Genomic DNA, 127,443 nt, shown 5'->3' on the forward strand with positions numbered 1-127,443 from the left:
GACAGAATATATTTCAAATGTGTGATGTAAATATATCACGATAGAAGGACCTTCACCAGGCAGATATCTTTACCAGTAGGGAATCTTTAAAAGAATGCTACGCTTTGTACTTGTGAAGTACTTTGGTGGGATAGACAAGTATACAAAGAGAGCTGTCAAAAACATCCAGCCAGCCCTGCACCAAGGTCTTTCATTGTAGTGTGTGTTAAAGGTACTGAGTAAAAAGGGAAAAAAAAGGTACTGTTGAATAACAGCTGCTCTGAGATTTTTGACTTACGTGTTCTGAGGCAGAGATCACTATGGGGGAAAGTCTGATCATAATCGACATGGTGTGTAGCAAGCCTGGGTTATTCGCTTCAGTGGGGTTCTCTGGAAAGCCAGGTGTGAGATGAGTATAGTGTACACCTTCCAGGGAGAAAAGAGCGATAAATCTCTCCATTGTGCCAGAACATAAGTGTATTGAAGTTGTGGGAGACTGCGGGAGAGCTGAATGTTTTAAACAAGGCAGAGCCTCCTTCGAAGAATGGGTTCTGTGAAATAGAAAAAGAACTGGCTGAAGATGAGAAACAAACTCTGCTAGTTCTGCCTGCATATACCATTGGTGGCCAATTATGATGTATTTCTGTATTGTTCCCTTTTATGAAGTTGTGTTCTGTAGCTTGACATAAAAATTTGAAAATATCCTGGTCTTTTTCTCCACATCATAAGAATGTCTGATTTGCATACCAGAGAAAGCTCAGATTTGAACACTTTTTACTGAAATATAACTTTTCTGAACCTGCAAAGGAAAACTTGTCCAAGAAAAATGAATAACAAAAAAAAAAAAAACAAAGCAAAACTCCTGTGAGTCCAATTGAGTTAAAGTCAGTCAATGATAGTTTACCAATATAGCTAGTTAAATGGATCCCACCCATATCTCACCATGATTAATATCAATGTCTTTTCATTCACTATTTACTAGTGATTTATTCCTTTTATTATTGTTTTCCCTCAAGTGAGATAGCTCATTCTATCATTAACGCTAGGAACTTTAGTGTCCCCGGAACCATAAATCGGCGTGCCGATATTTCCTCCACCAACTTAGAATGCGACCACTCACGGAATCAACACTTCCGGTTCGGTGTGATCGTTAAATAAACCGGCTAACTCATAAACAGTGGAGCCTTATTTATAATTTTGATGTAGTGTTGCTGGCCTTTAAGTTGCTGTCATGATTCCTTACACTGTGAACATAAAGCTGGCTGCTCGGACTTTGACTGGCACGTTACATCTGCAAAACAAAACAGCTGTCGACTGGTGAGTAGTGCTATTAGCATGTAGCCATTTAGTCTTCAAATGACAGAATTCAACAGGAGGAATAACATTTGAAGATCTAACCACTACAGTGTTAACCATACTGTAAGAAATACCCATGTTGGTTATTTTCTGAGAGCCCTGTGTATTGCCGGTCAGATTGGCAGGGGTGGTTGAGTTGTCATCGTCCTGACAAATGTGTCAGTTGCTCTACTATGATGTTGAAATTACTTTGACGCCTGCTGTTAGACAGTGTCAGTGTTTATGTGCGAAAACTGTATGTATTCTATATGACTACATATTTATATTAGAGGTAATTTGTTAATGGGGACGCTGATTAAAATAGTTCTCAATTTCATTCACTGGCCATGGTGTAAAAAAGGTTAATTTATTACATTAAGACTTATTCGGGAAACCAAAGCGTGGCTTACTGGTTTTACAGGACATCACTAAAGAAATGCATCCTTTGTATCTTAACAAGACATTAAATACCGTTGATTTGATTGCAAGGATATGTAACAATAGCTTACACTTCCTTGAAATATTTATTTTAAGAACTTCCTTAAACATTTTGGGTGTTGGCTTTGCTCCCATTGTAGCTGTTACTAGTCTAAATTCCAGTGTATCACTAGATACTGTTGTCATGACAGGTTTCTGCAACCATTTGAATGTCCAGTTACTGTGTGGAATATTTTTATTAGGCCAGTTCAAGGGTCCTTTATTTGCAATATGTGTCTTTTGCAGTATATTGTAATTTATTCTGTTATTGAGATGCCTACCAGCTGTATATATTGTTCAGTAATTTTGGGCAATAACAACAAAGCTTAGGGCTGCCTCATCATTATATTTGTGATCTTTTGTGCCCTGTAGAATTTTCTTGGAAGCATAATCAATATGGATGAAACCCTGCTATCTTTGTTGTGTAACTTTGTGCTCTCCCTATTCACCGAACCCCTTTCTGGATGTCTATCTTCTCTTTATTCTTGTCTTTCCCTCTCAGGGGATGGCAGGGGCTGGTCGCACAGGGCTGCCACTCCAGCATCCTCATCATTGACCCCAAGACAGCCCAGACCATTCAGGTTTTGGAGAGGCACAAAGCCAGTGTTGTTAAGGTAACTTCAGGCCTCCCTCAACTTTGCCTCGTTCTTGTAAGGCAGCTCATCTCGCTAAATCATATGCTGTCTTTTGATTCTAAATAAAATTCAAGACACAAAGGTCAAACTCTATTGTTTTGTCTCTGATGACTGTTCAGGATCAAGTTCCAGTGCTTAGCTTTCTGATGGCTGGTATGGATCGAGCTTCACCCAGCACTGCTCACAGTTCACAGGGTGGTAGGGAGCTTGAAGCCCAACCCAGTAGACACAGGGTACATCCAGGAAGAGACAGAAAAATCAATGTAGAGACACCAGCCCACATAACACGATATGTTTTTGGACAATGGTGGGAATCAGACTCACTGAATATGTGCGGCCCTATTGAAAAGTGGAGAAGATTATTTTTCTTTATTAAAAACCATCATTTTCAACCTCAAGATGAGGGTGATGTTTCATGTCTACTAAGCTACCAGCTAAAGAAAAATGTCTGCGAATCGTTGTCATGTGGGTGCTATCTGTCATCCTAGGCTTAGTGCAATGAGCCAGTGGGTGCTTTAATGGGAGGTGTGCAGTGTTGTGCATCTGAGGGAGGGTGGGGGGTGTCTTCTAATGGGAGGCGTGCCGTTCGGACGGTTTGAATAATCTGCGACAGACAAAGGAGCATTTTGTCCAGATGGGGGTGGGATCGCCGGTTCTCATTTCTGCCTCCCGTTCAGCATCAAGGGCTTGACCTTTTGGAGGAATAATTACCAAAATGAACCAAACTGAAGCAGCTGTGAAGACAGAAATGGTCTCCTGGGGGTGTTGTCTTCCATGACTGGACAGCGTGGGGGGAGAATGGTGACTCTGATGCGGGTTATTCTTGTTGTTCTACATGATTCTCCCCCCTTTCTTACTGGCCTTTGTTTAATTACCTATCCTCTCTTTCTATTAGTTCAGTTGAGCTCCAGTCGGGCTAATTTACTTCTGTGAAAGGAGAGCACATGTCGGCACGATAAAAGATGATTTATCTGAATGGTAATTATGAAAAATAAAGTAGTCAGTACAGTTATAATATTATGTAAATGAAATTGGCTGATTATTAGTAATCTTGTTGCTGTTGCGCTGCCAAGCTCATTTCCCAGCCCTCAGATTATGATGCTTGTTGTTTATTGTACTTACTTTCCATGATTGTCCTCCCCTCGGGAGATTAGGAATTTGTCAGTGTGAGATGCTGCAATAAAGTTTGGCTCAATTTGTATCCCTTTGGGAATGCCATCCGCGGTACTTTGCCTAAGTTTTCTAAGGGGGATCACTGTTTGCCACAGGTGAAATGGTCCAGGGAGAACTACCACCACGGCTTGAGTGCGCCCTACTCTCTCCGGCTGGCCTCGGCGGATGCAGCCGGCAAGATCATCGTGTGGGATGTGGTTAGTGGGACGGCCCACTGTGAGATCCAGGAGCACTCCAAGCCCATCCAGGGTGAGCTGGGGGCCTCCTCTGCCGTTAATGGATGTTTAAAACTGTGACAATGGCTTGTCCTGTGCAAAGCTGAAGAGTATAGCGCTCCTGCAAATTATTGTGGGCTGATGTGGGACAGTGTAGCAACTGGCACATCAATTATATTAAAGTTAAGTTTTCATACTGTCTGTCCTTCTTGACGTTTTTATAATTGTGATTTACATTCCCAGTATTGGTTGCTTGAATTGAAATAGCTTAATTGCAGGAATTAAAGAGCAGTTTATTTAGTGGGGATTTTCTCTAAACTCCTCAGACATGGAGTGGCTGTGGGCGCAGGATGCATCACGCGACCTTCTGCTGGCCGTCCACCCCCCCAACTACATCATCCTTTGGAACGGCGACACAGGAGCCAAGCTGTGGAAGAAGAGCTACGCAGAGAACATCCTGTCCTTCTCCTTTGACCCGTTCGACCCCTCCAACCTTGCCTGTAGGACGCCTGGGCTCACTCATCTCCTTGTTGGCCTGCTCTCCATGCCCACACATACTAGTAACGGGGATTGTGGGTGGTCCTTCTGCTAGAGGACATTGGAAAGAAATTCAGAAGTGGCTGTTATCTGATACACTCCTACAGAAGTGAGCAATGTTGGCCTATGAATAGGCACTAAGCAGGGTGATCCGGCAGAGAACATGATTGCACTTCTTTTAGTGAAAGCTGATCATATCCTTGATGGTAATCTTGGATTGACATCCACTCCCTCGTGCTCCGTACGTGATTCTGAAAAAAAAACACTGTGGCTTTGCTTTGTGTTTCCTGTTGGAGAGCTGAATATCAACCCCCCCCCCCACACACTCTTCCCCCGCAGTACTGACCAGCGAAGGGATCGTGTTCGTCACTGACTTCTCCCACTCCAAGCCTCCGGGCAGTGGAGGCAAGAAGGTCTATATCGCCAGCCCCCACGCCAGCCCTGCTCACAACAAGCCGGCTCCCCCAACTGGAGCCAAAAAGGCACTGAATAAGGTCAAGGTGCTCATCACCAATGAGAAACCCAGGTAGGAATCCGGAGTCCTGCTACAGTACTGCCAGGAACACACTAAAGTCCCAAAATGCATCTGTTTCCGTTGCATAGGGGACTGATTTATTCCCTCTGTTTGGTAAGAGTCACTCTTTAGCCACTGAAAATATGAAGGTGGGACAGGGAGGGACTTGAAATATTCCTGGATGAACTTCCTGACTTTTTTTTTTAGGTTTCAATAAATCCATCCTATTCTAACCTCTTATCCTGGTCCAGGTCTCCCAGGAAGCCATTCAGTATCAGGTTTCACGTACTGAATGATTTATAGATGCCAGTTCATCTAAACTGCACATTACTGACTGTGTGAAGAAATCCACAGGAACACGGGGAGAACACAAAAAGCCCACACAGAGCTGGGGGTGGGACCCGAACCCATAATCCTGAGGCTTCAGGCCTACTCACTCAGCCTCAGTGCCACGCTTATGCAATTAAATGTGCTAGATATTTTTATTGGTGGGTTTGTCTGAATAGATACCATGAGCAGGCAGGAGGGGAGCTGTAACTTTACAGTGTCCTTCTGCATAGTTGATGCAGAGTCTGGGGCTTTTTCCAGCTCAGATGATAAAATGCAGTTTAGGGTCTGCTGGCAGCTGGCAGCATCCCTTAAACTCAAGGTCTGCTGCACACAGATTGGCTCCACACTGCTACTCTGGGCTCCGCAGGGACCGTTACATACTGTATCCGCCAATTCCTCTTCCCAGGTGTAATTTCCCAAAGTGCTCTCACACGAAACAGGGCACAAAAGCTCCCCTTTCCATCTCTAAGCCATAATGGTTGCCTGTGTCCATTTTAAACATAATATGGAAGAGCTATAATATTAGTTGGCATCACAGTTAATGACTAATTGTACAGTTTTAGTGATATATATAGGCTCCCCTTACACCTCTGCACAGGGATCAGACCCAACAACCTTCTGCATGCAAGGCAACACGCCTGCTGTGTTAGTGAGCCTTTTCTGCAGCAGCCCTAGGCTGAATAGTACATTTATAGCACTTCCTTTCAATAAATATCAGCTCTCCATGTCTCCTTTTTACCTTTTTAATTGCAATACTATAAAAGGGTGTGTATGTGTTCTGTGACGGACTGCTGTCTCCCTCCCTTATGCCCCGTGCCTATGGGAATAGACTCTCTGTTACCCTCTACTGGGCACCCCAGAGCCTTATAGACACAGTGTCCCACCATTTTACAGGCACAGAGTGGAACTCGTTTTAGCATTAAACATTACATTAATGAAGAGGAGATTGCTGCCATTGCAACAGTATTATATGTTAGTAACCGATGCTGGACAGCGCCCCCTCTGGCCGTCCTTTGGTTAGCCGCTTTCTTGCGGCTGCTGTTTTAAATGCGGTCGCTGCTGATTAAAGCTCTCTGTGAAAGAAGCCCATCTCACTTGGGACATTGCTGACCTCCAGACGACACAGGGCCTCGCCTCTCTGATTTGTTTTCATTGATCGCCTCTCCCCAAGGCCGCTAAAGCTTCCTTTGCCTGCCGCCATCTTGCAAATGGATGTGATTGATTAGTGGTCATCCCTGTACTTTGTTCCCTACATCAGACAGTCTTTGCTTCTTTCTGCTGCGGGAATAAGGCAGACTAAGCTTCCTGCCTTAAAAAAAAAGATTGAACCAGATTAAAATATCTTTATTCATACTCTTGTTATCTGTCAGAGTACTGCAACAAAGGGGGCGGAAATGATGGGAATTTTACTTCTTATCGGATTCACAAAATCAGCTGAACTCTCAACAAGGAAACACTTTGTGTTTCAAGGATCCGTGGGTTTGTACAAAAAAGCCTAGAATTGTTTAGTGGCTCACATTTCCAGTTAACGAGCTGTAACGAGTTTGTCAACCTACGAAGGCGGAATTATTAAATCATGGTCAGTGGAATGTCCAAGCGTGGATTGTTGCTGGTTTGAAGAAGGTCCTTAACCCTCTAGTTCTCCGTTTTCCACCTCTGGTTGACACCTGAGAGATGTGAGGCTGTGATTGTGGGCACATGGTTGTAGACGCCTCCTCTGTGTGGGCTAGGATGCTCCTGTTCTGTTAGTCTCTGCAGCAGGCAAAATGCTAAACAGGTACATTGGGGATGAGGAGACTATTCTCTGGACGAGATGTATCACCAGGTGGAGATATGACCTTGGTAATGGGGAGGGATGTGTTGGCACCTTGTGTCTTGGTTGTCAAATGGTCAGGCGTGACCCTCTCCATCATCCCACTCTGGAAAGTTGGAGCCCTGTGCAAAGCGGAATGCAGAACATTCCGGATTGAACGTCCGCCTGATCGGCAGTGTCAGTGATATCAGAGGCAGGAACAAACGTGGGTTATACAGTAGGATTCCTGGAGTTTCTTGTTTACATTCTCCTTGGCCCACCGCTGTAGCCCTGACTGTAAGGTCACTGGCATCCACTGATCACGGTTTGGGAATCGCAGGCCCGTCATCCAGCCGTTGCTGTCGCTCCGCAGCGCAGCCTGCAGGATCTTTCCTGCGATTGCGCCTCGTTTATCTCCGTCACTGTTTCTGCTCTCGTCTCAGTCGAGCTGCTTATCATATCGTGATATTATATTTTTGTAAGGTAAGAATCTTAGCTGTTACATTTTTTTATGTCAATATTTTATCTGTTTCCCTGTCATAAGGAGAAGTGGCTGAATGAATTGATGGATATTTTTAATAAATTATACCTCGTATTATTCATTCAGCTGCATATTTTTACTGGAGTAGTGGCTTTGCCGTAATCCCCAGTTTTTCTTTCTTTTCCTTGCGGGGTGCATTTGACCAGCTAGGCAAATTCATTGACAGAATATACTGAGAGGAATTAGCCAGCCAAGACAGTCACCTGTCTTTTCGAAGCACAGTTGCCCTGGCCCTGCTTTTAATTAGTCCCTGATTGGGTCCCCCTGACCCCAGGACAGGCCGGTGGATTCACGCACAGGGGCGACGTTTCTGAATCCCTCCTCTCTTCTTCTCCCCTCCTCCCCGTTGGTGTGTGAGCAGCACGGAGGCGGTGACCCTCAACGACTGCTTGCAGCTGTCCTACCTGCCCGCAAAGCGGAACCACATGGTGCTGCTGTACCCACGCGAGATCCTCATCCTGGACCTGGAGCTCAGCCAGACGGTGGGCGTGGTGGCCATCGAGCGCTCTGGCGTGCCCTTCATTCAGGTGGGCGCAGCGGCGGCATCTCACACGTCGGCCTCGTCTAGTTCCTCGGCAGACAGCCTCACTCAAAGACGCATCGCGTTTGCCCGGAGCCGCAGAGTTAAAAACGAAAATTCGTACTGAAGCAGGTCACTAACTACAAATTTACTACCAATTTTCATCTTGTTCCATCGGAGAACGTTTTCTAGCTGGTAGCAATTGATTGTTTTCCTCTGTCTCTATTGTGTTTTAAGAAGAGGGGAAAATGCTGGCCGTGACCCGCCAACCTCTCACTGCTTGTCACGTCTGTGCTCATTGCTGACAGCTCCCTCACACCTCACAGTGTAGGCATTCACCACCCCCCACCCCCCACCCCCCCCAATTCCCTCAGACCTGCTGGCTTTATTTACCACAGGCGACGCCTTTCAGACCAGTGCTGACAGTCAAGTAGAAGGGGGTCAGAGTTCCCCTGGTCCTTTCACAAAAAGCATAAAGGAAACACACAAGGCAGGATTTAAACTTAATATTTCAGCTGTTTTCGTGGGGGGGTACGTGTCTCTTTTTAGTACAGCCTAAAATCACCAGTGAGTTGTAGAGGTGAGCTTTTTTGGCAGCTGGGTATATTATATGTAGAATATTCACCCCAGGAGACTACTTAGAGGTGCAGTTACCCAGGTCCACCTGGGAGTCAAACCAACAACCTTCCAGTGTCGAGCCCAGGTCCCCTGCATGCTTCGTCAGAAGTGTGGGGAAGAGGGATGGTGTCTCCCGATATCAGGCCACCCTCTCCAGGAGCACCGTCATCCCCTAAGTGATATAAAGCACCTGTCAGCAAGGCAATTTGCATGAGTGATGATTCAGGTCCAGCCGGGGGATGTTGGAGCTGGTGGTGCACATGCATGCAGGCGTGAGCACGCAGACACACGCACACACACACGCACACATACACGCACACATACACACACACATACACGCACACATACACGCACACACACACACACACACTAACCTTATACCACACTTTATACTGGCTGTACTGCTGAGTACATCAATGATTTATAGGACAATAACAGCTACAGGGCCAGTATAGCTGTGTATTTTCAGTTATTTGTAAAAATAAAAGTAAAACCAAAATATTGTGCTACCAGGGCTTAACGCCTCAATGAGCCAAGGCAGACCGAGCTCAGTGGTATAGGCTGTACTGATGACTGTAACTTGGTTGCAAAGACATGACATTATTCTACTGTCCCAGACACGACTAGAAAACCGTTCTGTACCGTTGGACTGTGTTTTTTTGGATGTTTACCAAACCGTTGGGGGATGGCTCTGGCCCCATGGATGAGAACGCCGTCACCCTCCCGTCGGCATGGAAACGCTCCGTCACTTGAGTAGCATTGTTGCTCGGAGCGGCTCTGTTCTTTTTTTGCCGTTTACCTAGCCGTGTTTGGAAAACGCAGCCCTTGCCGGAAGCCTTCACAGAGAGAAACGGGTGTCTGGATGCTCCTGCTGGCGAGACCGGGATGAAGGATGACTCAGCCGACCATGTGACTTCCCAAATGCTTGTATTCTTTGCACCACATCTCTTAAGTAACTCCTTTTTTGGGAATAAAAATGGTTTTCTGCTCTTATGTCCAGCCGCATTTTCCCCCACCGAAGTCCTCCATGGTCACCATGGTGGTGATACTGCCTCCTCATAGCCTAGATTGAAGATTACGGTTGAAGAAATGACCTTAGGGCCGTGCGTCTGTTGCTGTTTACGCCTCAGACCGGGAGGCTGACATCACTGCGGAGGAAGACCTGTATCTGTCCACTATCTGAGATTTGTTTCATCACCTTGACCTGCGTTGCTAAAGGCAGGCAACCTTTGTGAGCCAATTCCCTTGCTGAACATTCCCCAAAATGGGCGACTGGGCCTTCCCAGTCTCCTCATACACCCTTGTGCAAATTAGTGAACTGGTCCCCAGTTAGTATACAAGATATTACACAGACGTGCATGCTGTGGCCTGGGGCCTGCTGGGCAGAGAGTGCACTAAATAGATAGATAGAGGAGGCACAGTGCTCACAGACTGGCAGGCCTGCTTGGGTGAGGTTACGCCTGGGTGGTATGACTGAGTGGAGGGACAGAGGAGGCACTGAGCCCACAGACTGGCAGGCCTGCTTAGGTGGGGTGAGATTTGGGTGGTATGACTGTGCTTCAGCCATCCATGTACAGCCATGGAAGAAAATAAGATACTGCTCTATATTTTTAAACAACTTTGCATTGTTAAATCCTGGTTTTGTCGTGGTTCTGCTGGCAAAAGGCTACACTGAGCAGTAGGATGCTTCCAGGTTCAAAATTTCTAAGATTGCAGTACACAAGAATAAGTTAAGCAGGAGACACTGGGAACGACCGGAAACCAGCCAGGTAGATGGGAGAGGAGACATTCTAATGCCACAAGTGACTGTTAACTTGTGAATCTCATGAATCGGATGATGACGTTAAGTGATCTTCAAAAGGAATGGGAAACATTAAGAGCAGGTGTGAAGTGCACTGATAGGGCAATCTATATCAGACTCCTGGAAGCAGGACTGAAGTCCCATAAAACAAGGAAGAAGCCCTTCATTAATGGGAAACAGAGACGAACCAGGCTGCAGTTTGCAAAAAAAAAAAAAAACGTTATTCACAGACTCGCACCCATAAACTGAGAAAAGAGTGAAACAAAAAATTGTGCTGTGGTCTCTTCTATTTTTCCACAGCTGTATCTTTCAAGTGAATGTTCAGGGGTTCAGGCACCTCACAGTGTTGGCATGCGATTTCCTGCAGGTTCGCTGGTTCCCCCCCGTTTACTGGAATTGTCACATTCGCCATAGGCATGAATTTTTGGAGTGGAGAAGTACTTGCCTTTAGTATACTCTGGTGCTCCTTACTGGCGTGTTTTCCGTGTTCTGGCAGTTATTCAGGCCACCGCCCAACACACACACACACACACACACACACACACACACACACACACACACACACACACACACACACACACACACACACACACACACACACACACACACACGCTCCCCTGCACGGTCTGCCTGTAAACCCCTGACCTCACATCTGCCCTGCAGGTGGTGCCGTGTGCCCAGAGGGATGCCCTCTACTGCCTGCATGAGAACGGCTGCATCACCCTGCGACTGTGCCGCTCCGGGGCGCCCCCTCCCGATGAATCGGGTCAGAGCCCCCCACCCTGGCACTTGCTGCCTTCGTTATCTCCCTGTGTGCTGCACTTCATCTTCTACATCTGTTCATGGCTGGCAGAGCTCACAGGCCTGCTGATACATATATGTAGATTTTTTTTCCCCCTCATTCTGCCCCCCCTCTGCTACCTTCTTGCCCCAGCAGACCCCGAGCAGGCAGTCCAGGAGCTGGTGTATGACCTGCGCTCACAGTGTGACGCCATCCGGGTGACCAAGACGGTGCGCCCGTACCGCGTGGTCATCTGCCCGGTCAATGAGAACGCCGCCGCCCTGGTGGTCAGCGACGGCAGGGTCATGCTGTGGGAGCTCAAGGCCCACGTCTCCAGATCCGCCAGCAGTCTGGGGTACACATGCCCGTCAAAATCTCCAAGCTCTGCTAATGAAGCTCTAGTTTCTTAAAAACTAAATCAAGCCTTCATCTTCAGAATCGAACACTCTGGGGCCTATATAACCGAGCGGGGTATTACTACATTTCACTCCTATTCTTCCAGGTCTGGTCTGGCTCCCCTCTACTCCCCGCTGTCATTCTGCGGCACCCCGTTGAGCTCCAACCAGAATATGATCCCGGACCTGTCCCTCAACAACATGATAGGTACTGTAATGTTTGCCTGGGGTTCCCTACCGGCCCAGTCTTTCTCAGCTACAGAGCCTCTTATGTTTCCTTTCATCTTCCTCACTCTGTCTATCCATCTGACTCTATACAGAAGCATATATGTCTCCACACCTTCCTGCCACTTTTCCTTCCTGTTGCTCTCCGTCTGTTCCTCTTCATCCTGTTCTCTTTTCCTTGCCTTCCATCATGCCATCTTCTCTCTCACCGGCACAGCTGCCAGCAGAAGGCGGCCGGATGCGGTTTGATGCGTCAGAGAAGCGTTCGATGCGCTGCCCCCCTGGGGGGGGGTGCTTATTATACACAGACGAGGCTGGCATGGTGACGGGTTCTCCTGCAGCCCCCACCCCCACCAATACAGATCTTTCTGGGGCTTTATATTTCCACCGTGTCGCTTCCAAGATGCCGCCAGCCAGGGCTCGCTTGCCATTTTCTACACCATCAGCAGTCGATCGTTTCTCTGTCTAAATGGCAAAACTTGCTGTGACAAAAAGAAAAACACTACTCAACCCCCCCCAGACAGGACATCATTTTAGATGCGAGATGTTGATCGGGGGAGGCATAGGGCCTATTTGCAGACTTTACAGGGAGGTTGATCCTGTATTAATGCCGATCCGGAGCTTCATAAACAACCTTTGAGATGCCAGCAGCTGCATTTTTAGGATCCCAGACGACGCACAAATGTATTTCGTGCAAAGAGCGGCGGTAGATTTAGGGTGTTTGCGTGTGACATTTTAATATTCGTGTTGGACTGCACTACTGTATTTCAAAATAATGGCCTTGCCAAGCTGGCTAGATGACATATTAGCAAGTAAACATATGATAGGGCAGGATTTCCCTTGCAGGACGTCTTTCCGCGCGCAGCGTGACGATTACCCCGCGCTGTGATGTTTGTTCAGCTTCAGCGTAGGCGCCTCCTTCACCTCGTTAATCGGCCCACATTCAGTATTACCCTACTCCTGTTAATTGCCCCCGGCCACAGCATCGAATATGATGTAACAACCCAGTTTTTAATGGTTTGGTTTGGTGCCCTTCTGTCCTTCCAGCGGGACAGGGGACCATCCCGGGTGCGGAGCCGGCCCAGACCCCACAGCAACAGGAGGTGCTGCTGAAGTTCCTGCTGACAGGCCTCCTCTCGGGGCTCCCCCTGCCTCCCTTCTCCCTTCGCATGTGCCCCCCACTCACCACCAAGAACATCAGCCACTACCAGCCCCTCCTGGCCATAGGTGAGTGTTTTCTCAGATAATACCTTCATTTTCCTCAGTGTTTACCCAAAGTATTTGTTTGAAAACATTCATCATTCCATTGATTATGTGCACCTCTGTACTGGGTGGCTTGGTGCCTCTGTACCAGAAATTGGAAGGTCGCTGGTTCGAATCCTGTGGATCTAAGCAGTGATTCTACTCCACTGGGCCCTTGAGCAAGGCTCTAAGCCTGCAATTTCTTCGTCTTGGGTACGATGTTAATCGACCCCCTGGAAGGAGGTCCTCCAACTTACAGGGAAATTTGGGGATTGGTGGCAGGATTGGCACTCCAGTCACTGGAAAAAACCTCCCACTGGTCCATTCGCACTGGTGTGGTGCTGAGGTATCTCCCGCCACACGGCTGCACTCAGGTTCTCGTCCCTGAGGTGGTTTGCTGTGTGGTAAGTGTGGCAGTGTGCTGTCATCGGCGCGCGCCCCTTACCTCTTGCCTGCTCTACCTCTATATTTTAAAAAGATCTGCATGTTTAATTCTGGTTCTGCTGACAGATGGTTACACTGAGTGGCAGGTTTCTTGCAAGTTCAGAGTTTGTAAGACAGTAGTTTACAAGAACAAGGTGGAGCAGGAGACACTGGGAATAACCAAAAACCAGCTTATAACAGTTTCTCATGAATCGGAGGATGACATCTTCTAAAGGAATGGGAAACATTAAGTGCGGGTGAGCAGTGCACTGCTCGGACAGTTCACATCAGGCTCCTAGAAGCAGGACTGCAATCCCATAAAGCAAGGAAGAAGCCCTTCATTAATGAGAAGCAGGGAAGAGCCAGGCTGGAGTTAGCAAAAGAAAGTATGTCATTCAGAGATGCACACTCATAAATTGAGAAATGAATGAAACAAAAAAATTGTGCTGTGCTCATTATTTTGAAGTTGAAGGTCAACAGTACAGAGGTGGAAAGTTCAGAAACAGGACTCTGTGACTCTTTATACTCAAATGGTTGGTTGAAACAAAATCTTGGTCTGGATTTCTACTTTCTGAACCTGAACTGTCCACCTCTGTAACAGTAGAGGTTGAACTTGGGAGGCACCACACAAGCTGCTGTCATGAAAAAGCCTGCCCAGGCCCCACAGCTGACCCCTAGCATGATCTCACAGTGTGAAATCCCAGGTTAAAATCCCTTTTCCAGAGTGTAGTTTGCATTGTTACCATGCCATGGGGAAGTACTATTAGTTACATAAAGGCTGCCTGTGTGACCAGTTGCTCATTTGCTTGAGGACTCGATCCCACCTCGCAGCGTTTCAAAACAATCATTCCCTCTACTTTATTCAGACCTTAATTAGTCGTGCAAATCTGTATTTGCTGTGGTGGGATGATGGTCCACTTAGATGTATGTCATTTTCCCATCCTGTCAGCATTGAAATGCATCCATCCATTTGTCCTGGCCCGGGTCTAGGGAGACGGGGGGGCTGGACCTATCCCAGGCAGCACAGGGTGTAAGGCCAGGCTGCAACCTGCCTCGGAAGCCAGTACATTGCAGAGCAGTTATGTAAAATATAACCACAAGCTGTTACATTATAGGAGCCCCTCTGACTAATTTGCCCTGTAAAAATGTTCTATACAGTAAAATGTGCCACGGAAATACATGTATTTACAAAGATTTGAATTTCTTTGCATTTTATCTCACAGTAAATAAATTCCGTCACATGTACTATATTTTGATGTGTGTCCATACGCTAGGGGTCCTAACCCCTGTGCAAAACCCTAGTTTTCTGCGGCTCCGTGGAATACTGCCCACGGACGGGGGGTTGGGTCCCCTGCTGAACTCCACTGATGATGTCATTGGGTCTTGAACTGGTGCACATCCACCTTACAGAACTCATAGGTTTCTCATAGGGATGGTTTCCATTATAAATTTAACTTTACTGAGTGTGGGGAAGGTACCTGCTGACACCTTTATGTTCTGGAGCCATGTTTTATTCTGGGATCGGCGGCCCTGAATGCATGACTGGCGACCAGTATGTTGATAATACCTTCGCTGAGTCTGGCATGAATGCTGCCCCCAAATGACTATCTGATCCTGGAGTGCTGTCTGTATTTTCTTAATTGAAATTTGCTTTCACTATTGTTATTACCAGGGATTTTTACATTCGGAATGAAATTCAGAAATATACCGCAGAAAGTTTAGTTTAATGCCAGTGTTCTTTTGATAATGTGGAATAAAACGTTTTAACCTAACAGTAATATATTCTGTGGTTAAGGTTACATTTTACTAAATTTTGAGATCAATATTTAATTCCAAAATATAGATTAGACACATTAATTAAATGCTGGTGGATTTTACTCAGACCAGGAGTAAACTCATCACTGGGCTGTCCTGACGAACTCTCTCTCCCTGTCTCACTCTCCCTGTCACTCTCTCTCTCTCTCTCTCTCCCTGTTTCTCTCTCTCTCTCTCCTTGTCTCTCTCTCTCTCTCCCTGTCTCTCTCTCTCTTTCCCCCTTTCCTCCCTGTCTCTCTCTCTCTTTCTCTTTCCCCGTCCCCCGTAAACATTTTTCCAGCTGTGAGTCGATAACTGTCACTGCTACCCCCCCCCCCCCCGCTATGATAGAGGGCTATTCTTTCTTCGGCGGTCAGTCTGCCCCTCCCCCTCCCCCTTTGACATCCCGTGTTTACAGGGTCTGTTGGAGTTCGGCCCTGACAGCTCAATCTCATACACATTTTAATGCAGTCAGGGAGAGGTGGATATGTTTATGAATGGAATCTGTGAAGGCCGTTGGTGCAGAAGCCCTCTGACCTCATACAGAAAGCTGGCCATGGCACTGCGGTGACATTTTGCCTTGAAATTGATTTATGTGGTACAGCATATAAATGAAAACATTGTCAGCATGCTTTCCTGCTTTTTTACTCTCAGTAATATAGAAATGCCTGTCAGATTAATTAAGCTATATGTGATTTTCCATTGTTTCTGTGCAACTAGCTTATTCTTAGTTACCTGCTGTGCAAAGAACGCAATCAAACATTCCTGCAAAAATCTTATTTTGTGCCGCCTTCAATTACTGTAAATGGCGTCTCCCCTAAGTTGCTGATTCCCAGTCTACTCTCTCTATGTAGACGTCTGTTTTCATGTACCAGCTTGTCTCTGTTTGATTGTTTAAGTTAGTCTTCAATATCAGCCTTCCTGTCCCCTGGGTCTGTGCCCCTTTCTTTGACACTAACGGGATTTACTGGTTAAAACTGGTTTTAGGCAGCATTCATCACCTTCCTACTCTGTGCTCCCTGATGCCATGTTTGTGGAGCACCATTGCAGTGCCCTGATATACATGTATGCCCCCCCCCGATTATTTTTTAATCAGGAAAATACTGCAGAAAGAGACAGGACAGGTCCTCTCGTGTCCAGAAGGGGAAGCCGGGTGCTGTAGTGATGGGGGAATGATGTCTGTCGCCGACCGGTTCTGTCTGGTTCTGGCCAGTTCTGTCCGATTCCATCAGCACTGTTGCAGATTGTACTGGTGCCCAAAATGACAAAGAATCATAGTGGTGTTGGTAAGATGGTCTCAGGAGACGCCCCGTGGGTTGGGATTTCCCAGAACAGAGAAAACTTACTGGATCTAGGACGAATCTGGAGGCGAGAGAAAAGAGGACAAGAGCTTAATACAAGAACCCTTATAGATGTGTATTAAGTAGCTCTTGGGTGCAACCAGCAGTATCATGGTGACTGACAACCCAGACGTCACGTGGGTTTGACTGCAGCGGAGCCTCACCCCCCCACCTCTGATCTGAGCAGTGCCCCCCAGCTGTGCAGCCAGGTGTAGCGCAGGGCTGGGAAGAGCCTGCCTGTTACGGGGTTGCGGGGCTCAATGGGGCATATCTGGAAAGATGGGGAGACAGACAGAGAGAGAGCGAGTTTTGTAGGTAATATAGTATTACTACAAATCTGCTTTAAATCCTATTACCTCATCCTTCATATTCAGATATGGTCTTATTTTCCCTCGAGAGTCATTAGCGCAGTGTGTGTGTGTGCATTTATACACGGCTTATTATCCACTGGTGCTACAGCAAGTCCTCCTTTTACTTTGTTTGTGCATTTAGAGAGCAGATTGTGTGGGGATGCCATACCCCAGAAAGCCATATGGTTATCGATTCTCAGCCTGTCCCTGATGGCCTAATTGGTCAAATTAGACAATTAACTGTGTACATTTACAGCTGCGCAGGCGATCCAAAATATTATTTCCCAGTGTTCGGTGCCTCTTTGAACTCTCCACCTGTGACGCACCCTGGAGGCAGAGGGGTGCGACTGCAGTTTAGCTGTGTCCCGTCTGAGTTTGCAGCACCAGCTGTGCAGAATCGAGGGAATGCGACCTTTAGCATCCCCAGCAGCAGCACAGAATGTCACACGCGTGCCAGGAAGTAGCTTAGCCGTTAATGGTCCTTTAATTGCTGATTCGAATCCAGAGGCTCTTCTGTTCTGCCCCCGATGAGGTACTTATCCTGAGCAGTATCATAGGGTATGTTTTTTTGGGTAAGATTTTATGCTAATGAGCAATTAGCTCTTAGTAAGGAGAGCTATTTATTGTGAGGTGGTGCACGGTAAGGCGGATTTGCTTCTGAATGAGAATGGGCTTTTATGGTGCACTTCAGAGATCTCTGAAGTTGAAAGGCTGATAATCACCTTATTGGTCTGCTTTTGGAGAGACCACTGCTATTATTGGTCTGCTTTTGGAGAGACCACTGCTATTATTGGTCTGCTTTTTGAGAGACCACTGCTATTATTGGTCTGCTTTTGGAGAGACCACTGCTATTATTGGTCTGCTTTTGGAGAGACCACTGCTTTTATTGGTATGCTTTTGGAGAGACCATTTTCGCAGCCTCCTAATTCTTTGATCCGTCGTGCGGCCCTTTAAATGGGGAAATGCTTGGGGGGTTGGGGGGTAGCTTCGGCAGAGCTGGGGCGTTGGCCAGGACCATGGCCAGCCGGCCAGACTGAGCAGGTTAAAAGCCTCGATGCTCAGAGTAACTTGAAACAGGAAGCGGTTAAATATCATTTGTCTGCCTTTCCTTCAGGTACGAGCAACGGCTCAGTGCTCATCTACAACCTGACCAGCGGCCTTCTCCACAAAGAGCTGAGCAGCCACTCCTGCGAAGTCAGGTGAGAGCAGACACACTCCCAGTGGCCGCCTAGGTGCCTCCTGCGCCAGTGACTAGCGCCTTCACGTCAAGTCTGGTTATCCTGTACAAATTTGATATTTACGGCCGTGTTCGTAATTCTCGTCTTGAAATCTAACATCCATTTACATCCATTTCAGCTGAGCCGACAGCTGCCAAGACGTGACATTATGAGAACGGATGGTGTAGTCTAAAGGATGGTGTAGTAGATAACGGTCGGCATGCGGCCTCCCTCTCTCTCATAGCCCTTCCTCGCAAGCCCATCTCATGTCTTCCTGTCACCCGCCGTCAAAACGTTGTTTCAGTACCGGGGGGCGGCTGGGGGGAGGCTTATTGACGGGGCAGGTTTGCAGCTCATTTTAGTGTCAGGTGACTCTAAATTTACATGTCACTCGGACAGATGTCTCTGCTGTTTCCTGAGGCAACTTTCTTGTAAATTACCCCTAACAATAGCACTGCTAAATAAATAATATATTAATAGTAAATGTAAGTCACAGCATTGAGTTTCTCAACCTTCTAGTCCAGTAGCATATTGCTTGATGCAGTGCTCAGAAGTAATAACTTTTTTTTTTCTTTTTAATCATCCATTTCGGTTCCTGATCTCTAGCAGAAACTCTTTTAAAGCACCAGAACGCTGCCCCCTTTATGTAACATAATGCATTCACACCAATGGTGGACTTAAATCAGAGTGCTAATGCTATGCTAATGCTTCATGCTTGGGTCCTCCCTGTTCCCCCAGCCACGCTGTGTGCATTAGCACACGTCTGTGCGGGTAGGAGGCATCGATTGTGTCTCTGGGACCATCAGCTGCCACAAAGGGCTGTTGAAAGAAAGGGAGGAAGACGGGATTCATGCTTAATCCTTTCAGTCTCATTTTCTTCCCTTTTGTTAGTATCAGTCTCTCTTATTTCTAATAACAAGTGGTTAGCTTTCAAGTGTACATGCATCTTGTCTCTGAAGATATAAAATTTAATAAGTATGGGTATTACGGATATGCAGGTTATATTAGACATGTAATTGAACCCAGTATTTGACCTAACAATTCCTGCAGTGAGGATGTGGGTTCGATTTCCATCATGCCGGATTAGCATTCCGTCGCCACGGAAACACGGAAAATGCAAAGATAAAGGAAGCTAAAAGCTGGTTCCCCTGCGTGTTCTTGCTTTGCTGTTCTGGGCTCCTCAGTCAGCCCCTGGCATTCTGGGATGTGGGTGTGATGGCCAGTGTGGCCCCAGAAGCTGTTAGCTGGTTCATTCAGAACAATTTCACTGTGATCCATTAAGCAGGAAATGTGATCAATTAAGCAATTTACAGATTGATCGGGGATAATGGAGCCGGCCCTCTGTTTTCCAAGGGTCGGGTCGGCCTTTAATTACAGAAGTTACTCATTACACAAGGTGTTTCCTGCATGCACAATTCATCTGAAGGTTTGTGCGTCCAAGAAGACTTTAAGCCTGGAGTCTGTGATGGTGCCGGCCTTTATGTCACTGTGCTCCTGTAAACCTGCAGCTCCTTCCTTCTGCAGTCATAAGCAGGAGGCTGTTAGCTGTTAATGAAGGCAGAGTCTGGGGCTGGAGCTACGGCTAGAGTTTTCTCCCCCTTTCACTTCTTTCCCAACTAAACTGCACTGTGTGTGTGTGTGTGTGTGTGTGTGTGTGTGTGTGTGTGTGTGTGTGTGTGTGTGTTTGGGTGTGTGTGTGTGTGTGTGTGTTGAGAAGCGGTGACTGTATAGCTATGACTGGGTATAATATTAATGACTGCCCCCGCATCCCTTCACCCCCCCCATCTCGTGGCCCCCTCCCTGGCTTCACTCACATCCCTCCTTTTCATCCCTGCTCAGGTGCTTCTCCATCCAGCATTCTGGAAGCATTCGCTCGCCTTCCGGCTTCTCACAGTCTCTGTAGCTCGAGTGTGAATGATATTAAGAATTGTCCCCCCCCCCCCCCCACCCCCACCCCGACTCCTGCCTTTCCTTCAGTCCTCATCCTCCCTCTCGCCTGTCTCACCCCTACTTTTGTTCACGCCCCCTCCCCCCTCTTTCTCTCTCACACTTTCAGCTCTCTCTAGCAGCATTTCCACAGACCCCCCCCCCCCTCGGTTCGCCTCCCTACAGATCCCCCCTCTCCCCCCCCAGTTCCATTCACAGCAGGCCATCGACCGGCCCTGTCACTGTGTTATTGGACTCCCCCACTTCACACAGAGATAGACACACACCCCCACCAAGAGCCTCAGCCTCCCCTGACACCCAATGGTGAAATTGAACAGGTCATCTCACACATGCTTCCTGAAGCCCTGCTAATTAGCCCTTCTGCTGTGCATGCTTTAGCTGGCCCACATTTTAAGTGCCACCTAATGCTAACATGCTTTGTCCTCCCATACCCCGCCTGCTGCTCCCCCGTCGCCCCCTTGTAGCCGTCCCGTCACCCCCTGCTGCTCCCCCGTCGCCCCCCTGCAGCCCCCCTTCCACTCCCTTCTCCCTTCCTGGTCTGTAAGCTCCTCTGTATTCTCTCAGTGGCTGCTAATCTGTAGCCTTTAGCCGTGCCTGCGATTCGCGTGAAATCTCTCCAGATAAAGCCTGGGCGCTTCAGGTTAATAGAGATCATTATGCACCATCTATCAAATTAATCATGACGGATACTATGCCTCATTCGTTTAAGAAAAGTTTTCCCAGCAGAAACTGGGAAGAAGAATTAAATGGTTGGAGACCTATTAGACGGTACGTCAGTCAGTAATGTGGGCTAGTGAACGGTCCCTTTATTTAAATGTTTGATGATTTCTTTTGACAGTAGTTCTGCCTTCAGAGTGAAACTCTATCTGATCCTCTGTGGGGCACCTTTTTCGTCCACATGCTGTCCCACCAATGCCAATTCCTGGCAGATGGGCCACGTATCATCACAGGTCATGTTACACCTCCCATCCTGCCTCTGCTCGCTATCTTCACTGTGACCCAACGGGTGTGACATCCCTATTGGCCCCACGGCCGATCAGTTCTCCCAGCGGTGCCCATCCACTGTCAGCATTCTTCTTGCCTGATTGGACCGTCGGCAGCTTTTCTCTGGAGCCTCAATGCATGCTGGGAGGCCTTTGTCTTTCCCAGGAGCCGTGACACTCAAATATTGTGTCTATGTGTGTCTGTTTCCCCAGGGGGATCGAGTGGGTCAGTCTCAGCAGCTTCTTGTCCTTCGCCACCTCTGCCCCCAACAACTTGGGCCTGGTGCGCAATGAGCTTCAGCACACGCACCTGCCCACAGGTGAAGCACTGACCTCGTCTCTCTCTGTGTATTGAATTGATTGTGCTGATGACCATAAACTGAATGAACCGATAACTTGTTGTGTGAAATGATCAAATGGATGGATGGATTGTAAGTGAGCATATCAGCTTACGATGCTGTTTTGTGTGGGACCAAATTTGTCCTCCCTGCAGAACGATCCAGTCGCTGGTTATCCTGACGCTTGCTTTACTGTTTCGTCCCTCAGTATTTCTTTTGGGTCAAACCAACAGAGACCGAGCGATTCCAAGATGACACATAAATCTAGTGGTAGATTTACTTCTATTATTACTATTCTTTGCTGCCATCCAGTCGATCTCGTTCCTTCAACGACTACCAGTCCAGGCTACTATCCATCTCTCTTCCTCGATCACTAATCAAGTACAGCGTTACACAACATACATGGCAGACTGGCCCCATTAAATACCACTCGCTGCAGGTCAGACCACACACCCTGCAGAACCCACTGTCCACATGAGATCTGCATGTGTTGCACATGTTTATAACAGAACATGTGGCCTCAGACATCTATAACATGGCCACCCGCTATTAGATGTTTATCCACCCGTTTTTTTTTACCATGTACCAGCTACACTGTGCCTCTTATCCGACCTTATGAAGATCCCGCGTTTTCAGTCTTTAGATTTTGTGTAGGATCTATTAACCATGCCTTTGGCTCCTGGAGCCGCACTGAAATGGCACTTCGAATTGCTGGCGCGTGTCGGAGTGAAAGCAGGGGGGTGACTTTGTGTCGAGACGGAGGGAGTAGCCAAGGGAGGCTAGTCGACAGAGTTATTAGTTATACTGAGGCTGGTCGTTACTGAACAGTCATAAGCGGGTGAGACAGGCTGCGGTTTTACGGGGTATCAGTGGTAGGGACCGTGTGGGTAATAGCGTTGTGGTCATGAATAGCACCCTACATCCCTCAAATCCCTCACCAAGTAACTGAAAAACATAAAATCAGTAATAAGCCCCCCATTCCAGAACCCACCCCCCCCCACACCCAGCCACCCAAGTCCAGTCATAGTCCTGCCCTTTGCCTCGGAGGACAGTCCATCACAGCGGCAGCTTAGTCAGCTGGAAAGATGCGGCATTATTTTACTTTCCGTCTTCCTCTGGCTACTTCCAGTTTCGCTACCGGAGAATAACTGGCCTCCACCCAAAGCAATAAAAGATCGAGACATATTTTTTTATGACTTATTATTAATCAAGCAAGCCTCCATAAATGAACGAGTTTTACTGATGGAGCTTCAGAAGGAGCGAATGGCTGTTGGATGGATAGCCAGGACCCCGCGGACGGTCCGCTAATGTGTCTCTGTGCCTGTCACTCTCAAAAGTAGTGTAGTACTGCATATACACTGTGTTTCGCTCTTTGCCTTCATTCGGGTAGCAGTGGTTGTTTATATCCCTCCTTTCATTTTTGACATCATTTGGGGAACCAATAGAAACCAAAAGAATTATGGGGGGGGGGGGGGGGGGGGGGGTTTAGACTTGTGACCTTGGTCACCATCTGTGGGAAACACGTTAAGCTGAAAAGCCTGTAATTGGAGATCAGTGAATGCATGGGAATAATGACGCACCATAGCACCCCTAGACGGTGATGGGTGATGGCCTTCAAAACTAGTGGAGGGGTGTCTACATGTGCTTCTGCATGTGTCTGTCTACACGCGTGTTCACATACGTGAACGGCAAGCCTAGGAGAGGCCCACCTGCGATGTGAGAGCTCATTAAATTTAAACACAAAGGAGACAGAAGGGAATCAGGTCCTGGGAGATGATTCTAGAGGCAGCGCCCAGCAAGCTTGTTAACTTCTTGCATTGTTGCAGCAACGCCTTCCCTTGAACGTTACACGTTAAGCGCGGTAAACTAATTGCCGCACGTAATCACCGCGCCTTGCTTTTGTCTTCGAGCCATCGCGTGGCTAATGTGCGTCGCTGCGGTCTGTCAGCCCTGTTGGCAGGACGTCAGCGCGTGACTCATTGCCAAGAAACGAGAGGGAGGTGATGAATTTTCCCACGTGGACGGCGGCCGGTTACATAAGCGGCGCTCACCTGCCGATGCCCATGAGTGAAACGAGGTCAGAGTTGGCGTGTCTCGTGTGCACGCATGTGTCTGTGCATGTGCTGGTGTTAGACGGGGCGAGGCAAGGCGAGCCCTCTAGTTGGGACGACGGATGGGCTATGGCAGAATTCAGCCATAAACTCTCATTACAGCACTTCCCTGACAGCATGAGGCAGTTCGAGGGAATATAATCTGGCAGTTGGGAACTGTAGCAAGGCTAAATGGTGCAAGCACTGGATGGGACGGGGCCACAGGGAGCCCCTACCCAATCCGAGCAAGCTAGACTGACAGCTCCGGTTCCGCCCTTTAACCACGTGTCTGTCCACCGTATCCTCAGCCTGCTCTGTCAGTATGGCCGCTTCGGGATCAATTTCAGGCTGTTTGCCTTCTTCGTAATTATTAATTTACCTTTGGTGATTGTTACTCCCTGAGGACAGCAGTCCAGCACCTCAGAATAGAATCTGTGTAGGCTGTTGGAGACAGGCGTGATTCGGGAACAGGGCCATCTAAAGAGCCTTATATCCTCATGATTTTACATTCTGTAAACCATTTCAGTAAGAAATTACTGGAATGGGCATAGATATTCATTTATTATTATAAATATTATTAGGTTAATTACATCTGGAGGAGCACGAGGAGGAAGGTAAGGTACAGCTTACAGGCACACACATGCTCACACAAACACACCGGGGTGATGTCATATTCCTGGGTTCCCTTTGCATTGTGGGAGGAATTGCGGGCACCACGCGAGCAGGTGGCCTGTTCCTGCGACCACTCACTGTGTCACTGGGTATTTATGTGTGGATGGCTTGCTGTTGAGTTCCCCCTTATCTGCCATAGATGATTAACGGCTCGGTATTCAAGGAGCTAGTCTGGAGATGAGATATGGTAGAGTGGCAAAGATATTACAGAAGAGAGAAGGCTTGGATATTTGGTGATCATGCATACTCTTCTGGGTAAATGATCATTAAATGAAGCCGTTACCCTACTGCTGGTCTCCAGAGCTTTCTGGAGGGGCTACCGATGTCGCCATGTGCTAGATGGAACATTCAAGATCCTCGAGGTGAATGACCATAAAAAAAAAATAGCCCCTGCATTCGAAGGACCCCCTGGAAAGACTCTCGCTCATTTCATGTGCTTCTCTGTCTCAAATGTGCTGCTTGGGATCGTGTCACATCCTCGCAGAAGCAGATGGCGGAAAGCCGTCCCATTGGACGTCTTCCCCAGCAGGGCGAGTGCGGGGTAGGCATTTTAGGAGGAGAGGGACAGCTTCAAGCTTAATAGACTGTCAGGAGGCTTTTGAGCTGGAATTTAGGTCAGAGCTTTGGAAAGGTGGTGTTCCTCCTTTTATCATACAGAGTCCAAGAGCAGAGTCCATGATTACTGTCCCCTTAATGAAACCCCTTACCCCTCTTTTTCAGGAAGGATGTTCGCTTTCCGAGGCGAGCGGGGGAATGATGAGCCGCCTATTGAGATGATTAAAGTGTCCCACCTGAAGTGAGTATCCATGACGGGGATTATAAATGCAGCGCATACCACTGTTTACTGCTGGTACGGCGTCTCTGTCGTCTCGCTTTTTATAATGTCCAGAGCTGTGTCTCAGTTTTCTGGGAAGAAGAATGGGGAGGGAAATGCTGAGATGATGCCTTACTGAGGGCAGAACCCAAAACAGACCTAATGAAGTTCATGTGGGGTCCCTGTGCTTTGAGTTCAATATTTTGCCTTTTCCAAAGCTTCCGTTTTGCGTGTCCCATGAAGTCTTGGGGTGGTGTTTAGGTGTATGGTCCCCCTCCCCCAGGCAGTACCTGGTGGTGGTGTTTAAGGAGAAGCCCCTGGAGCTGTGGGACGTGAGGACGGGCACGCTGCTGCGCGAGATGGCCAAGAACTTCCCCACCGTCACGGCGCTGGTAGGAGTGCGATCCGGGCACACAGACGCACACTCATCGCTGCCAGCCGCTTCCCACGCCTACTCTCCCTACTAATTACCGATTCCTGATCAGCAGAAACCTGGTAACAAGCAGACACTTGCATTATGATTATTTACAGTATAGTTCTCTTGGGTCTTACACAGGACACTTATGTTCTTTCCCTGCTTTTGTTGTCCCTCTTAAGGTGGAACAATCCACACATCTTAATAACAGAGAATTCCTTTCTAAAGCACAGACACGCACATTTATTGACTTGCTCCACTCAATCACCCGTTCTCCACTCCCCCCCCCCCCCAACAGTGTGGGTAAATGCTCTCCCCCACACGTCCAGAAAGGCCCTCCCAAATCCCGACGCCCTTCGTGGCTACCACCAGTTTGTATTCATTTGCCAGTTTCCTTTCATAGCGTGAATATTTTTTATTTTTAACTGGCAGGCTTGCTTACGCCAGCAGAAAGTTAAGAATTTATTCAGAGAAATTCAGTTACAGGCAACATATTTATTATTCTCCCCAAAGCGTCGCAGTATTTCCAAACGGGCCGTTTTTATTTTGGTTTTTAAAACCGAAGCAGCGCATATAATATGACCAGCGGTGTTAATAATGCAGTACTCTCGCCATGTTGTTGATCTTCATATTGATTATGCTGCCAATGTGAATGGTTCCTAACCTTAGAGTGAGCATGAAGTCAAGTATCCCACTGCCCTCACCCAGGTCAGAGAGCAGAGCTAGACACTTATGTGATACTGCAGAAGGGGGCAGCAGATGAATATGGAAGAACAGGGTGATTTGTGTTCTGTGCATGTTTATGATCTGCGTCACGCACCTGTGTGCAGGAATGGTCACCTTCTCACAACCTGAAAAGTCTCAAGAAGAAGCAGCTGGCAGCCCGGGAAGCCATGGCCAGACAGACTGTGTCTGACGCGGAGCAGAGCAGCGTGGAATCCTCAGTCATAAGGTCAGGGGTCAAGGGTCAGAGGTCACTAACGTTTGGCGCTGATGGAGAGCCAGCTGGGTAATACTGCTGGACTGGCCGTAATCACCCGCAGTAACATCCGGTGTCCGTCCTGTCCCCCCCAAACCCCCCCAGCCTGCTGCAGGACGCGGAGAGCAAGTCGGAGCTAAGCCAAGGCATCTCCGCTCGCGAGCATTTTGTGTTCACCGACACTGACGGTCAGGTGTACCACATCACCGTGGAGGGGAACTCGGTGAAGGACGGCGCTCGCATACCGCCCGACGTGAGTGCGCTGTCTCGGCTCCCCCACCCCCACCAGATGAGGGGAGAGAAGACAATGTTTGGAGATAAACACGGAGATGTGGGGGACGTGATCACACATGCGGCCTTTACTCAGCAGAGTTTGTGTTCTCAGTAATTGTGTGTCTGGCTCTTGTCCTGCATCCCGCTGATCTCGTTATGTTGACAGTCTATGTGGGTGCATCCCCCCCCCCCCCCAAAAGTTGGATGGAATCAAATGCAGCCCAGACACGCGCTCCCTCCTCCGCTGGCTGAATAATCTGTACCCTACGTCCATTTTTTTTTTTTTATCTAGCATGGGGCTGTTTTTCTCCACCTCCCCTTTAAATTACACTCACTTTCATCTTTAGTTATCTTAGGTTGGTTGGGGTTGGGGGGGGGGGTTATATACTTAAGACCATTAGCCTCTAACAGGAAACGGTAGTGCTGCTCACAGAGCAGATGGTGCGATGGGGAAATTGGGAACGTGCCGGAAGGGTTGCTGTTGCCGGGGGCAATGGGATGCAGCTCATTTATTAAGGCTATCTGTTCACACTCCGGTTGGGAATATGAGAGAGAGCGGCCACCTTGTGGCCCCCCCTTCGCCTGACTTTCGGACAGCCCCCCCGCCCCGCCCCACCCCGTTACAATAGCATTCCTCTGTCCCTTAGCCTCTCCCTACATGGACGCTGCAGGTTTTCAGACAGGAAATCGTTTCCCTCCCTGTTTCCTGCTGTGCCCTCTGCCACTGTTACGTTAATTGAATTCATTCCCCTCTGTTGCCTTTGATAATTGTGACATCGTTCTCTGTGCTGCAGGGCAGTATGGGTAGCATCGCCTGCATCGCTTGGAAGGGGGACACCCTGGTACTGGGCGACGTTGACGGGAACCTCAACTTCTGGGATCTGAAAGCCCGTTTGTCCAGGTGAGGCTAAGGTCGGGGTGTGGGGATGAGTCCATAGCGTCGGTCTGCTGGGTTCCGGTGCACATCTCCATATTTGCACTTAGCAACGCTTGTCTGTTTGCCATCAGGGGGATTCCCACGCACCGGGGCTGGGTGAAGAAGATCCGCTTTGCCCCAGGCAAGGGCAACCAGAAGCTGCTGGTCATGTACACAGATGGGGCCGAGGTGTGGGACACCAAAGAGGTGGGTGAGAATTTCTGGGAATCCAAGTGAGAATTTGCTTGTCCTTCCTGAATGTTTGATTTTGTTTGCTTATGCGGGAGCGTGTTTCTGAGAGGAACGCTGCTGTGTGACATTTGTAACCGTTGCCGTTGTCCATAGGGACCATTTCTTAGGGTCTTTATGCAGCTAAGCACACACAAGACGGTAGTTTGAGGTCCAGTTCCGCTTATTAAAAGTCATTTCTCAGTTAGAAGTAGGCCTAAGTGGTTTGGCTGTGTTTCATTCCTGCAAAGTGTCCAGATGTATACCTTTGTTTACATAAGTGGACCTTTTTTCTATAGACGTGTATTTAAGACACCCTTTGCTCAGGTTACCAGCTCTGAAAATGAGGGTTAATGACCAATAAGTAAAAAAACACATTTTAAAGTAAAATTAGCAAACCTGAGGGTTGGTTTAACCCTGTGGGGTCCAGGGGTAGGGAAAACACTTTCACTGACTGGGGCATGGTCACACATTTCATTCACTATCATAAACTTAATGCATGGCAAATAAATTATTTCTTATATATTTGTTTTGGCATTAAATTCATCTTAACCTTGGGGTACTTTGTAAATATGTATACATAAGACATAAGATTTATGTGAAGTTTGTAATTTGACATCAAACTACAGACATTGCAAAATGCAGCTTGGAACACTTGCAGAAACATTATAAATGTACATAGTAAGTAATGGTGCCAGTTTGTTTTGATCCCAGATATCTGATCATCAAAATCTGCATGAAGATTTCAGTGAGATATGAACTGAAATACACGAGAAAGATATGCGGCATCGCCGATGATGCTGTCGACTCCAGAGGGTTAAATGTCCTTTTCACACTTTCTCCAGTACTGTGATGAATGAATGACATATTTACTGGGTGGAAAAAGTTCTGTAAGTGATTCAAAATTATGGGATGGACACATTTGTCCCCGGGGCCTGTTGGTGTCGGCCACAGCGCATCGTCCTTTCCCATCTGTCAGGGAGTGACAGATTAGCCTGCTAACCTCACCTATGCCTCAGAGGCTAGAGAGGTTAGTGACCTCCCTCCTCCATCTCCCCAACCAGGTCCAGATGGTCAGCAGCCTCAGGGTCGGCCGCAACGTGACCTACCGCATCCTGGACATCGACTGGTGTACCTCCGATAAGGTGGTGCTGGCGTCGGACGATGGCTGCATCCGGGTGCTGGAGATGGCCATGAAGTCAGCCAGCTACCGGATGGACGAGCAGGACCTCACAGGTGAGACGTGGAGTGGGGGAGCAAGCGAGAGGGAGGGGGGGCGTTCATAGATGGAGTCAACGCAGTGACCCAGCAGAACTGTATGATCTACCAAGAACACACCTTCACGTGGTCTTGGCTTTACTTTTAGCGCTGGAAAATATCGAAAAAGCACAGCTAACAGAACTTTATAATTTTCAACCACTCCAAAGCCTGCCTTCAGGCACTTGAGTCCTTGAAGACTGTTCGCCCCGTGATGGTTTACATTTTTGAAAAAGTATGGTAGTTACGGAACCAGAACTTTTATATTCCTTTTTTTTTTGCTGGATTGCACTGCACAGTGGGCAGTCTGGCAACAAACAGGTGGATCATACAGCTAAAACAGCCTTTATCTCTGGGATCGGGGAATACTGGATACAAGCATCTGACCTCACACCTGTCCTGAATGCATACATACATTCAGAAAACGGAATTGGATAAACAGGGTTCATGACATCAACCCAGATATTGACAAAAAACTGGGCTGTTCCTTAAAATCAAGACATAAAGTGTTATACACTAAATGCCCTATAGGTCAAACAAGACTTTATTTTTTATTAAGGACTGTCGGCCCTCTCAGACGATGAAGCACATTTTACTGGGCTGTTCTGCCTGTTGTGCCAACAGACAACATTTCTCTGCTTTACTACACTGCAAGAAGTTTTTAATAATGTGTCACCCAGAAGGATGCTAGAATTTTTTTTATCACTACATATGATGTCTGCCTTGTAGTATTAAGCTTGATGTGTATTTTATTTTTTAAGCATTTTTACTTTTATTTCTTTTAATTTAAATTTTATTTCTTTTTCAGTTTTACTAGGTATCTTGATATGCATTGACCTGTTTATACATCAATTCATCAATCAGTTTATTTCATATATCTGTGTCTGTACAGTTGTATCCGATTCCTGTCTCTTCATGAATATTTATTTACTGATCCTAGTCTTTGCTATGAGTCGCTGACATGGCAGTTAACAGCCAGCTGCCTAGCTACCTGCGTGTAATCCGGCTGTGTGAATTTCCCCAGTCCCTCATCTCCTTCTCTGACCTCTGTCATCCAGACCCCGTGTGGTGCCCATATCTCCTACTCCCCCGGGCCGCCCTCACTCTGAAGGCTTTCCTCCTGCTGCAGCCCTGGTCTGGCTCCTTCACCATGGACATCACCCAGGTGTAGGTATTCTCTCTATGCTCCCTCCTGTAAGGTCCCTGCTCTGTCTGCCGGCTTCCCCGATCTCAGATCGACAGGCTGGCCTGAATCACCTTTACTTCCAGCTGGTTTTGATGGACAGCCCCCCTCCACCCATCAACGGCATCATCATCACCACTAGTGATGGCCAAATTAAGCTTCGTGAACCATTTGCTGTGCTTTCTGACACCACTAGATGGTGCTCTCTTTTCAAAAGAGGGCTCAGTTAATGCCCAAAGCAAACCAAAAGCACCATCTAGTGGAGTAAAAAAAATACAGAAAATGGTTCATGTGGCTTCATCTGGCCATTACTAATCACCACCATCTTGATTTTCATATGCCTAATTTAGGCACTTGAGGGGATCTACCAGGCTTGGTCTGGGAAAACCCTGGCCCTCATTGTTTATTATGGTATGCTAAATGACCCAGTTCTGGTGGGTTACAGCCATCGTTGCTGAATAAGAGAACATAGCCGATGCCTATTGGATAATTCAGGATGCTCAGGTGAGGAGGAAGGCTTCATCAGTTCATTGGCCACATTTTCTGTTCTACAACAAAAGTGACAGTGATCAGTGGTTTCCCTAATCTTCCTGAAATGGTTTATAAGTGGGTCAGGGTATCACAGGGAAGCCGTCAGTGTTCCGCAGAGCGCTTTGTCCTTGGAAAACCGTGCATCAGAGTGTCTTCTGATATATTTAATCTCATGACAGCTTTCTTCCCTCCCAATTTTGTAGGGATTATACAGAAAAAGATGAAATTAAGGGCCTGATCCAGGAGCAACTAAACTCCCTCTCCAAGTGAGTTCTTACCTTCGATCAGTCCGTCATGGAAGAGCAGAGCCCGGTAACGTAGCAGCAAGCTGCGCTCAGCTAATCAGGTGGCATCTTAATTGCAGCTTTAGATCTGCAAGTTAAAGCCGCCCTGGGCTTCGGTTCCACGCGATCGTGGGTTTAGATGGAGTGTTGGATAAAATGCACTCCTAGCTTTTTATTTCTCCTTCCGTTTTGAGGTTTCTTAACGTGCTGTAGCCAAACATTGGAAGTAGCCCCCAGCTGGAGCAGGTTCCTGATATACCAGGCATGCAGCGGGAAAAGGGATGTCGTGTTCCTTGGTGTATTCACTATTTTTGGTTGTTTTCAAAGCTGGAATGTAACTTTGCATTGATTTTTGCTTTTTAGTGATGTCAAGAGTGTTCTGCAGGCTCCTCAGCTAAATGTCCTTCAGCGATGCCTTCTTGTGTCGCGGTGAGTCTCCGACTTTCCGTGTCTCCTGCTGCTCCGCTTTATCCCTGCACATAGGTCAGCGTGGTACTCCGCCGTCCTGCGGGGGGTGGGTTTAATATCACTCCTCTGGTCAGAAATGCGAAAGTGATGGCTCTTCCAGCACACCTGGAGTTGAGGATATTGACCCCTGAGGGCTTCTTAATGGCCTTTTCCAAAAAGTTGATGGACAATGAACTTCTGAAACCAGATCGGCAGCGATATGTCTGCCATTGAACTGAAGGTCTTATCCATGGCAATGCATAATAGCAAGAGCGTGAATGGAGGATTGTTTAGGAGGAGAGTATAATTATTGTGGTCATTCTTGAAGGCTATCTTGCCTCACAATTTAGCACTTTATCACCACAAAATAGTTTTTCCAGACGTGTCATAAGAAAACATCTCCCCTGCTACCACCCATGTCTTTCTAATCACTCTAGCTGTATATTAGCTCCTGTCATAGGTGATTTCACCAGGGGCGTAATTGCACCCCCTACTGGTCAGATGAAAATGCTATTTGAATATATTAAGTTTAATAAAATTAAATTATATTGTAAAGTTATACTTGCAAACATGGATTGTGTCAGTTATATCAGTGTGTCATAATTTATTGTAAATGTTTTTACTGTTGGTTTTTATTATTTAAGTTTATTAGTTTTCATGAATGACTGGTTGGGTTCTTACCTTGTACCCCTGGTAGAAAAGCTTAGTCATATATGGTCCCTGTGTAGAGTAGCATGTCACCAATGGTTTGGTGTCCTCAGAGGGACGGCCTGTGGTTAACACATTGCAGTCTGTCCCGGGACACCTTAGGTTATTTGGGGATGAATCGGACCTGCAGTTCTGGACGGTGGCGGCCCACTACCTACAGACCTTCTCCCAAGAGCGCCAGGCGGGTGTTGCCTCCAGCGACGGCCAGGCTGAGAGCTCTCAGGGGGCGCCGGTGAGCCATCTGGAGATCTGTCAGGACACACTGTGCGAGAGTGCCTACTTCCAGGTGAGGCACAGCAGGGTCTCCGGCCTCCTACTGTGGATGTTTCTCGGTGCATGCCGCTCTTGATCGCTATCGCTCTCCCTCTGTCTGCCAAGGAGATCTCAGGTATCAGGGCGAAAGTACGAATCCCAAAAGTATAGTGCGTCTGAACTCCAGAGACCAGTACGGCAAGCTAAGCTTTCAGCTCTGGAATTCTCTCCGTAAAGCCTCAGAAAGGCTTTGACTCAAAGCCCGGCTTTGCAACAAAGTTGGCTTAAGGAAATACGAAATATGCCGATGTCTCTCTGGAAGCAGTGAAGAGTCCATTCCCATATTGCGTGTATAAGGACAGCTCTTACTAAAAAAAAAAAATAAAATCTAACATTTTAGTTTATTAAACAACAGAAGCAGATTGAACTGAAAGTGTGACCGCTGGTTAACCCAATCCTAAGCCAAGGACTTTGGTCACGCTTCTTGACTTGCAGCTGTCATCACACTTTGTCACCTGCTTCATTAGTACCTGTGTTTCCCTCACACCTTTGAGCACAGAGAGGAAAACCATTTTATTTATCTTATGGGCTTTAGCCTTGGGTCAGGCCCATTCATCACGCGTTGCGAAGGGCAATGGAGCAGGGCGCTTGCACTGTGTGAATGGATGGCGCTTATCTCAGCCTCGGTCATTGATCTAAAGGGCCGGGGGTGTGATTTAAATGCAGGCATCGATCTTTCTGTCGCAGTGATGTTGGTTAGTGAATTGAGGGCTCTGCCACGAGATGGAGAGATCCTGGATTGTTTAGTTACTAGGCCAACACAGAGAGCGATTATTAGGGAGAACGTTAGGGTCCGGGGTCTTGATTTGCTTAGCGTCTTCAATTGTTGTATCGTTTGCCCCATAATGTTTCTTGGCAGTTTCAGCGGTTAAAGCTGTTTAGATAGTGGATTTAAAGTCCTGGCTAGCATTTCTACTCCCACCTCTCAGCGAGGCGATACATCTCAGTTGTACGAGTGATGTTTTAGCTGCGATAAGTGGGTTTCGATCGTGTCGTCCCAGATAACAGCATTCTGAAGGCTTTTTGTATGGCTGACTTGCGACTGTCAGGTCGCTTCCTGAATGCCAGTGACTTTTCTGAGAAGCTATTAGGCTGGGAACGATGTCCATTAAAAAAAAGCATCTGTTTGTAATGCAGCAGCTAAAGGCTTGCTTGAGCAGTTGTGATTTTAGTTTTAAATTATCCACTGGTAGGAACAAAAGCATTGTTTTGTGTGACAAAGCCTGCGTTCTGTGCTGTAAAACGCATTGTGTGCACTTCTTCAGTCTGGTAGCTGGCCATGAATATTTAGTATCCAATCAGAAGACAGTAACAGTAATTCAGATTGTCACTAAAGCAAGACCCTTCATTAATGTGGAAAGAGGGCCTGGGCGTCCTACCAAAACATCATGAAATAACGTAAATTCAGTGTTACATCCACATCCACTCCAGCTATGACGAGCCCATTAGTCAAACGCAAATGTAATATGGGAAAAAATCAGTGGTTTGAATGGGCTTGATCTGAATTGTAAATTATACATGGGTCTGTATGTAGCATCCAGCCTTGTCCTTATTTTGGATTTCTGGGGAAAAACTGTTATTTGTTCTGATAGTCAACGTCATGTCCCCTTTGTCCTATGATTACGGTTCAAAGCACCCAGACTTTTAGAAGACAAATACTAGTGTCGCCCTACATGCAGCTCATGCAGAATATCTTTTGAACGTTTGACGGTTCATTCCAAACACCACCAGAGACCGACACACTAGAGTACTCACACTACCGTAACTTGACTTGTAAACTCTAGCCCGTAGTAAAGGAAAGGGAGCAGATATAATGGAATGGAGTATTTAATTCTGAAATGGCATTTTTGAAATGTCTGAGAAGCTATTCAGCAAAAGGCTGGAACAGCGTTTTATCCCGCCACGTGAGGCGTGTGGAATTTAGAACTACATGAGCCGGTGCAGTTGCTTCTATCTCGTTGATTAAATTTGAGGAAACTTCAGTCTGGCTCATCCCAGTTTTCTCCAAATGTGGTAGATGAACGGTAGATTTTCTTCACCCAGTTCTCCTTGAATTGGCACCCGCAGAGTCCACAATGGTCTAATTCACTGTATAGCCAGTGTGTGATGGAGTCCTGGTGTGGAATGAAGACAACCGAACCAGGCATATGCTGGGAATTTGTATTTATTGATTAGTGAGAAACACCATTCTACTCTCTATGCTTTTAATTCTAAACTCCCTAGTCGCTAGTTCAGTCCCTACCCCCTTCAATTGAATCACCAGGCGACTCTCTTCTCTGACAGAGGTTTCAGTTGGAACGAGTGCACCTCCAGGAGCTGAAGAGATCTAGCTACGAACACACAAAGAAATGTGCCGACCAGCTTCTCCTGCTGGGACAGGTGAGTCACTGCAGCCCCTGCGAACAAACCGTGCCACAGCCGGGTGGCCAGCTGCCTGTTGGCTCCATGGTTACGGAGTTTGCACAGCATGAACGGACAGAAAGTAGGAAGTTAAAAAGTAAACCTCAGACTCAAACGCTGACTCATTCCACTGGAATGCACTTCTCCAGGTCAATTTGTGTTACTTTAATTGGCTAGATCTGTAGATTACACATGCTACCGGCACCATTTTGTAAAATATTTGTTAGGTTGGAGAGTTTGAGGAGTGTCAGAGCTGGTGTTTTTGAATGCAGGTCAGGGAGTGCTCAGTTTCTGACTCCTGCTCTTTGGGGATTTGTGTTAAGTCCTGCCAATTCCACCCAGCAGCAAACATCTCTGCCCATAATTTCAGGGCACGATGGCCTTTGCGAATGGCTGGATAATGGCAGAAAGACCCTATTAGTCTCCCAGGAACGGCAGATTTCTGTGACGCTCTCTGCTATTCATCACAGACGTCTCGACTTACCCACCCGGGAACTCAGAATGGTCCTAATAAAATCCGACGTGTCACGAATCCCAACGGAAACATCATAAAAGCCTTTCAGTCATTAAGAATTTGTCGCATATAATTTAGTAGAATCTCTCTCTTGCGCTGTATTGGGGATATGGTTTTTCAGTCTTTTGTTCTTTCAGGTTTTGCATTTTTAAAGCTTTTGTGAAATTAGAGGCTGGCTAAAACAGATATAATAGGACACCCCCCTCGCCCCCAGCACCATTAATAAAACAATTTCCCCCAATGCACCTGTGTGGATAGGAAACTCATCAAATTAATGCCATTTTGATTTCCAATATATATAAAAACAAGAAGCCATGACCCTTGTGAAGGTGACAAAGCGTATTGTGCTTGTTCGTGTCGTACCCATGAGCGATGCTCTGCAGCCAACGCTTAGGGAAGTGTGGATTGGCGCCCTGACCTCATCTGACCGGCGTGGTAATTACAGCAATAAAGCTGTGGTACAAATGAAAGGGAGAGAAAGGGAGCCCGGCAGAGCGATAGTCAGCAAGACGGATGAAGGACTACAGAGAGCATGAACTAAGAGGCGCTCTGCCTCGCATCGTAAAATTGAAATGGATGAGTGTCTGAAACAAAGCGAAAATGGGCGCGTGTCTCAGTCCATCAGGAAGCACCCAGCGACCCTGCGGATCCATGTAGCGTTAGGGATATTGGCCTTCAGTCTTGGGGTCGGCCAAGGAAATAACCAGCTTAATGGCTGCCTGTCATTACATCTAATCAAAGCTCCATCCCTCTCATTTTATTCATTATTCCCGCTCAGACTCTAATCTTCAAGTCCGATGTTGTGCCTTTTATAGTATTACCGCGGGATGCGGCGAGCGGGGCTGAATTGCTGCTGCAGAGGCCTGCTATAATTGTGGTGTTGTTAGGAACCTCAATTACAATAATGAGGATGTATCTGCAAGGCAGTATCCCGGGGAGGTAAAGGAGATAGGGAGTCGGATGCAGGGAGCAGCAGGAGGTGGAGGAGGAGCAGGGAGAGGAGCGTGCTGTGGCTCTGCTTCAGCTACCTCCGCCCTCTGCAGAGCGACAGAATCGCAGAGCTGCTGGAGCTCCGTCTCATTTACTCGCAAGGCTGTTGTGGCACTGCAGTGAACTTGGTTGGGCCTTTTGTCATTTTGTATTCATATTCATGCATTGATATTTACCGACAGTATCTAGGGAAATAGTCAGGCTACAGTAAAACATACAATTTCCTCCAGTGGATCCCCCCCCCCTTCAGTGCTTCTATATTAAACATATATATTTTTAAAAGAATCAGACATACGTCTGAATGCAGACCATCCTCACGCTTCCTGACATCTGGTCTAGTTCAGTTGCCTATGCCCCGCCCTTTTTCCCACCCCAGACGGACCGGGCGGTGCAGCTGCTCCTGGAGACGAGTGCAGACAACCCTAGCTACTACTGCGACTCTCTGAAGGCCTGCCTGGTGACCACCATCACCTCTTCAGGCCCTTCACAAAGCACCATCAAACTGGTGGCCACCAACATGATCGCCAATGGAAAGCTGGCAGGTACCGACCCCAGTTTACTGCGGAATCTGTTCTCGGGGCCCCCTGTACCCCAGTTAGAGAAGCAGATAGATGGCATTATGCTCCATTACTACTTTCCTAGGATTAGTTTGGTCGTGGTTTCAAATAAATTGTATCATGTAATTCATACAAACCATCTTGTGTCAGAGATCGTGGCTCTCTGTGGGTCCCGGTAATGCTCCAGTGCATGTCCCATAGAGTATCTGTGCATTGCAACAATGCCACTTTTCTTGCAATCAGAAATAAACCGAATTATTTTCAGTAGGGCAGTGCATATATCTGCACAACCAGTTGTGTTGCCGCTAACATCAGAAAAACAGTTAGCAAATGCTAACTGGTCATGCAGAAAGGTCTGTATGTCAAACGCAGCCCCAAAGATAACGGGCTGGCCAATTTAGCGCAGCCCACCAGAGGTGCCTTTTCTGAAAGTGTGTACCGCTGCCTGCTGGTAATTACTGCTCTCTGTTTCATGGTTTCCCTTTGCTATTTCATACTCTCTCTTCCTCCTCTTCAGAGGGTGTGCAACTGCTGTGCCTAATAGACAAGGCGGCCGATGCCTGCCGCTACTTACAGACGTATGGGGAGTGGAATCGTGCTGCCTGGCTGGCCAAGGTATGGTGAGGTATCGGCTAAGGTATAATGAAGTATGGTAGGGTTAGGGCTAGGGTATGATGGCTTTAGGGTATGGTGGGTTTAGGGTATGGTGGGTTTAGGGTATGATGGCTTTAGGGCTAGGGTATGATGGCTTTAGGGTATGGTGGGGTTAGGGCTAGGGTATGATGGCTTTAGGGTATGATGGGGTTAGGGCTAGGGTATGATGGCTTTAGGGTATGGTGGGGTTAGGACTAGGGTATGATGGCTTTAGGGTATGGTGGGGTTAGGGCTAGGGTATGATGGCTTTAGGGTATGGTGGGGTTAGGGCTAGGGTATGATGGCTTTAGGGTATGATGGGTTTAGGGTATCGTAGGGCTAGGGTATGATGGCTTTAGGGTATGATGGCTTTAGGGTATGATGGGGTTAGGGCTAGGGTATGATGGCTTTAGGGTATGGTGGGGTTAGGGCTAGGGTATGATGGCTTTAGGGTATGATGGCTTTAGGGTATGATGGGTTTAGGGTATGGTAGGGCTAGGGTATGATGGCTTTAGGGTATGATGGCTTTAGGGTATGGTGGGGTTAGGGCTAGGGTATGATGGCTTTAGGGTATGATGGGTTTAGGGTATGGTGGGGTTAGGGCTAGGGTATGATGGCTTTAGGGTATGGTGGGGTTTGGGCTAGGGTATGATGGCTTTAGGGTGTGGTAGGGTTAGGGTATGATAAGGTTAGTGCAACTTTATAGGCCAAGGGGCAGGAATTAACAAGGAACTTCACCGCAGTGTTGCTGGAGAGCCAAAGGCAGAAGAACAGCATCCAGAACAGCAACAATTTACAAAACCATCATAGCAATTATGTGACATAATGGTCTCGCTGTTAGCTAGTCTATGTATGACAGTATTTATAGATCCCACTGCCTGCCTGTAGCTACATGACCTAGGCATTAGCTCCCTCCACTGAAAGAATTCAGTTGCCTAGCAACAGCTTTTTATTCATCCTTCCCCAGGTTTGTGTTTGTGAATTGTTTAAAATATCAATTCTCAATATTCTTTTAAATAAATGGTAACTCCTACCTGACAGCCTTTAGCTGTGAATCCATCAGCAGTTTGCTCAGCCCAACATGAAGGTCATATTACAGTATTTGAAGAGAAAACATGCTGTTTTATAAAGCAGTCTTGTTGACAAAGGTCGTTTCACAGCAATCTATCGCTGTCCTGTTACTGGCTTTCAGTATCTGTCATAAGCAGTAAGACTGGTGATCACTGTAACCTGCTTGGAGTGTTACGGTGGCAGTGCTGTGTGTCGGTCACACCAGCAGTGGACAGACCCTGTCTGTCTCAGATGCGTGGAGAAGCTGGGTGTGCACTGTTTAAGAACTGATAACCCAAAATTCGCTCACTTTAAATCCAGGAGGAATCCTACTCCAGCAGACTGCGGAAAGTTTCATAAGATGCATATTTGTGAGAAATTGAGGTTTCTCTCAAATCAGCCGAACTGCAAGGCAGCTGTGAATATATTTAGGCCTGTACTGTGACTCTGTACCATAATTTTGCAGTTAAATTAAACTTGTGTTTTGGAGTTGCTCTGTGCGAGGCCGCTGGGCTTTTCTCATCAATGGCGTCTCTGTGGACATGCGTCCGCAGGTCCGCCTGAATCCCTCCGAGGCCTCCGACGTGTTAAAACGCTGGGTGGAGCATCTCTGCTCCCCACAGGTGAACCAGAAGTCCAAAGCCATCCTAGTGCTCCTCTCCCTGGGCTGTTTCCACAAAGTTGGCGAGATGCTCCACAGGTAAGCCCCCCCCACCCAACCCCCCTTCGGCCTCCAATCCCAGATAAGCTGCATTTGCCTCATTTGCATAGAAATGACAGAAGGGACCAGCTTGGCCTGGCTGCGTAATCTGAGAGCGTATCGATCCAGTCTCGTCTGAGCCCGCAGACCTCTGGGCCACCTCGAGTGCCATGAATGCTGATGGCGGGCCTCAAGTGAAGTGTGTAGAAGTGTTCCTGAATTAGCTTTTCCTTGAAGATGGGGCTCCTTGCTGGTTGACTTCCCCCAGTGTTACCTTACCCGTTTCTGCATTGCACCCTCGCAGCATGAGGTACTTTGACCGCGCAGCTCTGTTCATCGAGGCCTGTTTGAAGTACGGCGTCATGGAGGCCAACGACGTCACCAATATCCTTTCTGAAATCCAGCCCTCTTCGAGGCTGTGGCTTTCGACCATCTCCTTTGGTTGTTTTTCGGTTTTTCCATGGGACGCGTAGCTTAACGTGATGGTTACGGAATTCCCAGAATTCTCAGTATCTGGTGTTGAGCTCACAGCAGGAGTCCTCAGTGTCCTCAGTGGGTTTGGGCGTAATGGGCCGGATATTCCCAAGGATTCCTGCCTGCTTTCATGCTTTGCTGCCATTGCTCACTCTGTTCACTGAAGTGGTACTGAATGCTTTCATAATATACTGTAATCTATAGCACTAAAATGATGGTATATCTGTACACCCAGTTGAAACACTTTTATTGGCGTTATTCCATTCTTTAGATCCAATGGATTATACATTTAAACTTTATTTATGTGTAACCAAAAAAATCTTACAAGGCTATAAAGTATCAAGGGTCTCCTTGTTTTACCTAAGCCTGCTCACCTAGAGTGTTGGGCTGAGCACAGAATCGAAATAACTACTGCAGACACTGGAGATCATGAAGATGTAAGAGAGCAGTCGTCCTCCCCAGTTCTTAACAAAATACTGTCTCGGTGAGGGTGACATTTCTATTACTGCTGTCAGTTCAACTTTGCTATTTCACCTGATAAGACAGATAGACACTAATCTCTTTTCCCAGGTAGACGGATTCAGCACCTCTCCCCCTCCCCCTGCCCTGTCTCTCTCAGGCATCGACACACATAACTCCCTTTTTATTGTGGAATGTTAGAGGATGCATTCTGGTCATATCATATTAGCTTTTATTCTTCCAGTAGATATCTCCTGAATAGCCTCGCCCTTGGTCTAAAATGTCGGCCATGTTGAGCGTGGCTGTAATTCCCTTGCCGTCACTCAGTCGTAAGAGGCTTCTGCTGAGGCATGTCCACAGACCCGTATGACCCCCACTGCATGAATGACGCTGCTATTCAGCAGAATAGACCAACAGGAAAGTAAGCAGGCTCATCCCTTTGATACCCAGACATTGGATCTCAGTCCAGTTGGCTACAGAGAGCAGCTGCACCACAAAGTGGGCTAATGGTGTAATAGTTTGGATTTAAACACAATCACTGTTTTCACTGCCCAGTGGATGGCACCGCTGCCAGGGTTGCGCTTTGTAGCATGGGTTTCTCTCCAGTCCACAAAGACAGTCCTCCACCCAGCCATAATGCCCATGACCCACATACATGGGACACTCTCACGTACGAGCAGTTGAAAGATGGATTGTGTTCCTCTCACAGATTGCCCCCTTTGAACATAGGGGATGGTTAATTAATCAGTATAAAGATCAATCGACCATGTGCTGGTTACTCGCTTTTCCTTAGACGTTTATTTTAATGGACCAAACCAGGGGGGTGAGGTGGGGGGGGGGGGGGGGGGGCTTGCATTATGGCATAGAAAACATTGAAAAATGCATCCAACATCATAAGTAATTATCCACCCATCCATCTATTCATCCCACTTACCCAGAACAGGAGTGCATTCTAGATCTGCTTTATTTATTGATCGACTTAAAGCTTGCTTGAGTATAATAGTCTGAAATTGCCTAAAAGTGAACATAAATGGCCCATATAGATTACTCATAGAGCTGTCCTTTATTAAAGAATACATTTTCAGGTTTTAATTCAACAAACAACTCCAGTCTATAATTGATTCTCGTTTAAAAGCCCAAGGATTGAATTCACTAAACTGACAATTTACATTTTATTCTCTTGCTGGTCAACTGCATTGGCACTTTAAAACTAATTACATTTTGCGAAAATTAAAAGCGAGCAGAATTCGGTGCTGTATATTTAATGTACCTTACAAGAGAGAAACATTTGTGTGATCCGTGGTTCCATCTTCCAGCCGTTTTTCCAGTACAAGGTCAGAACTGGTATGCTGCCCGCTTTGGGCAGCTTAGCGGACAGGTCAGGAGAATCGCAGGTCAGACGCACGGTCAGGAGAATTGCAGGTCAGACACACGGTTAGGAGAATCGCAGGTCAGACGCACGGTCAGGAGAATCGCAGGTCAGACGCACGATCAGGAGAAGACCGTGAATCACAGGTCAGACGCACGGTCAGGAGAACACCGTCATTCCAGGTCAGACGCACAGTCAGGAGAATCGCAGGTCAGACGCACGATCAGGAGAAGATCGTGAATCGCAGGTCAGACGCATGGTCAGGAGAACACCGTCAATTACAGGTCAGATGCACGGTCTGGAGAATCGCAGGTCAGACGCACGATCAGGAGAAGACCGTGAATCGCAGGTCAGACGCACGGTCAGGAGAAGACCGTGAATCGCAGGTCAGACGCACGATCAGGAGAAGACCGTGAATCGCAGGTCAGACGCACGGTCAGGAGAAGACCGTGAATCGCAGGTCAGACGCATGCACACACTTACACACTATGAGTAGTTTAGAGTCTTTGAAATTTTGGCAAAAAACTGGAGTGTCTGGATGAAAACCTACTCAACATAGGAAGAAAATGTACATTCCACAGCACAGTGGCAGCACAGGGGGAACATGCAGAGTCCAGGCAGCACAGAGGGAACATGCCTGTTCATACTGTATATGGTTAAACAATTTTAAATGGCTTTGTGTGTGTATACGTGCGTGTATGTAAAGCATCATGAATGTTGCATTTATCATTCCCTTTATTGCGTTTTGGTTGACAGCTACTTTAAATCCTATTGGCCTTAAAAAATAATAATAAATGCTTAGTGCAGCTGCGGATTCTGAGGTGTACGTGTCACCGGAGATGGATGTGTCTGATTAAAGCATCTGCTTCAGCAGACGGGCTGAACATGAATAGGTGTCTTTAAGAATGGATGGATGTGGATGTTGCACACCCCTACACCCCAGTCGCTTTCCATTTTCTATTAACCCTTTAAAGGGAAGTTCACTGTGAAGCTCAGCCAGAGATGGTACTGACTGGGTCTCTGCATGAATGCCCTGATAGCGGATCTGTATGGCTCTTCTTGTCTTCCTTGACCCTTTGTTTGCACATAAGCTGATTGGTTCAGCTTTCGCCGACTACGCCAGGCTGCTGCGCACCTTGGGCCTAAGGGAAGGGGCTGCACTGTGGGCCTCGCGAGCTGGTGGCGCTGGCGAGGAGCTCCTGGAGGAGCTCTTCCAGCCTGGGGATGAAGCAGATGGGGGCCTGGAAGAAGCGGAGGGGGTTCTGGAATCCCCCAAATAAAAAAAATGGTGACAATAGACTTGCGGGGTAGAGCTTGGGTGGGCCTTTGGGTCATTGTAGGTTCAGGTAGGGTGGTAGTAACCTGATTGAAGAGGATGAATAGGAATATGTATGCAGGAAGGATTTTTTATTTGATTTTTTATGATTGCAGTCTATTTCAACCTTACATTCCACTCCCTTTAGTTCCCAGTTCCCTTCTCTACCTCACTTCCTGTCCTACTTCCTGTCTGTGGACCTCCCCAAAACGAACCGGCATCATATTCTGCACTCACTTTTCCTTTACGTAGAAAAGTAACTGGATAGATCCAGGCTAAAGATGAAGTGCATTCCATACCTCTGTGTGCACTGCGTCTGTATCGGTGTTGGCTCTGCCTGATGTTTGTTGCACTTTAATGGGTTTATTTTTTCCCTGATTATTCAATCGGCTTGTGCCATGCCACTGTGAGTACACTAGAGGGCACTCTTCCAGGTGTGTACACTGTGTCATAGGCCAGTAGGCAGAGAGAGTTATGGGAAATGCCAACATGCATGCAGTCAGTCAGTCATATGTAATGTTTCCAGGGATAGTGATATCAAAACAGTTTTGTGCTTGATATGATAGTTTAAACCTATAAAACTCTCTCACTGCTGTAGCTCACTACTCAGTAGTATTGCACTTAAATTGACTAGCCATAAATGATACAGAAATTATAGTTTAAATTCGTTTGCCTTTCTTTCTTTGCCTTTTTAAATCAAGGACTGAATGTGGTAGGTTTGCTGGCGTAAAGCCAAATAGCACAGCCCCCTGGGACGATTACCTTAAAAGGCCCGTTTCCAAGTAAAACGGCCTCTCTAGGATGTGTTCTCATTGCGTGTCGTAGACTCAGGTGTGTCAGCCTTTGGTCTGACTCTTTAGGACTTTAGAGATGGGTGTCGAAAATCTGCTTCACTACATCTCCACTGTAACCACATTCCTATTTGAAATGGAAATCTCTGCTCAGTATCCCTCTGCTTATAATAAACAGAAATCAAAAAAACATTTTATCATCATTAAGCAATTCAAAAGAGGTATTAGTACTTTGATTTGGCCAAGCTAATTTGATCTGCACTTCATCTGCTCACGTTCCCCCTCTTTCCCATTTTTTTGTGGATGAATTTTATACACAATTGCACCCTCTAGTGAAACTCCTAACACATTGCAGAGGCATTGCAGACAATCACGTTATTATACCCTATATATTGGTTGTGTACATTTCATGAATAAAAAGCAAACGTGTTACTTTAATAGAAAAAAGAACAGTGATTACCTTCAGAGCCACTTTGTCTGAATAAACAACATGTCTGATCTTGAGAAGACATGAAAGGCGGCTGTAGTCTGAAATGGGCCTAATGTTTACTTGGTTTCCCTAATGGGTACTTGGTGTAGAGCAAGGGGAAGGTCTTTGAACTGCTCTGGACGCAAACCCTCTCTCTTTGTGACTACTTGAGTAAAATTCAAAACCCCTCCCCACAACTCTCGCTTTCCTTGCTTTGAATCTGTTCAAAGATGTTTAAAAATAAGTATTTGAATAATGTATAACTGCTTTTGCAAATACCACATCTTTGGAGATTTTACCATAGGTATGGTCTGCCGTAACACCCCCCCCCCCCCGAGAAGGCCCAAAAAACATGGAGCTATTAGTGATGAGAACATAAAGAGCAGAATGGAAACTGTTTTGCTGACATCCTGCTCCTTTGGGTGGGTAACAGATCTGAAAGATTAGCCGCTATTTCCTATTTTTTTTTCTTCATTTGCGCTGATGCGTCTCACTGCTCCAGTTTCCGCCCAGTATCGCACATTAATGAGAACAGGGCATTTGATATGACCTCTGAATGGATATTGGGGAGGGTGTTTCAAGTATTTGAACCCTGCAGCACAGGGATTAACAGAACCGTGGAGTAAAGTATTGAAGAGTGAGTGAAGAATCCCAATTTGCCGATACCCCTGCCTGCTTACTAAAGAGGGCGTTCAGCGTGGTGTGGGGCAAATGGACACTCCGTGGTGATTGGCCCAGGCCACAGAAGCCTCTGCCTCCTTTGGGTGACGTGATGCTCGTGTTGGATCATAAGTGGCCAGTCTGAGACATATCTCAGCAAACTTAATTTATTTCTGTTTTGGCAGTAAAATTCTGTCCAAATTTCTCTGCTGTTTCTTCTTGTATTTGTTTGTTTCTCACCCAAGTTGTTACTTTAAATTCATTTGCCATTTTTCTTCAGCTGTTTATTGTTTTTGGCAATGGAAGAAAAAGCGAAAAGGCAGGCAAATTTGATAATAAAAAATTTGATATATTATGTGACCCACAGTCTTTCGAAAGGACCCACACTAGTTTATATTTCAGATGACGAATAATTTCAAATACCAATGTAATACTTCATGTTAAGGGCCAGTTTTTGTGTTGGCTTGACATTCTCTAGCTGAAATTTGAAATTACATATGATTACCAATGACTCACACTATCAGCAATTAGCAGATGGATGAAAGTTACTATGTTCTGCTTTCATTTAAGTTACAGTTTATAACCTGTTACTCTCTGCAGTATCTGTACATTCCCCTGTGATTTGTGCGTGCACAGTCTGGTGGTATTATGCATGTCAAGGATATTTTGTAAATTAGGTATCGTAATCTACACACTTCCCAGATGCTGAGTACTGCTGTTTCTTGTTGACCTCCCTTATTTCCCAAGGATATTCGCTTCAAATACGTTTATAAATCTGTGTAAAATCATTGTTTGAATAACTGCTGTTATATGTTTTCATGATTGTGATTCATTTTTGGATTAATTGAAATACAGTATATGAATGTTATGACTCTCACTTGTTTGTTTATTATATCAAATGAAGTACTTTTGCCTGATTTCCTTTTGAATTTGTTCGTTGAATTTTCACTGTATGTCTGTGGTAGAAAACCTGTACAAAGCTTTATGTATATACATTGAGAAATAAAATACTTTGAAATGGTGTTTTCATTTTGTTTTGATGCTGTCTGTTCGCATTGTCTGCTAAATACATTTCAGCGTGTCTTGTTCTCACAGTGACCACTAGGTGGAGCTCTAGTATTAAAATCCAGGGGATTCAGGTTAAATTAACTTACTTGGTTTCAATAAAAAGTAGAATTGCGTGTAGCTTTTGATGAAAATTCATCAAGCCAAGCAGCAGCAATTAAATAGTGCATTAGTTCTCAACTGGTTAAGTCTCAGGACCCACATTATTCCTCCTTCGTTTAACAGTTAAATTACAGCCCTTTATTTGATTGGATTTGTTTGTTTGTTTCACCAAAGTAAAAAAAAAAAAAAGTGGCAGTAAAAGAAAAAGAATGATTTCCGGGATGACATTGCACATCATCTGTGAATACTAAAGGCTTGATGTTAAAGTTTTTCTAAATTTCTAATTTTTTTATTTTAACCTTAACCGGATCAAAATGGTCCCTTGACCCACTTTCAGGTCGCAACCACTTTTTGGGTGGGTTGAAAATCCTGATTTAATGCACATGCAGTGAGAATGACAGCCTGTATTACGACTGTAATAATGGGTTGCATTACTACAAAACAATCAGGAACTGAGAAGCGGTTGGAATCGGGGATTGGAAGTCTGGAGCTTCGGCAGTTTCATCATTCCTGCATCTGCCTTAATTTGTTTGTCTTTGTTACTCAAACACACTAACATGAACAGCTTGTACTTTGCTCCAAAACCACGACTGCGTGTCTCTTTTTTGCAGAAAATAAGAACACACCAATGTTGTGTCTTCAATCAAAAGCTATGGTGATTCAAGTAATTTTATTTGCACTTTAAAAGTATGGCATTAACATGATGCCACAGAGTGGGGAATTTAAAAGAAACAGAAATGTTTGTGCTAGTAACAATATACAGGGGAGAACCATCGCAGTCATACTCTGTACCTCAGACTCTCAGTCTCATCAGCCTGGACTCAGGCAATCAGTAGGGTGAGGGCTGTCACTCAGCTCGAAGGTTTTAGGTACTTAAAGCCGCCCCCATTTCCTAACGATGCCTCTGCCAAACACACCCCCCCCCCCCCCGCCCCCCCATGTGTTCCCACCTCTTCTCAGCCTGTACTGTTCTCGATGTGCTGGCTCACTTTGTTTCCCCCCCAATACTGATGAAAAATAATAAAATTACCATCACAGAAGCCTGATGGTTGGCTCACCTCGCCGTTTTACCTCTGACAATCCGCAATACCCTTTTTCCACTTAAAAAAAAACCCCGCCCCCCCCCCCCCTTTAATTTTTCATTCGTTCTTTTCTCTCACTCTGGAGATTCGGCACAAAAAAAAACAGAACAAAAAAACAGCTTAAAACAAAAGGCCTTTCAGCAAACAAACGGTTTCGTTGTGCAAGACATTTTAATGAATGAATTCCGGAGTAAGGCCCGTCTGTTAGACCTACGTTGTTAGTATGCAGGGCCAACAATGGCACTGTGAATGCTGTCGTCCTTTGAGGTGTCTTTTCTCTCCTCATTTTTCCTCTCCTCACAAGATGATCTTGGTTGTTCCTGTTCTAAATAGCCTCCCCACACCGTATTTTTTTTTTAATGTTTAAATCATGGTCACTGGATCTCATCCCAGAAAACTTCTGCCTGAGGAAAGCTAAAATGCCAAGCCTGCTCTTGTCCCACCTCCCCCCGCAGTCTTGAATGGTGTTGGTGCTGTATTTTATATTTATGTCTCGCACGGTTTCCTGGGAAACTCTAGTTCCGGTGCCCAGGGGCGAGCTGAAGAAGAACTGCTCCACGCTACCCGCCGTCCACATCACGGCACATTTACCGCCCTATAAGAACGAGAAAATCCCTTTTGGCTCAGCCTGCACCCCTTAACTTAATCTTCCTCCTTAAGAAGACGTCTTTCAGTTCATAATTTGTTCATTATCCCATGTAATTGAAAATAAAAGGAGTGAAAACAGGAGGAGAAACAACCCTATTTTAATGTTATTTAAAATGTCAGGAACGCCTGAATATATGGTGACGCCCAGCTGGGACCCGGGCCCTGGAGGGGCCTGCTTTAGGCTTACTCCCCCTGGTCGCCTGTGATTTTTCTCCCCCCTACTTTGGGATGCTGGGCGTCTTCCTTCCACCTCAGGCGTGAGAGACCAGCTTGAACGGGATGCCTGGTCCTGCCCCATGTTTGTCTTTCTCTGCTTATTAGAATCTTTTACTAAGGATCAGAAAAACCTTATTCAGGCGCTCGCCAGGTCACGATGGTCCACGTTACAATATTTTGACTTTATGATGAGTAAATGTTTTTCACTTTCAGTGCATTATTCAAAAAATGACACGAGATATCCAAGACTTTATTATAAAACAGGCTTTGTGTTAATGATTTTGCCCAACTGTAGGCTAATATAAGTCTTCTAAGCATGTTTAAGGTGGCTAGGCTAGACTATGATGCTTGTTAGGTTAGGTGTGCTATATTAAACTGCATTTTCACCTTATGATATTTTGTCTTATGATTTATCATGATTTATTTTATCAGAACGTAACCCATTACCTGAGCCCCGGCTGTATGTGGTATAAGTGTCTTAAGATTCCTTAAAGGAACTAATGCTATATTGCTATATTTCACTTGGAAAAACATTTGCTTATTTAGTATCTGTTTTAGACAATCCCCACCTTTATCATTACATTACTTTAACTGTTGTGACCATAAGTGTTTTAAGGTATTTAATGTCTTACCAATAATTGATTCTAGTATTATTGGTATTTGTTTTACAGTTAATGTTTGCTAAAGGTCTGCTACCCGGTCCCGCCTCCTTTGGGTGCAAGAGGTATCTCATTCGTTGGTTCAGGTGCTTGGTGTGTATCAGATTGAAGAGTGGAGTAATCTTTCTGACAGTGGTTGTGGTCAGGGCAGAGGACCCGCTATACTGTGGGATCTGATCCTTACTGTGATCACAGACCACAGGACCACATGCTTTCCTCTACCTTCTCCAAGAAGCATCCAGCTACCAGATTTTAAACGGAGACATTCTGAATGCAATATTTGGCCTAGAACTTGGACCTTAATAGGACACCGACCAAGTAATTCAATTGAATTGTACTGTAGAGAGTTTATGTTGTCTCACTTTGATTACCCCCACCACCCCCGGCCCCTGCAAAAAAAGGGGGAGGGCTGTCCCTATTAATCCCCGGATACTGTCTGAAATCTCTGACACTCCGTAAAAATATTCTCCAACCCTGGCAGGTCTCTACTTGTGCTTCTCCATTTTGTTCTCTTTCTCATCTTTCTTTATGTTCGTCATCCTTTTCTCCCCCCCCCCACCCCAACTCTGGCCACTGAAGCCATTCCGTCCCCCATACCCACCACAAGCAAACTTCACATGGCCGGTCATTCTATTTATTTCACTTATTTGTACTAATTTTCCCAGTGCTGCCTAGTATCGTTTTTAGCTACACCTCCACTGCTACACCTCCACTGCTGTTTTTATTGCACTCCTTCATTGCTATCATTGTAAACTCATGCACAGCTTTTTCATGCCAAGTGGCAAGCGGTATGTCAAGTGATTTGATTTGATTCATCTGCCTGTATGAGGGTGGTGGTCACGGTGCAAGGCTATGGAGAAAGAAGGCGGGGGTTTGCCGCGACACTGGCAAACTCCACGTCCCTGGAGTGCGAATGCAGCCTGCTTTGCGCTATCAGTCTGTCACCATGGCGTCTTGCAGCTGAGATTGTCGAGAGGAACCGGCTAATAATGTGCCTGCCGGTCTGCATATTTCCCACCAAGCTGGTTACTCTCCAGAATGACAGATGAACTAAATATTATGTCATTAATAGAAACTGATAATAATGTGATATTTTCAAAGTTTCCTCCATCTCTTTTCTCTGCTTCCTTTATAATTTGGTCATATCCTGATAGATCGGTCTGTCACGTGAATCGCCATGGTGTGTTTTGAGGACAAGTCGTATTGCAGAGACTTAAACAGAAGTTTCAAAACAGAATATTTGTTCACATTGTGTTCATTCACCAGTTTCAGACAGAATAATCTTACTGTCCTGGATGGAGCTTATATGTTTTTTTCCCCCCAAGTACTTTGTCATGTCTGAGTCAGTTGAGGCCTGTTTATTTCCTTGTGCTAGTTTATTTTATGCTTTGGATGCTGTGTAAACATAGTGAAGCTTCTGGAAGATGGTCCATCGAATGATAGGGGTATTTGACTCACCCATCCCAGCAATTTACCAAGACAAAGGTGATGAAACATATAGACTCTCACCACCCCCCAACCCCCACAAGCACTTTGCAGCCACCCCCCCCCCCCCTCACCTTCTTAATTAGTGATATAATTGCTTGGATTACACATGTCTCTACTTTCTGTTGCTATCTGATTGTGAGCTGCAGTCAAACACCTCCATATGTGATGCTGTTTAGATGAAAGTCGTATTGCTGGCCAGACTGAGGTGTAGCCTGACCGCAGATCGGCGTGCCTGAGAGGGAGAAAGACGCAGTCCGAGAGGGCCTAGGCAGAGTCAAAGGGGAGGGGACAAAGGGGATAATGACTGTTATAATCAACTCTGGGAAGACCTGCAGTGTGCATAATCTTTGGAAACTCAAGAAGGGATTCTGTGGCTTTCCTGTCTATGTACGGCGAAACGGCACTGTTTACAAACTCTCAATGCAGCCATCAATGAACACATTGTGCCACGAGACATTGGCGCGTTGCTTCTGCCCGCGCCCGGCTGGACGTAGTTGACACACGGGTCCCGTGAGCGGCGCACGTGGGGGGAAAGGAGGAGGCGGCATGTGTGCGGACGTGTGTCTTACCTGGGGGAACATGCAAGCTTTAACATGTCTGGAAAACAGTTATGAATACTGTGTGTGTCTCTGGGGAACAGAGGGGCGTGTTTGTGTGAGAAAGAAATGAGCAGGAGTTAAGCATGTAGGGCAAAGCAAACATGCCTCTGCGAGACGGGAAAGACGATTAGGCATTTAGGTATTGTGCAGGATTTAGGGGTGGAGTCTTATGGGAAATCGGTGCTTTTAAAGCATGGTGATGTGTTCTGGGATTAGACGCTGACCTAACCACCTCTGTCGCCTTAATGCTGAGCAGGAGCGTCTCTGGGACGGTCGCAGATATAGGTGATTTTTAGGTTCAAGAAGGCTCAGGAAATCGGTGCCACTCAACAGGCTGTGTTTGGATCGATTCGTGCCTATCAGTATTCATGGCCGGAGACTGAAAGGCGCACCCATAAATGCTCGCTAAATGTATGTAGGCTGTGAAATAGTTCAAACAGATATTTGATTTGAAAGAAGAGGTCAAAATGAAAGAGACCCTGTAGAGTGGTCTCCATGCTGAGTAGACAGTGAAAACGTCTGAAACTCAAGCAGTAATGTAAGCAATTTCTGTGCATGGAACTGAAGCTCAATAGCCATGCAGGAAAAATGGGAATCCAGAATATCGATCAGTGGTTCGTGCCCACACAACCACCAACAGCTTCCAAGACAATAAGCGGACAGGGATCCAGCCGCCATGCCACTTTCAGCTTAAGCAATCCTGTTGTAATTACCCATGGCACCCCTGCTTCTCATTTTTAATACACCATTCCCCCCTCCCTAATTGAAAACAGATGCACTGTGAGGCACTGCTGAACCTCAGGGCTCGAAGAAAGTACCTGACACTCGCAGATACCCTGGAATTTGCCAGTAGCCGAGTCCCTGAGTGTAGGCTTTAAACACCTCCTCCCATGTTTGTTGTCGCTTACCGTCCCACACCATCGCCAGGCCAATACAGTATGTATGTGCGTGCGTGTGTTTGTGCTCACATATAAACACAACACAGAAGGTTCCCATTGAAAGCACACAAGTGAATTAATTCCAGATGAAATTGGGAACACGATGGAGGAACAACGAAGTGGAGAACAAAGCAAGCGTCTTCGGTTAGACCACCATTCTGCTGCTGATTACACGTGTATCAGTGAGGAACCTGACGTGAGCCAAAGAGCCCATCTTTTGATGGTATCCCTTCGGGGGACACCTTAGAGAAGAGGCAACGGCAAAAAAGTCTTCAGGTTTGTGGACATAAATCCTTGCCACTTAATTCTCTGATGAAAAGTAAGATCTGCAATCTAGCTGAGCATTGTCATTCTTTGGAAAACACCTAACTTGTTATTTTCCATGACGCTCTTCCCTGCACCGAGGATTGGTTTGGTTCTCTGTGTCAGTAAATCACTTGATTCCTGAGGAAAAACTCTTTATCTCCGAATTCTGTTTGGCTTCGTCTCTGGCAGATGTTTTCGACATAGGCCCTGAGGCAGCTGTCAACATAAAGGATTAAATGTCATAATTACTATTTTGCCAGTGAATAATGGAATACATTACAGAATATTACAAATCATCCTGGTGATTATGATCTGCATGGGATCTGCATGGGAAATAAAGGGATGGTGAATTTAATAAAGAGATTTTTTACGAGTAGATGTGGGCTAAGTTTTAATGGCTGCAATATAACTTGGAACACCACCACAAAAAAAGAGATTTGAATGTTAGTATTCTCTTTCACCCACATTTTGTTATGCCAAAGCCTATACACACACACACACATCACAGGTCACAGTCATACACACACTTGTCGGGTATACCTATCCTTATATATGTATGTGTATATATATATATATATATATATGTATGTGTGTGTGTGTGTGTGTGTGTGTGTGTGTGTGTGTGTGTGTGTGCGCGCGCACATGCATATATATATTCATTTCGGTTGCCAAGATTCTGCATTTAGCAGACCAGCATAGCTGAGCATAGATTAGCTGTCGTTCATAAAATATAATCGTAACAAACCATGTTACAACAATAATGAAAATATTGCTGCAATAACCATTCAATCATACTCTTTAATACAACATTAAAATGACAATCTGTCCTGTGCCACAAGAACCCTATGATTATGAGAGAAATGAACACTGACTCTCCCCGGCAGTCACAGTCGCAGTCACAGTCACAGTCGCAGTCACAGTCACAGTCGTAGCTCCACTGCCATCTCTCACTTGCAATTATCCCAATTTCAGCTGTGCCCCCCTTCACGTGATGCTGTTTTCATTAGAGCTGCGATTTGCAGAGGCCCCAAGCAGGCATTGGTGTGTGGAGGGGCGAGGCAGGACAGAGAGAGAGTCAGGGGTTGCCGCTAAGAGCCTGTCCTGGAGTTTCAAGAGGGACGGGGACCACGGGCACCCTGTCGTGCCCCCGCTGGCTTGCAGCTAGATGGCCCATAATAGGACATATATAGATGTATTAAATAACTAAACAGCTGTGATGCACCTCTATAATCTACATAAATACATGTAATGCACCGTCTCGTATTTGCTTTTATTATAATTAAGTGCAGTGTTCTCTGCTGCTGTGATATGTAGAGAAATGCATGCCTCATACACAGATTTTAAGCCAGTCCTGACACTCTTATGCTGTGTTCCATGTGTCAGGGTTAAGAAATACAGGTGAAGATGTTTACGCAGTAAACAGCAGACACTTATTATGGTGTTCCAGAACACATGTGGCTTTATTAAACCCTCACATTCACACCATGTTTGTGTCCCAGAGATTTTTTCCTCATTTATGTGCAGAATGCATGGTGGTGGTGATGATGATGATGATGATTATTATTATTATTATAGGCACTGAACGTTTTTTATACTTTAAACTATAAGTACTAGCTACATTAATCCCAAAACTAGGAAATCAAACTAGGGCCAAGGACATTTTTGCACAGAAAAATTTTTACAATAATAGGATGAAACTATAATAGGACAGAACTGTTTTATTTTTAGTTCTGTGCTAGCGGTGCATTGATAACCTGAACAGAAGGGCTGGGATGGGTTAAAACAACAGATTCTGCCTGGATTTTGTGCCACAAAAATTAATTTCCATTTAACTTTAAGCTGTAATGGGCACAGTGGACAGTAGGGGGCAGTAGAAGCCTGAATATGAGATGGTCTGGAGAATGGTGTGGAATTGTTCAGTACTCACAATTTCAGCTCCCAGAATTTTTTCAGTGAACTTTTTTCATCCTGCTTGATACTGCAAGCGATCCAGAGCCGATGGCTGCCTATGGAGTAAGTGACTAATACTGGCGTTTTGATCTTAGCATCTGGTGGCCTGCATATGCACATCTCTGAGCAAGAAGCTGGGCCAACTGGGGAGCCACCAGTGATTTAAAATGCTGTGATTCAGCAAATACTTACATAACATTCAACATTGATGGTACTTTTTCATCTGTGGCTGCGAAGGTCTTAATACTGGGCAGAGTACCGGGCCCCTGCAGCATGTGTGTCAATCACTTGCAAATGCAAATGCATGTGGGCAATGACTGAAGTTTCTGCACGCCGGACTTAATGCAGGTCATTCGTGGGTCAGGTTAAAAATGTAGAGGAGATTTCTGCATATGGGTCTTTGGCAGCATCTGGCGATGGCTGTTTGGAACACCGTGGATCCAGTGACTCAAAGAAAAAAGGGAAGAACAGATTTTAGAAGATCAGCGTGTGGTTCTCGGTGCCGCTGCACGAATGGCTGTGACAGCCCCAGGAACCCTAGAACCCAGAGCCATGTGCAATGAAAGGCCCAGGCTGATACATCATGACGTCGGACACATTTTCCTGGCCCTGGATCCAGTCAGTCTTGGAGAAGACAGACATAATACAGCCTGATACATCCCATATGTTGCCCCCCCATTCCTAACTGGCTGTCGTCTTGCGGGGTCCCCCCTGCTCCCCGCAGTACATTCCCTTTTTTCATTCCGCCCCCCTCAGGGAGTTGCCAGCCCATGTCAGACCTGCCGCACCATTGATGAATACAGGCACAAACTCGAACACCCCCCCCCTTGCATTTTTCCAGTAATCTCGCACCCCCAGGATAACGGTAGCCTAATGAGACAGGCTAGCATGATCTGCCACATTTTGACCCATACCAAAGACATTTTGGGCTGTGTTGAATGTTATTATTATGCTCTGTATAACATTTAAGGTTCCACATGGATCTATTTGTAATTAGGTTCTAGGTGTTCGGTTTTAACTGCAGCTAACCTGGGGTTAAAACAATAAGCAATGAAATGAGAGTTGAGTCTTTGTCATTGGATGGGATTATCCTGCCACTCAATGAATACCAAGACTTTATAGTTCCCATTGGTCAACCTAGACAGAGATTGACAGCACATGCAAAACCCCACCTACTGAATTTCCAAACCTCACCTCTTTTGTCACCAGTAATAATTACAGCTGTCGGTATAATGGCTGTTGTTTAACTTGCATGCTGTAATGTTGGTTGCACTTGGGTCTGAGTAATCATCCCTAACCAGTTGCTTCCATGTTGGGATATTGGGCCAAGGCTCCAGATGTGTGGAGTTTGCACGTTCTCCCATGTTTTCAGCGGGTTTTCAGTCTAAAACATGCTGAGGTTAATTGGAGTTATTAAATTTCCTGTAGGTGTGCATGTGTGTGTGAATGGAGTGTGATCGTGCCCTGCGATGGGTTGGCGCCCCTGGTTGTTCCCTGCCCTGCAAGAGAGAGAGAGAGGGAGAGGGAGAGACTTGGCGGACGTTTGTTGCTACACAACGGCGCCAAGTTCACCTAGAACCTTCCCCAGCAGTCTTGGCTATCTATGGATGACATCTAGTTGACATCTCTGCATATTTCTCACTGTCGATCCATGTGGCCGTGTGTATGGTGTTTGAGGGCGTTTAAGCACGCATGCATGTGCGTGCACGTGAAACATCCTCACTGCGTTCTCTTTAAAGCGATAAAACACCTTTCTTCTCCTCGCCGTCGTTCCTCTATTTACGTATCCAGGAACCGAGGGCTCATTAAGTGGGGGCCCCGGGGATGTAAGGCAGCTAAAACAATGCCGGCAAGACGTCTGCACAAACGGCAGGCCCGGCCTGGAATCTGAGCGTGCCCAGATCCTCTTTTGTGGTAATAATGGGATTAACTACTCCAATCCTACTCATAGAAAGAATGCATTTGTGTATTCTATGGCTTCATACATTAGAGAGCCTGGAGTTCAAGGGCGCCTTCTTGAGTGTTTTTAGTAAAGTTTTGTGAAGCTTTTTATTAGTTAGTGGCCGGTGACATCACTCCCTAGGTACTTTATGTACTCCTCTGTAGATTGTGCTGTTGTTGCCGCTGCACCTTTATCGCCCTGGCGACACGGCTATTTGGACAGCCCCGGCCCCTCGGCCGCCCCTCCCTCTCCCTCTGTTTCCCTTGCCATGTTATCTCCTGGGAGCCCTGATTCCTTGCCAGGACCTCACTGTTATCAGAGTTTGATTTCTATATTTGAACTCCCATCGGAGGTTCCTGCAGCCACCCGGATACGTCAGGGGCCGAGGGCAGGAAATCAGCCCCCTCCCCCCCATTATCATACCTCAGCCTCCCTGCTGTTGCCCCAGCAATACCAGACATCATGAGACCTTCGGACCCCTCCCTAATTCAGGCCTGGGGCTCACTGCTCTTCTAAACATGTTTTCAGCAGAAAACCCCCAAGCCTCCCAGATGCAGTGACGAGATTTACTGTCTTGTCACCCAAATCCAGCACTAAATAAATAAGATCTAGGGCTACTGGGTGCAAGTTCACGGATTTGGTGTGTGAGATGTCTGCTGTTTGCTATGAGCAGTTGGCATCCGCTGTTGTTATTTTTTGCATAGAGGGAGGTGAATTAGCAAGAACATGCAGCCATTAAGGCACTGGAACACAATGTGGAGCACCGACGATGGTGCTGAGATGAGTCATGAAACTGTTCCCTTGGAGAATTCTTTAGAGTTATGACAGTATTCATGTTGAGAACACACCACTAAAGATGGGGACAGCTTGGGACATTGAAGGAGATCCAGTGATGGTTATGTTGATCTAATTTAACATTGACCCCATGACAGAAATAGCAGCCTGTTTACACACTGAGATCCATGTGGGAAAGGTTTTGCCAAAGCTTGAAAAAAGGAACATCAGATCTGCTGATTTTCTACACCTCCTCCAAAAGCTAGTGATAATTAAGTCTGTTAGTCCCTACTAGACAATGGATAGATGTCCTGCAGCAGGCAGCAGTGTAGCTGTAAGGTTCTTCATCTGTGCATGTGGGCACTGGCACTGGGCGGTATGCGTTTTCACTTTTTACTCTTTGCGCCTACTTGGTGTTTGTGTGTGCATGTGCTTTTGTGTGCTCAGACTCCTTGCCTACATCTTGCATGAGTCATGGGCCAGCGAGAAACAATGAGAAGATATTCCCTCTCCTTGGCTGCGAGTCCCGACCTGCCAAGAGAAGAAAGAGATGGATCCCGTTCCAAATCCCACCACCGGTGTGCTAATACCCGTTTTGTTGGGAGGGCTAATTCTATTATGCTAATCACAGATGAGTTTGAAACTGTTCTCTTTTTTCCCTCCAGAGATAGAAGTTCCTTCTAGCTTTTGTTTTCTTTGTCGGAAACACTCCCTGTTCCTAAGAAGTTTGGTGCTACTTTCCCCTGCAATAAACGATGAAAAAGGAGAGAAAAAAACAACATTAGGACAATATGTACAAATACATGCAAACTGAGCATACATCTTCATAAAATGACTTCAGTTTGCGCACAACAAACTGAAACCCTTTAATTTTAGTCACGGGTACCTGATAGGTCTATTTGTGAAATACTCTCTAATTTACTCTACTTGTCCCCTTTGCACACAAAAGATTCAGGGAATGAGATTCCAGAACGAGTACTAGATATTCCTTCATTAACTACACAGCGCAGTGGATACCTTTTGTACACATTTATCCTGTGAATTAGTATCATTCACCGCGTGCCGTGACTCAGTAATGCAGGCATTCACGCTGTACTAAGGATTCCGAACACTTACGCACGCGCATTTAGTACACATAAGTCTACTGCAGCGAAAATGACGTCTCGCTGCGTTAGGCTATAGCCAGTCCTTGGAAATCATGCTGAATACATGCAACGTGCGTTTATATTTACATCATTGCGTTAAAAAAGCGCGGACATACAAGCTTCTTTTCGCAAAGACTGATTTAAAGGTCCGTGAAGAGAATCGCTTGCAGAACTGTTTGCGTTTGCGAAAATCTTGATATATGCATTTAGTTATTGGTTTAATTATGCATGACAGTATTGTTGCCAGCGTTTATTCATTTAAATTTCAGTTCCCGTTTGCTCATTCATTCATACTTTTAACTGAGCGATATAACGCATCCCGTTTTTCTATTTGCGCTTCTCTGCAGGTTAATTCGTTTTCTTGTCATAAGGTTTCTGGACCCCCGTCAGGTATATTGAGAGAGAGCCTCCAGCTGTGATTTCTGAACACAGTGTTTAAGGATATACTTTTTCGTGATCTTTCTTTGGTTTGGCAATATAGCAAATAGTTTGTTTTTGTTTTGGGGTTCTGCCCAAATTCATTCAGTTCAGCTAGAGAAGCGAAGCAGGGAGTTTGTGAACATGAAGGTGCTGCCGCTGACTGGCACAGTCTCTCCCCTAAAGTGTCACTCAGTCACTGCGTGTTTTCACGAAGCTCTGGGCGATTTGGACCCCTCCGTAGATGCTAACCTTGAAACGATCTCTGACCTGCTCCTGAAGAAACTTGAAAACATGGCAGCATTCACTTTAAAAAAATTATACTGTGTAGCTTCCATGCATGGATAGCCACGATCTAAACGCGGTCACTCTCTGAATACTGTTATCGTTTCTAAAATATTGATTCTGTCTAAGTTTACCGCATTTGAGCTTTGGCTCATAATAGCTGATACCGCTGCTCTTGTTTCCTGATAGGGAGAAACCTGGTAGTTAGTTAGGCTCCCTTTGAAGGAGGGGAAAGGAACGCTGTGCTCTGAAACTTAAACATTTACATAGGCTACGAATTCGACAGGGAAGGCGGGGTTCTGTGTTTGCTGAGATAGAATGTCTCTTATGATTAATTCAGCAGGAACACAAGAATTCGGCCCCCTTTCAGGTCTCTGCTTTTGGTGCGTTGATGTCAATTTACGCTGGTATGCAGCTCAGCTGGTATCCTACCGCTTTTGTGTGCCCATGGGGTTGTGGGTTTGAATTCCATCACAAATGCAGCCATGGCAGCTAACGCTAAGCCTCAAGCCCCATTTCTGTCACATGAATAGAAGCCATGACCCCTGAGCAAATGATCTTTTTTTTCCCCCATTTAGCTTTCTTGTAATTAACTGTGAAGACTGAAATGGATTCCTTGATGTGGTGTGACACTATGCCTTTGTACCATCCCCATCTATACATACCACAGCGGGACAAAGTGCACCTATAACCTGTCATGTGATGTTTTGCTCTGAAGGGTGCAGTTCCAGATGTCTCATGCCTGCAGTATCTGGGTTAATGGCTATGTATATATTTATTCATCTCCATCTTTGCCTGGTAAATATTCCCGCTTGGCAGCTGTGTAGAGGATTGCGAGTCCAATGAACTTCACTGCTTAATGACCAACTGGGTTCCTTCACACTACTGTTGCCAGCTGAGGGTCAAGCCCCTCAACTAGACAGGCAGGCTGTGCTGCCAGACGGCTGTGCAAACACCCTCCGGGGTCTGACCCTCCCCAACGACCTCACAGTCCTTGATGCACCTTACTCCTGCCTGTTTGAAGGGATAAACCCATTGCAGACACTGAGTACCAAGAGTTTTGGTTCTGTAGCGTAGCGGGTAGCGGGGCAGAGCAGGAGAGTTGGGCAGTGAAATCAGAGGATTGCAGTTGCATTTTTCCTGCAGTTCCTTGGGAAAAAAACACTTTAGGGAAGCATTTCAAACTCATAAAAAGAAAGTGAGAAGCTTTATTACCTTAATTATAAAAATGAGCATTTCTGTTGATATAGATTTTGATATAAAAAGAAAGAAATTAGTATATTTTATTTTGGAAGAAAATAATTATCCAAGACAATTAGAGATGCATAGCAGAAGCCCAATATAAAATTTTACCAGTTAAAATTACTAAAACGGTTATGACATTGAACTGCCAATAAAACAGCCCAATAATGTGAGGCAATTTTAAAAAAGGAGAGCGTGTTATTGTCAGAAAGTCGCATCTAAAACACCAGATTTTGTCATTTGAAGTAGTAGCCTATTGACCAGATTTAAATTCAGTATTAAGAGGCAAATATATTGCGTGGATATTTTCACTTTCACCTCAGGAGTCGCGTGCGTAAGCAATAAGGGATGCCTTCCAAGGTCTGCATTGTGCATTTGCAAGGAGCAAAGGAGATCCAGTTGATCCCATATGTTCAGGAATTGATTGTAGGGCAGGAAGAAAACTCAGCTGCGTTGGGTGTCCGTTTTTCTGCTTGCTGTCCCTGAACTCAGACTATAGTCAAATATTTGGAATATCCATTAGGATCAGAGAGATAATACTCAAATTCATATGACAACAGCTAGTGCAACTACCGGGGCAATAAATCTGAAATAATGAAATGAAAATGTAACTGAAACCAGACGGCATTATTGACTGCAATCGCTGAAACCTGAGAGGCCCGTCATCCTGTTCGAGAAGCAGAGGCTAGTAAACCCCAGCTGGTCTTGCCTTCCAGAAGAGCGGGTCTGTATCAAAATGTGGGTTTAATTGCAGCATGCTGGCTCTGAGGCGACCACATTCCCGGGTCCTTGGCTGAGAGGCGGGTCCAGTGACCATCTGACCATCCTCCGCCTCCAGGTAGACCACCACAAGGCACCCCGGAGCTGTGTTTTGGGGACGGTGCCATCAGAGTGAGTTCTGCCCCTATGGGGTGATACTCAAGGTTCTGATCACCCACTGGGACGTAGTAACTGGGCACCAATGAGCAAACCAGATTTCTGACATTAATTTTATATGTTTGCATTCCCTTAGTTCCTCATGCCCTCCGCAGATTCGTTTACGAATAGATGAATCTTTAAATTCCACTGTTTACGGCTGGTACTTGTGTTGAAATGACCATTTCACCATGGATTCACATCCCACAGATTTAAAATTGACGTCCGATAAAAGAAGATCCATCATCACGTGAGGAATCCCACCCCCCATCCCATCTCAGGGCCCCGTTGCCATTTCATTCAGACAGTATAAATTCCCAGCCAGTAATATATGGCGGCTAAGGGTGGAGGCTTTAGGGAGAAGAGATTAATTACCATGTCTGTGAGCTCCGGTCTATAAAACAGCCGGTTTGATGGAAAAACTTCTCTTCTCACCTTTCACCTTCGCCATGGGTTGTCATCAAGAGCGAATTAACTTTATGTAAAAGCGAGCATAGCCAATATACTACCTACCAATGGCTGGCCCCAGCATCCCTCCCAGCTCGTCTTTATGGAAATTGCTGTAGCCATGGTTCGAAGACATGCAAGGGTCAGATTTCGAGCCTTTGAAGTTTTCATCGTCAATAAATTGCTAGATCAAGGAGATCGGTTAAGTATATTTTGGAGTTCCAGAGTTTTCTCAAGGAGTGCTTTTTATAGAACAGTGCTTGCTTAGTGGGGATGTGGGCATGCTTGCTCACAGAGAGATATATGCCTTATTTTGTCACCAGAAAGATTTGAACACATAAAGGCATTTGGAAAACATTTTGAGGAAAACCAGAGTGCAGGACTCATGTCAAAGGCATTTAGGATGGTAGTGGGGTGGTTTCTGAAGTTTGTGAGTTTTTTTTTCTTCTTCCCGTCTCAAAAACATACTGGGAGTGACTTTGATCTGGTTTTGGAAGCTAATGTCTTTAAACGAGGCAGACAATATAATGGTGTCTAACCGTCCACATAATGGCCGCTGCATTTCTCCTCTGCTCTCTGTCCATCACATGATTAAACGCCGTGTTTATTTTCCACAGCATGCCTGAAGATCAAGTGTCCGCGATATATGAACTTCGCGGACCTCGGGGGGGGGGGGGGGGGGGGGGGGGGGGGGGGACCTTGAGGTTAACCCCCTCCTCCCGGCCGCAAAGCTCATTGGCTGGCTTTTGATGGCTTAAGGGGAGCAGGGTAACCGCAGGCCCCCTCAGGACGATTCACACCTGGCACTCAGGCTCTTCAGCTTAACCCCGGCACCCCTAGAAGGTTCAAACTCATAACCCACCGGAGCATTAGCCCGCAAAAGCAGAGCCCCAAGTGCCTGGCTTACCTCTATGCTATAATATGCTGCTTAAACTACTTTTCTGCTATTAATACTGTTGCACCTCCCTTAAAGATGATGTCCTCTGGATTCCCAATGCCTTCTCTTGCAGGACACCCCTAAACAGCTAGGAGAGGCCGAACTGGGAGCAGATGTGGGTACCAGAAAATAACGAGGCTTCATTATTGGTTCCACTTCTATAAAGCACTTCAACAACTGTAGCCTGATGAGGCCGTTTGATGGCAACCATGAACGATAGCGTTCTAATGAGCTGTACTTTGTGTACAAGTCTTCCACATCGCTGTTTGTTTTTTCCAGCCTAGGTTACACACTCCATCGACATCTTCAATCCGGCACACAGAGCAGGATCTGCATCTGATCTTGGGAAGATTTTGCTCCAAATAGGAGCCTTAGACGGAGGAGTCGAAGTATAAGGCCTCTTTTACAAGCAGTGGAAACGATAAAATAAGTAGTAAGATGAACCCGCAGTGTGTTGGGGGGGGGGGGGGGGGGGGGATTATCGAGCTGTGGGTTGAAATAATTCCATCTCCTTTGGGAAATTTTGTCTCCACCTAGTGTTTACTGGCCATGATCTCCAGATTGCACCAAGGCAATGGGGACAACTTCTTCACGCTTGCGTGGAGAACCTACAAATGTTCAGTCTTAGAGGAAAGTAATGCGGGCCAATTTGACCAAGCCCAGTCTTCCGGTAAAGGGTGGACATGCTTGAAAAAGTGTGCTGCTGATGATTATTGAGGTTCTACACTGGAGCGGCCGTTAAAGGGGAAATCTCAGGATGTTTCACCTCTCCCTCAGCAGTCACCTCCACATTTAAATGATCAAAACTTAGGAAAATATTCTTCCTCTGGCTTTTAAAACTCTTTGGTCTGGAAAAATCCATTCTCATCAGTAACACGGGGGCTGAAAGAAAACATTTATCTAAAGCATTTTGTTAATTACTTGAGTCTAGATCAGATCAATTGTCTTTCTGGAAGAGGAAAAATAATTAGTAGTTCAGTACATTTCTGCCATATTTATTTGTACACGGCAGTATGTTCCATTTGTGTATGAGCATGTACCTCTGTGTGTTCAATGAGCAGAGTCTTAACATGGCTCCTCAATGGCACCAAGTGACCCCTTCATTAAAGCCAAGCCAGTCTGTGGCCAGGGAATGGCTCTCATTTAGGGTAATATACTTCCTGCTTGGAGTTATTAAAGGGACTTTGCCTTTATTAAATCACAACATTCCCACTGAAGCCGCAATGTTACAAGAGCAGCCAAAATGCTTATTTTATTAACTCTTCCCCTCCCCAAAAAGGAAATCTGAGATGGTTCTCCCCAAGGGGGGGGGGGGGGGGTGGGTACCTACTGTCCAAGTAAACCTAGAACCATTGACAGGATGAGAGGGATGAAGGGAGGAATGTATGGTCTGAGGAGGAAAAGATGAATGAAAGGGGAAACTTTTATGGAGACAGAGAGTCGATGTGGTTTGACTCAAACTCTACTGGAGGAGAGTCGCTCACAAAAACAAAATGCCTAAGCCAATGTTTCAGAGTCAAGGGGCTGTCAAAACATCTTATTTTTTCAGTTGCATGATTTTTACACAGTCCAGCGTCTGTAAATGAAACTGTAAATTTCCATGAGCTTCGTGGTCCTCCGTACACATCCCTCTTTTTCCGAGGGACTCTCCCATTGCTCCTGAGCATGTTTCCCGCGTGAACCGGGCATTTCTGTCTGTGCTGAGATGCTCCAGGGGGAGGTACTGCTGGATCTGCTAGCATACCATTAATCTCCAAAAGCCTAACGTTGTGTGATAGTGGGTGAGGACTGCTGGGGTGGAGGGCAAAGCAGGGTCACCAGTCCTTTAATGGTGACCCTTGCATAATGACCGCTGACCTCGCAGGTCCGACTGAGTCTAATCCTTATCAAGTGCCAAACGTGGTCCTCTGATAGCCAGTGGTTCTCTGGTCGAGGACCCTGAGGTTATCTGGAAAAAAAAGCATTCCTTCATTCCTTTGTCTGATGTTTTAATCTCACTAAGCTCCTTTTTTTCAACCAAAAACCAAACTCAAATATTTGGAAACAGACCTCTCCCCAACCCTCCCCACCCACAACACATGTTTCCAAGGTGCTCGGTTTCTCAATTAATATACTTTCCAAATCAGAAATCGTATTCGTGGACCATAGATTTTTTTTCACTCTTGCTTGTGGAGCGTCCTAAAAATTAATTGCAGTGTGAAAATGGACCAGAAAGGAGAACTAATAATCCCTTATGCATCAGCTCCGAGGCCAGTCCCTTGCAGTAGGTCAGTTAACAGCTTACAGTGATAATTACAAACATCCATGTTTGCCTGAAGGCCTGGATCTCGCTGTATTTTTTTTGAGATGCTATGATGAGAAGGACAGATCCGCGATGGCCATGGGGGCGGAGGATCTCCATCTTATCAACCACACAAACATGCTTGTGCAGTAATTTCCTCGCTGCCCCCTCCCTCAACAATTTCACAACCCTCGTCTAACGTTGTTTTGACGTTATGCGAAGCTGGCTAGAGTGTTAGGGCAAGACTGGAATAATATCATGTATATAGGCTTTTGGAACCAGGAACACTGACTGTACGGGCCAAACGGTTTGGGTTGAAATTGAACCGGGAGACGGAATACGGCAGCAGCAACGGCAAAGGAAACTTTCAGAAGAAAATCCAGGTCGACATTCACGCATCGTGCACTAAACGCAGTGTTGAGAAATGCCATCTATCACCCATCCCGGACTGTGACGGAGCGAGAGAGAGAGAGAGAGTGAAGAGGGAGCTACCAAGAGGAGGCGTGATCCTTAATGGAAGCCAGCCTGCTGCATGATAAACAGCTAATTTCACTGTGGGGAACGAGGGCTTTTCCATAATCAGAACCAGCCCATTCCAGGTTCTCACTGCTAGAACAGCTGCACGGACCCGTATGTGTTTAATGAGTATAAATCAGGGGGGCCAAAGTACCGCAGTTTGCAGGCGATGGACGCAGAAATCCGGGCATGCAGAATGTCGCAGCCTGGACATACCCCTCCCTGGCCAGCAGTGACATCATCATGTGACACCATTCAGGGCTGTAGTACACTGAAGACAGATGTCATTACTGTATCTAGCCTACGTGCATTAAAAACTATGAGGAGCAGTACTGTAGGCGAAGCATGTGTTTGTAAGGTGCTGTGATGTATTTACGGCACTTCTATGTACCTAAAAAGACAGATGGTAAATTGAATGTCCTAATGAGTTTTCTAATTAATCTATCAGTCGTTATCATCTTGTTTTCCAAATGGGACAAGAGGCATTCTTATCAGAGGGAAAGAGGTGGAGATGAATAAGGCAACCAAAAACAAACAAAGAAAGTAATTGATCATTTTCTTACGCAGATACAGTATAGAAATCAAAGCCAATGTAAATAAAACTTGACAGGATTGACTAATAGGTTGTATCCCTGGCATTGTGCATTCAGTTCACAATTAAAACAAACACAGAAACTGGTTTGTACTTTTTTTTTAGGTTTATTTAAAAAAAAAAAAACACCCCTCTGTCCCTTAACACTGAAAATTACGGAATTATCTACGTCTTCGAATTGCAAAATTAAATTTTGAGCCTAATTCTTAAGCAGTAACCAGAATATTGAGAAAATAATAAATAAAACAACTCGTTCAGCATTCTTGGGTTCAGTTCTAACGCTGCCTTTGTGGGAACAGAAAGGCAGAACATTCTAGAAGCATGTAGCTTTTCAAATATTTATCTAGGCCAAGAACTAGAGTGTAGTGAAAATAATTAACATTTAATACATATAAAGGAAAACTCTGTTAAGTGTGAGACTTTAGGAAATTGTCCAGAAAATGGGAGCAGTGTTTTCACATCTCTCTTGGGTGTTTGTTGAATAGAAACCTGTTTGCAGAGAGAGTGTCGCACGTGCGTGTGTGTTTTCACTTTCCAGTGCCTGTTTGCTGTTCCTTCTGGGGCGTCACCCTCCATCTCACTTCTGCTGCGCTTGTTTGCCCCCCCCTGTCACGCCACTCAGCTCTGTGTGGATATGGAAGTGTAGACTGAACCTGCCAGATCTCGTCTCAGAGCTTCGGAAGAGCAGGGATGCCTCTTTATATTAACTCCTGTAATGAAGTTCCTAAATGACAATATAGGGCAGCAAAGAGCATGACCTCACACATTTAGGGTTTAGCTCAATAATTAAAAAAATATTTGAGATAGATTAATCATATTTTTTTGCAAGCAACAAACATCTCTGTTACAAATGTATACTTGAAGTTTGTTTCTACAAGCTACCGTTTTTGTTCAGTTTTACTATAAGTGGTGGAAATTAAATGTACTTACCTCAAGAGAGGGGTTAATTGTAACCCTTGCTAGAAACATATGTCAATTCATTCAATATTTATATATAAAACTCAATCCTGAAAAAGTACTTTGATGCTTTGGTAATATTGTTCTTGAAAACGTCATTCCATAAAGTATTTCGATTTGTGAAAAAGTTTTTATCTCATTATTGTAGTACACTTTGAGTGACTTAGCGGTAACTTTGTTTCATAGTCTTTCTTAAGGCTGCCTAACACTTACTAGGAGTTGGTTATATGTTTCAAAATTATGCTATGTTTTAGGTAGCAGGATTGTAATTAAGGTAATATAAGGCCGGATTCTGTGATTTACACACATAACTCAGCAATCGAAAAACAAATACAATAATGAAATTTCCTTGCATGCCGTGAAAAACACGCTTCGCTGTAGAGCTTCATGAAAATGCACCCAAACTCTCTGAAAATTAGCAGGAGACCGTCTGCTGTCAATGTGGTAAATTGACCATACCGTTTGTGTACCCTGCTCGACCCTGTGGTACTACAGTATGTAAAAGATCAGTGGTACATTTAACCCCATGTTAGACTGTCCTTCACACTCCCCTATACCTGCTAAAACCTTCCATCATAAAGGCTTTTTTGTTTTTAAAGGGAACTTCCACTATTTTGTATGTGACATATTAGAATGACATTTCTTTTTATCATTGTGGGTGTAATATTAAATGTTCATTTGCGGGGAATCCTTGTATTTGTGAGATTTCGTACTACGGCTTAGATTTGTCCCAAGTAAACATGACACGCGACCATGTTGACCAACAGCTGCAGAAGAGCGAGGTGCCACACATCACGTGGGTGTGTATATGTGTATTTTTCCACGGTCTTGGACGTACATGTAGGTTTTCTCACCATCTCTTTCCGTCTGACCATGTTCACCTGGATGTATTGGTTTGGTTGGCGGTCACACTGGTTGATACACCTCCCTCCTTGTACCTCCCCGCACGGGTCACTCAACTTTGGTGAGTCTTTCTTTCATAGGTTCGCCAGCCCCCTGTTGGGATGCCTCCTGAATTTTTTCATCCGCTGTTGTAATCGCCCTGGATCGCCATCTCTGTCCGCGGCGTCTTCACTCAGCTCTCCCGCTGTGTTCTGGGATTGGGACCAGTGTGAGAGAGGCACTTAGCGGGCTCCAGCGGGCTGGATTTTGGCCTGGCCCCTATCCTGAAAATCCCTTTCCAGCTGACTCTCATAAAGGGTTTACACTGTACCCTGCAGCAAAAAGAGATATATCACATCAGGGACATAAGGCCCATTTCCAATCAGAATCTCATTTCTCACATGAAATGCACAGTTACCTACATCTGTATAAAACATCGGCTTTACACGTGTACAACCATAGTAGACCTGCAGATAAATCTCCTCGATATCAGCAAGTATGGTAGCGTAGTGAGACGATCTTAAGCCAGAGGGATCCGCTTATGCAGTACTTTTACTTCACTTGATTTGTTTGTCGTAAGGTTACCACAGAAGAATTAAACGCAATAAAAAAAACTTTTTAAATGGAGATCAATGTGTCACAAGAGAAAAAATATTGGGATTTAAAGCTATAATGTGAAAAGGGTGAACAAAACAGAGAGCAATTAAACTTTTATGGCATATCCCGCTTTCTGCAAGATGTCTGTTGAATCTTTGAGCAGAGACAGACTTTCAAAGACACTGTTGAGATGTTTCATTTGTCCATCTGAACCTAATTTAATTTTTAAAGATTTCACATTTTAGAAAATCCCAAGTAAATTTACCCAAGTAATGGGACTTACTCCTTTGACACATATTTTTATTTATTACTTTATTTTTAAATTTAAGAGAAATCTCACTGCATTTTTCCTTTCATCTGGATCAGCGGTTCACCTATTTACCAAGTTTATGCTTCCTTATTGGTTAATATTAACTCTATAGAGTCGTATCAAAACATATCAGTCTGACATTCTGATGAAATGGTGGACGTTGGCTTGAAGCTCGCAATAAAAAGATCGAGATAGAATGGTGGACCTCCACTCGACGTTCACGCCGAGGGGCCTAACTGTAAATGGCTTCCAGCTGTGGGCACTGGCAGTAACACAGCCATTGAGATATGCGAACAGCCAATGGGAGCTCTCTCACTTGCAGGCTGTTTCAGCTGACTGGTATGCTCAGGTATGACCGTTTGTTAAGCCTCATTGTGTGGATACCTGAAAAAAATCGAAAGGCTCAGGAATGTAACCCCCCCCCCCCACCCCAAACCCCCGCCAGGTTCACCGTGAGGATGAGAGCACACCTGGGACAGGTATGTCTACCAGCAGATTCTGGGGTTCAGGTTCAGCCCGTGAGGGCAAATTCCTGCCAGATACCTAGTAGCTACTTCTGAACCCTTCGCTTCAAGCAGACAGCAAACCTGGAGCTCCGAAGGGAGATCATAAGTCATTCTGCCAGAAGTAGCCTTTCGGTAAATAAGTAGATTTAAAGCCACCTCTCATAGAAGCATAGGGTTCGGCTCTGCGGGATGCAGTTTCTATCTTTTTGGGTTTTGTTCTCTGCATGCCTGTATGTTTTGAAGGTGCTCTGTTCTACATGAAACCAGTCTATGTGAAACGTGGGGTTTTTTTATTATTATTCTACAGGAGTCGTACCAACACATATTTGAGGCATGGAAGCACAGTTACAGTATCTGTTGGAGGGCGAGCCGATCATTACGCAAAAGCAAAGCGAGATTTATTTCCGCAGGCTTCCCCACCTGCCAAAGGCCTCTCACACTTCCTCGAGGTAATAAATGAGATGATAAAACCCTTTCGGTTTCTTATTGAAACAGGCTGCACTGCAATGTCTGCGGTCTTGAGATATGTCTTAATGAGGAAAATGGGGCTGGGAGTGGGTCCTGCCTCTGGTCGGGGAGGTTGAAACGATGAAATATAATGTGTTTGCAGAATGGGAGAAGTGGCCTTTTTCCTCTCTTTCTGTGTGTACTGTGTAGAGCTGCGTCTTATAGTCAGCGGAGCGCAGACATCCATATTCCGGATCGGGTTTGCATTTAAGCAGAATCTCCCACAAAGCCTTATCCGTGGACCCAATTCTCTTCCAGTACCAATACCCGCACCCGTGTGGGCCCAAGCCCCGCCCCATCCGGGCTGGACTGATCAAACTGCATATGAACACCATTAAAAGACCTGGAATCAAGCAGTGGGGCTTGTCTCTGAGCCCAAAACCAATGAACTGATGCCTTAAGTAGGGGAACTGTGCCTTGGCACTGACTGAGAGGCTGTGCTTACGAGAACCCAATTCAAGACTTCCTTACATCCATCCTGTTGATTTCACTTGACCGTTACTGGTTTTCATTATTATATGATTGCCTCTAACTTACTCTCCTTTTTTTTTCATTTACCCCCCCCCCCCCCCAACATCTGCTCAGATGTGACCCTTGACCCCTGGTTTCTCCATGTGTTGATAGGCTAACCAGGTTACGCCATGGAAACTCAGGTACCTTGACCTTGCATTTTATAACTTGCCTCCCTGCTTGGTGACTATCCCGTGTTTCATGATGCAATATGTCCACTAGAGGGAGCTAGACTTAGAATACATTTCTGACAGAAATCACAGCAGCGAATGATCTGCGTGTTATTGAACATGGTAAAATAGAGAAATATTGAACATTTTAAGAAGGTAACCAATTGATATGAAAATAGAAGTTTGGCTGTAGCTAGATACCATATGTATATGTAATATTCACACAGTACATGTGTATGTGGTACATAATGCCAGTGAACTCATTCTGCTTTGAGGAATGGCAGGAGTGGAACAGTACCTCTGAAACATCTCTGCGCTCATGGGGTGGAGAAATCAGACTATAATTGCAGGCTGTGTGTATAGTGGAGAGCTGCATTATAATGCACAAGCATCTGTATATAGTCACTATCTATATATTATTCAGCAAATATATATGGACTTTTTCACACCAGGAAGGGGATCCAGAGCCCAGACCCGTGCAGTATCTTCAAAGAGGAAGAGGAATGGCACACAGTATTGAGTAAGACCATCACCTTTGTTCAGGTCCCATACATATTGCATTAATCTGGAGACCACACTTGGATTCGGATTCTTGCTGCACAGAATGGCAGTCCTTCTGTTAATATACCCCATTTAAAAGTTCATACTCATCCAGGACTACATTTGCAGTTTCTGTCCAAAATACACATAGATGAATAGGGGGTGAGGGAAGCTCCAGCAAATCACGGGAACATGAAAAACATTTCCCACAACACTGGATACTCCGGTATGCTGAAATGATTATGATAATTGTCCAGCGAACGGAAAACGGGGACGGGAAAAAAAAACTGGATACCGCAACAGGAACAGCTGGGGTCATCTTTGCAGGTCTGCCAAACCATGGAAGCTTTACAGCCGTGTAATGAGAGGGAGGGGGGGGTTGGGAAAGACCACCGGTGTGGGGGGAGACCCAAGAATAATTGGGTGTTGGTTTTATGCAGGCTTTACTGTCGGACGCCATGGCGGGATATGTCCCGTGGCCTCACCGCCACTTCCAGCTTCAAAAGGAGTCCTGGTATCGAATTCGCCGGCCTGCGTCACCCGGACAGTCAGTGACAGCGTACGTTATGAATGGAGCATAGTGTGAGCTGAAGGAACTGTATTATGAGTTATTCCATTGGCTCTTCCTCTGTGGGTGACTCTCCCTGGTTATTTAGCATGTAAATTTGCCGAGGTTATGATGTCAGAAAATAAACGGTAGTGGGGCTCTAATCCACAGCCCTCAGGGATGCATCCAGCCCAAGGTCAAGCGTTAAGAGATTTTTGGAGCCAGATCTCCATATATCTATAGGAAAACAGCACTGATGTGCAGGACCGCATTCGCCATGCTACTCTTGCAATTGCACCCACCGGAAGCATAAAGACGCCCTCAGCTATCCATCCCACTCTGCCACATCTGCCTTCACTCACCCCCCCCCATCCACCTCATGTCTTTCTCACCCCCCTCCCCAGGGTCCTGTCCTGCCAACCCAGTCCCAGGGTGAGATTTTGCAGGGCCACTGGAGGTAACACACGGCTTCGAGGAAACTGAGATTTATTGGCTTCCTGTTGCTCTTCAGTAGACAGGCTCTCTGGAACTTTCTCATCTCCATCTTTCTTCTAAATCCAGAATGCTTTACTGCCACTAAATGCACGGCTATCTGCTGCCAAGATTGACATAAAAGTTGTCCTCGGCCCCTACAATCTAATAACACTTTCGCAGGGAATATCTGTCCGTCATAACTCTGTTAATAACCGAAGACTGAGATTAGCAGGAACGGCTAATAGGCTCGTGTACTTCTTTGCTAGGAGGGTCAAAAAGAAATGATGACTCACAATGAATCTATGGTGGCCTTAGGAACTGCCGCAAAGCCCGGCAAAGGACACCGAGCAATAAGTAAACGAAACAAGCTATGTGCACACGTGTGTGTGTGTGTGTGTTGAACCAAGCTGGAGCAAAGTCAGGAGTGTGTCACATTTTCCAGATCCACTCCGCTTTCACACCCAGGCTGTGACTTGTCACCCCTTTGGCCATAGTGGGGGGGGGGGGGGGGTGGAGGGGTTGATCCAAAGAATACCAAGAAACACAAAAACAGGGCCTGTGTGCCCAAGGAATCGACCCCCTCTCCCCAATCCTCCCACGCACTACGTTCTCCCAAGGGCTGCGATAACGGTGTGAACACACGTCCACCACAGACCTCTGCTTTCCGTCACGCGGGGTTGGAGCAGACGCACGCTTTAGCCTCTGGGGTCAGCTATTTAGGGTGGTTGGAGATGAACAAGCGAGCGTCTGAAGAAATGGGCCAGCGTGATGGCCTCCCGGCCCGCTCCAGACCCACAGAGCACTGGCTGCCGAGTTCAATAGGCTAAGTGCTGCTTTTTGGGGGAGACAAGCTTATATGTCAAGCTACGCTCCAGAGCGATTCATTCACCCTGACCGGACGCTGATTAATGTCCAGATCGTATTTGCACTTCACGACACTCTGTTACTTCTCATAGTGCTCCTTCGCCTTTTAGCAGAAATGTTTAAAATCTCGCTGACAACCATGGTACCAGAGTCCATTTATATTTTGCGTTCTTTTGGAAATATTTATTTGCCTGGTACAGCTACAGGCCACATTTTCTGTTTTGACAATGGAGAGACTCAGTTCAATACTTAGTAACTGCAGATAAGAGTTAAATAAACATTCATACTAAATTCAGCTTATGAATGTATAAAAAAGTTATTAGGTCCACGCTAACATACTGAGAAGTGGAACAGGGCACCGAACGATCATGCCACTATTGAGGTAATTGCGGATATATTGAGGTATTTTTATCGGTGGGACATTTGACAAGTTTTTTTCTTTCCGGGACTATGGATGGGTTTGAGGTGGGAATACATCCCATCCCATTTCTGCAATAGTTCCCGGTTGTACCTCGTGACTTCTCCCTGGAACTCCGGCTTACATCTGCTGTGCGCCGTAAAAGGAGAGCTTGCAATTAGCCAGTAAGAGATAAGAGATTGATTACTCTCGAGATCCGGAATGACAGCATTGTGCATCTGGAACAGTGTACGGTTGCATTTGTGATGTTGAGCAAACAAAGTGCAGGTGCGATGGTCTCTTTTCAGGTGGACTGCACCCCAGGTCTCCCCTGGACATGCCTTGGGTAAATTTGCTTACAGTTTTTTTTTTGTACCCGGAAACAGATACATTCTGGCTTGTTCCGTTTCACAACTCTAAGGGGCTTTTGATTAACATTTGAAATCGTTTGAATCATTTCAACAGTGCCTGAAGGGAACCATCACAAAGTCATCTAGCCACGGAAAGAGGGGACCATGATACAAACAGCCTTCACTGGGCGCCGTTAATGAGTAACCAACTTTGATAAATTGAAACGCGGTGGCTAATGACCTCACATTCTCACAGATACTTAGTTTGGACGTAATCAAATCCTTATTTTGCAGCCAGGCGTGCTTTTTAAAAATAATTATTTCTACTGGACAAACACCATAGTCCGCAGACGTCTGAGATCTTTGCTGTTTTCCTTTTGATAAACGCTTCGATAAATAGTGTAGAAATATTCCTGGACCCTGTTTCGCTATGCATCTTTACATTGATCTCCAAAACCCACAAGTAGCAGCGTAAAGGCACAATGTTTGTGTTTCACATCATTAACAGCAAAAAGGCAGCACAATAATGAGGGCAGGTAACCATTTTAAATATATAATGTAGCTTTTATGCCTTATATAATCAGTTCCTATGGGATTTCACAGAGTTCTCTTGTGATTGTGGTGGCCAAAAATGTCTGATATTGCAGCAGCTTTTCTCAAAATTTGTGATTCAACTTCAGGACTTATGTGCTTTTTTTGAACAAAATTTGCATATATTGGCAAAATTGAAAGTTCTGGAACACCAGTGAAGAAAGACATACGTAATGACCTTCTTTATATAGTTCTTCTTATATTACATAATCACATTTTATTGCTCAGTTTGTTTTTCTTCTCTGAACTCATATATAAAAGAAAATACTGTCTTTTAGTTTCAGTTGTTAAACTCTGAATTCAACATTAGCGGCAAATAAAATCAGTGAAAAACATTAACAGAAAAATGTATTGTTTCATTTCCAAAGTGCTTATTGTTTGTTTGATGTAGCCTATGTTCATCTGTACTCCTTCCAATACCTCAACTTAACAGAATATAAAATTCGCCTTCACTTTCATGCAGAACATTTGGGAATAGTTTTTCATGGTTGTTAGCAGTTATTTTTGTTGTTGAACAAGTTATGTTTACAGTGCTCATCTTCCTTGCAGTGCAGCCTAGCAAAAAACACACATGAATGCACACTGCGATGGCAACACTGGACACATCATGGTCCAAATGCAAGCGGCCTGTTGATTTAAGTTTTAAATGCGGAGAAAGCAGTGGTACATTGTGAAAATCGCATGCTTTTAGAAGTAATGCAGAGTTTGCTCAATGTTGCATTCATTTCTGCCACTGCAGAATCGTAATGTCCTGGACAGACTGCATAATGGTACTCCCCAACCTTATTTCATTGTTAAATATGGATATAAATGTTGTATATACCTGCGTGTGTTTTGCAATGAAGTTTGGAGAAAGGGTGGGGAGGTCACGCGGAGTGAGCCGGCATACTTGACGTGGTTGGAGGGTCTCTGTGCAGTATGTCCGCGTGTGAATGTGTGTGTGGCTAATGAAACCGGAATACTGCACAGGGGATAAGTGGAGATCTGTGGATAATAAGGGGGTCAATATTCGAGAGCTAGGGTATTCTGGGATAAGCCATAGCCAATGAGGAGGAAGTCAACCTCTGTTTGATCTACTAGCCCCTTTGGCACGTCCCAAGAAACCCTGTTATATCAGGGAGCCTCCTAATCTTCTTAAGGATATGCTTCACATTCCTGCACATTCGGGGAATGGGGGCTTTTTCTGATGGAAAATAGCTCCTTTTTGATCCCCTTTTCCTGCCTTGTTTTTCCACAGAAATCTTCAGACCCCAGACACGTTACAGTTAGTAAGGGTCCTACTTTCAGCCCCCACGTCTCCGGAATGGCTTCAGGTTCGAACGGATGCTACTTTGTCACAGTTTGTTTGACTGTGACCAACTAGAAGAACGTCTGAGCATGAGAGATAGTGATGAAAGGTATATGATGAAAGGATTACAACGTTTCAGAAACCTGTGAACACAAAGAAGACACCCCCCCCCCCTCACAAAATGGTTTTGAGATGCAAAATCAGACCAAATGACTTTGGTATGAATGCGGCCCTTTGAAACGACACTTGAACATGGGATGAAGGCGTATTGAGTCAGGCCCACGATGGAGAAATGTGACAGATGAACAAATTATCATCTCAATAACGGCAGAAGACTCTTCAGTGAGCGAGGTGTGGACCAGGAGGGCAGGAGAGAAGTGCAAATGGAAAAGAGTGAGAGAGAGAGAAAGAGAGAATGGCAAACTGTGCCCATGCCAGTGTTGACTGCAGGGGTGACTCAGAAGGCCCATTACATCTGCAGCTTAGGTGGGCGTTTGGTAACGCCACTTTGCTCGGGTGGGAAGTCCAAAACTTCACAACTGACCTCACTTCTCTCACGTACCGCCTTTTGAAGTTTCTTTCGCCATGACTGTGGGCTTGCCTAATAAAATAAACTTCTAAAACGTAGCCTTCAGATTGCTAATGTTTTTATAATGCATGAGCTCAATAATAATTATTATTGCAATACTGTGTCCATTCAATGATTTGTTTTGACTGACAGGTAAGTAAAAGAAGTGCCTGGCATGTAAATTTATTATGAAATGTCACAGATGTAGTGAACGCATTTCTACAAATTGCACTGCTTGGACAAGAGAGCTGTGTGACAGAGAGAGGGATGGAAGGATGGAACAGGAACTGTATTTGGGTTTAGGGGTGGAGACGGGTTTATCAAAACAGTGGAGAAGATCAAGAGCCATTTTTACATCAGCAGAAGGGAAACAAAATGGGTATTAAGTCTGGGTGTGTCGGTAATTATCGCCCCCCCCACCCCACTGTGAAAGGCAGGGTACCTGAATAGACGCCGTTTGGGTCTAATCCTGCAAATGACACGGCCCGTTCCATCGTTCCACACTTCATCTCAGGAACTTTCCGCAGTTTGAGACTCTTTGCCTCCTGACAGAGGTGCATTTCAATTTTCCTGCTGTCCTGTCATTTACCCCTCCTCAGCTCCAGGGTCGTCAGTCTCCGTGGAAACTGGGGAGAACTTGGAGGGGAGGGAGTAGCAGAGCACTGCTAACGGTGCCTTGAGCCACGAACAGGCGCGATTACCTTACATATCCTACAGGTCATGACTATTAACGTTGTTTTCGTCACTGTTTTGCTGAAGGTAATCTCTGCTTCAACAAACTAAACTTTTCCAGGATTAACATGGTTATAGGTTACTTTGGATGAAGGGTGATGGTTAAATACTGAGAACTAATACATACAACCACCTTATGGTCTCACTCATGTTTTGATATGTTTTTAAGTGTTTGTTACAAACTCTATAAGCCCTCCAATCCGACCACCCCAGCAGAGATGACAATGACATCGCTGGTTCCACTGCTCAGAAACATCGCCCCGCCATGCCCCATATCACCTGAATAAACATCCGGTGCTGGAAACTGGCTTTTAAAGTCGACTCACTTCAGGTAAAACTGCTGGCCATTCAGCTAAAGTTAGAAGCGAGGATGTTGTTTGAGCAGAGTGCAGTCTTAAGTTTTTCAGCTCAAAGGAAGCGTGTTTTCCCAGGGTGCACTGCAGCCTTTCTGTGCTTTCTCTGTACCCGGCCTTTATTGTGTGCGTTGCCGTGGAGTCGGACAATTGACAGGAATTGACGGTCACAGCCTGTCGCGTGACGGGCAGGAAAGCTGAGCTCAGTTCGTCTTTGGGCCGCGGTCTGCGAGCCCCCCACTGACGGCGGTGCTGAAATGGTGGGGGCCTGTTTCTATGGGGGTCTTTATCCCTCTTCGCATTTTTCACCACTGAAACCGGTTTCCGCTCGTGGGCAAGATGGACAGGATTTCAGCTCCCAACTGCAAATCTGAGGCTCCTCACGGGGAAGAACCAAAATGGAGGCTTTTTAGCAGTTTTTTTCCCCATTTAATACCACCCCCAAACCCTTTCCCATTTGCCCTTTCTCTTGTATCCCTTTGTTTAATGCCAGAGCTGCTGTTTGTGGCTTTAATGTGAACAGTGTCTGAGAGGCCCGTGAGCCATTAACCTAGCTGCAAGTTTGCGCAGGCCCTATCAGCAGGAGATAGCCAGCTGGCCACACCGGCGTCCACAAGTGTTACACCACTGTGTAAACTTGCCGGAGAGCCACTTGGGGGGCCAAGTGATTTCATAGTTCTGATAGATGACATAGGGGCCAAGACTGACCCCTCAATGAGGGCAGGTGCTGACTCCTTGCATTTGGGAATTTATTCCGTTCTCACGGTTCATTTGTCCAAGCAAACACAAACACACTCAGACTGTATATACACAAGCCCAATGTATACATTACTGTACATTCAAATCATCATAGGATGACAGTAAAAAATACTAAATCCAGCTGGTGGTCCAGTGGGTGGCACTATGGCTGCCTGTCCCTAGGGTTGTGGGTTCATATCCCACTCTGTGTGTGTCTGTGTGTGTGTGCAGTCCAGGTATACCTTATTTTATGGGGACCAAACGTCCCCACAACGTGATGAATACCTGTTATATGGGAAAACTCTATTTTATAAAAATAAGTGACTGCAATGAAAAAACTATAAATGCAAGAACTCTTGTATTTTGTTTGATTACTTATGATTATGGTTAGGGCTAGATAGGGATTAAGGTTGTCATACTGTAGTTAGCATTAGCGTTTTTCCCATAGAAAATGAATGAGCGGTCTCCAAAAAGATATGATTACACGACTGTGTGTGTGTCTGTGTGTGTGGATTATGTTTATATTACATTGTGGGGACAAAATGTTTCCCACAATATAATAAAGACCAGTTATTTCGATGTTTGAAATAATGAGATCTATGAATGCAAGCAAAAAGTCTTATATTTTGTTTGATTACTTATGGTTAGGATTAGGGCTGCGATTAGAGTTTTCCCCCATAGAAATAAATGGAGAGTCCCCACAAAGATTTAATGACAAACCTGTGTGTGTGTGTGCATGGGGATTGCATGTTCTTTCCACATGTGTGCATGCAGTGAGGTGAATGGGTGCCTTTAAGCTACCCTTAAGGGTGTGTGATCACATTCCCTGTAAAGGACTGACATCCCATCTGGTGTAGCTGTGCTACCTGGAATATCCTCCAGACTCACACATACCCTATCAGGGTCAGAACAGAAGATGGATGGATATTTTACCCCAATTGCATCTCCAACTCCACACATTACTTTCCAGTCAATCATCAATAAGTTCAGACTTCACTGAACTTTGTAACTGAACTTTTATTATTAGAGAAATGGTAAATTGTTTCAGCTCTAGCCAAGACAATCCAGGCTGCTGTACAGGACAGTAATTACTGAAGCAATGTTATAATAAGGTAAAATGCTGCAATAGCAGACTGCAGCCTACAGAGAGCATCATCACCTGGATAAGCACTTCCAAAGCTTTTTAGGAGTCAGCTTCCACTTTCCAAGTAAAGAAGTCTATCAGATGAATCCTGGACCTAATAAACACTGCATTTCATTACGGTGATCTGTGGCTACGGTATAGATTTAAAAAGTAGATACAACTAATGGCTCAGTGGACCAATCAGGCCCCAGACTGCAGGCCAGTGTACACAGTCCTCCACAGGCTGGTCTGAATTTCCTTCTCCAAGAACATTTATTTTGGAGAGGTTTTCATAGCTGCTGCGTCTGGGCCTTTCCCCTTCTCCTACTTTCACTGCATGCTGCTTCCAAGCCGTAGTGCCAGCAGAATACGGAGTGTACTGGATTTCAGGAGGGCGCAAGTATTTTGGTTGATCCATTTACTACCCAGCTGGGTACCGTCAACGATCCCACTCAGGATGCTTCTGTTTAACTGCAAGATCATTAGCATTGCTTCAGTTTCTTTATAGAAGCAGAAAACAATATTGCAGTATTTTTCCATCATAAAGGTAAACTTGTCTTCTACGTGGATTTGATTTGGTATTCCGTATTTTTTTTCTCAAGAAGTTGCTTCTGCTAAGACATGTATATGACAGATTTGACACATGTGAGGTGATGGGATTAGCGTACCGACGTATCCCGACATGCCGTCGGCACCCATGGCAGAAAGGGTATTCCCGCCTCTCTCTCATCCTTACTGCATATCCGCAGGGCAGCCTGCCCCTCTCCCTCCCTCCCTTCCTCCACGGTGCACCCTCTCCCAGTATGGGCACGGCTCACCCCAGTGACCCCACCCCTGCTCCGACGCCTCCCGAATGCAGGGAGATGCGGCTCAGACGACAGACGGACACCGTGACACGGCGGTGACACGCCTGTGCTCGTCATGGTCACACGCACCTTGTGTGGCGTATTTTCTAGTTACAAATACACAGAAACAGAAAGACAGAATCCCTGAACAGCCATCCACCCAGAGGGCTCGCGATATTTCAGTTGGCTTCCTTCAGCCCCTTCAATAAACAGATCTTTGTGTACCACTTTACAATAAGGCTCCCTTTTGCCACTTGTAAATATTAGTAACTCATTAACTAAAACGAAAACTGTGTTATAAACTTGTAAATTATTAATAGACGATTTTTAACAAAGTGTTACAGCCTAATTAAACTCTTCATTCATAAACTCCTTATATGGGTAACCTTATTGTAAATGGTTTATATATATTGTAATGGTCTTTATATTTAAATTAAGTCATGCCCCCCTCCAAATTTCAAATTCTCTCCTATGCCATTGCATCCACCTTCTATACCCGCCTATCGTCCACCCCACACTTTGGCTATGCCAGATCACCTTAGCATGTTTTTGGACTATGGGGGGGGAAACACCGCAACACAGGCAAGGCAGCCAGGGCCAAGAAACTAACCATTGAGCCACCCCACCACCCAAGCATAGTAAACAATAATACGCAAATAATTACATTAGGATTTGACATTATACTACGTCGCGGTTGATTCATATTTACATGAAAACAGTAGCTGGGAGTTTGCTGTGAGACGTTAATCTGGCAGCGCAAGATATTCCGTCTGCTTATTTGGTCTAGTCAGCGGCAGCCCTCTGCGGAGAGCAGACGGTAACTCGCGCAAACGACGAACCGCGACGCACCACTGTACAAAAGAACAAGCGGTCGGGGTTTCGTTCGCCGATGCGCCTTGCTTTCTGCAGGATTTTACCCCTTCTTTTACCCCCAAGCATTGACACTTTAGCTATTTTTTTTATATACATGTCCACTCCTTTGACCGGAATCCATTTCAGTTCCCTCTGTTCACCAGCCAAAAGCAAACATACGCAATCTTCTCTTCTGATTGTATCAATAGAAATGCACTGTGCAAACTTCAGGGAACTCTGGTGAGTCTTATTTTAACAGCGCCAGATAAATCTCCCCAAAAGTACCACTTCTTGAGAAGTTTGAGTAAATAAAATCCAAATGCATTAGAAACATTAGAAAAGTTGATTGAATAAGCAATTCGGATAATGGCTCTGTTAAACAAATAAGTATCGGTAATGAGGCTGAAAGGTTTGCTCAAAGAATGCTGTATATTCGCCAGATAATTATTTTGCAAACTCCCCGGTCGAGAGATTAGCGCATATTTTAACAGTCAGTTTGTTTAGCTTGTGAAAAACGGTGATATGATTTTAAACAAAAGCACATTTACAAGCTGAGCTCAGGGTACCAACACACACACACAAACAAACACACAGGTTTGTAATTATATGTTTGTGGGGACCATCCATTAATTTGTGTAGGAAAAACCATAATCCCAACAATAACAACCTTAACCCCCACCCAGCCCTAACCGTAACCATAAGTAACCAAACAAAATACGAGAATTTTGGCATTTTTACTTCTTTTTTATAAAATTGAGGTTATCCAAATGGGAACCTGAAAAATCCCCAAAATTAAAGAAGGTTCAGGTTTTTCCGCACTTTGGGGACATTTTGGTCCCCAAATATGATCTATGCAAACCGAACCACACACACACACACACACAATTAGTCTCCAGACTGAAATGTTTGCTGTGGAGGGGATCATAGAGGGGGTACAGCTTATTTACATCAGTGTAGTTCCTGGTACCTCTGCTCGTTAAAACATTTTAAATTTTACCAGCTCAACAACGGAAACTGAACGTATGATCATATTTTGCATTGTCATTTTAAAAATCGGAATATCTTAAAGGTAATTAGCAGGTTTAGTTGTGTTTTCACTGCAGTTGAAAAAGCCTGGAAAACGTCTGTATGTGAGCCTGTGCCATGGCTGGGTCATGCAGAACACACACAGTCCTGTGTGAGTCGCCATGGTGCCAAAGCATAAAAAGGTCTGCAGCTGAAGGTCTTTCGCAACCGACCATGCCATCCTCCAGGGTTCCCGTTCCTCTGAAGTGGCAGAATGGTTAGTAACAATTAGACTGACGCAGGTAGGTCAGACCTACTGCTTAAAATGAGCATGGAATAAAATTATTCAGACCAGGGCCTAGCGGTCAGAGGCCTGGTCTCCCCCATGTGGGCCAGAGCAGAGGATAAGCTGTCTGGATCTGGAGGTTCTCCTGACCAGGCGTGAAGCTCAGCTCAGATGCAGTTTTGAGCAGTGTCATTCCTCCCAGCCGACATCGATAACAGTGGGCTGGGTTCGCGATAAAGGCCGCGAGCTGTGTGCCGTTGGCCAGCAAATCATCACGCAGTGTGCATTTCGCAAACAACCCACAGCTGACACACACCTAATTAGCTCCTCAACTGGCTATTATGAGCCAACCGGGCAAAAGGACAGTTTTAGTGTGAGGCTTTCCCAGTGTGCCCCTCTGTCTCAGTCCCCTTTTTCATAAACTCCTCATCCCCACCAAAATCCAACCCAGGTCTAAACTAACAGTAACAGCAGGACCTGAATCAGCCCGCAAACTCAGTTTTGGGTTTCAAATGTACTTCATATAGATGGTGTCATGTTGCTGGAAGCATTGGTAACCAATGCAGGTCGATTTCAGCGGCCCCAAAAAACCATTCCAAATTCCTACTGGGCTTTCCTAGGGCTTTTCCGCTAGGATATCTATGTAAGAAAGAGTCAGCGTCTAACATCACTGCTAGATGATGCAGCCAGGCCTCTTAAGACGGGAAGGATACTAAACCATGCATGTTGGGGATGAGGGTGTGTGGGGCAGGGGGGAGAGTCTCCTTACACCTGTGTCTGTACACGTGACCCACCCCCTCCCTTCCCAAAGTCAGATAATAGCCCCATTAAAATTAATAACTTTCAGGCGGTAGCATCTGGTGGCAAGAACTCGCAGAATAATGGTAGATCACTTAGAGGTCAGTGTATGAGTTTCCCCTGAAACACCACATGAAGCATTTCTTTAAAAAGGAGAGTAATTTAACAAAAGTTGATTAATTACGATAAATAGTACTGCGTGCAAGTATTTGATTTTTTAATCCTGGTGCTGCACCAAATGCAGAACCACGATTCAGGCATGTTTTTTCTAGAACCACAAAGCTGCTTGGATTGACGGATTCAGGCTCAACCAATTTCCTTTCCCAGCCAGTTGAATTGTGCCCCTTGTACCATCTACAGAACACGTTCGTCCTTTAATCACCCAGGATCCTGCTCTGTTACTGCGTTCGTGGTAAAACAGCCTTGGTCACGACTCACGTGGATCTTAGACTCGGCCAATTGGAAGAGGACGCTACCAGGCAAAGGATCATTTAATGCTACGGCAGCTCCTGCATTCCTCCATCCGCCAAAAATAGAAAAACAAACACAAAACAGTAAGTCAACACCAAGCACTACTAAGCAACTTCTGAAGCACAGGCAATGCCCGCTATTATTGTATCTGCGTTTTACTTTTAGAAAAGAACGTTTGCTAAATGAAGGCAAGGGTTCGATGAAGAGCGCCATCTTCAGGTAGGGTGTAAGAATGAACCAAAGATAAAAACCTGAAGTCTGAGGTGCTGGAAAGGTTTGGTACCGAGTCGGCCGTGCTGTGACTAATGGAGGGAAGTTAGGACTTAACTGCTGTCCAAACAGTTAGACAGTTCCTGGGTTTTGTGAGCGGAATCGGTATGTCATTGGTGGATGTATACAGAACACTGTCACCGCTGGTAAGCCTTGACAGCGGCACGGAGCTGGTTCCGGACCCGGTGACAGCTCTGCTCCCTGTCCACCTCGACACGGGCTGCCGGTCCGGGATAATGAAGCGGGGACACGCAGCTGACGGCAGCCGGTTCTGGCCGGACAACGGAGTTCTTTATGAGGCCGGACGAGCTTGCAGAATTTCCCTTGTATTGCTTTACATCACCTAAATTGCCCCGTTGAGGCCCAGGTGGGGGGTGGGGGTGGAGTGATTATGAATGAATACAGACCACCCCCCTTCGCCCTGGGAACAGCGACCTGGAATGGCATGGTCTCCCAGGCCTGTGGTGGGTCACCTGGACGTGCTTCCTCGCTCCATTGGATGAGCCCCACTTTGGATGGGCTGGTCCGGCCCCCTTTACCCCATGACTCGCACTTTGACCCCAAACTGCAGGCCACAGCAAGGTCTTGTTCCCAGATGCACACCTGCAGTGCCCCCCCCCCCCCCCCCCCCCAGACCCCATCCCTCATGAGGGTCACTCTGATATGCGAGAACTTCACCTGGACAATAACCCTCTGTGTTATAAAACGGGGCGATTTATGCCTCCCCATCTTAAGGGAGGTTAATGCTTCAAAAACAAGCAGCGGTCATTTAATGATCCGTGTTAACTGATAAACGGCAGGAGCTGAGCGGGGCGGGCAGTCTGGGCGTACCTCCGCATCCGTTGAGGTGAGCTTACTCTTAACTGCTCTTGGAGCCATGCATGACACATGCGTCCAACGTAAGAAAAAAAAAAAAAGAAAAAAATGCTCAGGAATGTAGGAGAAATTATTTTTTATGTGTAAAATGGAAATTTGTGTAATTCAAGAAACATCTCAGGCTCTTTTTATTTGTTTCCTCCTGGTCTCTAAGTGCCTGACGCAGTCTGCCCTGGACTCGTAAAACACTCTCCTGGTGAAATTCTTGTGCTGTAAATACTAATTTGACAAAGAGGCTTTCAGAACAAGCCAAATATACATTATAACATTTCAGAGAACATACGTCTAATAGCATACTTTGTATCCTAAGCATTTACTTTGTATACAATGTCTACACTCAAGGCATATACATTAAGTATATGGTTAAGTGGTGTATGCTTATGTAGGTTAGATAATCTGGGAAAACACTCAAGGCCCATTAGTGTAATTTTTCATTGCAAACCTAAAATTTCAGATGTTCCTCAGAAGCACCGTAAAGTGAGATCTCATAACCATCAGCAAACATGACTAGAGATGACTAAGGATGTGGTTCGATCCAAGCTCTGCCCTCATAAATGGCACGGTGAGGAGGAGTGGTGTATAGTTTACCAAGCTATATATGAAGACACACAGGGCTGGAATGGAACCACATCTTCAGGCATGTTAAACATGTTTGCTGATGACGATGAGAAGGTAGATGGCTGTGTTTGTGATTGGAAGGCTACTGGTTCATATGCTTGAGTTACTCTCAACTGTATGTCGCTTTGGATAAAATGTCTGCTAAACAGATACAATTTATTTGAGAAAGGGTGATGCTCTGAACCACAAGGATGAGGCCTGGCTGGATTTAGATGTTATTAGACGGACACGGAGGACTCGGAGCTGAGGGGCCAGACGGGGAGGTTGAGGGAAACCCAGAGAAGCACCGACACTTGATCTCTGCAAGAAATGAACAGGAAGGGCAATAACGATTTGAAGCGAAGTAAAAGCTGCCCAAATAAGGCTCCATCAGAGCCTTGGAATGGCGGCTCCCGAGAGCCAGATAAAGAGCTGCATTGTGCCTCGGTGCATGGATACCCCTCCTTATCATAGGCTTTGTTTTTCTTAATGGCCAATTTCATCTAATTGAAGTTATCCATTCTGTCAGCGTGCAAATTCTTCGGCGGGGCGTCGGTGGCGGCAGGATGGGGGAGGGGGATGGGTGGGAGGGGTGTAATAGCACCATTTGAAAATCAGCGGCAATGAGAATAGAAATGATGGAGGCATGATGAGGCGTGATGTGATGCGTGGACGGACACCGAGAGACCGGCTTCCTAATAGACTCATCTTAAGCGGCCATCAGTCTCGGAAGGTGATTCGCATGAGCCGGGAGGAAACTTACAAATGTCTCTGCCTCCCCGGCAGCAGACTTATGAACGGCATCCGGAGAAGCTCTGTGAATTGTTTGCGATTTGCACTGCGAGATCCACTGTTGCCGATGCTTGGCAAGACCCGACCGGCTGCTAAGGACAAAGCCCAGACCTGTTACTGCTTGGGGGGAGTTTTCCTTTATATTTTTCAAGCCTCCCCTCCTCACTCCAAGGTGCCAAGAGCTGAAATTATCTTAAGACACAGGCAGCTTGTCCCCCCCCCCCCCACAAAGTGCTATTTTGTCAGGTAGCTAGGCACACCTGTCCTATTAACAGCACATGGTGTAATGTTTGGATGCCCGAGGGAAACCCCTCCTACCCCAGGCTCGCTAAACTGGGTTGGGGTAAGCGGCGCCTGCAGTGAGCATACAGAAGCTGAGCTGACTGGGACGTGGGACTGACAGCAGGAAAAAGCCCCATGGCCTCCACCAGGTGCACAAGGCCGGGATGCACAGGATTATGCATTCACCCCTGGGGGGGGACTCAAAGTGTGCCGGGGGGGAGGGGAGTTTCCAAAAGCGCGTGGAAACAGAGGAGTCAGGTGGACCTGGTGCACTGGGCCGAAATAAAGGCGAAATGCAGCTTCGTGGCCAGATGGGGACACGCGTTTCACACACTAGCAGGTGGCACTGGAGTCGCTGAGTGTAACGGCTTGTGTAGCCGTATCCGCTTCATCTGCATGATTCCCACAAACCTAACAGATACAGGTCTGCCCCGTTTTACACATAATGACAAGCAGAGGAAGTTTCTCTGGATATCTGACGAAGTCCATGAGTGCAGACGAATGTCCCCAGAAACATTAGAGGTGAAATGTGTTTACGGAGCAGCCATCAGTGCAGGGCACTCAAAGTCACTAATCTGGAGCTCTCTGCAGTAATCCAGCCGGATGTAATTTACGGTGCTAAATTTCCGGGCTCCTACAGAACCACAGCCTGTTTCACCAGCACAGAACTTTCCTATCATGCCTGGGCAGCTTCTGAAAGCAAATCTATTGCTTTGGATCTAGTGTGTAGATGTGTCCTGTTCTGCGGAGCTGTAGTACTTTTGTAACTTACTAACTTATAGACGCACCAGGGGTGATGATGGGGTTATCTTGTGATAAACCTAGCGTAAGGCAAAAATATCATGAGGAAAAATACATTTTAATACAGTACACCTAACCTAACAAACATCATAGCCTAGGTTAGCCTAGCCTACCTTAAACGTGCTTAGAACACATACATTAGCCTACAGTTGGGCAAAATCATTAACAAAGCCTATTTTATAATACAATACATTCTTGTATATGTCATGTAATATATTGAATAATGTACTGAAAGTGAAAAACATTTACTCATCATAAAGTCAAAATACCTCAACATGGACCATCGTGACCTGTGGATCGTCTCTATATGTATTTTTAGACTTTGATGAGTCGTTTGAAGGAATTCTTTCCTTGGAAGCAGATCAGATATTTATTAATCAACCTTCAAAGGCCCAACCAGCAGAGCTTATCGAGAGTTCTGAGAATCCTTCAGTATTGTGTCAGCCAAGAGACAAGGGCCTGGCTTCAATTAAGGCTTCAATGCAGTAATTACAGGCTTAACTGGGAAGAAAAATATTTTTAATGAACTGTCAGCTGTCACTGACATGCAGCCACCCAGAAAAAGAGTTTGGTATTAAATGTAATTTTGAATCTAAATGTTCAGCTCTGAGAGTCTCAGACAGAAGCCTCATGGGCATTTGAGGTCTGGGGCAAAGATGAACTTGTCCTTCATGGTCAAGGTGAATTTGCCTCCTTCTTTGCCCCCTCCTTCACCTTTCCAGGTGTTACTCCTGCGCCCCCCGCCCCCCGCCATGCCAGTGTCATTACCATTCTTCTTGTTTTGCCACAGGACATATCTTATCTGTAATAAATTTTGGAAAATCCCACACTGTGACTAAAGCTCTCAAATGTCAGGAATGGTTTACTGCTGTAACACTGTACAGGGGAAATGAATACAGTTTATCAGAGTTATATTTTATTTCATGTAATTTCTAGTAGAAATGCTACAATGCTACTGGAGAAAAAAAACACGCAAAAGTTTTAAATAACCCCACAATCATAACCAAGATATACAGTTGGAAGATGCATTGATCAAAAATATAGAGAATATATTATCATTAAACAAAATTAATCACTTAAAGGAATATATCCATCCATCCATCCTACCATCCATTTTCTGCCCGTTATCTGGGTCTGGGTCGTAGGGGCAGCAGCCTAACCAGGGTTGTCCTCCATCTCACCAGCAACATGTCCAGGAGGCATCCTATATAGATGCCTCACCACCATAACTGGTTCCCTGGGTTCTCTGCCTTGTGGAGAAGCAGCAGCAACTCTCCACTGAGCCCCTCCTGAATGTCTGGGCTCTTACCCTGTCTGAGCCCAGACACCCTGCGGAGGAAACTCATTTCTGCCACTTGTATCTACGATTTCATTCTTTCGGTCACAACTCAGAGCTGGTGATCATAGATGAGGGTAGGAATGTAGATCAGTGGATAAATCAAGAGTTTTTCCTTCCGGCTCAGTTCTCTTTACCACAACAGAATGGTACAGCATCCACATTACTGCCGATGCTGTACCAATCCATCTGTCAGTCTCCGCTCTCTTCTTTCCTCTCTCGCGAACAACATGCCAAGATACTTAAACTCCTCCGCTTGAGGCAGTAACTCATCCCCCACCAGGAAAGGGCAATACACTCTGTTCCAGTTAAGAACCATAGCCTCAGATTTGGAGATGCTGATCCCGTTGAAGAAGCACGTTAACCTCTTCCAGCTCTACTTCTTCCAAGGAAGGCGTATTAGTGGGACTGAGGAGGCCCTAAAATACTCCTTCCACCACCTGACTATATCCCCATTTGAGGGTGCATCCCTGCTGTAAACAGCACGAGTAAAGCCCTGCATTTCCTCAATCACTTGATGGTTTTCCAAAATCGTTTTGAGGCTGACTGAAAATCATTTTCCATGGCCTCACCAAACTCCTCCCACACCCGAGTGTTTTGCTACAGCAAAATTGAATGAACTGTCAGGCCTTCTGCTTGGTCTGCTGGTATCTTTTATCTGTTCCAGTATTCCCACCAGACAACTAAGCTTGCAAGGCCTCCTTCTTCAGTCTCTGGCCCCCCCATACTGCTGGTGTCCACAATCGGGTTTGGGGATTATCAACAAAACAAGCACCAACAATCTTATAGCCACAGCTCCACACAGCCACCTCAGCAATGGGGTCCTGGAACTTGGCCCATTCAGGCTCAATGTCTCGCAGACAGGGGCCTCTGCCAGACACTCCCAGTACGCCCTCACTATGCGTCTGGATCTACCAGGCCTATCCAGCATCTTCCCCGCCATCGGATTCAACTAATCGGATTCATTCTGTCTCCACTCGTGTACGCGAAACATACTGATGTATATTTTAAGATACGATTACAAAATCGATCATTAAACTGAGCTCTAGGATGCTCTGGTGCCAAGCGCACTTATGAACACGCTTATGCTTGAACATGGTGTTCATTATGGACAAGCTGTGGTTAGCACAGAAGTTTCAGGTTCAGATCCAGCAGGCCATTCCCTCCAATCACACCCGTCCAAGATTCACTATTTAATCCACGGAAGGATTAAAGTCCCCCAGTTGAACAATTTAGTCCCCAGCAGGGGCGCCTTCCAACATCCCAACCAAGGTCTCCAGGAAGGCTGGATACTCTGAGCAGGTGTTCAGGGCATAAGCAGAGGTCGAAGAGAAGTAACCCTCTCATTCACTGGGGTAAATCTGACATAAAGGCACCTAACTGGGGGCTATCAGTAGGCCCACACCTGCCCGGTGCCTCTCACCAAAGGCAATTCCAGAGTGGAATCCAGGCTTTCAATAAATCCAGCCCCTCCCCAGGAGTTTGGATCCAGAGTCCAAGCCTTGCATTGAGGTGAGCTCGACTATATCTAGTCAATATCTCTCTACCTCCTGCACCAGTTCAGGCTCCATTCAGCCAAATTTGGTAGCCAATGATCAGTCCACCAAGGCCCCTGCCTTTGACTGCCATCCAACCCACCATGGTCCCTCCTGCAAGTGGTGGGTTCATAGGATGGTGGACCCATCTTCTCCTTTTGGGCTGTACTTGGCCGGGCCTCACACACTCATTCTCGAGCTGCCCCCCAGGCCTGGCTCCAGGATGGGACCCCGATGTCCTCGGTCTGGGCAGGATCATACCGTACTTTATGTTATTCTTCATAGGGGTGAATCGCACTTTGTCTGGCCACTCACCTAGGACCAGTATGCCTTGGGAGACCCTACCAAGGGCATTTGCCATTAACATCGTAGCTCGTAGGATCATGGAGGCATACAAACCACTCCACCACGGTAAGGTGGCAATTCATAGAGTGGAGCAATATACCTTAAACTTAATTTCAAAGTATTCTGTATTTTCTTAAGTAACATTATGTATATGATTAAAATCTTGCATTTATCTAGGGCCAAAAACCACATGATTTCATTACAATATTTTTCCACTGCGAAATACTTATAGTTACATATGAAAATCTACATATTCAATAAATGAACGTTTTCCCCAAAGTATAGTATTTTATGCTTTAATGACGCCCACTCTCTTTCCCAGGAAAGGCAATCAGGCCATAACGACTTCAGAACCACTGCATGTATTTTTTTTCTTCCTTGTTGTCTTTCAGCAGATCTTGCAGGAGAACACAAAATGCTGGGGGGGGGGGGGGGGGGGGATGTGGCTCGAGTCCCCACGGAGGTTTCCTTCCCAAGATGAAGGTCACGAGTGTGGGTAAATAAAAGTGGGCTGGTCTGGCCCACTGAGCCAAACTCAAAGGCCTCCAAAAGAGTTCAAGAACTTTTCACTGTCAAACGGACAGTTCTATGATGTCATAAGTAACACTGCATCCAAAAATGCTAACGTTGGTCCAGTGTCAATAAAAATATAAACTCCGATCTATGTGAAAAACGACGGCTGTTTGACACAGAAATCATACTACTGTTCATTTTTTATCCTTGGAGCATAAGGCGTGTGGGCGGAATTCCTTTGTTTGTTTTTTTTTGTAATTTTTTTTATTTGTCCTTTGAATATGGTTTCAGTCAAACTTTTTGATGCTTTGATGGCGGTTAGACTGAACGGAAAAATATCTGTCATGGATTAAGACGGCATTTTTTGGGATTTGTTTCTCAACTAGACCCGTTGAAGTAAACGATGGCTGACAAGAGAGTTTTGAGAAGGGAAAAAGTGTTTCATTTAATTTTTTTATACCTAAATTTGCACAGTTTTCCTCCTTCCCTCCCTCTTAGAATGAGTAGTGGGGCCCCGTTACTTCCAGCCACAGGCCTGGGTCTGCTTTGCGTGAGGGTCTGCCGGCACCGTCCTGCCAGGAGCAGTGAGAGACCCCCTCACTGAGCAGCTCTGCTCCCCCGGGGATGCTGGGAGTCATCAGGCTACGACATCATAGCCCTACTGGCGCTTGCCAAAAACCAAAAACCCCCATGATGGGGAAATCGCTGCTGTATTTATGCACCTTAGCACAACAATTATTATGCTGGAGGTGAAACTGAGTAATGAATGGGGCTCAAACATTCCATGAATCCAGCAGTTTTGAAAACCTCCCTGAACAATAAGACATTGTCACTCCAGCTGAAGGAGCTTTACGGAGCACAGCGGTGCCGTACCCCCCGCATTCCCTGCACTTATATATTCCTTCCTTTGTCATGTTGTTTCAGGAAACACATACTTAATATTGATTACTTTGGAATGAGTAGAGGAGGGTCCATGTCTGGGGCACTGGGCACGCATGTGAGCTTCAGCCTAGATCAGGGATGATCTAGGCTTCTTATCCGCGAAAGGCCGCTGTGCGTGCGGGTTCTCGGTGCAACTCCCTAATTAGATTACTAAATAGAGGACTGATTAGCTGAAGAGTCTTCAAATCAGGGTTTGAACAGCTGACCTACAGGTTATCCCAGTAACCTGCATACACACCGGCCCTTTGCGGATATGATTGGCCGCCCCTGGCCTACATGCACCTCATCACCTCTTTGTCCCTTCTTTAACCTTGCTGTCCACCTACCTGTGTATATCTCAGCTCCCCGAAGAACCTGCAAAGCTCTAGATCAGGGGTAGCCAATCTTATCCAGAAAGGGCTGCTGTGTGTGCAGGTTTTCACTGCGTCTCCCTAATTAGATTACTAATTAGAGGACTGACTGGCTGAGGAGTCCTCACACCTGGGTTTGAACAGCTGACCTACAGGTTATCCCGAAAACCTGCACACTCAGGTACGACTCAGAAACATAGCGATGTCAATTCCTGCATACATTTAATTCTTCCATGCTGTCTTTCTGTAGGTCGAGGAGGAGAACACAAAATGCCAGGGGGAATGTGGCTCGGGTCCCCACGGAGGTTTCCATCCCATGATGCAGGTCACGAGTGTTGGTGAATAAAAGCGGGCTGGTCTTGCCCCTAAAGCCAAATTCTGCCCATTGTTAAAGGCCTCCAAAAAAACGTTAAATAAGATGCTCTTTTTCATCAAAAACGGACAGTTCTATGACGCCATAATTGGATTTGCAATGCTAATGTTGGGCGAATGTCAGTAAGATCAGACCGCAGTTTATATTTGGAAAAACAGCTGTTTTTCGCCACACAAACCATACTACCGATCCAGAAAGTGCTGTTGGGTATGATGGTTTTCACTGTAACTCCCTACTTAGATTACTAATTAAAGGACTGACTGGCTGAAGAGTCCTGACACCTGGTTTTGAACAACTGACCCAAAAGTTATCCCAAAAACCTGCATACACACCAGCCCTTTGTAGATAAGATTAACCCCAACTGGTTTAGATACACTGGAATCCCTTCTGAGGGGCTCCTTGCAGCCATGAACCAGGATTCAGAATTTCTGCTGGATGAATCAGGCGAAATGCCTATCTACCTCACAAATTTACCAAGGCCTTCAGCTGAATACAACACCCTTGGATTATAGGAGAAAAGCAGAGGATGAAATCACAAGTCTCACGATGACCAAGCCAAGGCTGGATTTGAACTCACAACCCTTCAGTATTAAGGCTAAGGCACAGCCAGCTGGCACCCATATCCAGCTAGCTAATGCTCTTCATCTAGCCTATGCCAAGCCCTCCTGAAGCGACTGCACATTGGGCAGTCACATGGCCTCGATGGCACCCCTCTTTGTCAGATCCTTGTGCCGGAGCAGTCTGAGAGCATTATTAGGTCATAAGTTGGTGGTAAATGTTAAATCTTAGCAATCCACCAAAAAAATGTGTGTCTCGTTCCAATTAATAGACAAACAAAGATAAATATCAGTTTTTTTTTCAGGCTTTGTAGTTCCCTGTCCCACTCTTGACTCATTGACGCTATGGGACAAGCTGCCCCAACTCTGCACATCCCACACACAGATTTCATTAGTGACCTCCCTCCACCAAGGTCCTGGAGTCAGTTTGATAGAGCCTCTGGCTTCCTCCCCACCCCCCACCCCTCCCACGGATAGGCCCCCGCCAGGGAGAACCCATCCTCCTGGGCTTTGGGGAGTGTCGGCCGTTTGGTGGGAAAGGGCCTAGATGCAGTTCAGCAGTCAGTGGCGTAGCCCGATGAGATCATGACAGGTCCCGGGAAGCGAGGGCAGAGGCTGGCAGGCCAGGTGGTGACACAGGAGGTGGGGGGGCTCTCATTGATGACATCTACGGCACAGCAGGTGGAGCAGCATTGCGGTTGCAGACGTGGTGTGGCAGCCCCCGAGAGTGCCTCATTCCCCCCATAAATGTGAGTCTGAGCACTAGTCCTGTAATTAGAGTGTTTGCCATAGCAACTCTTACCCTAAGTAACTTTCTTTTTGCTTTCCTGTCAAAATCCCATTAAGTCACCTCCCCCATATATTCACTGGTGAAATATAGTGCCTACGGTTGATTTTAAGTTACAGTTACATGCTTTTCAAGATGCTCTTTCCATCTTCCATAGCCATTTATCTCAGGGAGGATTACAGTGAGCCTGCAGCCTATCCCAGAATGCAAAGGGCACAAGACACCCTGGATATGCTGCCAGTCCATGATTGGTGGTATACACAATGGGAACTGCAGTGTTCCCGTAGGAGACCCACAAACATGGGGAGAGCATGCAAACACACACACTCACATATACAGGAGGATGGACTCAAACTGCAGTCCTGGAGATTAATCACAATAGCACTACCCACCATAGATGCATGCAGCAGCAACAGAAATCATTGCTGCAGGTAGCAAGGCTTCTGTTTATGGTGGACTCAAGGACCATTTGTTTCTGTTTCGCATTTCAGGGGAGATCAGGTAGCCCAGGAATGCCATTATTTCTCAAGTAAGTGAACTTAGCAAAATTACCAACAGCCACGAGCACTGAAGCCATTATGTCTGAAGGATGTTTGGACAGGTGATGAAATGGTGATTTTTTTTCTCCATTTCAGCCCCCCCATCTGACAATAATGGGGAGAGGGTGGCTATCCCTACCCCTGGGCAAGTTGGTCATTCTGTATATGTATTATTAGTTTTACTAACTGTTCCTTCAGTCATGTTTTGGCAACAGCACTTAACAAGCAACACTCAACCGGGGGAGAGAAACTTTCAACATTCTGCTCTGAGCACAGCCCACGAACGCTACGGTTCAGTCCGCCGGGAATCCATTTTGCTATTTTTCTCCCTCCAAGAAAGTATAGCAGTTGCCCTCCCTGAAATACTTTTCATCTGACACTTTGAAACGCCGCCACTCAAAACCCGCCCTCATTCACATCAGTGTTTGCACAAGACCCTTTTCGTTTTGGCAAGCGGTATTCTGACCGCCATTTCTTTGCTTACTTTTAAGGGCTGGAGATTTAAAACGTCGCTCACGCGAATGCATGAGGAATGTGCACCGTGGCGTGGCAGTCGGTGTGGAGAGAGCGGGAAAACCGGGATGGCACAAACAAGAACTGAAAGATTTATTGGGCTCCGTCTAAAAGTCAATATGGGTTTAAGGTTACATCTCCATGGCAGAGATTTATACTTAATAAGGCGCAGGTGGTGCACTGGAGTTTTCAATGTTCCACCTCTGCTGTCAAGGCGTACGTCAATGCGGCGATTCACACCGCTTTGCTGGAGGAAGAAAGGGTAGAAACAGCAATACCTTTGTGTGGGACTGAGACGCTCAGGCACGAAGGTGCGCAGCCTGAAGACAGGGCTGCACGGAGGGGAGGACCGGAGAAAGGGAGACGATAATAAAAAAAGGCTAACAAGTTAAGAGTGGAGGAATGTGGAGGAAAGGTTAGAGAGCCGAGCCGCGCAGAGCCGAGTCGCCTGGCTGCCGGAGAGAGGAGTTTAGCGGGCGTGTGCGTTTAGCGAGAGTGACAGCGGCACTCCGAGCAGGAACAATGAGAGGTCTGTTTCACGTGGGGGCGTGACCCCCCTCAGGTGTGGGGGTGGGCCTGAGGGCGGGGCCTCTGCAGGACGGGACGTGTTTCAGGAGCGTCTGGAAGCACGGGGGCGCTGAGGGGCACCGAGGTGGGTGGGTAAGGAGACGTCGCCTGCAGGGAGAAGAAATTCCACTCGGGCAGAGGCCAAGAGCATTGAACAGGAATCCGCAGAGCAACGCTTATCTCAGTGGCAAGAGAGTGAATTCCATCTAAATTTACCAAGTAACCGGGGACTCTGTCACACTGACATACGCGTCATGGCAGGCTGTCTTTGGGGTATATATCTTACATAACTCACTTTAATTCCACAACCGAGGCACTCTCAGTAATTACCCAACTGTCACTTTAAATTTAGCTGAACTAAATTTCAATTACAATAAGCTGAAATATTTTACTGAGCTCCCAAATAGCTATTTCCCATTAGCGGGGAAACATGGTGAAATCTGAATATGAGCTTGTTTATTTCAGAGTTGTTTATGGTTTATGAAATAAATTAGCTGAACTCACTGTTTCATAGTGTTGAGGGTGACACTGTGGATGGGGATTATAGAAATGTTCCAGATAAATTACATGTTACTGTAATGTTATGAGTGGGTTATTTGGGTGTCTTTGTGGAAGGAGGAGAATAAACTCTCTTTGCAGTAGAATGAAATGTTCAATCTTCGGTTCTTTTCAAATTTACTGTTTGGAAGCATGGCTGGACATTCAGACACAATAGAAGCAAAGGTATCTTGGCAAGTTTAATTGTTTTTTGATGTGGAAAAAAAAAAATCACTTGTGCCGCTGGGGTTTCTCACAGTTGCTCAGCCTCAGTATGATGTGCTGGAAATACCTGATCTATCCGCAGGGCTGCAAGAGGCCCTTGGATTCCTCAACTCCACTACCACCGTCCCAGGAAGATAACGTATCAGTCCACTGGAGCTCCATTTCAGGGATTGGGGGGACATTTTTAATGGTTTTGCCCGAAGAGGGCACGTAAGTGAGAGAGTAGGGTCAGCTAGTCTCAGAAATATTAGGTGTTAAGGGCCTAGCTGAAGTACAACCAATGGGATTTGAACCAACAACCTTCTGATCACAGACAGAGCCTTTAACCACAGAGCCACATGCTGCCCCATTGCATAGCTTTCTCTCCTAGGACCGATTTTTATTTTATTTATTTTTTTAACGAATGTTTACATGAGATCGCTTGAAACACGTTTCAGTTTGGTGGGGGGTTTTGCCAGCTCAACATCATGATTTTCAGTTTTTAAGTGTTTTGGTGGGAGGATGGGGGGTCCAGGGTCTGAGCATATGAGAGCGAGTCCCCCTTGGGCAGCGGGTGGCTCCTATTGATGAGGGCACGCGCGGGAGGCCTCGGGCTTTATCTGGCTTACAAAGAGCCCCAAATCCCAGGCCACTTCTCAGATGTATCAGTTTTCAGCTGGATCACTCCCCGTGCCACGCCGGCCGTCGGGCCACCTGAGCGAAACACACCACTGGCTCGCAATAGTAGGGGGGTGAAGTGGGGGGGGGGGGCTACACGGTGGGGAAATCGGAGGAACAAGTCTGCAGAGACCACACGTCTGACGCAGTATCGCGAATATCACAATGCACATGTGTACGCCGGCCAATCACGGCTCCCATCACAATGCACATGTGTACGCCGGCCAATCACGGCTCCCATCACAATGCAGTGTCACATTCAGCTGCTCTACAGAAATCAAATCATCCCTGTTGAAATGATGTAGGACACCTATGAAATCTGTTTATTGTTCTGACATTTATAACTGATTGGACAAAATTCCCAATAATCTACCAATCCTAATAATCACCCTTAAACAGCAGAGAGAATACATGCAAGCAAGAGAATAAGGTGGAATATCACTTGGAAAAGAAGCAATAGTCTGTAATCTATTATTTTCAGTAACCACCCATCCAGTCGGGACTCTGGGTAACTGGAGCCTATCCCAGAATGCACTGGGCACATGACAGGGTACACCCTAGGCAGGATGCCAGTACAGTACTGGGCTCTCATATACTTAAATCTACATGGTGTAATTTATTCATCTGTGACCCTGAAAAGCATGTCTTTGAGCTGTAAGAGAAAAGCATACACAGTGTGCACAGCACATTACAGAGAGCTCATGTAAACCCTTCAGAGTGAGGACAAGCTGGATGGGTAGCTACAAGTCAGTCACATAGGTAGCATTTCTGCCTGCACATAAAGCCTTTCAAGTTGTCGATAAATCTTCCCAAAAAAGGCACAGCATGTCAGAGGAACAGAAAAGGCACACATGCATGCAGGACAGCCTGTGACACCCAGCGGCTCAATTCCCCCGTGCAACCAATCACACGAGCGTCTCATTTCCTGCCAGTGAAAAGAAACAGCCCCTCGACCTGACAAACTTTAAGGAAGACACACGGAGCTCAGCCTTCCCTCACTCCGACGGAACGGATGCCAGCAAAATCCGGGACGATCCATGGCACAGGAAGCGGGAACGTGATCGGGGACAGACCCCTGTCTTGGACGTCGGTGCCATAGCTCTCATCCAGGTAGTAAAGCAGGGGTTTAACACGAGCCCATGAAATACACACAGTGTCCTCCAGTAATGGAATAACATCTGATGGAAGTGCTTCCATTGCAGGCAGCTTTGTCATTCATTTAGGGTTCGGCTTCTTTGGGTTCCCTAGAACGAGGGGGACACAGCAGTGCCCCCTCGGTTCATGTTCACCATTTGTGAAACTAAGGCATGGGGTGATGGAATGTGGAAAAAAAGGGGTTGTGTGAACAAGGGGCTAAAAAGTAATGAACGACGGCAATCAGAGCAGGAATTATACCAGGACAGAGCAACGCTCAAATGACAAGGCAGGCGTAATATGTTACTGGAGCATCTGGGGCCCGCAGACGCCCAAGGTTTATGCAAGACTGTGTCCTGTCATGGAGGGGGCCAAAGGCGGAACCAAGCAGTTCTCCATTTGGCAAGTGATGTAGGTGGAGAGGGATACTGTAGGTGTGTGTGTGTGTTGGCGGGGGGGGGGGGGGGGGGCTGGTCACGGTGTGAGCCGTCAAGCTCAAGAATGAATATGCATGCAAGGTCAAGTGTGTTTATCACGTGCAGAAGGAGGAAGGACCCACAAAGGAACCAGCAGTCCTTTCGACTGAGAGGCAACATTCTTTCTATATTTATCACATTTACCCAAAGTGATGTACAAGTGAGAAAGCAGGAGTCAGTCAGTCCCTGCAGCAGCCGGGCTTAAGGGCCTTGTGCAATGGTGACATCACTCTGCCAGCCCTGGGATTTAAACAAACAACCTGCAGATTATGGACCTAAAAGCCAGGCTCACAGTCACACTGCACTATATCCCTATAATACTGCACAGTGAGGAGTACTAGGTCTTCAAAGCATGATGTCGTTCTGGGGAAATTTGTTCTGAAACTGAACGGCGCCGTCAGAACAGCCAAGCAGTAATCAAGGCGTTTTTCATTCTAGCATATGATATCAATTAAAATTTTAATCTGTTAAAATGTGTTTCTAAGAAAAACAACATGCATTAAAATGTGACTGTAATCAAGAAGTATGAAACCCCTCTGTGACTTTGCAAAGATCATCAAATACCAATCTTCAAATGAAATACGCCTAGAAAACAGAGAGGGGTTTGGGATGAGAATGGAGATTGATCTTCATCCTGACTTTCATAAATCCGAAAAAGATGCATGAGCTTCCTTCCTGCTAAGGCGTGGTGTAGGATCTGACACCAGCACTGGAGCAGTAATACGAGTAAATAAGACGTTTAATACATAAATACCCTACTCTAGATCATAAATATACATTCACCCAATCATGCAGCTTATTCCAGGAAGCAGATGGCATGAGGCAGGGGACTGATGCCAAGCCCATTCGCAAGATACACTTCAGATTGTATGGAAATGGCCTTGCAACCCTTCCCAGATTGATGGGCAGCCGCAACCGCTTCTCTAAGATCATTGACGTTATCGTTCCGCTTTAGCATTATGTTAACACGCACCTGAACGCTCCAGATCAAACTGTCAAAACTTCCACTTTTATTGAGCTGGTCACACTTGCTGATGATCAATTAATCAAGTGCATTTGATTGGCAGCACCTGGCTGCTACTTACCCTCTTAATTCCTACAGAAGCAGTAAGGGTTTACTTAATTTTTTGCATGCTGTTTCTGCATTTCGGCTTAGTCTTTGTTAAATAAATTATGACACTGTGTAAAGTCATGCGTTATTGTTCATCTGAGGTTGTATTTACCGAATTTTTAATACCTGCTAAGGGTCAGATCATTTTTATTTTGTCCTGATACGTAAATACTTATAATTGAAAGAGGGAATATTTATTTTTTTCACATGACTGTATTAAGTCCGGGCCAAATTTGATATGCTGCTTATTTTAACTATCAGTCCTTTCCATGCGTTACACCATAGGCAGACACATCCATAATATCAGCTTTTAGGGTAGCGGACACTTCAGTTAGTGTATCAGTCTATCACAAGGAATATATACTACAGGTAATTTACAGACACAAATCAGCCCAAGATCCATGCAAACTGCACTCATACTGGACAGAGGTGGGGTTCAAACCCACAACTCTGGAAACATGAAGAGACATTACCCTCACTGCACTGACATGGCCTACCAACTTCACGCCAACATGGCAAGCCAACTGCCAACTGCCAAGACCAGAAAAAAGGAATCTGTAGCCATGAGAATTTTTTACTTGGATGGTGATTTTATATCTACCAAACTTTAAATCTAGTAACTGTCTATAAAGAATATATATTTCTTTGCTCCAGCAAGTTTTCACAGTAGAAGAAGCTGAAGAATCACAGCAGCTGTGTCTCTAGAGAACTTCATACAAATGGACGCTAGCTGACGCCAACCTGCAGCACGATGCAGGAGAGGCGACGCATATAATGCGAATCAGCTGCGCCTCACCAAAATCAAAGGGGCCCCTCCATTTTTTTCCCTTTAATTTTCTAAACAAAGCGACAAGACTTGCTTTTCTTTTATATTTATTTGTAAAGAAAAAAAGAATTTCCTTTTCACTTCAAAGTGAAAGTAATAGAAGTGAAAAATCCATCCTTATTTCATTGTGGTTTCATTTAAAAGACATGTTTAAAATTACTAGCGCAATGCTACAAAATGTCATTTTGTGCCGCTTCAGTGTAGGTTAATCACATTGCAGGATTCATAGATATTCCTTTCTTCTTTGTTCTTTGCTAATTAACAAGAAAGACAAATGTTGTAGCAAAGCATCCTTCCTCTGCTTTTCTTTTGTTTGACTCTCCAAGTCGAAAGCACAGTTCCTCAAACTGTCGAAATGAAGAAAACCCCAACCCCACCAGACCAAAGCAACTTTATTTTTACTCGTACACTAGGAGGTAATATGTTTAACTAAATATAATGAACTAATTTTGCACATCGACTTTTTCATGATGAAAAGTGGGAGCACTAGTTGAAGCAGATTGGCATCCCAGTTTACTATAAATTAAGAAAATATGAAGTTTTCATATCTGCAGAGCTGGGCCTAAATGGGCAGGTGTGTGTCTGCGTGTTCTCATCTCCCACAGGGACATTTGTCAGAAATGGACCCAGTGTTTAATTAAACTAAGGCTGAGCGTAAGGCTGAAATTAAGGGGAAAAAAGGAAGATGGGGGGTGATTAACGTCAGAGAGGTAGAATCCCCCCATTAGTCACTGAGAAACTCTAACCCTGACAGCTGACACAGCAGAGGCTTATCGTAGAGTGAGAAATGGGAGCGGGCGTCGGGTTTTGGGGAACCCAGTCCTGTTGACATGTTTGTCTTCCCTCTCTCATTTGTCTCTTTCTCTCGCTGTCACTATGTCTCTTTTTCCCTTTGACCAGCAGAGAGAATAAATGCGTATGGGGGGAGTCTCCATCACACTTTGTCTGAGAACCATCGTGGGGGCCAGAGGACTTGATTAACTCTGGCTGCAGGCAGTCTGAGGGGCAAGGCTGGAGGTGAGGGGGAGCAAGGGAGGGTCACGACAAAGAATATGGAGGCAGCACGGAGAGAAAAATGTAACATACTAGCAGCCATTCTTCCATGTTCCTCCAAGTTCCTCCTGTTTGTTGACCTTGTGAGGAAACTCTAAACAGCCAAGCCTGTAGGGGCTAATGGAGTCAGTCCTAGGATGTTAAGGACACTCTTAGAGGTTCTATAACACCTGTTCTCCCTCCCCCTAAGTCTGCATAAGGTGCCCCAGCTTCAGAAGACATCCTGTGTGGGTCCCATTCCAAAGAAAGGGCACTCCATCTCCCTTAAGGGCCTCTGACCAATTGCTCCCACTTCACATATCATGAAGACCTTTGAGTCTGAGTTTTCAAATGACTCCTCCATTGTAGGATACATCAACAATGGAGATCAGTCAGAGTACAGTTGATAAGTATTGGACTTTGTCTTGTTATGCAGAGAAAACAACCTGTAGCTCAACATCAACAAGACAAAAGAGGTGGTGGTGGACTAACAGTCACCGTCCAGGCAGAAGAAGTGGAGGTTATGCAGGGTTCCAAGTACCTAGGGGTCCACCTGAACTGGACTGAAATAGACAACAGGGCGGCACTATACAATAAAGTTCGGAGCAAAACTTACTAACTAAGGAGGCTCTGGTCTTGTGATGTGTGCAGAGAGCTGCTGTTTATCCTTCACTAATCCATAGTGGTCAGCGTGCTTTTCTACGCTGTGGTCTGCTGGGAAATTGGGATAAATTAAAGCGATGACAAACGCCCAAACAAACTCATTAGGAAGACCAGATCCATCAGAGGACTGTCCCTGGGTCCATTCAAGTTGGAAAATGGGGACATTATGAACAATTCTGCTGATCCTCTTCAGTGGGTACTATTCAGAAGCACATTTACCACTACGATGTGCTAGAAAACACTACTGGGGATGGTTCCTGCCCACAGATGTCAGACACCACAGTGCCTCCAGCCGCAGCCATAACAGGTCAGGAAGCCACTCATCTTGCAGCAATGAAGTCCACTGCGATCTGCTTTCTTCACTTGCACTTTCCCTCCGCTAATCTATTTATTGCTCCCTGTTCTTAATATTTATTTACTTCATTAACATTTTGTATTATCCCATTTCTTAGGATCAGGGGCTCCGCTAGATGCTTTCATGCCCCAAGAAAGCATATCATATTGGGCCCCTAACCTAGACCAATCAAATTATGCTCCACAATTTTTGGAGCCCCTATGCATCCTACTCCCCATTTGTTTGCACTATGTTACTATTTTTCATTTGCACTGTGCGTACTATTTTGCACCTTGTATTTTATACTGAATGTATGTTCATTTGTGCTCTACATTCTCGCTGCTGTAGGCACTAGAATTTCCTTCTGAGATCAATAAAGTTCATTCTAATTATAATTTGGGGATAAGATGACAGACATTCTGACAGCGATACAAATTTTGCTGCAACGTTTTCTGAGTTCTGCTGTAAATCTGAGAGATAAGAATAAAGAAATACTTTTTTTCTGCAAGTTACATTGTTAATGAATAAACTGAAGAATAGACTAACAGCTTGAAAAAATGTCCGCAGTGCGGATGCAGTTAACAGCTTTCTAGCTATGAGTTGTTCTCGACAGCATTGAGGAGAAGATGCCAGTTGCTCGACTGGGGGACAATGCAGGGTGAGGTGCCCTTCCTGACGTGAGTCTGGCATGAGATGCCATGCTGAGTAGTGAGTAATGACGTGTGGGACTGGGGGATAAGTCACAGGAGCCGTTTGGAAAGCCATTTCAATGACCCTTTAGATGGACCAAGTGAACAAACCTCAACGCTGGATTGACCGTTGAAACCGCCCCCCCCATTTTGATGACTTCATGACACAAGGTGGTGTGTTTCCATTAAGCCACACTAGGGGTGTGTGGACGCTTGGCATCGCTCGTCCGCATGCAGTTCTGTCCCTGACGAGAATGACAGGTCCAAAACGGTAACGGGACAAGAAAGTAAACATACACGGAGGATTATATGCCATAAATTATACTCATAAATAATCTTGTTTTATTTCCCTCCCGTCCTTTACAGCCAATAGCTGCATTTGGCAGCCTGGGTAATCCGTTATGGAGATGATGTCAAAGGTTTTAATTGAGCATTAATCTGTCCTATTACTGCGCAGCATTTTCTCCAACAAGCAGGAACAATTCTAGCCCTGTTCTTGCAAACTGGGGACTGCCAGTCTCTGGACATGGGGTTGGGGTTTTCCGGGTGGGTGGGGGGTGCTGGGCACAGTCTACAGGTGTGAATTCATGTCTTCCTCTGCTCTCAAAGACCCTAGACAGTTCCCCCCCCCCCCCATCATATAAAACTGGTTCAGCTTTTTTGCTAAAATTGGTTCATTTCTTTCTTGACAGTGGAAAAACCAGACTTAGGAAGTGTAAGCATTTTATTATGCGTAAATCACTTATCTTGTGAACTTTCTGCTTCTTTTATATATGTTCCCGTACAATCCTGTGGCGTGCCCAAGCACATTCTTCCTGAGGGATACATTTTCCCATATGCAGCCAAACATCCCATGTACAAATATTGTCTCAGAATGTTTATAATTTTCCGTGACGCCTAAGAGGGCAGGAGGCCTCAGCCGCATCGCGGACGGTTACGTTCCCTCGAGGAAGCCAATGTAAAGGCTGCGGGGAGCCATATTTGTCTGTATCCATAAATGCTTAAACATCAGACTTTGTCGGGTCACCGAAGAAGTTTTATTTCCGTTTACGTTTTGCTCATTCATTGCGAGACGGCCGTTAGGATTCAGTATTTAAAAGAGCTGGATTTGGGCAGGCCTCTCAGCACGGTGTGCCAGAGAGAATGAAACGCTCCAGCCCCTCTCCATAACACCCAAGGGTGAGCCTGATATATCGTCCAGGGTAGTAACAGTGTCACCCCTATGTTTTTGCTCTCTCTCTCTCTCCCTCTCTCTCTCTCCCTCCCTCCTTTCTGTCTGTTGTGATTACCAGGCCAGCACCCCCTAGGCTCAGCGTGACGCACACGCGATATCTCAAGATCGCCAACAGCCAGCGATTTCAACAGCATCCCATGGCTCTAGGAATGCCAATAAGCCCCCGACCCCCACGGCTCTCCCCGAACTGTTTGAGTGAATTGAGGAGGGGGGGGGGAGTTAGGGGAGGAGGAGCGGGTAATTAAAAAATGGGCAGAATGAAGTTATAACCCATCAACGCCGCATACAAACATGCGTAAAAACGTGAAAGTGCACGAGGGCTCCGCAGTCGCATCCAACTATTTTGCAACGTGCCTCCCATCTATCATCCATTATGCAAACTCTCCTGATCGCCACTAGGGATTTTGGAATAACTTCTTAAACTACAGATCACAAGAAGCATACTACCCCTTCATCCAGTTCTCTACTGATGTCGGAACGGCGAGTCCCCAGGCACTGGGTTCAGGAGAAGAAGAACATGTACATAAAGCTCATTTCGCTGTCATTTATCTGAAGGTTTAAATGGGGGTGAAAGACACAATATAAGCAATATAATTTAATATAAGCATTTTTGCACAGGAAAGTAAGGCGTAATACAGGGTCTTTTCCCATATGGCAGCTGATTGGGATGGAAAACTGACCAACATGACGCAAGGTGAGAGGGATGAACGGGGGCATAACCTGGGAAGACGGTCCGACTGAAGAGCAAATTATCACAACCCACTCAGTCCATCTTTTGTTGTTTCTCAGTCAGGCTTCCTGATCATATGGTACCTAAACTCATGCATTCCTCATACAATCCAGTGAAGAATTATTATATAATTTTCCAAATGTCCACAGAAATGTTCTTGAAATCGTATCTTGTGGCCCGAGTGAGTTTTGGAAAGTTGCTCTTCAATTATGGCAGCAGAAATGGGAGCGGAACACAGCCGTCCACCTCAGAATATCATGTTCCAGTAACTAACTGGATGGGGGAGGTTGCGGGACCAGAGAGCACCATGTGATCTGAGCACTGCTGTCCTCCGTACAGTCAATAAACGAGGCTATGGTCAGAAAAGAGGGTAAAGTTTTACTCCTACTTTATCACCAAACACTGTACTGTCTCCCTAGGTGAGTGGGCACTAGCCCACCTCCTCCAATAAGACTTTGGTCTGGCATAAAGCAGCGAGAGAGGTCCATAAAGGGACAGTCAAGGATGACAAATGGACAATAAAACATCAGTAGCATTCAGCCAACCGAAGACATAACCTCATCTGCTTTTTGGATTTGGGTTCTGAACAGGCTACAATTGCTATGGTATTATTGGTCTATGGCTAGACCTCTGCACCACTTCCTCCCCCCCCCCAAATAACCCCCACCTCTCTCCTGCGCAGGTTAGCTCTGAGGCTCAACTCCTTTAGTAAAAACCGCACTACCTCAGAAGCTGGTAGTAACTGCCAGTAACTGCTATCAGCAATAAAACCACTGGGTCACCAAAGAGCAGCTGGAGCCTCACGTAGACCGAGTGGAAGCCTGCAGAATTGGTGCGTTCCAAAGCCAGTGGAAAAAGTCTATTGTTTCTTGGACATTGGTGACATGGGAATTTTCCAGTAGCCCTTTGTTACATCTACAGCTAAATAAAAGTTAACTACACCTGACCAATCCAGCAACTCATTGAAAGGGGATGTGAGATATGGATTGATTTCAACACTTTTAGATATTCGGCCAACACAACAGGGCTGCTCCAGCCAAGGTGCAGCTCCTCAATCATCCCCATGTCTAGAACCTTCTCTAATTTGTCCCAAACTGCTGTTACTCATTTGCAGACAAATTATACGTCAGAACCTAACCCCTCATACTCAGTGGTGTGTATATATGATGATCAGCAAGATCGGTGCCACCAGGTACAGAAGAAAACCTATTTGATGACTCCTGCTGATTAGCCGTGACCTGCGGTAGCTACTCCAGCGGGGACCTGGAATTGGATTTTAAACACGTGGACATTGTTTGAGATAATGACCCAGTTCGTTCTGTTAGAATCTCCTCATGTTTTTCAAGGAGAAAAAGCGAAATAGTGCCTCTAGAGAGGTGAATCCTGTTACAAAGCAATGCCCAGTGAAGCCGTCTTGATGCTTTCGAAGCTGTTTCAGCTTCAGCACGGTAGAAAAAGCACGGGCTCACAAAATGGGCAACGAGGCAGAGCCTGTGTTGTGGAGCTTCTATGGCATCCTGGAAAACCGACTACCGCTGAATGGAAGGCTTGTCACCTGACTTCTCCTCCCCCAGGACATTCATTCCCTCCCCTCATCTCACAACAGCCCGAGGTGAACCGCACCTGAAGACACCCAGCCTTGAAAATTTATGGCGAAAACAGGAATCTGAGAACGAGGCTCCACAGTGAAATTCTCAGGCGCCCTGCCAAGCAAAATCCCCAGTGGGCTCTTTGTCAGTCCGCTCCTGTCTCATCCCGCGTCGTCTTTGTCTCATGTCTGTGACATCCGATACAGTATTGGGCTGGTTAGGGTGTCTGGTCCCAGTTCCAAAGAGGGTATGTGGAACAGGGTGGGCAGTGTGAGTGACAGGGAGAGGGAGTGAGAGGGATGGAGCAGAGGATGGGCAGGCAGACAGGAGAGACCTGGTATCCTAGAGTTTCATCTGCCCTGGTTCCAGTCATGATAATGTTTTTTTTTTTACTTACCAATCTTTATCCACCCAGCACTGTCCTTCCATGGGACTGGATGGGATCGGCTTTCTCATCTCCTGTCCGAGCCACTTGACCTCCACCTCACCTCTGCGACCCCTAAATCCCCCCTCCTTCCCAGCAGTCTGTGCTGTTTTTACACCTGGATCGGCCTCCCAGTCCAGCGATTCAGCATTACTGGGCTCACCACAAGACAGACCACCTAGATTCAGGAAAAAGGGGGAGCTTTTCTCAGAGTCCTAGTTCAGCAACCTCCCTGTCATCCGGTGTACCCAGAATCACCGGTTCCACATTCCAGATTCCACTCACAGGTCGAGTTTCGACCAGCCGGGTGTCGACAGACCGAGCCTTGACCGCAGAGAGCAGAAAAGGCAGTGTGGCCCCCAGCCAGCTCATTGGGGGTGGGAGAGAGGGCAGAACTGACCATTTTTTGCAGGCCCTGAAATAACTGCTAATGAGAAGGAACAGTTTTTAAAATCCTACACCACTGGGTATGACAGAGCTGCAGGTGGTGTAATTTTAGTGGCAGACATTTCATAGAATAAGTGTGTGTGTGTGTGTCTGTGTGTCTGTGTGTGTGCATGTGACCTCACACAATGAGGTAATGGGCTTAAATGGAAAAATAAGGTTTAAAAAACAAATAGATAAATTAAAATTAGGAGGACATTGAGAGACGTACTGGTCATCAGGAATTTGGCAGGCTGAGCGAGAGTGAAAATTTCTGCAGCCACAAATGTTGTGGTCGGTCACATACGAATGCATGGAGATTCACACATACTCATGCACCCGTGCCCACACACACTGAGAAACACACGTATGGAGAGCGAGCATCACACTGAACACGCGCCAGTCACCCTGGAACACAGACCAGAACTGTTCTTCCATCCAGTTTCTTATTTGCTCAGTGTTTTTCTTCATTCGTCTATTTGAAGAGCTTGACTCCCTGAACAAATCAGACCGCAGCGGTAACATGGCGTGATGCTACAAGTCCAGTGGGTGTCAGCCCTGGATTCTGACTCCGCAGTTCCTTCCCCAAAATGAGAAACAGTTTCTAAATGCACAATATGTTTCAAAGGTTAAAATATTTACCAATACCTATATGTCTTATTCCGTTTACATGACAGACTGTGCGATTATGACGAGGACACAGGCACAACCCTGAATGTGTCCTTCTCCTGTTCTCCTGTGGAAAATAGCCCCTCCCAGCTGGTTTTTCTCACTGGGTGACAGCTCCCCCCCCCCCCCCCCAATTCGACCGGTTTTTCTCTCTCATTGTTAAATCATCCCTAGTGGCTTCTTGGTCAACATATACCCTCCCATCACCACCCCCCTCACCAAGCCCGATTCTTGCCCGTCTGGCACCTTTCATGAAGAAATTAAGAAATTTCACACTCCCTCACGAAGCTTCGTTAAACGGCGGCCGCGGGAACCGTGACCAAGTAGCTGAAGTGCTGACGAAAGGTCAGGGCAAATCGGCCATGTTGAACATAAGCTCTTTCACGGTTCCATTGCTGAGTCTTAATTAAAGCAAAACAACATGTTCCTCAGGCTGAGAGCCATGGACAGTTCCAGAATAAAGCTACCTACTGTCATCCTCCTTTTGAAATATTTATGAAACAAATTATACAAATTACAGTATAAAAACTGTAACAGCAAACGATTTGCCTAGAAGACACTTTTGTCTAAAGCAATTTACTGATCTCTAAATTTAGAAAACTATATAACTGGATTTTGTTACGGAGAGACAATAGAAGCATTACTTGCTCTGAAGAGCTAATTCTGGGCCTTTAACTAACAATCTGGTTGGTCTCCCCCAAGCACCAGGCCTTCGACCACAATGCCACCAACTGTTCCACCTGCTGCCAGCCAGGAATCACTGTGACATTTAAGAGAGGACTGGTTACTTAAATTACGGTTTCCTGGCCCACTCCGAGTCTCTCACCACAGGGCCTGAGGTGTTACAATCCAACATCGACCCATTTTTCACATCTACTTCTCCAGCACAGGGTTAGTGTGAATCTGAAACCAGTCTCAGGAAACACAGGATACCCGAGACAGCGTGCCAACCCATCCAGGGCACAGTCACACAACACAGACAAGACACCGATGTACCTAGAACACACATCTTTGCTGGAGGAAACCCACCAAAAATCCAAGCAGAGACCCTTTAGAACTAAACTCATAGTCATAAAAACTTGAGGCTACAGTGCTACCCAAAGATCCACGAGGGTGTCCCACAACACAGAAGAGAAGTTACATTTGATTAATCCCATACAGAAATAAAATCTTAACTGGCAGAAGGAGTATTTAGCTCAAAACATTGTTGCGTAAAATCCTCAGTGTTCTTCTACACAACCCAAGTAAAAAAAGGCAGCACAATTCATTAGAAAAAAAAAATTATAAAAAATAAAAAAAGACAGAAATTATGCAACATGCCATTAACATTTGTCAGTCGTGTTTACAAATCACTTTGCCTACGTGGCCGATCTTGAGAAACTGTGTGTTTTATTTTCGTTTTCTCCTATTCTAAACATTTATTCAATCGCACTAAATAAATGTACATTCCGTCACGGGAAACGAACGTATTAATTCAAACAGACGTAGAGAAAAATTAAACAAATGGGTTCTGACAATGGGTTCAGTGCCGTTTGACCATATGGCCATCGCACTCTGCTTAAGCTATTGTAAGGTTTCTTGGCGTCTTCCGATAAAACACTTCATTTTTAACAGTGCAGTTACAGAAACCTCGCACACACACATAGCCCCCTCCATAAACAACCGGAGCAGATAGGCGCCTGCTGGTAATTCGCCTCAAAGTGTCTGGCAGATAAGGGCACAATTTGCGTGGGGACCTGGGAGAGGATGACATGGGACCAGAGGACTGCGTGTGCATGAGGCACCCCCCCCCCCCTTGCCGTGTTCTAGGGTCGTTGACATGATGTCTGTAACGCCTCTCAAATGAGCGACTGGGGCCCAGGGAGCATGGGGGGGGGTCACAGGCGCACACAGGACCGAAAACAAGAACGGGGCGGGGGAGGGTGGTAGGGGGGAGTGAGAAACAATGGCATGTCTGTCTCGTTCCAAGTGGGAAACCTGACATGTGCACAGAAGTAGGAACGGGTAAATTTACAGCGCGCCTCATTCATTTACAGCCGTCTGCAGAATCCCGCGCATGCATGGTGACACGCCGCCGTAACGACGGGGTCTGCGTTTCCGTCTGACCCCGTGAGTCGCCACAGCGGCTGACGACCGCGCTGGGCTGCAAGTCAGGGGGAAGGGTGGGCGGGGGGGCATTAGCGGCATTTTGGGTCATTACTTGCTGCCTGGCGTTTGGCACCGGTCTGTCTGCGTGCAGCCCGGCTGGGGAAGCCCAACAAGATAGAATCGACAACGCCGGAGACAACCCTGAAACTGGACCCTCATAATTACTCCATCATTTCATAGTACAGTAGTACCGGGGGGCATTGCACAGTCTCCTGGCCAATCAGCCAATCAGATCACAGGAATTACATTTTTGTGAATTCTTTCCGCGAATGCCATGACTCTCCAGTTTAACTAGGTAAGTATTGTGGGACACGAGCACAAACGCACCTACAGTGGGATTCCACCTAAATAAACGAACCGGTTTTCAACCAAAACACGAAATAATGGGCAAACCAGATAATGAGCAAACAAAACCACCTGGTATCGCTGTGATGTTATTACAACATTGGGCCAGCAGAGTAGGAGAGGCATGAGCATGTGGATTAAGATAATGGCAGATTCCTTGATAACTTCGGTTAGTAAAATCAAAGAAAACGTGGATTAACTTTGCATGTGAGCAGGTTACACAATGTTTGACCTTTTCACAATAAACAAACCACAGGAATAAAACATTATGTCAGAGAATATGGGTCAATGGCGAATTCCCACTGCCAGTATTGTAAACAATATTAAAAGACGAGAAAATAAATATGCCATAAAGTTGAAATAGTCCGGAAGATGTTGGCCCTATTTTTTGCTGCTGTGAAGTACAATCCAGTGGGAATAAGTGAAATTCAAAGAGTGAGACCCAGAAACCCTCCAGAAAAAATCCCAAAAAAAAGGAAAATGGCATTAAAGAAAACAGCATCACAGCCACGTCCTTCATTCTGGAAAGGATTTACAAAACACAAAAGCATTTGCTCGAATCTGACTAATAAATTAATCTTTAGCTACTCTCAGTCTACGACACGTAAACTCTGAAATGATGAAGTGTTTTGGTTGCGTTACTCTCTAAACACTAGCTAATGTGTGGGCTTCGTAAAGCTAAACAGGCCCTTCACTATTTTAATTCTCCTATCTTACCTCACTTCCTGTCTAGTTTCTTAGGCAACCATTTTACAAAGCTTACACAGGAACTCTCTTCTTTTTTCCTGAATTGTGTAAAGGGTTATTTTACTTTTTACTCTTTTAATCAAAGTATTGTTTCTTCCTAAGCTCTGCTAGATGCCTCTGCTAGAGTTTAAAATACCTGTTTTTTTTATTATTTTCAATTTCACCTTGAATCTAAGCAAGAGCTAAGAGTTAAGAGCCAGCCAAAAGAATAAAAAGTAAAAATGAGAGTCTGTATGGTGGAAAGTCCAATTTTCCCATTTGGGTTGTTAAAAGGGGTATTTTATTGCTTTCAAAGCCCGCGAGCCAGCAGGAATCAGGAGTTGATTTAGGAGTGGATTCCCATTACAGCAACATCTCAGCATAACTGGGGCATTGTGGGAGGTACGAGACCAACACAACAAGATGCTATTGTGCATCTCTGCGAGTGCCTACGTCCAAAAAACACAAGTCGTAAACGTCTCGGTGACCGCGATCACGCAGTGAGGACGGCACGTTAATACCTGGAGAACACCAAGCCTAGACGCTACGTGTGTAAATGCCGAGGGCAAGGCTATGTTTTTAAAGGGCGACCAGCGGGTGGCACGTGATACAGCCAATAAAAAAATTGAATGGTCTGAAGCACGCTTCGGACAGATGCTCGCAAAGTTAGGAACACCGAGAGCAGGCACGGTGTAGACATAAACAGGGGAGCGGCTGTGTAAACACCACAGAAAGTAGCCGGGAAATTCAGCGTGGGGACACATGCAAACACATGCACATACGAGACGGATACAAGGGGGGGGGACACCTGCGTCTCATTGGAAGAGCTAATCGAGGGACTGTCCGGATCACACAGTGGGGGTCCTATCTTCAGCGCCACCTACTATGCAGACAAATGCACAAAAAAATGGGTCGATCCCTTAGCTAAAGACTAAGAGTGTTAGAAAGCAAAGGTATAGGAATACGAGTCGCATATGTGCACACTGAAGTACATACGCACAGGCACACAAACGCACACAATCTGAGCAGCGAATCAGCCTCGGGACTCTGGGCCAGCGAACAGTGTGCCACAGCCAGGAATCCTGCATGAGCCAAGCTGGGCTCCGAAGAACAGAGTCCGGGTGAGTCCATCCACCCCCAACCCCCCGGCTGTGTGGCTCCGTGCTCGCCCCGGTTCTGGAAAGGAGAGAGAGAACTAACCGCAACAAGCCACGGTTCAACGAGCTCAGGCTTGCCGCCACCCCTCCGAACACATGCGTGACCACATGCTTCCTGAGACGAGTGCCATTACGATATACGCGTCCCCGATATAATCACGCCAATGACCAGCATAAATCATACCATTAATGTGGGGGCAGATGAGTCATATTTGACTAACTGAATCCCTTTCGTCTTGGCGCACAGAGATGAGGACTGAGGTTACACTCTCCCATGGTGTATAATTCAACATCATAAAGGGGAATTTTAATTTTTGTTTTCATCCCAGAGGAAATGCGTGACGTTTACCAACATATAAACAGACACAAATAATAACAGATAGCATTAATTTAGCATGCATTATCATAACACACTCTGGTGAAAGACTCTTTCCAGACTGACGTAATCATTTCTTAATTACAGTTGACAAACAATTCATTCCTTTTCAGATAGCTCATTTTTGCAATTTTAGAAATGGAGTGGACTCACACTAATGCTTGTGCTGCGCCTGTTCACACGCGTGTGCGTATTCATTGGGATGACGTGAACCGCGGTCTGCGCCCACAGATCAAATTTACGATGTAAGATGCTCGTTGCTCTTCCAGAACCAGGGCATGAAAAGTTGAGAAATATGTGTTCTCAATAAAAAAATAAAATAAAAACATAAAAACTTGAGTTGCTGAAAAATGCCAGAACGAATAACCCCCCTTTCAATGGAAAACTGGCCAAATCTACCTTGGCTGAAAAAACACGGTAAAGACCAAAAAATAAAGCAAAATGAAATAAAATTAAATTAAAAAAACCCTCAGCAGACCTGCTGATTCAGGAGTAGCCAGTTAACGATATTCAGACCTGTTTATAAAATGAAGCACCCTTTGTCCATTGTACTGTCTCTAAACATGACGTTTTTGTTCATTTATAAGTCCCCGTATCATTTCAGAACCTATTAGCTTCTTCCAAAAGCAGAATGTTTGAATTAAAAAGTCATTAATGGTCTTGACTTTTAGAGAATCTTCTGTATTTTAACTGGTGTAATTTACTGGCCAGTAAGCTAGGTAGGTTTATTTTTGTTGTCAGGCATTTATTTGGGGATGTGCTAAATGGATTGTTGGGGAGTTTTCGCTAATAAGGCGCCTAGTTTCAGCGGGCTGCCAGGCGCTCCCTCCACAGTCGTCAAGGCGACCGTAACCACGGTGTCACCAGCTGAGTGTGGCTACTGGAAGTCACCCAGCATAAAACAGAGCTAACGGGGAATGGAGGCCGGCTTGGACTAGCTGGTCTATCATTAGCGCCTTCACTGTACCCTTATTCGTTTCTGGATACCTGTTACTGACGTTATCCTCTCTGTGCATGCGTGTGTGTGCATGCCTGAGAGTTCATAAAGAGCTTTTCACTTACTTTCCGCTGCACCATTTTTTTACACTGCAATTTTTAGACATGAAATGATCTGTGCATAAATTGGTCAGGAACTGTGAAGAAAGACAAACTACTAAACCGACGCAGTTGAAAAGGCCCTTTTTAAATGCTGCAGTTGGTTTTCCCTAAGATTTCATAATGACGTCACCAAGCATGATTTATGGGAAATCTTTCTGACAGCTAAATGGTAAGCATGTGAAGCGAAGGACTTTCTTTTTCCGTGCGTTAGGACACTTTGTGACAGGCTGACACATCTCGCAAGCTTTGTAAAGCTCCTCTACAGGCTTCTGTGTGGATATCGGAGGTTTAGACGGGTTAGAGCTGCATGGCCATTTTCACATAAAGAGCAGAGGATTATGGGTATAATGCCTCAAAAAAGAAAAATACTGATGTGCAGTGAGTCTAGATACGATGGGCCAGAAGTAATAGAAAACGGTAAACTAGTTTTACAGAACTAATGATGACATACCTCCTAATGTCTGACAAAGTGGATTAGCTCAGAGTTTGGCTGTATGGGGTTTTAATTTCATTAGTTAGCCATGCAGGGGATGATAAATTTGTTTTACTCAAAATGCACCTTGGACCTCATCGCACAGAGGTCAGCTGAGAGCAGAACATTTACCCCCCCCTCCACCCCCCTGGAGGGGGGATTGACTTGGGGAAACATGATAGACGGACAGTGTGCTCAGGAGTCTTGGCAGGCTATCAATCCACATTCCCCTACTCTAGATTTGGTGCATATATCACTCAAATTTTGCTCCTGTAAATTATCAAGGTTAATACTCCTGGTATGAGACTGTGAGTTTGCTTCTACAGGCCTGACAGAAATCTATAGATATTTTCTGAAAAGAGTCTCTGTAAAGTCAGTTTAAAACTACTTGGAAAGACACAAAGGCAGCGGCAGATCTCCAGTCGATGCACGAGCGACGCTGCATCCCAGTCGTACTTCATAGGACTCAGAGGATGGGCAGCTGGCCCATGTACTGTACCTACATTTTCAGTACAAGCAGGCCTGAATTTAGTGAGCTGCACTCTTTGAGAGGATTTCCAAAAAGCACTACCTCATGAAGGAAACTTTTTCGGTAACCTTTACTTGTTAACGAAAAACGTGTCAGATTCCCTAGATGCGGCATCATCGCCTGTACGAGTCTCCGGCGACTGCCGGTGGTCAGGGAGCGGACGAGGCGCCAGCCTGAAAGGACCTTCTGTTTCTGGTTCGGTTGGAACTCCCTAACGCTAATGACTCAGCCTCTGTTTATTCATTTTCTTGGTGTCACATCAGAAAGACGGCCGAAGAAAGAATATGACTAAAATGCTGCCAACGACAATAATTCTCGCCGGTGTTAACACGTGTGCCGTAAAGAGAAGAAGAACCATACACAGCTTTTCATGAAATAAAAACGAAAGAATCAAAACCCATGGACACTCACATCTTATAGCTTACAAATGCCAACCTCGCAACACGCCTCTGTTAGCCTCATTAAATAGAGCTATTTCAATGTAGCGTTGAAATTCCTAAACTTAAAAGCAATGCCTTGATATTATAATTAAAATAGTCGTTTCAAAAGGCATGTGATAGTGATTTCATTGTATTGTGAAGGAAATGAGTGTAAAACATCTTGTATATCAGACATTGAGGGTAGCAAAATGATTTGCTGCGTGTCACTTGGACACGGTGGAGGAGTTTACTTTATAGCTGAGTGAGAGAGACTCTGGAGGGTCTGTCAAGGTGTCCGGAGGCCTAAATCTGTATAGGGGGAGGAAGGAAGGAAGGAAAGAGGAGGATGCAGAACGAGGGCTCCAGGGGACAAGCGCAGGGAGCGACACCCATTCCAGGGCTCTGCGTAGCTTGGGGTACCGTCCCGTTAAGTACAAAACCACATGGCACGCACGCTCGCTCACGCACCCGTGACTCGCCCTCTAACCGCGGTGACCTTTGACCTGTCTCTCACTCTCTACTTGTTGTATTCTTCGATTCTAATTTCCTTTCTCCCTTTGATGACTTCCTTCCACTCAGATCCCCCTCTTTCCCTTTCTCTCATAATCCGCATGTCTCCCTCTTTTCTGGGAAAAAGCTGCATTTGCATTACAGTAAACAAACTGCCGGAGCTGATATTCATGTTGTTCTGATTTCCAGAAACATCTGAAGTTCTCACAGCTTAAAGCAGTATCAGTTTGCCCTGCTTCTTTTCATCCTTTCTCATTAAATATTTACTTTTCCACAAGAATAGATGTTTTTGCATCCTGTGTAAAACTGCGTGTCAACATAATTTTCCGTCATCCTTTGCGGTTTAAACTGAAGAACACTTAAGGTGACTCAGGGGTGCAAAAGTGGTGTCCCAGACAAAAATGGTATTTGAAGGAATCTTTGCTTAAGAATTACAAGAAAAATATAAATGGAATCAGCTGACCAGGAACCAAAATGGCCAACATCAACATGCTTCTTCGTAATGACAGGATTAGGCTCGAGCGGGCTGTGGACATAGTGTGGGCGCTCAGCTAAACACGTGGCTGGGGAGCATCCCTCTAAGTGAAAACAGACACTTTTATGAATGGATGGAAGTGGCATTGGCGGGGGCCGGGCTACACTTGGAAGGCTACACATGAGCACATTTGAACATGGATACCGTCAAGTTCCGCGAGGAGAATTCCAGAGTGCTGATAAGAAGCTCCATTTAGGACAGAAGGAAAGGGCCTTATCTCCTGTGACCTAAAAGTAAAATAAAGGCTGAGAGACTAGGACACGACGAAGGGGGGGTGCAGGGGCTTTGGCAGGATCATCAGGGGCAGCTTGGTTTTTGTCTGCTTAAAACCAGTGATTAATAATCCTGTCAATCCCATAGTTTCTGTAAACCGCATTTTCATAATAACTTTATTTTCATAATAACCCCTGATTTCTTACGGGGGTGGGCCACAGCACGCAATGACCTGTAGTTGCCTGGGCCTAATGCCCCCCTCCCGCACAGGACCGGAAGGTTACTTGTATGACCTGTACATATGGCAGTATTCGTACTACCCCCCTTCTGCAACCTTCCTCGACGTCAATAGGGCTCCCACTGCTGCCCCCCACCCCATCCCACTCCACCCCAGCCTATTCCACCAGGTGGCCCCTGTGATGAACACTCTGCTTGAACCCGACCTCAGCTAGTGCCCCCCGTCTCCTGCGCTGACAAGCCCTTCCACCTCCCAGATTTATAGCCCTGACCCCCCCCCCCCCACACAGTGACAAACACACATATACAACCCCCCCATCAGCAGCTGGCCTCATGAAGCTCAATGTCATTTTGGGTTCTCTGTCCAATTCTTTTCCAGCACTTACATTTACGCTTGTTGAGTGTTACTCCATTTTTTTTGTGGGTAAAACTATTATAAAAAAAAGCAGACAAAAATATTACGAATACAACATGTAAATGAGCATAAACAAAGAATATTACAGTTGCAAATCATATAATTATATCTGTAGCATTATTTGTAACTAATATAAGTTATGATCTTTATATTTTGGGATGGCATAGTGGTGCAGTGGTTAGCACTGTTGCCTCACATCTCTGGGACCCGGGTTCGAGTCTCCACCTGGGTCACATGTGTGCGGAGTTTGCATGGTCTCCTCATGTCATCGTGAGGTTTCTTCCCAGTACTCCAGTTTCCCCCCATTGTCCAAAAACATGTTGAGGCTAATTGGAGTTACGAAATTGCCCATAGGAGTTCATGTGTGAGTGAATGGTGTGTGAGTGTGTCCTGTGATGGGCTGGCCCCCCACCCTGGGTTGTTCCCTGCCTCGTGCCTATTGCTTCCGGGATAGGCTCCGCGACCCAGGAGATGCCAGATCCTATCCCAGACAGCATAGAGCATTTACAAGCTTTACAAAGCTGGAGGAATATAGTGAAGAGGGTGCCAATCCATTGTGGGCCACACATGTAGACTTAATCCCGTTGAAGAATATAGAGAAGCAAATTCACCGAACTGCTTGTTTTTGGAGACAGCAGAACGCCCAAAGTAAATCCATGCTACACCGTCAGGACATGCAAGCACCATCCACACAGAGTGAGGGGGGAATTCAAACCCCCAACCCTGGAGGCAATGCAGTGAGACCCACTGAGCCACCGTGCCACTGATTTAAGTCAACAATAACAGGAAAATGGCCCAGGCTGCTCTGAGCTGTGGTATAAATCCACATCCCTCTCATTTGCACGTGTTACCAAGGCCATCTCTACAGAGAGGAAGCAAAACAAACAGCAGCTCATTCAAACACTCATATTTGTGTCTTATTTTCTAAACTAGCTCAGATCAGGGAATGTAAGCATACATCCCACTGATAGGGCTCCGGAAGCAGGGTAAGGGGAACCGTGGAATCTGAAAACTGAATTAACAGCTCTCAACACTAAAAGGCCTACATTAGGTATGAAACACTTTAGTACAGATTGTGTGTCTAGGTGAGTGTGCATCTAGGTGAGTGTGCGTCTAGGTGAATGTGCGTCTAGGTGAGTCTACGACTGGGTGAGTGTGCGTCTACGTGAATGTGCGACTAGGTGAGTGTGCATCTAGGTGAGTGTGCGTCTAGGTGAGTGTGCGTCTAGGTGAGTGTGCGTCTAGGTGAGTGTGCGACTAGGTGAGTGTGCGTCTAGGTGAGTGTGCGTCTAGGTGAGTGTGCGACTAGGTGAGTGTGCGTGTAGGTGAGTATGTGTCTAGGTGAGTGTGCGTCTAGGTGAGTGTGCGACTAGGTGAGTGTGCGTGTAGGTGAGTATGTGTCTAGGTGAATGTGCGACTAGACATGGATCAGCAGGGTAACCGAAAGGGAGTACCTCAAATATGAGGAAGCCAGGAGATACAAGGTGCAGGAAGGTAAGCAATTAGAGTAAATCTCAGCACGACTCCCTTCTGGGCACGTCACTGCTCTGTCACCCCTTGCTGACCCTCATGTGTCCCGTATGTCCCCCCTCTCACATTTGTCCCCGGGTTCCTGCTTATGATTCCGAGGGCACAAGGTCAAATCCATCCCGTTAATCTTTATAAATGTAGTTGATTTCATTTGACAGGAATATAATTTGAATATATTATTGCACACATTTCCCCAGACAGACATAAATGCTACTGCTGGGCGTTAACAATGTCAAATCCTGACTCTTGACCCTTGACCCTCCGACTAATAACTGTACTAAGCTTAATAAAGCCACCGTTTTTTTTCTGAGGGTTAATCAATAGAATCTCTATAAACCTCTTATCCTAATGTGCTGTGTAAATCTTAAATGCCAGCTTATATGCACATTTTATTATTTCTGTAATAATCATTAGTAAACTTCTTTTTCTTTTTTTTTTTAAAGTTTTCATATTTTTGATTCACTTGATATACATTTTGATAAAGCTTGTCATCAACGTACATCTGGGCGCATTTCCAGCATTCCAGGTATTGTACTTCTGGTCCTTCAAGAAAGTAGCAGAAGTAACGTAATTCAAGCTGTTGGTTTTCCACTGGCATAAAAACTGCATGACATCTCAACGCAAGACAGGGTATTTCGAACTGAATTGGAAAAAAGGCTATATTATATTATAGGGCTGGACGATGTGTGATATTAATACCTACATCACATTTCATGCACTTGCAATTCTCACCTCGCTAGATTAAAATCAGGCTTTTTCATACCTTCAGTTCTGTATGAAGTTTCAGTAAAACATTTTTACTCTGTCATAGGGAAAAAAATGTAGCAAGTTTTGCAGTTTTTATGATTACTTCTTTTCAAAATTATCTAGTATATGTTTAAAAAACAGTTAAAGTTTACCTCCATTGTTTTTGGTGAACGCTGCATGCGTTCTCTGAGACTTTGTGAGAAATTTATGCATCCATATTTATTACAACAAATCAATACCGTGCTGCCCTAACCCAAGTATATTACACAAAATACTTTATTTGTTGTCATACCATCCTGATCCTGTTGAATCTGTTCTTCTGACCAGATTGCAATTTTTTTTGCAAGGAGCTTAGGTCCTTCATTTATTTGACCACACATCCATTTTTATTGCTTTTTATACTTTACTTATTGTTGTTTTCGGAGTTTGCCACTTTTTTCAAGATGCCATTTGTATTGTGTTTCAGAGGCAGGCTATCTGCATACGCAGCTGACAAAAAAAGGTATTTCAAGTCCCATCCCAAAGTAACGATGAGTACCAACAAAGTACCCCAGTTGGTCAGGCATGATAGGTACTGGAACTTTTGGTACTGCTACACGACCGGAAGTCAATGGGAAAAGGGAAAGTACCAAAAGGACTATTTCAAAAGTGCGGTATCTGGTGTGGTGGAAAAGTACCCTGTGTTTCTCAGTTTTGTTCAGATGGAATCGTCCTACATCGAGTCACTGTAGAATCACCACGATACCTGCGTGTGTCTGTGTGCGCATGTGTGTGTGCTGGAGAGGGAGAGTGAGAGAGGGTGAAAGGGAGTAGGAGAGCGAGTGGGTGACCGTTAAGGACTTTCACAGCTACTGGAACAGCCTGCCGCAGATGTCCTCTCAGCACCGCGGGTAAGTACTGGACCGGGAGGTTTTCGACAGCCCACACTGAAGCCCATTCACAGCTGAACTCCAGGAACCCACCACTAATGGTACCAAGCTCAGGGGAAAGCCATAAACCATTTTTACAAGGTGTAATGAAAGAAAAATGGGGGGAGGGGGGATGGAATATTACACTGGCATTGACACCCACCCCACTCTCTTTCTACCTCCTTCTACTGTTCCATCTATCCTTCTGCCGCCATTCACATCAGGAGACGGTAAATCTCATGCTTTATGAAACAGAGAGCCATGGTCTGAAATGGGACGTGGCGGCCATGTTAGGGTCAGGAGGAGGGATCACTCCCAGACCCCTCCCTTGACACATTCCGCAGACCCCTCCCCTAGACACCTTCCTCAGACCCCTCCCCTAGACACCTTCCTCAGACCCCTCCCCTAGACACCTTCCGCAGACCCCTCCCCTTGACACCTTCCGCAGACCCCTCCCCCCAGACACCTTGGGCAGACCCCTCCCCAGACACCTTCCGCAGACCCCTCCCCTAGACACCTTCCGCAGACCCCCTCCCCTTGACACCTTCCGCAGACCCCTCCCCAGACACCTTAGGCAGACCCCTCCCCCAGACACCTTCCGCAGACCCCTCCCCTAGACACCTTCCGCAGACCCCTCCCCTAGAGACCTTCTGCAGACCCCTCCCCTAGACACCTTCCGCAGACCCCTCCCCTTGACACCTTCCGCAGACCCCTCCCCTAGACACCTTCCGCAGACCCCTCCCCTAGACACCTTCCGCAGACCCCTCCCCTAGAGACCTTCTGCAGACCCCTCCCCTAGACACCTTCCGCAGACCCCTCCCCTAGACACCTTGGGCAGACCCCTCCCCTAGACACCTTCCGCAGACCCCTCCCCCAGACACCTTCCGCAGACCCCTCCCCTTGACACCTTCCGCAGACCCCTCCCCCAGACACCTTAGGCAGACCCCTCCCTTGACACCTTCCGCAGACCCCTCCCCTAGAGACCTTCTGCAGACCCCTCCCCTAGACACCTTCCGCAGACCCCTCCCCTAGACACCTTGGGCAGACCCCTCCCCTAGACACCTTCCGCAGACCCCTCCCCCAGACACCTTCCGCAGACCCCTCCCCTTGACACCTTCCGCAGGACCCCTCCCCCAGACACCTTAGGCAGACCCCTCCCCTAGACACCTTCCGCAGACCCCTCCCCTAAGAGACCTTCTGCAGACCCCTCCCCTAGACACCTTCCGCAGACCCCTCCCCTTGACACCTTCCGCAGACCCCTCCCCTAGACACCTTCCGCAGACCCCTCCCCTAGACACCTTCCGCAGACCCCTCCCCTAGAGACCTTCTGCAGACCCCTCCCCTAGACACCTTCCGCAGACCCCTCCCCTAGACACCTTGGGCAGACCCCTCCCTAGACACCTTCCGCAGACCCCTCCCCCAGACACCTTCCGCAGACCCCTCCCCTTGACACCTTCCGCAGACCCCCTCCCCCAGACACCTTCCGCAGACCCCTCCCCTTGACACCTTCCGCAGACCCCTCCCCAGACACCTTCCGCAGACCCCTCCCCTAGACACCTTCCGCAGACCCCTCCCCTAGAGACCTTCTGCAGACCCCTCCCCTAGACACCTTCCGCAGACCCCTCCCCTTGACACCTTCCGCAGACCCCTCCCCTAGAGACCTTCTGCAGACCCCTCCCCTAGACACCTTGGGCAGACCCCTCCCTTCGACACCTTACATAGACCCCTCCCCTAGACACCTTCCGCAGACCCCTCCCCTAGAGACCTTCTGCAGACCCCTCCCCTAGACACCTTGGGCAGACCCCTCCCTTCGACACCTTACATAGACCCCTCCCCTAGACACCTTCCTCAGATCCTTCCCCTAGACACTCCTGCCCCCTTATTATTCCTGTAGATTTTTTTTACTCTTTTAGACATCAAAGACCAATTAAGTCTTTAACATTTTATTCAAATGGAGGATTTCCAGATCAGTCCCTGTGCACTGAGATTCAAACTTAAGCATCCACAGGCTGATATTTCCCAACTGCTTCATGATGAACAGCATCCAGATTAATTCTGCAGACTTTCACAGCAATTTCTCAGCACTGCCCTGTTCCATCCATATTTACAGCCCATTCCAAAAGATGCTGGGCCTGGCTATGGCTTATTCAGCAGATAGGCATGTCACAGTTTCTGCTAATGCACAAGCTTCTCTTGTGAATAATCTGTTTTCACCAGCAGACTCTTAAATCTAGAAGAATCCCCCCCCATCGGCCCCAGTGATAACCAGCACCACCTCGCAGCCTGGTCTGGAGTCTGCCAGTGGCAAGTCCTCAGCTGGCCGTCTGCTCATATCCACAACCAATTACTTACGTGCCTCGGGGAGGGGGGGCGGTGGTTGGTTTCGAGAGGAATGGAGTGGGGATGGGATTACAGCGCTGATTGATTCTCGAGAGGGTCACGACGGGAGCTGCGATCCGAGGGCCACGGTCTTCGGAGTACAGCATTATGGGATATGCTTTGCCACAGCTGCAGTCGTCTCCCCCGCCCCCCCCTCGAACCATCCTAGCTACGAGCCACTACCATCTCCAAATTAGTTTAGATCAGAGATCCTCCGTGAGGAGAACCATTTGTCCCAAACCTGAAAGGCATTCGATCACCATGACATGAACTATAAACATCTATTTGCTACTTGCTTTAGAGTCCTGTGTTCATTTGCCTTACTGACCCCTTTTGCGTGGGTTTCATTTTAAACACCCATTTGAAGGTGATATTGGCACCGTTCACACCCTCCGCTTGTTCCGATAGCACGCTACCTTACGCTGCCCTCTCAGTCTCCCCTTGCTTTCCTTTTTTCTGTTCTTCTGCCAGAAGGGCATCACCGTGCTCCAGGGATTGGAGCAAAAAATGCCACAGAATTTGGTCCAAGATAAAAATAAAATATTAAAATAAAACTGGGGCTTAGTGACGCTTTTGCGTGACCAAAGATCTTTGGAAGAAAACAAAAACAAGGATTTGCTTGGCGTGAGCTGGATCCAGCAGTCTGGGAGGTTTTATGTGGCAGTGGTGGAGGGGGGCGTTGGGGAAAAGAAGTTCATATCCATGCTTTTGTGTAATCCACATAACATCAATATCACTGCTAATCTCCCGTTAATCAGCCACAACGTCCATTTCCTCTGTCAGAAAGCGGTTTCAGATCCACACCCTGTAGAGCCTTGAGATTCAGAGAGTTACATCCTTACTTAGTGTTTCACAGCGTCCCAAACTCATTAACAAATAATGGCTGATCTGGTGAAACCTCAGACCACACGTGTGTTTCCATCCCACCTACAGCACTGGTCCTGCTGTCAGCTCCAGTTTCCCAGCTGGTTTAAATTTCCCCACAACGTCTATTGGCCCTTGTATTTAAATATATACAAGAAATTTATATATGACACAATCCACCATTACAAATGACTGTTGATTTTTCTGAATGTCTCAGCAAAAAGCTCTGTTCCTCCCAGCTTCCTCTGAGATAATGTGTAAACAACAGATATACAAGCAGCGTTTTAGCAACAGATGTTAATTTTTCACACTGGTTTGTGTGACAGGGATTGTGGAAACAAGTGGCTACTCCGCCACATGTTCTGCATGTCCTGCTCCAGACTGTGGGAAGAACGAGCCGGTGGACTGTTGGTGCAGAATTCCGAGGGCGGCTTTGCACTTCCATCAGGAAGTGGTCGGGGGGGCGGTGTTAGGGGTAGCGTGGCGGGAAGTTCCTTCTTGGGGGGCCCGACCATTGCCCATGGGACTGTAGGAATTTTGGAATGGTTGGTGCCTGCTCCCACCTCTACTCACCTCACACTTTGCCAGTCCCCCCCCCCAGTTGGCAGCACCACCCATGTCAGCAAGCGGCTAAGTGTTTGGCCGGGGGCCTAGAACCACAGCCCTCATGGAGCAGCCGCTGCCTCATATTCCCTCACAAAGCACCTTTTCAGGGCCCTTCCTCCCAGCCACCTAAAACGGCTTCAGAAAGAATTGCCTCCCCCAAAAAAATGGGCTCCAATTCAAGTATTCAGGTTAATTTTGTCTTTCTAAAAAAATAAATAAACATATTCATATATCATTTTTAGCTTTACTCTGTCTCGAAATGGCTTGGAGCCACAGGCAGTTTCCATATAAGTTGATTCACACCCAATTAACGTGCAAAAATGGCCCCCTCACATTACTGAATGATGGCCGTTTTAGTTTGGTCAGGCAATAACATGCGATTTATTCCACTCAATGCTGTTACTGTTACTCGTTGAGATTTTCTGCTTTCACTCAAAAATATATTATGGGTCGGTTACTGCCCGCTTGCAGCTTGAGGCCTTTTGCGCTAAATTAGACATGCGGGTGCGAGCTGGTGGTGAGGAAGGCTAGCAGCACAGCCAGTGGCAGATTTAAGCAGCTGTGCACAGAGGTACACACAGGGGTATACAGGCACACACAGGGGTACACAGGTACACACAGGGGTACACAGGCACATACTGATGTACGCAGGGGTATACAGGCACACACAGGGGTATACAGGCACACACAGGGGTACACAGGCACATACTGATGTACGCAGGGGTGCACAGGCACACACAGGGGTATACAGGCACATACAAGTGCACACATTGGTACACAGGCATAAGCTGGCACACACAGGCACACACAGGGGTACAGAAGCACACACAGGGGTACACAGGCGCATAGAGGTGCACACAGGGATACACAGGCGCACAGAGGCACACACAGGCATACGCAGGTGCACACAGAGGTACCCAGGTGCACACAGGCGTACGCAGGGACACACAGGTGCACACAGGGGTACTCAGGCACACACAGGTGCACAGAGGCACACACAGGCATATGCAGGTGCACACAGGGGTACCCAGGCAGACAGAGGGGTACTCAGGCACACACAGGCGCACAGAGGCACACACAGGGGTACACAGGCGCACACAGGGGTACACAGGCGCACACAGGGGTACCCAGGCAGACAGAGGAGTACACAGGCACACACAGGGGTTCACAGGCACACACAGGCATACTCAGGTGCACTCAGGGATACACAGGCGCACAGAGGCATATGCAGGCACACACAGGCACACAAAAGATGACAGTATAGGTTGGTTCTTGCCTAATGACCCCAAATTCAGAGGTTACAGCTTGGACCTGGCTGTCTGTGTCTTTTTATAATACTTCAGATACACACCCTTTATTGTCTGTGACTAAATAAGCCACTGAATGATTTTGGTTGAATCCGCCCTGGCCGTGTGCCACAGCACGTAAAATGCACAGCGAGAGAGGGATGAGGCTGAAGAGAAGGAAAAACAGAAGGGCATGAAGACGAGCGATTAGCGCAGGGACGGTATTTATCGCGTCTTGCCTTGACAAGAAGGAGCGGATTCTTGTTATTGCAGGCCGACGGGCAGGCGAGCAGGTAGAGAGGCAGCCTGGGCAAATACTCCTGTTTAATTACATCCCCCACTGCACTGAGGGGGAACATTCCAGAAGACATGAGAGGGCGTTCTTCATAACCTGCCCTTGAAGAATCTGGAACACTTAATTACCGTAAAAAAAAGAAAGAGTATCCTGGTGATATAGTCCAAAATGAAAGAGAGAGAGAGAGGGAGGAGGGACAGAGAGAGAGACAGCGAGAGAGAGAGAGAGTGGGAGGGAGAAAGTGTGCCATTTAGGGCTTTCTCTGGTGTTTAGACACAGTGTTAAATGACCGGTCCCAAGAAATTCAGGAACACCAGGCTGTTTCTTCATTGGCCACTGTCAGCTCAGTGTTTAACCCTTAGTTTTGATTGACAATACCGAGGTTCAAGTTCCGTAACTGAGTTGTGCACTGAAATGACTACATCAGTCCCAGAAAGTCGAGAACTTTTAACTACAACTCGTATCGGTTTCTTATCTGTCTTACTGACCAGTTCTTTAATTCATATTATGATAGTATAGGAGCACAGAGTGCAAAACTGGAACGTAGGAGACGAAGAGATTCAGAGGTATTTTCAACCTCCCAGAAGAGGCTGTTTGGGGCAAACACACCTCAGGTCCTGTCTCACTGCACAACTCTTATTCCCTTTCCCACAAGTTTCTTTCCAAAAAAAAGGGTCATATTCAATTAAACTCCATTTATGGAGAGCTTTTTATTACCGTTTTTTATTGGCGGATGCAACCTGACAGCCGCTGCGCCGAGCCCATCCATCCTCGCTCTCTGGTTGTATATTTTCATGTGTAGTTCTGAAAGGAGATATGGGGCAGGTTTGTTTAACGGAGGAGAGAGACGGAACGAGAGGCTGCCAGTGGCTGCCTGTAGAATTATGCATCTATTTCTGCTTGGAAAAGCCACCAGTGGAGTCTGTGTTCTGTCATTGCATCAGGGCCAGCGCTTGACATGGCAGAGAGCTGCAGGCTGCCGTTTATCTCCCAGTCTGCCCGCGTCCCTCTCGAGTGCACACGCCCCGCTGTAGGGCCTCCCAGACACACAGAGGGGCACGGAGACGGGGACACACGAGGGCCCACCGCATGGCACAGCTAATGTCTGCTAAAGGGACACTGCGGCATTCGGTCACCCTGTCACCAGGCTCTCCTCACCAACAGCTAACGTTTGATAAAAATTGTGGGGTGCGTAAGAGGGGGCACAATTCATACTGAGGGGCCAACCTTATCATTAGGCAATGATACGTTTTGAATCGGTGAGTGACAGGGGAGAGGGCACTCTGGGGGCCAATGAGCTGTCAGCTGGGGTCACTGCCCCCTTGGCCCCCGCCCATGTACATGGGCTTGTCAAAAGGTGATTGGTCTTACTGTCGGTACTACTGACAAAATCAAAATAATAAAAAATCATCAAAAAACTAAATCATATTCGATGATTTAAACAAATAACCAAATAACTCCAATAAGAAATTACATTTTTTTAGTTGAGACTTGATCAGGGGCCGCCTGCTCAAGCCTGGGGGGCGGGTGCTGTCAACCTTGTTGTGGTTTGATTGAGTCACTCACTGGCAAGTAACAACACTGAAAATTTAATTAAATCAGGTTATTTGAGGCCCCTTATTAGGGGGCCCTGGGCGTCAGCTTGGGTAGACCCTGCCTTAAAGCATGTCTGGACATGATGCAAAATTAAAGATATTCCTGACTTCTCAATAGATAAGATCGTCTGAGAAATGGAGAGGTGTGCTTCTGTCAGCAGTGGTCTCTCGCCATTGGCCAAAACGGTCAAAGGATTGCTGCCGGCTTTTACCCGGCTTTGATCAACAGAGGGCAGTATGAATGCCCTCCCACCTCCATGAAGCCCCTTCACTGGGGCTGTTAAGGTCAATGACTCAAAGTGCCTCTTTAAGAGGTACGTAAAACAAGGTAGATATTCCATCCATGGCCTTGGATGCGTGAGTGAGCAGAACCCTGCTGCACTGCTTATTTCACTGGCAAGCTTGGGTTAAATTATCTGGATAAGGCTATATTTAAAGACCGTCACCGGCTAGGCTTTCCACTGGTTCTGAATATAGGCAGGTTTGGTTCTGATTTCACTAATACACCCAGAACTACGATGAAGGA

At 46.1% G+C, this 127,443-nt stretch overlaps 1 protein-coding gene across 1 annotated transcript; it reads left to right on the forward strand.

The window, feature by feature from the left end:
- Positions 1-1,085: 1,085 nt before the first annotated feature.
- Positions 1,086-46,015, forward strand: wdr11 (WD repeat domain 11). The gene is made up of 29 exons (XM_049008288.1): positions 1,086-1,296; positions 2,294-2,405; positions 3,695-3,848; positions 4,141-4,314; positions 4,691-4,877; positions 7,890-8,055; positions 11,131-11,233; positions 11,405-11,603; positions 11,751-11,851; positions 12,916-13,095; positions 18,132-18,216; positions 21,378-21,484; positions 24,985-25,060; positions 25,362-25,470; positions 26,324-26,445; positions 26,578-26,725; positions 27,540-27,646; positions 27,754-27,868; positions 28,954-29,125; positions 30,205-30,313; positions 31,064-31,126; positions 31,508-31,573; positions 32,402-32,585; positions 34,895-34,990; positions 36,892-37,057; positions 37,590-37,687; positions 39,310-39,455; positions 39,760-39,839; positions 42,844-46,015. Exons 1-29 carry the CDS (start codon positions 1,211-1,213, stop codon positions 43,035-43,037), a joined length of 3,705 nt encoding a protein of 1,234 aa, XP_048864245.1. The 5' UTR covers positions 1,086-1,210; the 3' UTR covers positions 43,038-46,015.
- The last annotated feature ends 81,428 nt before the right edge of the window (positions 46,016-127,443 follow it).

The sequence above is a fragment of the Brienomyrus brachyistius genome, chromosome 3 (genome assembly GCF_023856365.1).
Source record: "Brienomyrus brachyistius isolate T26 chromosome 3, BBRACH_0.4, whole genome shotgun sequence".
NCBI classification, from domain to species: Eukaryota; Metazoa; Chordata; class Actinopteri; order Osteoglossiformes; family Mormyridae; genus Brienomyrus; species Brienomyrus brachyistius.

Excerpts from the sequence above, each read along its gene's own strand:
- wdr11 (XM_049008288.1), top strand. The coding sequence starts at position 1,211 with ATGATTCCTTACACTGTGAACATAAAGCTGGCTGCTCGGACTTTGACT. Across the intron at positions 29,126-30,204 it reads GGACGAGCAGGACCTCACAG|ACCCCGTGTGGTGCCCATAT; the intron begins GTGAGACGTGGA and ends TCTGTCATCCAG. Across the intron at positions 32,586-34,894 it reads GCGAGAGTGCCTACTTCCAG|AGGTTTCAGTTGGAACGAGT; the intron begins GTGAGGCACAGC and ends CTTCTCTGACAG.